This window comes from Mus musculus, chromosome 6 (assembly GCF_000001635.26).
Source record: "Mus musculus strain C57BL/6J chromosome 6, GRCm38.p6 C57BL/6J".
NCBI classification, from domain to species: domain Eukaryota; kingdom Metazoa; phylum Chordata; class Mammalia; order Rodentia; family Muridae; genus Mus; species Mus musculus.
Window position 1 is genome coordinate 128,920,662 of NC_000072.6, and position 117,280 is coordinate 129,037,941.

General features: G+C 41.5%; 2 protein-coding genes, 2 long non-coding RNA genes, 1 other non-coding gene and 1 pseudogene across 9 annotated transcripts; 3 read left to right on the forward strand and 3 right to left on the reverse strand.

The window, feature by feature from the left end:
* Positions 1-13,719: 13,719 nt before the first annotated feature.
* On the forward strand, positions 13,720-64,046 carry Clec2g (C-type lectin domain family 2, member g). 4 transcript variants are annotated; one of them, NM_027562.4, is made up of 7 exons: positions 13,720-13,821; positions 28,035-28,141; positions 58,735-58,817; positions 59,523-59,648; positions 60,544-60,722; positions 61,201-61,307; positions 62,285-64,046. In NM_027562.4, the coding sequence occupies exons 1-7, from the start codon at positions 13,756-13,758 to the stop codon at positions 62,424-62,426; spliced, it is 810 nt and encodes a 269-aa protein (NP_081838.1). In that variant the 5' UTR covers positions 13,720-13,755; the 3' UTR covers positions 62,427-64,046. The 4 variants fall into 4 exon arrangements, with proteins under 4 accessions (NP_081838.1, NP_001303681.1, NP_001161696.1 ...); NM_001316752.1 differs by lacking the exons at positions 13,720-13,821; positions 28,035-28,141 and adding an exon at positions 50,499-50,696; NM_001168224.1 differs by lacking the exons at positions 13,720-13,821; positions 28,035-28,141 and adding an exon at positions 50,499-50,645.
* Gm15987 (predicted gene 15987) lies at positions 31,692-54,368 on the reverse strand. Its single transcript, NR_045009.2, has 2 exons — positions 54,059-54,368; positions 31,692-32,463 (listed from the first exon to the last, which is right to left on the reverse strand). It is a non-coding gene; the product is annotated as a predicted gene 15987 (long non-coding RNA).
* On the reverse strand, positions 54,179-54,234 carry Mir7649 (microRNA 7649). The gene has a single exon (NR_106107.1). It is a non-coding gene; the product is annotated as a microRNA 7649 (primary transcript).
* On the reverse strand, positions 56,008-57,505 carry Gm8778 (predicted gene 8778; annotated as a pseudogene).
* An 8,253-nt stretch (positions 64,047-72,299) lies between the features above and the next one.
* BC064078 (cDNA sequence BC064078) lies at positions 72,300-85,986 on the forward strand. Its single transcript, NR_015455.2, has 3 exons — positions 72,300-72,445; positions 81,585-81,689; positions 85,341-85,986. It is a non-coding gene; the product is annotated as a cDNA sequence BC064078 (long non-coding RNA).
* A 2,155-nt stretch (positions 85,987-88,141) lies between these two features.
* Clec2f (C-type lectin domain family 2, member f) lies at positions 88,142-100,681 on the forward strand. 2 transcript variants are annotated; one of them, XM_006506362.2, is made up of 6 exons: positions 88,142-88,180; positions 93,455-93,560; positions 96,824-96,955; positions 97,889-98,067; positions 98,634-98,737; positions 99,735-100,681. In XM_006506362.2, the coding sequence occupies exons 2-6, from the start codon at positions 93,473-93,475 to the stop codon at positions 99,856-99,858; spliced, it is 627 nt and encodes a 208-aa protein (XP_006506425.1). In that variant the 5' UTR covers positions 88,142-88,180; positions 93,455-93,472; the 3' UTR covers positions 99,859-100,681. The 2 variants fall into 2 exon arrangements, with proteins under 2 accessions (XP_006506425.1, NP_001264131.1); NM_001277202.1 differs by lacking the exon at positions 88,142-88,180 and having other exon boundaries at positions 93,451-93,560; positions 99,735-99,866.
* Positions 100,682-117,280: the final 16,599 nt, after the last annotated feature.

Here is a 117,280-nt window from a genome sequence, read left to right on the forward strand (position 1 = left end):
AAGGGTTTGGATCACAGTCATGCTCCACTATGTCTGCATCAGTGGGATAGACTGAGCTTCACCAATTCACTGGAAAGGTATAGTATAGGGGCCCCAATAACTTCCATCAATCAGTGGAATTCATTGTAGTCATTTACAAAAAGATTTTTGTGGGGTTCATGTATTAATGAGTAAGTTTGGAAAGCTGAAGATGCATTCAGCCAAGCATGAAGTGGCAGTGGTTTATGAGTGCTGCAGCAAGCACTGGTTCTATACCTTGATGATGCACAGCTAAGCCTGGTAATGTGTGCTTCCATGTGCATGAATGACACATGTATGGATATCAATCAAAGGCCTCAGGGGGGGTAAAGACATCAAATGTTGAAGCACAATAGCCTGATGATAGACTTTGATTTTTGTTTATTCATATGAAAAGGTAGAGTAGCTGTGCTAAAGATTATAATGGGATGATGTGGGGAGCCGCCCTCACATTCGCCGTTACAAGATGGCGCTGACATCCTGTGTTCTAAGTGGTAAACAAATAATCTGCGCATGTGCCAAGGGTAGTTCTTCACTCCATGTGCTCTGCCTTCCCCGTGACGACAACTCGGCCAATGGGCTGCAGCCAATCAGGGAGCGACACGTCCTAGGCGGAGGATAATTCTCCTTAAAAGGGACGGGATTTTGCCATTCTCTCTCTTGCTCCTGAAGATGTAAGCAATAAAGCTTTTGCTGCAGAAGATTCCAGTTTGTTGCGTTCTTCCTGGCCGGTCGCGAACGCGTGTAAGAGTTGGTGCCGAAACCCGGGACGAGAAAACCCGGGACGGGAATTTCCATCACCAGCGCAAGGAAAATCCCTCATTCCGGAACCAGAACTGCGGGTCACGGTCATAAAGGTTCCCATAAAACAGACTGTTGAGAAGGATCCCGTGTGGATTCAGAACTCTTCAGCTGGGGAACGGTGGTAATGAAGTGTTCCCGCAACACAGACTGTTGAGAAGGATTCAACTGCGTGGATTCAGAACTCTTCACCTGGGGAACAGGGGTACCCGTAAGTACAGCTTTACAAGGTACGTCTGGCCTTGAACTTTCTAATGAAATTCAAGACAGTCTATCAGAAGTAAAGTGGAAAATAGCTTTACAAGGTAGGTCTGGTCTTGAACTTTCTAACGAAATTCAAGACAGTCTATCAGAAGTAAAGTGGGAAATAGGTTTACAAGGTAGGTCTGGCCTTGAACTTTCTAACGAAATTCAAAACAGTCTATCAGAAGTAAAGTGGGAAATAGCTTTACAAGGTATGTTTGGCCTTGAACTTTCTCCAGTGTTAGGAGCCTTTTTGTTCCTTTTCACATGTTATCAAGTGGTTAAGGCAGGGCTGAAAATTCTGGATGAAATTCAGGGCAATCTATCAGAAGTAAAGCGGGGAGAGAGAGTAGGAGCAAATAGGAAATATGGTGCACAAAATAAGTATACAGGCCTTTCCACGGGTCTTGAACCCGAGGAAAAGTTTAGGTCAGGGAAAAATACCTGGGGAGAGATTGGAAGGAAGGAGAAGGAAAAAGAAAAGAAAAAAGATCAATCAGCGGAGGTTTCTAGGAGAAGGAGCCTATACGCATCACTAGATGAGCTCAAGGAGCCAGCTCTTAGTAGCTCTGAATCAGATGAAGAATTCTCCTCTGAAGAAACAGACTTGGAGTAGGAAGCAGCTCGTTATGAGAGAAAAAAGTACCAGCCAGATAAAATGCTAGCTAGTCAGTTAAGGAAAAAGCCAAAAGCGGCTGGCGAAGGCCAGCGTGCTGCTCGGCCTCCGGGCAGTCGGCTTCAAGGTCATAGTGCACCTCCGCCCTATGCGGAGCCCTCGTCCTGCGTAAGGCGTCAGTCCTGCACAGAGAGGCAATGGACAGAGAGGCAATGCAAAGACTCGTTCATTCCCAGAGAGGAACAAAGGAAAATGCAACAGGCATTTCCGGTCTTTGAAGAAGCGGAGCAGTGGTGGCGTACGCCGTTAATCCCAGCACTTGGGAGACAGAGGCAGGCTCTTGCAGCCTACAAGGTCTTATTGTCCACCCTGGAGTTGTAGATCAGGATTATAAAGGGGAACTTCAGGTTCTCTGTTCTTGTCCTCAAGTTGACTTTTCTATATCACAAGGGGACAGAATAGCTCAACTAATAATTTTGCCAAGCCTACATGGCTGTTTTCCTTCCTCTGATATTCCTCGAGCTGCCAGAGGGATTGGTTCTACTGAAAATGATTCTGATTACTTAATAATGCCTTTAGATTGTTGTCAAATTTTATCTACTCCTCATGTAGGGGTAAACCCCCTTGGCGTCAGGCCATTACAGGCCTGAAAAATGGATGTCACGCATATTTCCTCCTTTGGGAGAAATCAATATTTACATGTCTCTATTGACACCTGCTCTGGCATCATGTTTGCCTCTCCTTTTACCGGAGAAAAGGCCTCACATGTGATTCAACATTGCCTTGAGGCATGGAGTGCTTGGGGGAAACCCAAACTCCTTAAGACTGATAATGGACCAGCTTATACATCTCAAAAATTCCAGCAGTTCTGCCATCAGATGGACGTGACCCACCTGACTGGACTTCCATACAACCCTCAAGGACAGGGTATTGTTGAGTGTGCGCATCGCACCCTCAAATCCTAGCTAATAAAACAGAAAAGGGGAGTCGAGGCTCTACCCCGAGTACCAAGAGTGTCTGTGTCTATGGCACTCTTTACACTCAATTTTTAAAATCTTGATGCTCATGGCCATACTGCGGCTGAACGTCATTGTTCAGAGCCAGATAGGCCCAATGAGATGGTTAAATGGAAAAATGTTCTTGATAATAAATGGTATGGCCCGGATCCTATCTTAATCAGATCTCGGGGAGCTGTTTGTGTTTTTACACAGAATGAAGACAACCCATTTTGGATACCAGAAAGACTCACCGGAAAAATCCAGACTGACCAAGGGAATACTGATGTCCCTCATCTTGGTGATGCCCAGGGCGACAATAACAAAGAGAGAGCAGCGTTGGGGGATAATGTCGACATTTCCACTCCCAATGCCGGTGATGTATAATGCTCAAGTATTCCCCTGCTTTTTACCACTAACAAGGAACTGGGTTTGGCCTTGATTCAGACAGCCTTGGCTCTGTCTGGACGAGTCCAGATGACTGATACCATTAACACATTGTCAGCCTCGGTGACCACAGCCATGGATAAACAGGCCTCAGCTAATGTCAAGATACAGAGAAGTCTCATGCTGGTTAATCAACACATAGATCTTGTCCAGAAAAAACTAGATGTATTATGGCAAATAGCTCAGCTGGGATATGAACAAAAGTTTCCGGGATTGTCCGTTACTTCCATTCAGTATGAGAAATTTACTAGGGCAGCTAATTTGTCAAAAAGTCTTTCTCAGTATATGTTACAGAATTGGACGACTGAATTTGAACAGACCCTTTGGGAATTGAGACTTGCCATCATTCAGGTCAACTCCACGCGCTTGGACCTGTCCCTGATCAAAGGATTACCCAATTGGATCTCCTCAGCATTTTCCTTCTTTAAAGAATGGGTGGGCGTGGGATTACTTGGAGATACACTTTGCTGTGGATTAGTGTTGCTTCTTTGGTTGGTCTGTAAGCTTAAGGCCCAAACTAGGAGAGACAAGGAGGTTATTGCCCAGGCGCTTGCAGCACTAGAACATGGTGCTTCCCCTGATATATGGTTATCTATGCTTAAGCAATAGGTTGCTGGCCATTCAGCTCTTGCACCCCACGAGGCTAGTCTCATTGCACGGGATAGAGTGAGTGCACTTCAGCAGCCCGAGAGAGTTGCACAGCTAAGCACTGCAGTAGAAGAGCTCTGCGGCATATATGAGCCTATTCTAGGGAGACATGTCATCTTTCAAGAAGGTTGAGTGTCCAAGTGTCCTTCTCCCCAGGAAAAACGACACGGGACCAGACCAGGACCCCTCTGGGTGATGAGCCTGGAAGGAGGTTATGTGTACGGCTCCTTTACCTGCACACTGGGGATTTGACCTCTATCTCCACTCTCATTAATATGGGTGGCCTATTGCTCTTATTAAAAGGAAAGGGGGATATGTGGGAAGCCGCCCTCACATTCGCCGTTGCAAGATGGCGCTGACATCCTGTGTTCTAAGTGGTAAACAATAATCTGCGCATGTGCCAAGGGTAGTTCTCCACCCCATGTGCTCTGCCTTCCCCGTGATGACAACTCGGCTGATGGGCTGCAGCCAATCAGGGAGTGACACGTCCTAGGCGGAGGATAATTCTCCTTAAAAGGGATGGGGTTTTGCCATTCTCTCTCTTGCTCTCTTGCTCTCTTGCTTGCTTACTCTCTTGCTCCTGAAGATGTAAGCAATAAAGCTTTTGCCGCAGAAGATTCCAGTTTGTTGCGTTCTTCCTGGCTGGTCGCGAACGCATGTAAGGGGATGATAAATATTGTTATCCATATCATGAGTTTATAACTACTTCTTGTTGTATTTTAGGTATGGCACCGGACAGACTGAAGAAGGTGACTACCTCAGTAATAAAGGAATCAGAAGTGCCAGGATCACCACAGAGAAGAAATGTATTTGTAGGAAGCTGTAATGGCAGCCCTTGTTAAATTACTTAGCTTTTTTGATTATGAAATTAATTTTTTATTTAAAAATACTTATTTATTTTTTTCATGTTTATATTTTGAGATAGAGTCTCTGTATATATTCCTGCCTGTTCTGGAATTTACTATGTAGACCAGGTTTCCCTTGAAATCACAGAAATCTGCCTGCCTCTGCCTCTACATCTGAGTGCTGTTATATTAAATGTTTATCATGGTATTCCTAATGAAAGGGGTTGTCTTATAAACAGTTTTAAGGGGAGGTTCTGATTCTAAGGTCTAGTTGCCTAATTGGTTCTTGATTTGTCAATAAAGAAGGCCTGGTGCCAATTGTTCTGCAGAAGGTACAAGTGGGATTTCCGGGTCCTAGGAAGTAAAGGCAGACACAAAGGAGAGGGCCTTTTTCTGCCAGGCTTTGAAACGAGGAGGAGCATGCAGAAATCATGTAAGATCTCAGGGCAGCCAGGGCCTGCAGCTCCACTGTGTCTGGGTTGCCAGAGATATTTGGCAGGGGCTAATTGGAACAGCCCACTTAGTTTGGAGCAGAAGGAAGGATGGAGTGGTGGTTTGGTAAGGGCATACATTTCCAGGCAGGAAATATTTGTGCCCACCAATTGGGATAAGCAGCAGGTTAAGGCAACAAAGCTGTCAGAGTGTCTCTTTTCTGCAGATTCAAGGCTCTCAGGAGTGAGCTGCTCCTCCTGGAGCAGAAGTTGGTAGAGAGAGAGGCCAAGTTGGGGCTGGCAGCCACTGATCCAGGAGCCAAGCCAGGTAGAGTGGAAGGGCCCCAGGAGGGGCTGATAGCAATGGTCCTGGGCAAGGCCATAGTGTGATTACACAACTACAGAGAACACATGGTAAATAAGGTGTAGCAGCTACTTTGGGATTGAGACTGAAGGTTTCACAAACCACTAGATGTAAAACTACCATGTCACCAAGGTGTATCATCCCTGGTTTATACTCAGCAATTTTATATTTTACTACACAGAAACCTGTATACTCGATTTACAAGCTTTTCCATTCATAATAGTTAGGAATGGAACCAGCTTTGATGTTCTTTAAGAGGTGAATGGATAACGGAAACTTGGTACACATACAAATGGAATACCATTCACCTGTAAAGAAAAATGAAGTCTTGGAATTTTCAAGTAAATTGATGGAACTAGAAAGCCTTGTAGTTAGTGTTGTGACCTAGGTCCTGAAAGACAAACACTGTATATTCTTTCATGCAGAACCTAGCTTGAAATCTCTTGTTTTATGTGCTTAACTTGGGGCACAAGTAGGAGCCAAGCAAACTAGAAAGGGCATGGGCTCTTTTAATTCATTAAAAGTTAAATTAGGACCAGATAAAGTATCTAAACAGTCCCATAAAACCTAAGTAAACAGATGTAATCATTAAAAGTATTCCCCCTCCCTCAAAAAAAAAAAAAAAAAAAAGCCCAGGGCCAGGTGGTTTTAGCACAGATTTTTAAAGAAGACGTAATACCAATACTTCTCAAATCATTCCATAAAATAGAAATAGACAGAACACTACCTACTTAGTTCTGTGAAGCCAAAGGTATTAAGCTAATAGCTAAACCCCACTAAGACCAAACAAAGAAAGAGAACTTCAGATGTGCCAGAAGAGGGCATCAGATCTCATTATGGGTGGTTGTGAGCCACCATGTGGTTGCTGGGATTTGAACTCAGGACCTTCGGAAGAGCAGTCAAGTGCTCCTATCTGCTGAGCCATCTCACCAGCCCGAAAGAGAACTTCAGACCAAGTTTGGATATGAATATCTATGCAAAAATACTCAATAAAATTCTTGCCAAATAATTTGCAGATTCATCTGGAATAACAAAAAACCTAGGATAGCAAAAACTCTTCTCAATGATAAAAAAACCTCTGGTGGAATCACCATGCCTGACCTAAAGCTGTACTACAGAGCAATTGTGATAAAAACAGTATGGTACTGGTACAGCGACAGACAGGTAGACCACTGGAATAGAATTGAAGACCCAGAAATGATCCCACACACCTATGGTCACTTGATCTTTGACAAAGGAGCAAAAACCATCCAGTCCAAAAAAAAAAAAAAAAAAAAACAAAAAAACAAAAAAACCAGCATTTTCAACAAATGGTGCTGGCACAACTAGCAGTTATCATGTAGGGAATGTGAATTGATCCATTCTTATCTCCTTGTAGTAAGGTCAAATCTATGTGGATCAAAGAACACCACATAAAACCAGAAACACTGAAACATATAGAGGAGAAAGTAGGGAAAATCCTCGAAACACAGGGGAAAAAATTCCTGAACAGAACAACAATGGCTTGTGCTGTAAGATCCAGAATTGACAAATGGGACTTCATGAAATTGCAAAGCTTCTATAAGGCAAAAGACACTGTCACAAAAACAAAAAGGCCACCAACACACCAACAGATTGGGAAAGGATCTTTACCAATCCTAAATCAGATAGGGGACTAATATCCAATATATATATAACGAACTCAAGAAGATGGACTCCAGAAAACCAAATAGTCCCATTTAAAAATGGGGCACAGAGCTAAACAAAGAAATCTCAAGTGAGGAATATCGAATGGCTGAGAAGCACCTGAAAAAATGTTCAAGATCCTTAATCATCAGGAAAATGCAAATCAAAACAACCCTGAGATTCCACCTCACACCAGTCAGAATGGCTAAGATAAAAAATTCAGGTGACAGCAGATGCTGGCCAGGATGTGGAGAAAGAGGGACATTCCTCCATTGCTGGTGGGATTGCAAGCTTGTACAACCACTCTGGAAATCAGTCTGGTGGTTCCTCAGAAAATTGGACATAGTACTACTGAAAGATCCAGCAATACCTATTCTGGGCATATACCCTGACGATGTTCCAACTTGTAATAAGGACACATGCTCCACTATGTTCATAGCAGCCTTATTTATAAGAGCCAGAAGCTGAAAAGAACCCAGATGTCCCTCAAGAGAGGAATGGATACAGAAAATGTGGTAAATTTACACATTGGAGTACTAAACAGCAATTAAAAACAATGAATTCATGAAATTCTTAGGCAAATGGATGCATCTGGAGGATATCATCCTGAGTGAGGTAACAAAATCACAAAAGAACACACATGGTATACACTCACTGATAAGTGGATACTAGCCCAGAAACTTAGAATATCCAAGATACAATTTGCAAAACACATGAAACTCACGAAGAAGGTAGACCAAAATATGGATACTTCATTCCTTCTTAGAATGAGGAACAAAATACTCATGGAAGGAGTTACAGAGACAAAGTTCTGAGCTAAGATGGAAGGAAAGACCATCCAGAGACTGCTATACCCGGGGATCCGTCCCATATACAACCACCAAACCCAGACACTATTGCATATGCCAGAAAGATTTTACTGACAGGACCCTGACATAGCCCTCTCTTGAGAGACTATGCCAATGCCTGGCAAATACAGAAGTGGATGCTCACATTCTTCTATAGGATGGAACACAGGGCCCCTAATGAAGGAGCTAGAGAAAGTACCAAAGGATCTAAAGGGGTCTGCAACCCTATAGGAGGAACAATGATATGAACTAACCAGTACCCCTGAGAGCTGTGTCTCCAGTTGCATATGTAGAAGAGGATGGCATAGTAGGCCATCAATGGGAGGAGAGGCCCTTCGTATTGATCATATACCCCAGTACAGGAATATGCTAGGGCCAGGAAGTAGGAGTGGGTAGGTTGGGGAGGAGGGAGGGGGGAAGGTGTAGGGGGCTTTGGGATAGCATTTGAAATGTAAATGAAGAAAATATCTAATAAAATTTTTTTAAAAAAACCTTGCCAAATAATTCCAAGTGGGTTGTCCTGGTGCTCTCTGTATTCTGATGTTATTTCTGCTTCCTCAAGAGGGGATTTCCTAAGTCTGAAGTGTATAATTTACTCAGTTGAGTTCATGTGAACCATCTCCTCATTTTAACTGGTAAAATGAAGGCTGGGTGGGGCTTGTGATTAGGCAGTGGAAGGGAAAGGTGGGGCTGGAGGTTTTAGAGGATAGAGGAAGAAGAATGGAGGAGAGGAGTGGAGAGGAAGATGGAGAAGCACCACATGTCCTGGAGAAGTCGCAAGTCAGAAGAAATCTCATAGCTGAACAAGGAATCTCATAGCTGGTGAGTAGATTAATGTAGTGGTCATCTGACCAATCTAGGCATACAGTTTATGAATATTGTAACTGAGTTGTGTGTTATTTTCACAGGCTTTTTGGGGTTGGAGATTTACTGCAACAGACTGGCACCCATTGTATAGGTTAGAACCCATCTAACCTGAGATAAAATTCCAATTTCCCCTCCCCTGAATAAATAGCTGGGGCAGCTATCTAAGGCTGCAACAGCGTGTGGATTGAAAGCTGAGTGGGTCCGAGTGGTCTACAGAGACCTGCAAAGAGGCTCCCTTCCCAAGTCCCAGGCAGACAGCTACAGCCAGGGGCAGCACCCCAGCCTGGAGCCTAGCGAGGGACAAGGAACTTTGGATGTCAGCTGCCTGTGAGGTAGTTTTCTGGCAGACACAGTGAGCTTTCTGGGCATCTATGCCTGAGGGTGCCTTTCTATGCTTGCTTCCCAGTATCTCTTGGGTCACAGGACATGGGACAGCCAGAACTGTTCTTCCAACTGCTTGTTCTCCAGGCTGCCTGAGATCAGCACACAAGTTGGCTGCTGCAACCCAAACAAAGAGAGCCTACTCAGAAGCATAGAAGCTGAGAGTATTTCTACAGTCAGCCCCTTCCTACCAATAAAAAGAATTGGAGAGGACTGCAATGTCATATATATATATATATATATATATATATATGTTTGATTGATAATACATATACATACATATACATGTGTATATGTATATATATATATATTTGATACTTAAATTGAGAGAGATAATAAATCTTTTGGGCTTATATGGAATGATATTTTGAATGGTTTTACTGGGATAGATTTAAAGGAAAGAGACACCTAGTCACTTACTGTTATTACAATTTTTATTCTCTTGATTTATTATGTCTTCCCATAATAAATGGAGCCCTAGATAAAAAAAAATTATGTAGCTTAGAAAAGGGTTTCAAGGAAACACTAAAACGAAAAGTTCAGGATTTTATAACTCAAGATAAGCAACAGAAAGTGGAGAATAAAGGTTGGAGAAAGAAGCTGGAAAAGATGCTAGAAAAAAAGGATGCAGAATTTCATAGATCAGACTGAACAGCAAAGAGATAGAGATAAAATTTGGAAGGAGAGTCTCGAGGATAATTTATGAATGCTAGTACGTCAAAATAAGGCTGATTCTACAACATCAGAACTACAACATTAAAATTATGGAAGCAGGGCCTAGAACAGAAGATACAGAAATTTATAGAGCAGCATAAAGAACAGAAAGACACCTCTCAAATCCGTTGTCCGGAGGGTGGACCTATCTCGTGCCCCACGTCGGGTGCCACTTGACCCGTCCAGCAGGTCCAGTTATTCGAGGGTCTCGAGGGGACCTTCTCCTAAGAACCAAATGGGGGGAGGGAGAGACAGAAACAAAGTGCAAGAACGACACAGAAGCAGTCTGAGTAGCATCAAGGTCTCTCTGAATTCAGCAAGGCTCAAGGCTTAAATGCACAAGCAAAAGGGGAAGTACTTCTCAGCAGGAGGAATAGGGCAGTGGAAATGCACAAGCAAAGGAGGAAGTACTTCTCAGCAGGAGGAATAGGGCAGTGGAAATGCACAAGCAAAGGAGGAAGTACTTCTCAGCAGGAGGAATAGGGCAGTGGAAATGCATAAGCAAAGGAGGAAATACTTCTCAGCAGTACTGAGAAATTTTTCTTTTGGCAACTACATGGGGAAGCAGGAACTTGGTGGTATCAGGGTACATCTTGTGGTCAGGACATCTGGCACTGACTTAGGGCTGGAACATTCTGTGGTTGTTCTTGGAACGGTGCATCGGTGGCCTGCTTTGACCCCCTTTACTATTCGGGGGGAGAGGCCCAATTCGGAGATCAAGACAATAGAGTTGCTTTAATAGCTCCCAACAACCATTTATTGCTCTTGCAGAAGACTGGGGTTTCATTCTGAGCACCCATACGGTGGCTTACACACCCACCCCTAATTCCAATTCCAGGGATCCAATATACTTTTCTAAATTCTTCTAATACTAATCATGCAAGTAGTATACCTACATACATGCATACATATATACATACATTCTAGCATACAGGCCAACAAAGCACTGTTACAGGTAAGATAAATAAGACTGAAACAGTCATTTAAAAAGTATATACTCATCGCTTCTCAGCCTTTTGGCTAAGTCAAGTGTAAAAGTATATACAGACCCCATACCCTATCTCAGTTTCCCCATTGTCTGCTGCAGACTCTCCCTGCTCCTCTACCTCAGCTGTGAGTACTCACCTTTCCAGATGCCATAAAATGTGTCCATGAAGCAGAGAGGTCCCACCTGAGTTCTTTCAGCTTGTCACAGCAATGCCCTCTGCTCATCACTACTCACACTGCAGTGCTTATCAGTAGCATGTCAGAAACAAGCAGTGCTGGAGAGATGCTGAGAGACCATGTCTACAGCACTGCTGACACAGTACCATGCTCTGAGTTCAGAATTTTGCATGAGTCTCACCAGCAAATATTATACAAAGATGTTGTGAAAGGCTGTCAAGAAACTTTTAGAGAGGTGAAAGGAGGAGGTTAGTAGTGGCAGTTGGGTGTCTCCTCTCAAAGGAAACTGCCACTCCCTGTAGTTCTCTGACTTGGTTTGCATAAGCTTACTGGAAGGCTTAGTTTAGGGACCTTTTGGGTAAGAAGCCCTTGGGATATTTTGCCTGTTAAAGTGGCATGAGATAGGGCAAGCCCAGGCTTGTGTTCTGAGTTGTTTCTTGTGTTGAGAGAAGGTTTACCTTGTCATCAGCTTGGGGATATTTAAATGGTTGCAAATATGTCATTTTCACAGGGATCCTTAAAGGTGCTGAAAATATTCACATAAAGATATCTTGCCACTTAAATGCAGGCTGTCCTTTCCAGCATGGGGATATGTGGGTGGATAGGAGCATATTACATTTTACACTTAAAAACAGCTTTGTAGTCGCTGTACAATTTAGCCTTAAAAAGGTGTTAGTTCTATGTCAACATGGACATCCGCATCAATGTATAACCATCCTGTTATGGAGACAGTGATTTTGCTCTTAAATCTAAGATGATTTTTGCCCAAGACAAGTTCACAAACACTCTCCCTTATTTTTCTAAAAATTCAAATGACTTTATGATATTAAGTTTTGTGCTTGGGTCTGTTTGTCTACAAATGGACTGTAGTAGTTTGTGTTTATTTTATTTTATTTTATTTTACTTTTTAAATAAAAATACATCTTTATGTGTAAAAAAAACAAAGAACGAAACCCACCATTTTTCCATTATAAAAATCCATAAAAAGAATCGTATGAATTAAGAGGCTGCATTTGCAAGGTGAAAGGCTGGAAAGGTTGAATGATGATTAAAACTATACAAATTCTTTTTAAACTAAGTGGAACCTAAATTAAGTAAACACTGTTAGTCAGTGCTATGTAACGTGGCTATACAATTCAGCAAGCGACCATAAAATTCTTTTTTCCCTTTTTCTACTTCTCTGACCCAGAGCTTTTCTATGTACTCAGACTGGTCTTAAACTTTTGAGCCCTCTTTTTTGGGGCAGAGGGGTCAAATTACCCTTTCACAGGGGTCTCATATTTGACATCCTGCATATCAAATATTTACATTATACTTCATAATCGTACCAGAATTACAGTTATGAAGTAACAACAAAGTAATTTTATGGTCGAGAATCATCACAGTGTGCAGAACTGTATTAAAGTGTCACAGCATGGGCAAGGTTGAGAAACACTGGTCTAGAGGCATTCCTTGTGGTGATAAAAGTGGCAGTGGGCATTATCATTCTGTCTCCACACCAGTAGCAAAATGTTTCCATATGTAAACATGTAATATTAGACAGCCTGAGTCTGTAGTCCTGAGGCAGGATCTGGCTCCCGAACAAAGGATCTCTTATTCCCTGAGAGGCAAGAAGTGTGTTTAGCTCTGACTGTGATCCCCAACTCTCTCCTTTCTGACTCTGTCTCCTAGAGATTTTGTCTCTGGGCTTTTTAACACAGAGACTCCTCTGACCTTGCTCTGGGTGTCCCTGTAAATAATGCCCTCAAAACTCAGAGTTGTAACACCATAGGGCTCACCTACCCTGAGGATCACTGTCTGATGTGTGGTATTCAGGGCAGGAAAGAATTGGTAATATTTTCTTTTTGTTGTTTTTGTAGTTGTTTTGTGTGTGTGTGTTTGTGTGTTTTTTTGTTGTCATCTTTTATTTCCAAATTGATTCCCGCTGGACAGTAAAACTGGTCTCATCATCCAGCCCCTTTTGGCTTTGTTAAAATCTCTTTGTCTACAGCATTAGTTTCACTTCATTACAGTCTAAGGAAATGCCTTTCTTTTTTTTTTTTCCATTTTTTATTAGGTATTTAGCTCATTTACATTTCCGATGCTATACCAAAAGTCCCCCATACCCACCCACCCCCACTCCCCTACCCACCCACTCCCCCTTTTTGGCCCTGGCGTTCCCCTGTACTGGGGCATATAAAGTTTGCGTGTCCAATGGGCCTCTCTTTCCAGTGATGGCCGACTAGGCCATCTTTTGATACATATGCAGCTAGAGTCAAGAGCTCCGGGGTACTGGTTAGTTCATAATGTTGTTCCACCTATAGGGTTGCAGATCCCTTTAGCTCCTTGGGTAATTTCTCTAGCTCTTCCATTGGGAGCCCTGTGATCCATCCATTAGCTGACTGTGAGCATCCACTTCTGTGTTTGCTAGGCCCTGGCATAGTCTCACAAGAGACAGCTACATCTGGGTCCTTTCGATAAAATCTTGCTAGTGTATGCAATGGTGTCAGCGTTTGGATGCTGATTATGGGGTATGGATTTGGATCCAGGGATCCACCCTATAATAATAAATGCCTTTCTTACAATGAGTCAAACAAATTTGCACAGGAAGGAGGAGCTCGAGCTACCAGATTGGCCGGTTGGGTTGAGTTGATCAAATCCCATATATTTGTGCCTGTCAGCTTTCAAGTTTCAATCCTATAGTGGTAACTCAGCTTCTCAGCTCTGAGATGAACATTACAAGGGCTTCCCTACCTATGCTCAACACCACTTGCAGCTGCAGGAGGGAGAAGTGGGTACGTATTCAATACTATTTGAACCAAACTATAAGAGCAGAGAGGAGCTTCACCAGGGAAGGAAGGCAAAAGAGCTGAACCTTGAACAAAATAAGGACAGAAGGGCGTCTGTGAGCCCGTCACTGCGGGTCTGCAGAGCAGGAGAATGCAGTCGGGATTAGCTATGAGGTTGTTACATTAGTTATTCTATTGGAGTATACAATACTCGAATAGTTCTCAGGCAAGAGAAATGAACAGTGAGTCACCTTCTAAGAGCCAGAGCTGTAGCTACAGCTTTCGTTCTTTGTACTTATCTTGCTAGTCCACTCTTCTCAGAGATCTGGTAAATTACAGTCTGGTGGATTACACCAAATTGCTGTAGTAAAAGTTTGCTTTACATGTCCCTGAGTGAAGGAAACTCAGACAACAGCTTTGCAATGTGCATAGTGACAGAAGTTGCCTGGGAAGCTTGGAGCGTGTGTTTTGCAAATCCATTGTAATTAAAATTGAATTGTAAGGAGGTGGCATGGGGTGGGGGTGGGGGTGGGGGGGGGCTGAAACTTCCCTGGACCAATTCCTTCCCATTTTGAGTTCTTGATAAGTTACAGAAAAAGAATATAATGGGGTTTTCTACTTCAGCCTTCAGAAAGTAAGCAAAATTATGTTTCTTGTGTTTCAAACTGTATATGCTTCATTATATTGTGTTCCTTTATGTCTCTTTTTGTCATTTATTGAAGAATACTGGATTTTGAGAAAACAAGATTGATATTTATCAATATACAAAATTCACAGCAAATGTTAATGCTTATCACTTAAAGCAAGTATTCTGACTGAAACTATTATTATTATTACTGATAATGATGATGACGATTGATTGATTCTTCAGCATTTCCAATAATGTTAGGAAAATGACATCTCAAGAAGAGGAAATATGAAGCATTTAGTCAATAGAAACTGAGTTTAGGTAAAGAAGCAACAGGTTAAATCTTTGAAAGCTTGAACTTGCATATTGTTTTTGTGAGGTCATTAAGAAATCTGGCAGTCATGAGGGTGGTGGTGGTGCTTGCCTTTAATCCTAGCACTTGGGAGGCAGAGGCAGGCGGATTTTTCAGTTCGAGGCCAGCCTGGTCTACAAAGTGAGTTTCAGGACAGCCAGGACTATACAGAGAAACACTGTCTTGAGAAACCAAAAAAAAAAAAAAAAAAAAAAAAAATTCTGGCAGCCCTAGCTAGTTAACGAATTTATTAATGTGTAAGTATCATGGTGGATTATCTTAGGGTAAGGAGCTAGGTCTGTTTTCTAGCTGTCAAGCTACAATAGCCAATGGTGTCAGAATCCTGGGGAAGAATAAATTTTAATCTTGGAGTTACATATTAATTAAAAAATGACAGTTCATCTATAGTCCAAACAGTACCCAGGTCCCTATGATCTGCATGGCAACTTGGGTGGAGTCACTAGGGCTTTCAAGCCCAGAAGAAGGAAGGCCTTGCCCTCCTTGGAACAGGTAATGCCTGGAATGAGAAATTATTGACCTTCACTCAGGCAATATAAGTCACTTGACTCTTAGAATATCCAGTTTTGTCCACAGTGTTTCTCAGTGGTTGTCATACCACAATCTAGGCAGTCTCTTGCAGCTGTGTCTATATCTCCCGAGTCCTTGGGGATATGCTGTTAGGCTTTGGGAGATTCTGTCTGTCATAAACGTATTAATTATTAGCAGACTTGTGAGAAGATTGAAGGCTATATCGATTGGTCATATCTGAGTCAGAAAACTTATGTTTGTTAAATTATTTGTTTGAGAATGTGTTGTGTCCGGCCAGCAGACCACAACCTGGGTTCTAGCCTGGAAAGGCATTTTGGAAACCTGGAAGAGAAGAGGGGCTAGGTGGCGAGAGAAAAGAATGTAGCCAAGACAGTTACTCTGATCAAGGCTCAAATTTTATTGTTGCGACACTAGTTATGAAGGAAGGGGGAGGGGACCCGATTCCCGCCGAATAATCTCTGGTCCAGTAGAAAGGTGCACGTGTGTGGCTCCGCAGGTTCCAGCAGTGGGCGTGGCAGACCGAATGAGCAGGAAGCTCCACCCCTGAGCAAGCAGGTTTCAGGCTAGGGGAGGGGAGACTACATCTCCTCCCTTTTATTAACAAAATTTAAAAAAAGAAAAAGTTGGCCTGAGGGGGGAAAAATTATCTATGCTCAATAGTTCTGTCTGGAATCTAGGGCTAAAGAAAAAACTTGCTTTCATGGGATTCCTTAACTTTTTTTATGGTAAACTGTATAAGGCTAAGACTGTCCTTTCTTATCTTAGTGAACAACTAACTGAAAAGCCTGGAGCTGTAGGCTCTGACTTTATAATGCTAATTAGTACTTGGTAGGTAACTTTCTAGTTGAATTTTAAGTAGGGCGTTGGAACTCTGGCTAAGTTTGACTGAACAAATGTGAAAAACACTATAACACTAAGTTGATATTCCTCCGCATTTTTGGATGATAGGTGGGAAACAGGGAGAAGGAGTTCAACCGGCTCTTGTAGTACAAGGCCAATTGGCTTTTTTATTTGGGTGGGAGGCAGTGAAGGGCTTGCCCTTTCAATAGTACGTCTCCAATCTCTCTCTCCCCTATTGATTAAGTTAAATAAGGCAACGCTTAACTGAGGTGATCAAATGATTTTTTCATCCGTAGATGAGTGGGCTTTTAACCTTGGCTTGGGTGGACATGGACCCGATTTCTCCCGTGGGTATTGGTAAAACCCACACATGTGGCTCTGGGTATCTTTTGGGGAGGCGAGGTAGAGCCGGAAAATATCACAAACCAGTATGCACAGTTTTGAGTGCTGTGCAGCTTCTAAAGGAGAATTATCAACCTCAGAATTAGCAAAGCCTAAGCAAGAATTATGTCGTTAGTAACACCACGATTTGTGGCTAAAATAGGAGCTGGAAGTCGTTTCTCCTCATCCCTGTTTTTTTTACAGCCTAAGGACACCTTGCAGTAACAGCAAGGGTGAAAAGCCAGAGGTCAGCTAAGGGACTAAGCCTGTCTATCAAAATAAAAACCAATCTTTATTAATATAGAAATATCTACTTTTCTAGCCCTCTTGGTAAACTTAATTTTTAACTCAGACTGAAAGCCACATGCTGGAAATGTCCTTGGAAAGGAGATAACAGCAGCCACCTGTGTGCTCTAGGGGCGCGGGGATGCACATTCGCTGGTCCGCCTCGAGAATGTTGATTTACCTGTTTGAAAGACAAAATCTCGGACAGTGAGAAAGTAGGAAAGCAGAACTTCTTTTGGGGAACTCTAGGTACTTTATTTAAATGCAAATTGTAAAGCTGAGGCGAGTCTCTGGCCTCCTGTCGGGAGCTGGCTCAGAGAGTAGCTTTTTTCGGAGCCTGAGTCCTCAAGCCGACTTTTAAGCAAAAGAGGAATTTTAGTCCTCAAGGTGATACTTTAGAAGATTTAGAATCTGTGTTTATCTAACAAATTAATTTATCTGGCAGCCACTGCGCTCTATCTTCATCTCGTGAAAAAACACAAACTGAGTCCCTACCCCAAATTAGAACTGGATCTGGACCCTTTTATTTGTTAGTCAGGGGGTCCTTCTATTTTACCAATGTATTAAGTGACCAATTGTTCTTTAATAGCTTTTTTCACTAGCTGTAAGGCCAGCAATCCTTCTGAGGTTAGGGATCTAGGGGAAGTGGGGGATGGGCTCTGAATTAACTTTGCTAGGTAATTTAGAATATAGGAATCTCTAATATTGGACTGAATATTAGACCAGTCTGAGATTGAGTTAGAATGGCTGGTCACACTGAAGAAAAGAGAAAAATCATTATGACTCTATTAAATGACTAATTTTACTAAGTCTGAATATACAGTCTCTGATGTACTATTGCCATAAAGTTAAAAGGCTAGAAGCTAGTCTAAACTGGAAAAATGACAAGTAAGGATGGATCTAAAACATGAATTTAATTTAGTTTTTTAGTCAATTTAATCAGGACATGAGTCAACTTACCTACCAGTTCGTCACACGAATTTACTAATATGCTTCTGCAGCATTCTGTGGAGAAAACCTGTTTTTCCCTTTTTTAATAAGGTAGCTGTTTTAGGATCAATCTATAAGCCAATAAGTAGATCCCTTTAAGATACTATAAAGCATTTATTAAACTCTTTGACATTAAAATATTAAATTTTGAAAATAAAGGTAAGACTTTAATAGTGTGCATGGGAACGCACTAAATAGTATGCACGGGGATACAATTTTTTTCTTTTTTGTCTTTTAAGAAGTTAAAGTTTTAAAATTTTATAATACCTAAACTTTTGAATTAATAACTAGTTGACAAAATATTTTAAATACATGGCTGTAAAGGGGCAGTGACTAATTGCACTTTTAATCAATTTTCTTAAGGAGCAGTTGTAACTAGAAGGCTTGCAAAGTTATTAAGAGTCACATGTGCATAATTTATTTATTTATTAACTAGAAATATGCATAAGCAATTGTAAATTTGAGAATTAATAGTATCTGAGGGATGAACAATTTAAGCAATTGCGAGCTTAGAGATATGGCATTGACTGTTAATATACAAATTAAGGTTTGATTGTTCAGCATTTTAAAACACCATCTACAGCACACAACTAGATCATCTGTGCTGGAACAGGGAAAACTGTGTCTTAAGACTCCGCCCCACAGAAGCTAGTTGGGCCCACATGGGCCAACGATTGGCTGGGAGGATGAGAAAAATGACTTTACAATAATGTTTTCTTTTTGGCCAGAGAATTGTTTTGGGCACAACTAATTTTTAATTACCAATTAATAACAATTATAAAAGCTTTATTTTTTGTAGAAACTTTTGTAGTAAACTAAAACCCTAAGTAATAAAAGGATATTGTCTCTGAATCTTTTGGGTGAGAGCAAGGATTTAAGGTAAACTTTAAGAAGCATTAGTTAATAAAATACTTTTCACTTAAGAAACAATATACACTGAAAGATTAAAACTCTTGGCTTCTTGTATAGAAGCAGAAACAATAAAATTTTTTCTTACATAATGTAAGGTTACATTAGCCATACCTAGAGGCAAAATTTTCTAGTGATTACAGTTCACTAGAAGCAAAACTCTTTGAATTTAAGCATTATTTTAAACATTTGAATAGATCTGCAACACTGTTAAAAAGAAATTCTCTTGAACACAGGGAAAAAAAAAACTTTCTCAGGCACTGTTTGTAAAACAAAAGAAAGGCCACAAGCCGCTCTAGGGCTGCCCAGAGCCCTGCATTGACTCAAATGTAAAATACTTTTTAATCTGAGCATCTTGGCCCTCCTGTAATAAGGACCGATTTTAGAGAAACAATATAACTGTCTACGCCTCTAAATTATGATACTCTTTCTTAAGATGACTTACAGTTAAAACGTTCTTCACAACTTTAGTGTTGTGAAAAAATTGCCTGTATTACAGTTTCCTGCCAGGCAGCAACTATAACCAAACTGTTTGTCTAATCTATTTACAAAGACAAACATAACTAGATAACTCTGTCACAGTTTTGTATGAAGTGAGCTGTATGAGCGCTCTCATAAAATGATTACTCTTGTAATTATCTTAATTACAGTATACAGGTGAATTAAAGATCTTAAATTTGAAATCAAACTGCAAGCTGCAGTCAATGGAACAACAGCAGTTTTAACCATAATTTTTAAGTTTTTTGTGCAAGGTTAGGATAATACCTGTAACCTTGGGAAAGCAAAACCCAAGTTTAAAACAATTTATTATCTTTAAAATCAATATTAGAAGCATTACTATCATATTACGAAGTTTGGATGTCAATTAATACCTATGAATACCTATTAAAGCAAGCTTTAATGCTTTAATAAAAAGACATTGCTTTAAATCTTATTTTAAATTTTACTATTTAGGATACGAACCACATTAATTATTACCTAAACTAGAAATATCTTTAGAGACCCAGCCTCTTGGGCTGCCTTATGCTATGTGTCAGAAGGACTCTAAACTTGAGTTATCAAATTTAACACTAACCATCTGTAGCAATGCAACAATTATTAATCTTAACCAACAACTTATGAGCTGATTGTGAAAACACTCAGAGCACATTACCAATAAAAAAGAATCAAATGAAGCAGTTACATTTAGACCAATCAGAGAATAATAATTTTTGTAGCTACAATCATAGAATAAAAAACACTTTACCATTGTCAAACACATTAATCATGAACCATTTATTAGCTTTTTTACTCTGAAACTTAGAGGCTATGCACTCGCCTTTATTTCCTAAAACGAACAGTTTTTCCAGCAGGGGCCCTCTCGCCACGTGTCTGATTCCTGGCTGAAACACGTGGCAGCTCTCGGCTTTGCAGATAAAGTTTTTTATACCATCTTTATTATCCAACACAAAACATAGAACATTCATTCATACAGACTAGACACGAACATACATGAATTGAACACGAGAACAGATTGGTGCACCGGACATTAGACAAGACACAAAAGGGAACAGAGTACTCCTGCTATAAGGCCCAGAGAGAAATTTCTCTCTGCTTTTTGGGACATTTTCCTCCCTTATGATGCATTTTTTATTAACTGGGGCAATCCGCCTATTCCTTTTAATAAACCCTTTCTTTTCTCACACCTCATGTAGCTTCGGAGAGCTACGGCCTACCGCCTATTACCCAGCTCCTCACTGCTGAACCTAAGTGAACCAGCGCTCGGGTTTAACGCTGTCTCTGCTTAGCCCATACCTTCTCCGGTATGAATTTCCCTTATCCTTTATTTTATGGAGCTCCGAACCAGCAGCGTCTCTTTCAAAAATCCTTTGCAGTTTCTCAGCCCCACGTTGGGCGCCAATTGTTGTGTCCGGCCAGCAGACCACAACCTGGGTTCTAGCCTGGAAAGGCATTTTGGAAACCTGGAAGAGAAGAGGGGCTAGGTGGCGAGAGAAAAGAATGTAGCCAAGACAGTTACTCTGATCAAGGCTCAATTTTTATTGTTGCGACACTAGTTATGAAGGAAGGGGGAGGGGACCCGATTCCCGCCGAATAATCTCTGGTCCAGTAGAAAGGTACACGTGTGTGGCTCCGCAGGTTCCAGCAGTGGGCGTGACAGAACGAATGAGCAGGAAGCTCCACCCCTGAACAAGCAGGTTTCAGGCTAGGGGAGGGGAGACTACAAGAATGTATATAGTAAATATAGCACAATATAATTTGCTGGAGCTGGGGAATTTTGAGCCGTTCTGTTGCTGGTCCACAGAGCGAGACAGGCATGCATGCATATTTTGTTAAGGCACCAGGCAAGTGCCTAGTCCAGGGGCGTGGCATGTGCATGCAGCCTGAATAGCACAGATTGTAAGGAGTCACAATAACAGCTTGCACACCCCAGGTAGCTCAGGTGGTGATGGTGTCATGGGGTTGGGGTGGTTCTGGGGTGTGCAGGGCTCATACACATGTAGGTGGGGAGGGGCTTCCTCCTAGCAGCCAGAAGCTCTGGCACAGTGCTTCCAGCTGCAGGCTGGTGCTGCCCTATCTCACCTAGTGGGTAAGGGAAGGGAAGTACCTGAGGTAGCTTTCAGTCTCCTAGCAAATTGTGCAATATCCCAACAGCAGGCAGCTCATGCTCATTTCATGAGTCATGAGCAGAGTGGGTGGGAGGAGAGTGAGAGAGAGTGAGAGAGAAGAGAGAGAAGACAGAGAGAGAGAGAGAGAGAGAGAGAGAGAGAGAGAGAGAGAGACCCATGCACAGGCACGTGTGCATGGGAATGAGCACAAATAGCAGGGCAGACAGAGTTCCTGGCAGGAAGCAAGGGGCAGGGCCAGACCTGCTTTTCACTTGGTGAACCAGGAACAGACCAAATAGCAAGAGAATGAGGGTATTCCCAGCTGGCAGCAGCCACCACCGCAGGGGGGCTGTTAGCAAGCAAACTATGGAGGGGTGGGGGTGGGGGTGGGGATGGATTACTATCTAGAGAGTTGTTTTAAAGTGCCAGTTTAGTGGCCATGTAGAGATAGTCCAGGAAATCCCAGTAAATAGGGACAAGGCAGCGAAGACCAACCCATGGATGAGAATATTATCTTACACCTACAAGCATCCTAAGGATACTATTAATAACCAGAGAGGCTGACAGGCAGACCAGACAACCAGGTCATCACATGATGGGCTGGGGCCTAAGCTCTGGGCAGGTGCCATGAGCAACAGAGAGCAGTTCACCCAGTCCTGGGATTTCTCAACAGATAGAAAGGAACCTTCCCAGAGGAGAGGGGGAAATCTCACCAAAGGGAAAGTGTCCTAGGGAAGCACCAGGGTAGCTCCAAGCTCAAGAGCTCTCCTCGGGACCGTGGGGACATTTACACTGGCCAGTGTGGGCAGGTTGCTTACCAGTTCTCACAGGTTTGGGCTAGTGAGCATTGGCTCTCCATGTGGTTGCAGGAAGGATGCAGGGAGGATGTAAACCTGCTGAGTTTCTAAATCTGAGTCTCAGTACCAAATGTTGTGCTTATAAAAAGATAAGGAGGGAAGGAATTTGATTGGTGGATGTGTAGCAAGGTATGGGGGAGGGGCTGCCTCTGTGGGCCCATGGAGAGGCATCCCTTCCCCCTGAGGAACAAGCCACATGATATAGTATATTCAGGGCATGGGGAGGAGAGTTGAGAGGGTAGGAGAGAGAGAGAGAGAGAGAGAGAGAGAGACAGAGAGAGAGAGAGACAGAGAGAGAGAGAGACAGAGAGCGAGAGAGACAGAGAGAGAGAGACCTAGAGAGGGAGAGACAGAGAAGACTAGAGTAGAGGCTGGTATGAACACATAGAGAAAGGGGGGAGGGGAATGGGGTGAGAGGGGGGAAGGGCCAAGATTACATGGTGAGAGCAAGAAGGCAAGAGAGCAAGAGAGCAGAGGAGGGGAGCAGCCTCTTTTATAGTGAGTCAGGCACACCAGGTGTTGCCAGGTAACTGTGGGGCAGAGCTTAGACAAAAGGTAAACACCACTAATGTAAGAATAGTCATGAATTCAGAAATTTGAAAGCAGCCGAAAATAAAACATCTGCTTATATTTTGCAGAAGGTTTTCTAAAAAGCCAATGGAAAACTTGTAGATTCGATTAGCTCAAGCAGAAATAAGTTGATGACAATTGAGCTATCAGATAAAAACAAAACAAAACACTACAACTATGTGATCAGACTCTTAAGCTCCTAAAATAAGCTGGACTACAGCTGGTTTTATGGCTTACTTTAGAGCTTGCTGAGAGCCCTAAGCGGGAAAACATTTGGACAAAGTGAGAGATGATCAGGGGCAAGTATATGGTCAAATTTTTCCTTTGTAATGCCCCTGCCTCAGTGCTCAGTCATATTGATTAACACTGTCAACATTGGTGGATATTTGTGTTGTGAATTTAACAAACATTGGTAATTAAAAAATATTTTTTTATTATTCTTTAATCTTCTTTTACAATCCAGTAGTTATCCCATTCCCAGTCTGCCCTCCAACTGTTCCTCATCCCATTCCTCCTCCCTTGAGTTCAAAAGGATAGCCCCACCCCTCAACCCCCATACCACCAAACCTCCCCACATTCTGGGGCCTCAAGTCTCTAGAGGGTTAGGTGCACCTCCTCTCACTGAGGCCATACCAGGCAGTCCTATGCTACCTGTGTGTCGGGGCCTCATATCAGCTAGTCTATGCTGCCTGGTTGGTAGCTCAGTGTCTGAGAAATTTTGGGGGTCCAGGTTATTTGAGACTGCTGGTCTTCCTATGGGGTAGTCCTTCTCAGCTTCTTCCAGCCTTTCCTTTATTCAACAACAGGGGTCAGCAGCTTCTGTCCATTGGTTGGGTCTAAGTATATGCATCAGGGTCTTTCAGGTGTTCTTTGAGGGCAGTCATGATAAGCTCCTGTCTGTAAGCACACCATAGCATCAGTAATATTGTGTCAGGCCTTGGAGCCTCCTCTAGAGCTGGATCCCAATTTGGGCTGGTCACTGAATCTCCTTTACCTCAGTCTCTTCTCCATTTTTGTCCCTGCAGTTCTTTTAGACAAGAATAATTCGGGGTCATAGTTTTTGACCCCATCCACTTGATGCCCTGTCTTTCTACTGGAGGTAGAGTCTACAAGTTCCCTCTCCCCACTGTTAGGCATTTTGTCTAGGGTCCCTCCCTTTTAGTCCTGATTGTCTCTCACCTCCCAGGTCTGTGGTAATTCTAGAAGTCCCCAACCCCCACCCCTGGCTAACCTCCTGCATACCCAGATTGCCTGTTTCTATTCTTTCTGCCTGCCCTCAGGGCTTTGACCCTGTTAACCCACTAATACCTGATCATACTCCCCTTTTCCCCTCCCTGTCCCCTCTCCAACCAAGGTGCCTCCTCCCTCTGCCTCTTGTAGTTGCTTTCTTCTTCCTCCCAAGTGGTATTGAGGCATCCACACTTGGGCCCCTCAGTTTGTTAACCTTGACTTCTATCCTGGGCATTCTGTACTTTTTTTGGCTAATATAAACTTATTAGTGAGTACACAGCATTAAGAATCTCTAAAGTCACTGCCAATACTCATAATGATGGAAACACAGATTTTCATGTCTTCTTGTGTGAATATGTGGGTAGGAGGGCCAGAGCATATAATATGTATATTCTCATTTGCAGAAAGTAGTGATGTGTTTTCAACTGCCTTTTTCCAATCCCAGTAGCAATGAACATATATAATGCCATTGCATGTTCAAATATTTGGCCCATTCTAAATCTTTTTTTCTTTTTAAATAATTGAAATCTCCAAACTATCAGAATGCTCTAGATACAACTTCTTGTTGATCTATATCTTACAACAATTGCAAATTAACTTTGTAGAACACGGAAAAGAAGGATTTCTTTTTTTGTTTTTTGTTTGATTTTTGAATTAGAGCAACGTATGTATATTTCATTTTAAGCTAATGTGGATAAGGATTTTGATATTACACATGAGATATTTTTATTCAAGGCAAGTTCACAGAGATTTTTCTTTTTAATTTTCCTCAGATAGTTTTATAGCCCTAGGCTTCATGTTTGAGTTGCCTTTTGTAGGAGGAGGTGGGAGAGAGTGAGACACAGTACAGTGTGCGCAGCAAGGCCAGGGTCAACCTCCTGGGATAACTATAAGTTAGGCCCACATGTCAGACTTACTTCTCAAGTTATTTTATTATTTTTTTGTATTTTTCTTTTATTATTATTATGGTTATCATTATTACTATTAATTAGGTTCATGTATCTACGATTTCACCAAAGCCACACTTATGTCTTTGTTTCTGTCACTCTGATGTGGTGGTATCACTTCTGCAAATTTGGCCTCATTTTCTAAATTGTTCAGCTAGACTGATTCTATTCCCTTTTCATGCAATTTAAAATTTGCTTTGTGCTAGAGAGATGGCATGTGGCTAAAAGCACTGACTACTCTTTTGGGGAACCTAGGTTCGGTTCCCAGTGTCCTCATGGCCCCTCACAACCGTAATCTCAGCTCCAGGGAACTCAACATCCTTTCTTGTCTCCTCAGGCAGCAGGCATGCATACAGCACATACACAGACACACATGCAGGCAAATTACCCATATGCATTATATACAAATACATTTTAAATGAATAAAATTACCTTTCTGATTTTTTGAAATGCCCAATATCCACAAATGTGTTCCTTCAATTAATTTCTCACTTGCTAATAGATTTTGTTATTTTAGACTAATATTCGTTTTTCACATGATTTTGGTAGGCTTGTTAAAACATCCCCATATTTCATCCAATAGTTATGCCAGTGTGCTCTATTACACTTATGTGCCTTTATTAATTAATGTATTTATTGACTAGTTTCTTTGAGGTTGATCCTTACATAGTCCAGGTTGAGTTCAAACTTCCAATGTAGCCAAGGCTAGCCTTGTCCTCCTGACTCCAGCTTCTGCCTCCCTAGCACTGGAAATATAAAAGTGTACCAACCTGTTTGTTTCATTGACTGGAACAGGAGTTACACAGGTGGTTATGAGCTGCCCCTTTAAGAGCTGGGATTTGGAAATCAACAAGGGTCCTCTAGAAGAGCATCAACTGTTCTTAACCCCTCAGTCCTAACCAGTATATTCTGATGGAACAAAATCTATGGATAGCTTGGTTGTTGTTTGCTTTCAACCTGATCTTTACTCCTTCTGTTTCTTGCCTCTTCATTTACCCTTAGTTCAATGACTGGACGACTCCATGTTTTCTTTTCCTCTAGTCTTCTGTGAGTGATGACATCATTTATAGACCAGGACCTTCTGTAAAGGGGTTTGCAGTGGGTGAATACAAGCAAAATCTACACATAATTGTTAAATGTTTCTTGAGATTGATATTCTCATATTAATATTTTTTAAGTAAAATGGTTCAAGAAAAATGTCTCAGAATCGTCTCCCCCAAGTATTCTGCTCTGCTTTACTGCCTCTGTGGAGTGATCATGGTCCTCACTGTAGCTGTAGTTGCTCATTTTTTTGCTTTCAGAGGCAAGTGACTTATTGTACAAATTCTGTGGTATTCTGTCCACCTTAACATTGTCAGTTATGTTCAATGACCACTGTGAAACAGGCATTGTGGGAAGGACTCTAAAGAAAACACAGTGGAAGTTCCTGTTCTCTGGAAACTTAGGTTTGATCAGGAAGATGCTGAGAAGGAATAGCACAGGCTGTGATGGGCACAGGAGGCCCGGCTCATCATCCCTGGGAAGATAACACCCAGCAGGCTCTACACAGAGATGCAGAGGACATAGGTACACTTGGGGAAACTGTCTAAGGTAGAGAACAAGGAAAGAAAAACTCCACCGAGGAACCTCAAGGAAGGGTAAAGACAGAGAAGAGTAATGTGGTCAGGAAGGTACAGTGCCGTGATCCATGATCCATGAGTTTAGTTACCAGGCTCAACTGTACTTTGAATGTATTAAAAGCAGTTTCTGAAGTCATAAATTTATAGGTTTTAGTACCTCACTGTTCAGAATAGTGTAATAAAATCTTACACTGTCCTCTTAATTTTGTGAATCATCCTTTAGTGCAACATGTCTATTCTGTATACAGTACCTACCCAATAGTTCTCACTACTGTCTCAATTATTAGGATGGCTGTCAATAGGTGTCCCTACAGAGTGATAACATCATTTACAGACCAGGACCTTCTGTAAAGGGGTTTGCAGTGAGTCAATACAAGCAAAATCTACACATAATTGTTAAATGTTTCTTGAGATTGATATTCTCATATTAATATTTTTTAAGTAAAATGGTTCAAGAAAAATGTCTCTATTAGTAACCCCTATTGTAGTAACTGTTGACCCAAATCTCAGATAGTGATGCTAGTATAGAAATGCACTTCCTGGAAGCCTACTGAAAGCCAGCATCTGAGACTGAGTGGGACATAGGCCCACCATGCTCGGGGGAGGATTCCTACAGATCACCTGGGAAAGCTACAATCACATTCACAGCTCACAGCTGAGCTCAGGAGGGTATTCCAAAAAGAGCCAAAGCATGTGTGCTTTAATTCATTGTATTGTCTAAATTTTAGTGAGAATGACAGAACAGATCTCAATCAAAAATACCTATGCTGCTTGCCCGAGAAACTGGATTGGATTTGGAAATAAATGATTTTACATTTCTGAATACTCAAGAAAGGGGACATTCAGTCAGACCTTTTGCATGGCACACGAGGTCCAACTAGATCAGTTTGACAACAAGGAGGAGCTGTAAGAAATAGTCAGGGATTGGTTTGTCTGTTGAAAATTATATTACCTTGAGATAGAGATAAAGCATGAGGAAGAATCCCATCCCAAGCATGTGGAGACATGGGGAATGTGTGAGTGTGTACCAATTGCTGATGCTAGACTTCTGAGTGGAGTCCTGAGACATTCAAGAAATATTCTCTCACATAGTGCTCATAATCATCTAGAAGGTCAGATATGCCATTTTACTGGGATACCTGGTGGTCATGAGTGTTTTCCTGTTAAATGACACATGTTGCATACTGTTAATAACTGCAATAGAAAGTTAGCCCAGAACTATTCTGGCCACAGAAGAATGTATCATTACATTTGATACTTTAATTAAAATGGCATACTTTACAATGACTGATGTCAAGTGGATCCACTGAGATCGGGAGACTAATATACCTCCAAATTCTGTGACCCTCAGTTACACCCTCCTGTTACCTCTATAGGTAGCTGTGGAGTAGAGAGACTCCAGGATTATATGAAACAAAGACACCCATGTATTTTGGCTTTTTGTGTTTTATGACAGAATTTCCTAGGGAGATACGAGGGGACTTTTGACTACTGGATCGGCCTGCACAGAGCGTCGTCTAAGCACCCTTGGATGTGGACAGACAACACTGAGTATAACAACATGTATGTTTTCACAATGTCTTCCCTTCTGTGTTCATGCATTGTGACATGCATGAGTTGTGGCTATGAGGGTTGAATGGTTCCATGAAGCCAACTGTACTGGAATGGAAGAAAACCAACTCTTGGACTGGAAGGTGTGCCGTGGGCTTAGGTTCTGTGCCTCATAAAATAGCCTATCCCTAACAAATTCCACATTCTAACAATTTTTTTTTTAAATTTTTCAAGACAGAGTTTCTCTGTATAGCCCTGGCTGTCCTGAAACTCACTTTGTAGACCAGGCTGGCCTCAATCTCAGAAATCCACTTGCCTCTGCCTCCCAAGTGCTGGGATTAAAGGCATGAGCCACCACACCAGGCACATCCTAACAAATTTAAATCAATTGGATACTCTCCCATCTACTAGCCATCTTCTTCAAAGCATTTACATAGTGTTATTTCCCTCCTAATATTTAGCACCATGTTGGCATCTGAGGTAGATGTTGTCTGCTATCATCTCTTTAAAATCTTTCCTTGATGATAACTGCCCTGGCATGATGTAGTCAGAACTGCTGATGGCCAAGGGCTCTAAAACCATAGGAAAGTACTACAGAACTGCAAGCCTGAGAATTATCAGTCTTCTGTTTGCAAGGTTGTACCTGTTCACAGAAGCAGAGACTCCAGGGGCATTGAGAGTGTCTCCTAAGGCCTTGTCATCAATGATCACTGGGGACAGCTCTTGAATGTGAGCATAGCCATTTTGAACAGACCCATTTCATTGGAAGGGTAAAACAAAGAACCTTTCATACTCATAATTAAATACTTTCTAGCAATTTATTAAGTGGTATATTTTCTCTCACTTTTTTACATGTTCAAAAATACTTCTAGAGGGCATTGAAAATTACCCTTGTGAAGCTACCCAGTGCTTCATATCATTTGAACATGGCAGCAAACATTGTGCACACATTCCAGGGTGAAACACAGATATGTGACAGAGGTATGGTGATCAAAATCAAATCCTGAGGATGTGCAAGTCTCTAGGTGCAAAAGTAGTGCATGGGATTCTGGTGGACGCTGCTGATCCATATCATAAATATGTGGTGAAGATGAGTGAGATAGGAGTGAATGCAATGGCAGACTCTGCAGAAATCTATTTATTTATTTATTTTTGGCTTTAGGGTTTCCATCCAAGGAGTTGAAAAACATGGTTTTCTGAGTGACAATGGGATCAGCAGTAGCAGGGACTACATAAATAGGAAGTGGATTTGTAGCAAGTCCAGCAACTAAACTTTATAGTACCAGCAGTTTTGTACCTGGGTAGAGAGCACGTCATAGCAATCATGAGGAACACATAACAAGTTTTCTACTGTTGCTGCTTCATTAATGATCTGCTAAATTTATCATCACAAGTAGTGGGTAATACATGGTGACATCAAAGATGAAAACTCTCTCTGAGGACTGTTGATGTGTGTACTTGGGAGATCATGAAGAGTTCTACATTAAATAGGTATTCAGCTGATGTGGGGCATTGGTCTCTGCACAGACAGGCTGGTCTCCAGGTGAGCTGAGGTCTGAACCCTGATGGTCATAATTCACTTTCATGACATGGTAGGTGTTCCTTCATGCTCCTTGAACTCTGGCCTCTGCCTAAGTTACTGCCCCCCACACCCTCCACAACAGAAGCATGGTCAGTAAGTAGTCAGGTAGACAATGGCCCAAGCTTCTGACCTTCAGGCTAAACTCCTCACCAGTTACCTTGCAACAGTAAAGACCATAAAAAGGGGTGTTTAGCCCCACCTCACCCTCTTACTTCTTACCCCTTACTGCTTACTCTCTTGTCCCTCTTACTCCCTCTTACCCCTCACTCTCACCCTCTCTCACCCCTCTCTTTGTCTTCTCTCCTCTCTCCTTTCTCTTTGTCCTCTCCTCTCCTCTCCTCTCCTCTCCTTCTCCCTCTCTCTAGCCTTTCTCTCTCTCTCTCTCTCCTCTCCTCTCTTTCTCCCTGCATTTTTATAATAAAACTATTAAACCATAAGTGTCTCTGCTCCATCAAGATCTACTGCGCAATCTGGTCAGTGTTGGGAACCTCTTCCTTTATCCCTCTCTCCCATAACCCCGGGGATACAGGGTGTGGCCCTGGGGCCCCCAAGGTCAGGGGCTGCCCCTTGACCACCCCTCAACGAGTGGGTCAGAGGCTTGGATGCCCATCCGAGGCTGAGTGGAAAGTGTGTGGCAGCCGTCCTGCCTCCACCTGCCCAGAGCATAGGAGGAACTCTGGCTGGACATAGGCCATTTTCCCCTCCCTGTGTACCAGGGTCCCCTTTTTTAGTTCCCAACAAGCTGGTACTCATATCTAAAATATAAACTAAATCACATCAGTATTAGTAACATCTACTTTTTTTTCTCTTTTCTTATTATTTTATTTATTTGCATTCCAAATGCTGTCTCCTCATGGTTCGCCTTTCCAGAGTTCTTCACTCCATACCCCCTCCCCTTTACTTCTGAGGGAATGTTCTCCTCACCACCATCCCCTCACCCATCCCCATCCTACCCCACCCATTCTCTGGGGAATTAGATCTCTACAGGATTAGATGCATCCTCTTCCACTGAGATCAGACAAAGAAGTCCTCTGCTACTTATGTCCTGGGGGCCATGGACAAGCCTATGTATTCTCTTTGGTTGGTGGCTTAGTCTTTGGTCCTAACGGGCCAGGTTACTTGACACTGTTGGTCTTCCTATGGAGTTGCTATCCCCTTCATCTCCTTTAATCCTTCCCTGAACCCGTCCATAGGTGTCCCTGACTTCAGTCCAATGGTTGGCTGTATCTGTATCTGTCTAAGTCAGCTGCTGGTAGAGAATCTCAGAGGATGCACAAGTCTGAGTGGTGTGAAGTCTAACTGTCCTCTGAGGGGACCATTACAGGATGTAAAGAAGGAAGATGCTGTTATTCCATTATCTAAACTAAGGCACACAAGTGATAAATGTATTGCTTGTCTTGACTTAATTGACTACATGCAGCTTGCCCACTCCATTGTTCCCTTATTGTTGTAAAATTCTGGGCCAAAGTCTTACAGGGGACCTGGCTGCAAAGACTGATTCAAGGTCCCTGAAACCAGGTGTCCCTGACAAGTCCCAGTCACTAATGTTAACTTCCTTGTCTTAAGCCCTTGTGTATAAATATGCTTTGTCAATGCAACAGTCTACCCTGCTCCCCCTCACTTTGTGTTTCCATTCAATAAAATGTCGTATAATCTTCCTTCGGAGTTGTAGTTTAGACCCTGAATTAGCAGCCTCCTGGAGCATTCAGAAAACTAAGCTTTTATTTTTCATCTTCTTTCTCTAAGGTGAGTTTTCTCAGCTTCTACCCTGAACCCTACAAAAGTTCTAATATTCTGTGCCTGTTTTGAATTTGTTTTTATTATTGGACAAACACAAGCATATCTCATTCAGGAAAATGTGTTTCTTAGTGTTCTGTTTCTATTTCATTTCACCTTGTTATTTTTTAAATCCATTTCATTTTAGATAAATGGTATGACTCTGTTCCTAAAATAAAGAAATACTTTCTCATATTGAAATTACTTTTCATTTAGCAGTTTTAATTATTTTATCTCTAGCACATGTTAATCTCAAAGATGGAAGGAGAAAAATCACTGACCCAAATCATTATGGCCAAACTTATTGAAGCAAGTAATTAATTGAAACAAAATCATGGTTACTAAGATGACATAACAAGATAGTCATAGCAACTGGTAGTCATACCAAGTTAGTCATAGATGGTCATATAACCTGTTGAAACTAAGGTAGGGTTTTTTTTTTTTATTCCCTCCCCCCCAAAGTTCGGTTTTTATTATGGTTATAAGCCAGTTCTTGAAGCAAAGACATGATTGCCATTTCTGGAACATACAGAACCACTTGTAGTTAAAGTTCCAGGTGGGATAAAGTCCAATCCTTGAGAAACAGGTTTGACTATAAACAGGAATGAACCTAGTTTGTCTTTACTATAAGATGGCTTTTAAGCCTAAGATGGAGTCAGGGTGATTCTTCATACATTTCAGTCCATGTTTCAATTCCCTCTCCTATCTTGTGACTTTGTTTCTCTGAGAGATAAAGTACTTCATGTTGAGTGGATGTTCCACTCAAGAGGGTGAAATTTAACAAACAATCTGATAAATGGGATCAGGTCATAAGTGGGCTTGTTCAAAACTGTCTCAGATTGAAAACAGTAATTCTACCTCTCTAGTTTCAATTTCAGTCTTCCTGCTGCTGAGGCTCAGCTCAGAGACGAATGCTGCAGAGGCTGCCAAGACTCCCATGGGCATGTTGAGGACAGAGCCTATTTTTCCAGACCTCCTGTAGGAAGGAAAAATTGATGTGAATTTATTCCAATTTGAATCAAACTAAAAGGGCAGAAATGAGCTTCGTGGAGAAGAACCTGACGAATATTAGTTTGTTATGGCGGGTCTCTGTAGAAGAGGAGATGCTTGGAGGCCTCTGTTTTATTAGTTACTCTATTGGAGTATTACTCTATGTATTAGTTAAATATAAGTGGGGCAAGTGAAATGAACAATGAATTAATTATAAGGTCTGAGCTATAGGTTTTGTTTGTTCGGTGAATAAAGTGAAGACAGGACAATTCCAAGGTATGCATAAGGGGGAGACTTTTTATTGTAGATATGTGAGAGAGTACAGGCAGAGGCATCTAGAAGAGTCTACAGCAGGGAAAGAAACTAACAGACTGAGTGTGGCCAAGAAAGATGAGAGAAGGAAGGAGAATGAGAGAGGAAGACATGAGACAGAGAGAGAGAGAGAGAGAGAGAGAGAGAGAGAGAGAGAGAGAGATCATCACTAAAATGGCAGTGCTGTGTAGGGATGAGATGCTGACAGAAACAAGGCTAATGAGCTGGAGAAGTTTGTGGGAGGGGTCAAATAAGAAGAGCTGTGAGGAGCCAAAGTACTAAGTGAGCCTGGAGGCCAGCTTGCATTTTGTTATGATAGTAGACATGAAAGTCAGCCATTTGTCCTGAGTTTGTTTTCTACCCGACAGTTGGTTTATTTGAATTTGGGATTTTGTTTTCTTTTTGATATTTTCTTTTTTCTTTTTCTTTTTCTTTTTCTTTTTGGCTTGTTTTTCGTGTGTGTGTGTGTGTGTGTGTGTGTGTGTGTGTGTGTGTGTGTGTGTGTGTGTTTAGCTTGCTAGGACACTCTGGTGAATTAGAGGATGTTGCTGTAGAACATGCTCCTTATGTCCCTGAGTGAAGAAAACTCTAACAGCACAGCTTTCAATGTGCACAGCTAAGGAAGTTACCTGTGGTACTGGGGCTTGTGTCTTGAAGATCCACAGTGCTTGAAAAGAAAGGGGAGAGGTGAGGTGCAGTGTGAGGCTGTAGCCTCACCCAGCCTTGAGCAGGCTGATTCAGACCTTGCTGCCACTGTGAAGGAGACCACTTGGAGTGACCTAGATGGTTCTATTGTTCTGTGCTATGGCTGAGTGGCTGAACCTATCTTCCTGAGCTATTCCTGAGAGAGCTGACAACCTGTGGAATTGAAGACCTAATGCTAAGAGCTCTGGCAGACTAAGTGCTAGCTACTTAGCAACAAAGCATCAAGAAGCCTGGCAAGTCAGGGGATGGGGCTACCCCTTTGTAAGCACAGACTCTTAGTAAACATTGGGCCTTGATCAGAATTTTGTCTTGGTCTCCTTTCTATTTTTTTTAATTAGGTATTTTCCTTGTTTACATTTTCAATGCTATCCCAAAGGTCCCCCATACCCACCCCCCCAATCCCCTACCCACCCGCTCCCCCTTTTTGGCCCTGGCGTTCCCCTGTACTGGGGCATATAAAGTTTGCAAGTCCAATGGGCCTCTCTTTGCAGTGATGGCCGACTAGGCCATCTTTTGATACATATGCAGCTAAAGACAAGAGCTCCCGGTTACTGGTTAGTTCATATTGTTGTTCCACCTATAGGGTTGCAGTTCCCTTTAGCTCCTTGGGTAATTTCTCTAGCTCCTCCATTGGGGGCCGTGTGACCCATCCAATAGCTTACTGTGATCATCCACTTCTGTGTTTGCTAGGCCCCGGCATAGTCTCACAAGAGAGAGCTATATCTGGGTCCTTTCAGCATCTGGGTTCTTTCCAGATTCTGGCTATTATAAACAAGGCTGCTATGAACATAGTGGAACATGTGTTCTTCTTACCAGTTGGGACATCTTCTGGATATATGCCCAGGAGAGGTATTGCGGGATCCTCTGGTAGTACTATGTCCAATTTTCTGAGGAACCGTCAGACTGATTTCCAGAGTGGTTGTACAAGCTTGCAATCCCACCAACAATGGAGGAGTGTTCCCCTTTCTCCACATGCTCGCCAGCATCTGCTGTCACCTGAGTTTTTGATCTTAGCCATTCTGACTGGAGTGAAGTGGAATCTCAGTGTTGTTTTGATTTGCATTTCTCTGATGATTAAGGATGTTGAACATTTTTTCAGGTGCTTCTCTGCCATTCGGTATTCTTCAGGTGAGAATTCTTTGTTCAGCTCTGAGCCACATTTTTAATGGGGTTATTTGATTTTCTGGAGTCCACCTTCTTGAGTTCTTTATATATATTGGATATTAGTCCCCTATGCGATTTGGGATAGGTAAAGATCCTTTTCCAATCTGTCGGTGGCCTTTTTGTCTTATTGACTGTGTCTTTTGCTTTGCAGAAGCTTTGAAATTTTATGAGGTCCTATTTATTGATTCTTGATCTTACAGCACAAGCCATTGCCGTTCTATTCAGGAATTTTTCCCCTGTACCCATATCTTTGAGGCTTTTCCCTACTTTCTCCTCTATAAGTTTTAGTGTCTCTGGTTTTATGTGGAGTTCCTTAATCCACTTAGATTTGACCTTAGTACAAGGAGATAGAAATGTATTAATTCGCATTCTTCTACATGATAACCGCCAGTTGTGCCAGCACCATTTGTTGAAAATGCTGTCTTTTTTCCACTTAATGGTTTTAGCTCCCTTGTCAAAGATCAAGTGATCATAGGTGTGTGGATTTATCTCTGGGTCTTCAATTCTGTTCCATTGGTCTACTTGTCTGTCACTATACCAGTACCATGCAGTTTTGATCACAATTGCTCTGTAGTACAGTTTTAGGTCCGGCATGGTGATTCCACCAGAGGTTCTTTTATCCTTGGGAAGAGTTTTTGTTATCCTCATTTTTGTTATTCCAGATGAATCTGCCAATTGCCCTTTCTAATTAGTTGAAGAATTGAGTTGGAATTTTGATGGGGATTGCATTGAATCTGTTTGATTGCTTTTGGCAAGATAGCCATTTTTACAGTGTTGATCCTGCCAATCCATGAGCATGGGAGATCTTTCCATCTTCTGAGATCTTCTTTAATTTCTTTCTTTAGAGACTTGAAGTTCTTCTCATACAGATCTTTCACTTCCTTAGTTAGAGTCACGCCAAGGTATTTTATATTATTTGTGACTATTGAGAAGGGTGTTGTTTCCCTAATTTCTTTCTCAGCCTGTTTATCCTTTGTGTACAGAAAGGCCATTGACTTGTTTGAGTTAATTTTATATCCAGCTACTTCACTGAAGCTGTTCATCAGGCTTAGGAGTTCTCTGGTGGAATTTTTAGGGTCACTTATATATACTATCATATCATCTGCAAAAAGTGATATTTTGACTTCTTCCTTTCCAATTTGTATCCCCTTGATCTCCTTTTGTTGTCTAATTGCTCTGGCTAGGACTTCAAGTACAATGTTGAATAGGTAGGGCAAGAGTGGACAGCCTTGTCTAGTCCCTGATTTTAGTGGGATTGCTTCCAGCTTCTCACCATTTACTTTGATGTTGGCTATTGGTTTGCTGTAGATTGCTTTTATCATGTTTAGGTATGGGCCTTGAATTCCTGATCTTCCCAACTTTTATCATAAATGGATGTTGGATTTTGTCAAATGCTTTCTCAGCATCTAACGAGATGATCATGTGGTTTTTGTTTTTGAGTTTGTTTATATACTGGATTACATTGATGGATTTCCATATATTGAACCATCCCTGCATCCCTGGGATGAAACCTACTTGGTCAGGATGGATGATTGTTTTGATGTGTTCTTGGATTCGGTTAGCAAGAACTTTATTGAGGATTTTTGCATCGATATTCATAAGGGAAATTGGTCTGAAGTTCTCTATCTTTGTTGGGTCTTTTTGTGGTTTAGGTATCAGAGTAATAGTGGCTTCATAAAATGAGTTGGGTAGAGAACCTTCTACTTCTATTTTGTGAAATAGTTTGTGCAGAACTGGAATTAGATCTTCTTTGAAGGTCTGATAGAACTCTGCACTAAACCCATCTGGTCCTGGGCTTTTTTTGGCTGGGAGACTATTAATGACTGCTTCTATTTCTTTAGGGGATATAGGACTGTTGAGATCATTAACCTGATCTTGATTTAGCTTTGGTACCTGGTATCTGTCTAGAAACTTTTCCATTTCATCCAGGTTTTCCAGTTTTGTTGAGTATAGCCTTTTGTAGAAGGGTCTGATGGTGTTTTGGATTTCTTCAGGATCTGTTGTTTTGTCTCCCTTTTCATTTCTGATTTTATTAATTAGGATGCTTTCCCTGTGCCCTCTAGTGAGTCTGGCTAAGAGTTTATCTATCTTGTTGATTTTCTCAAAGAACCAGCTCCTTGATTGGTTGATTCTTTGAATAGTTCTTCTTGTTTCCACTTGGTTGATTTCACCCCTGAGTTTGATTATTTCCTGCCTTCTACTCCTCTTGGGTGAATTTGCTTCCTTCTGTTCTAGAGCTTTTAGGTGTGTTGTCAAGCTGCTAATGTGTGCTCTCTCTAGTTTCTTTTTGGAGGCACTCAGAGCTATGAGTTTTCCTCTTAGGAATGCTTTCATTGTGTCCCATAAGTTTGGGGATGTTGTGGCTTCATTTTCATTAAACTCCAAAAAGTCCTTAATTTCTTTCTTTATTCCTTCCTTGACCAAGGTATCATTGAGAAGAGTGTTGCTCAGTTTCCACGTGAATGTTGGCTTTCTATTATTTATTTTGTTATTGAAGATCAGCCTTAGTGCATGGTGATCTGATAGGATGCATGGGACAATTTTAATATTTTTGTATATGTTGAGGCTTGTTTTGTGACCAATTATGTGGTCAATTTTAGAGAAGGTACCATGGGGTGCTTAGAAGAAGGTATATCCTTTTGTTTTAGGATAAAATGTTCTGTAGATATTTGTTAAGTCCATTTGTTTCATCACTTCTGTTTGTTTCACTGTGTCCCTGTTTAGTTTCTGTTTCAATATCTGTCCATTGGTGAAAGTGGTGTGTTGAAGTCTCCCACTATTATTGTGTGAGGTGCAATGTGTGCTTTGAGCTTTACTAAAGTTTCTTTAATGAATGTGGCTGCCCTTGTATTTGGAGCATAGATATTCAGAATTGAGAGTTCCTCTTGGAGGATTTTACCTTTGATGAGTATGAAGTGCCCCTCCTTGTCTTTTTTGATTATTTTGGGTTGGAAGTCGATTTTGTTAGATATTAGAATGGCTACTCCAGCTTGTTTCTTCATACCATTTGCTTGGAATATTGTTTTCCAGCCTTTCATTCTGAGGTAGTGTCTATCTTTTTCTCTGAGATGAGTTTCCTGTAAGCAGCAAAATGTTGGGTCTTGTTTGTGTAGCCAGTTTGTTAGTCTATTTCTTTTTATTGGGGAGTTGAGTCCATTGATATTAAGAGATATTAAGGAAAAGTAATTGTTGTTTCCTGTTATTTTTGTTGTTAATGTTGGCATTCTGTTCTTGTGGCTGTCTTCGTTTAGTTTTGTTGAGGGATTATCTTCTTGTTTTTTCTAGGGTGTGGTTCCCGTCCTTGTATTGGTTTTTTTCTGTTATTATCCTTTGAAGGGCTGGATTCCTGGAGAGATAATGGGTGAATTTAGTTTTGTCGTGGAATACTTTGGTTTCTCCATCTATGGTAATTGAGAGTTTGGCTGGGTATAGTAGCCTGGGCTGGAATTTGTGTTCTCTTAGTGTCTGTATAACATCTGTCCAGGCTCTTCTGGCTTTCATTGTCTCTGGTGAAAAATCTGGTGTAATTCTGATAGGCTTGCCTTTATATGTTACTTGATGTTTTTCCCTTACTGCTTTTTGTATTCTATCTTTATTTAGTGCATTTGATGTTCTGATTATTATGTGTCGGGAGGAATTTCTTTTCTGGTCCAGTCTATTTGGAGTTCTGTAGGCTTCTTATATGTTCATGGGCATCTCTTTCTTTAGATTTGGGAAGTTTTCTTCAATAATTTTGTTGAAGATGTTTGCTGGTCCTTTGAGTTGAAAATCTTCATTCTCATCAACTCCTATTATCCGTAGGTTTGGTCTTCTCATTGTGTCCTGGATTTCCTGGATGTTTTGAGTTAGGATCTTTTTGCATTTTCCATTTTCTTTGATTATTGTGCCGATGTTCTCTATGGAATCTTCTGCACCTGAGATTCTCTCTTCGATCTCTTGTATTCTGTTGCTGATGCTGGCATCTATGGTTCCAGATTTCTTTCCTAGGGTTTCTATCTCCTGCGTTGCCTCACTTTGGGTTTTCTTTATTGTGTCTACTTCCCTTTTTAGGTCTAGTATGGTTTTGTTCATTTCCATCACCTGTTTGGATGTGTTTTCCTGTTTTTCTATAAGGACTTCTACCTGTTTGGTTGTGTTTTCCTGTTTTTCTTTAAGGACTTGTAACTCTTTAGCAGTGTTCTCCTGTATTTCTTTAAGTGAGTTATTAATTCCTTCTTTATGTCCTCTACTATCATCATGAGATATGCTTTTAAATCCAGGTCTACCTTTTCAGGTGTGTTAGGGTGCCCTGGACTGGGCGAAGTGGGCGTTCTGGGTTCTGATGATGGTGAGTGGTCCTGGTTTCTGTTAGTAGGATTCTTACGTTTACCTTTTGCCATCTGGCAATCTCTGGAGTTAGTTGTTATAGTTGTCTTTGTTTAGAGATTGTTCCTCTGGTGATTTTGTTACCCTCTATCAGCAGACGTGGGAGACTAGCTCTCTCCTCTGAGTTTCAGTGGTCAGAGCAGTATCTGCAGGCAAGCTCTCCTCTCTCAGGGAAGGTGCACAGTTATCTGGTGTTTGGACCTCCTCCTGGCTGAAGATGAAGGCTCAAAACAGGATCTTTCCCAGAAGGTGTGTTGCTTTGGCCAGGAAGGTGGCCGGTTGTCTGGAGCCGAAGATGGCGCCGCCTCAGAAGCTCTGTGGCTCTTGCCTGTCTCAGAAACTGCTGGCCTCTGTATTCCACACCCTCACCCGTGCAGCCTGCCCTCCGCGGAGTCCCGGAACCAAGGTGGCTCCCGCCAGAGCCTGAGGAAGAAACATCTCCGGTTGGGCGGACCCCTGTGCTCTCACCAGGAAGGTGGCCGGTTGTCTCTTGGTCTCCTTTCTTCTCTCTCATACAGCTCTGGCCTCCCACTCAGGAACCTGGTTCCTGTGCCTTCAGGCAGCTACATGAGGCTGGGTACCCAGAAGCACCAACAAATTCTCTGACGTTTTCGGTTTATGGTAAATCAATTCTTGGCCTTTTGGTGAAGATCAAGTGTAGGATTATGGTAAATTATGGAAATGAAGAATCCTGTGCGAGTTCTGTTTCAATCTTCTGAAGGAAATCTGTCTTCTTTGGTTTGAAAAATGTCTGTTTCAGTGTTTTGTTTTATTCATTTCTTCCCTCTTTCCTTACTTTAACTCCTGTTTACTTGCTTGTTTATTTTAGCAAAATTATATTGGGTATCCTGGGAAACAATGTTCATACATCACAAAAGAGCACGGTTGTGAGGAATGTAGGTTTTTTTTTTTTTAATTTAAGTCAAATATACCCATACCTGAAAAAATTTTCTTTCTTTTCCCTTGCAACAACTCCAAGTTTTATGAGAGAAGGTAGCCCAGTCCAGGAATTCATCTTATCATTCTATCTGGGTTTGTATATACTTGACATTTTCCATTACAAACACCTAGTGTTCCCATTTCCTCTCTGTTCCACAGTTACCTGGCAATGGCCAGGTATGCCTGACTCATTTTAAAAGGGGCTGCTTGCCCCCTTCACTTTTTTTTTCCTCTTGCTTCTTGCTCCTGCTCTGTCCTCTTACCGCCCTTCTCTCTCCATTCCCCTCCTCCCTCTCTGCCCACATACTCATGACCAGCTTCTACTATTCTACTCTCTCTGTCTCTCTCTCTTTGTCTCTCTGTCTCTGTCTCTGTCTCTCCCTTTCTGTCTCTAATATCCTCCCAAATCTCCTCCTCATGCCTTAATGAACTCTATTCTATACTAAACTGTTGTGTGTCTAGTCCCTTAGGGGGAAGGGATGCCTCAGCATGGGTTTGTAGAGGCACCACCTTCCCACATACCTGAGTACACCTCTACCAACCATATTCCCTCTTACCTTATCTTTTTAATAAAACACAACATTTGGTGCTGAGATTCAGATTTAGAAACTCTGCAAGTTTGCATTCTCCCTGCTACCACATGGAGAGCCAGCGCTTCCTCTCTAGCCCACAGTTGGACAACTGGTAAGCCCTCTCCCCCTACTGGCCAGTGTTAATGTCCCCATGGTCCCAGGGGGAGAGTTCTTGAGCTCAAAGCTATCCCTGTGCTGCCCTTGAGGATGGAGACATTCAGTCTTTTCACTGACCTTCATTCTTGGACATTTCCCCTTGAGTGAGATTTTCCTCTTTAGTCTGAGATGGTTCCTTTCTCACTGCTGAGAAATCCCAGGCCTGGGTGAACCACTCTCTGTTGTTCGTGACACTGGTGCAGAGCTTAGCCCTCAGACCACTATGTGATAACCTGGTGATTTGGCCTGGCTGGAAGTCTCTCTGGTTATTAATCGTATCCTCAGGTCGCTGTTAGGTGTAGTTAATAACCCTACTACCACTCAATACATTGGTCTTTGCTTCCTTGTCCTGACTTACTGAGATGTCCCAGTCTAATTCACAATATGCAGCAAGCAATATTTCTACATAGCCACTAAACTGGTACTTTAAAACAACTCTCTTGCTAGTTATGCTCTGCTCCCAATTCACCATGTGAAAAATGGGTCTGGCTCTGCCCCATGCAGGGGACTTTGCTTTCCTGCACATGCAATCATCTACCACCCATATACTTGCACTCTCTCATGTGTGGGGCTCCTGTACTCTGCCTGCCAAAGCTGCCACCACCTGTGCCTGGCCTCTCAACCTCTGCCAAAGCCACGAGGAAAGCAGTTTTCACCATTCCCCCTTGCACTTCCTGTGCTCTGCCCAGGACTCATGAAGTGAGCTGGAGGTCCACTGCTGCTGCAGCAGGAAAAGCACTCACACAGCCCTGCACTGCTGTTGGTGCTGCTGTCCCACATCTGAGGGAATGGCAGGACTGCTGCAGGCATACTTTTATTCAGGTGTCTGCTGCCAGGTTCTCCCATCTCAGCCCCTCACCGCCCCTGCCTTTTAAAATCCACCTTGAGTGGAGTTGTTAGAAGATGGACCTCTACTTCATGTGCTTCCTTTCCCCTTCCCCACACCCACCACAGACTGTGACAGGCAGGGTGGGGCAGTGCCTGCCCACAGCCAGAAGTACTGGGCTGGTACTTCTGGCTGCTAGGAGGAAGTCCTGCCCCACTTGCTTGCCTACCTGCCTTCCCTCGATCCTGGTGCTGCTGGGCCCACTTTGTCCATGACCCATAGCAGGCTGGGTGCCCAAGTGAGCCACAGCACAGTCCTGATTCCTTGACTCTGTTGCCTCCACCATTGTGGCTCCTTACCATCTGTGCTCTTCAGGCTGCATATGCATGTCCCAAGCCTTTGACACATGCAATGCGCGCCTGTCTCTACCTTTGCTTACTGGTCAATTCCCACTGCCTGCCCATCTGCTCAATTTGTGCCACAGGCCTGAACCCATTTGGACACACTCACTTTTCTCACCACAGTCTCAAGCCACCACTGTCAACTCTCTCATTTCTTTACATTCTGGTCTACACCTACTCTAAGCCAAGTGTTTCTCTACTAATGCAAAATGTGTTTTTCTATATTATACAAAGTGTTAAACTTACTTAATAATTAAGATGTTCATTTCTATCCTGCCTTGGGAAATAATGATTTTTACTATTACTACTAAGTTATGCTCTATTTACTATATACCTTCTTAAACAAATAATTTAACAAACACAAGTTGTGTAACTCAAGTATCACCAATCTATACAGTTCTCAGTCTTCTCAGAAGTATGCTAATTATTAATACATTTAAGTTTATGACAGACAGAGACTCCCAAGATAATGGGTTTAGCTATAAGAGAGTGCCTGGATTGTGGTATGATAACTACTGAGAGACTGTGTGGACAAGACTGGATACCTAAGAGTCAAGTGACTCATATTGTCTGAATCAAGGTGAGTCATTTCTCATTTCACATGTATCTATTCCACAGGGGAAAACAAAACAAAACAAACAAACAGTTCTTTGTAAAAGGCTCTTGGTTTTCTGGGCTTAAAGGCCAGACTGATTCTGCCTAAGTTTCCTTGGATACCTGTTGCGGATATCCCTGTGGCTAATTATATTTGATGTTAATTCCATTCTCCTGTGAGGGGCTGTGAACAAGGAATGAGTCAGCACTGAGGTGATTTCCTGTGAACCTTCTTCCCACCTTAATTTATAAATAAAGGCTAGAGCTGGTGATTGGGCAGAGGGGAAGGTGGAGCTGAAGGATTTGAGAGAGAGGGGGGTGGAGAAAGACAGATAAACAGAGAGAGAGAGAGAGAGACAGAGAGAGACAGAGACAGAGAGACAGAGACAGAGAGACAGAGAGAAAGAAGATGATGGAGGAAGAGGAAGAAGGGAAGTGGAGCAGTAGCACCTGGCCTGGAGAAACTGCATGTTATTAGGGGTCTCTGATACTGGGATGATGGTAGTGTAGTGGTAGATCTGCCCAATCTCACAGCATGTATTCATATTAACTGAGCTGTGTTTTCATTGCCTGGGCTTATTTGGGTTAGAGAATTACTGCAACAGATACCACAGAGAACTGTTTAGTTAGTGGACTATAGATGAACTCTGTCATTTTAAAATTAATATATGCCTGCTAGATTAAAATTTCTTACCCAGATTTCTGACTACATTGACAGCTAAGGAAACTGTACCTTGACAGCTAAAAAACACACCTAGCTCCTTACCCTAAGGAAATCCACCACTATATTTACTCATTAGTAAATTCGTTAGTTAGCTAAGACTGCCAGATTTCTTATAGACATCACGATAAACGATACACAAGTTCAGATATAAGCTTTAATAGATGTAATGTATTGCTTTTTTTTAACCTAAAATCAGTTTCCATTGACTAAATACTTCATATTTCCTCTTCTTGCTATGTCATTGTCCTAACACTAATCAAGAGAGTTCTTTTTTTTTTTTGTTTTTTGTTTTTTCAGACAGAATTTGGTAAACTGAAATATGTACATGTAATCAGGATTTCAATGGGCAACTGCCTTAACTTCAGGAAAGGCTGACTCTGTGATTACACATTTGTTAGAAGTTATAGCCATTATGAGAATACTCATAGAAACTAAACCTGACAATGTCTGGCATAGGTCACTAATAAGATAAAGCAGTTTTTATTACATATTATAATATAAAACACATTCCAGGCCTACCACATAATCCTACCAGACAAGCGATTGTGGAGAGATTTAATTGAACTCTAAACAAGATGCTTAACAGGCAAAGGGGTGGGGGGGAATAAAAAACCCAGAGATAGATTACATAGTGCTTTATTAACTTTGAAATTTTTAAATTCTAGTGAACAACAAAACTATGGCTGCAGAAGGACATTGGGTTGTGGAAAAAAACTGCTGAACTAAACAAGCCTATTTATTTTAAGCATATTCTGCATTCAAAATGGAAACAGGAAATGTGTTACAGTACTGGAGGTGTTACACCTATATTTCCACAGGAAGAGAAAAGCTGTGGGTTCCTTCCAAATGGATAAAAATCAGATATGACCAAGGGAGAGCCCTGAAGAGCTTTGCTGCAGACAAGAAGGAGACTAACAAGATGAACAAAATAGGTGATGTATATGTGGTGATGTATATATGTGTCTGTACACAGAGACAGAGCTGGAACCTGCTGAGACCTACATGTCTATATCCAGCCAACAACACTTATTGAGTACAAAATTCTCATTACCTGTTATTACATACACCCTATAAGATGGCATGAATGGAAAATTGGATTGTAGTTTGATTTTATGCGATTAAACTAATCTATGAAGAAAGACAGTTGTCTTCCTTTATTGATCTTTACTAACAAATCTGTGAATCATGCAGGCTGCATTCGAATGTTTTTACAGAGTTATGCATTGCTTGTGAGGTTTGTGTGTTGCAGAATAATAGAGGAGAAAGATAGCTCTGACAAGACTCACACTCTGGGATGCTGAAATTCTGGGGCTTTCTATTCCAGCTCCTTATTTGTTTCTATCTCAATTACATTGAAGATGTTTCCTCTAAAGACTTGCTTCCAGGATATTTCCAGAACAGCTAGCTCTCCCATCCAGCCTTTCAGACTGTTATAGTCAGGATATCAACTAAGCCATGAACTTTCTCAGCACATAGAGACTAGAAGGCAAATGATGCCAACTAGCCTTCCTGTGACAAAACCAATTTTCCTATTTCCCTTTGGGCACCCAGAAGGGAATTCTTTACCCCAATTCAGCTAAAAGAAAGCAAAAGAAGATTGTTGTCCCAGTCCTTTAGGTTGGGGTGGATGGTTCTGGTTATTTTATGAATTGGAGATATGTTGTCATTTTAAGGGATAATTTGCTAATGTTGTAGCTTTGGACAGGGAGGAAACTAGAGAGCTTAGACTCAGGGATTTCTACCTTTCCTTTCCTCTTATCTATCCTTCCGTCTTAGGTAAAGTAAAGAGGAGTAGAAGAGAAAAAGCCAGATATAGTAGTATCATAGAAATTAAAGGAGTAGGCAAATAGGGATATGTAATCAAATTTAGTCTTAGACAAAACAACGAATAGCCACATCTTACATTGGTTGAAGTTTTTGTAATTGATGCAAATTAAAGTTATACATTTACATTGGTACACAATTTATAGATTGATATAGATCTAAGGTTTTCTTTATTGTGAATTTTTTATATTGATGCAAAGTTTGAAATTAATGTGCTTACTCTCTGACAGGCATTGTGTCTATGCAACTTATGTCGACTATAATGCTTAGATGCAGTCCTTCTAATAACTGACATTACAAACTGCCTAGGATGATTGAGTAATGCAAGTTAAAGGCCAAATAGTAAACTCATAGTTACATTATATTCTGATTTGATTATGAGTTACTCAATTAGAAATGACTAAGAATAGTTAGGATTTAACAGTTCAGCTGTACTTGACATAGATAGTCTTCAAAAGCATCAGAAGTCCACAGAATATGACATTTAAGGCCATTTCATTATTAAAGATCATTTGAGTAGAGACATGTCTTCTCCTGAGAGCACCCCCTTCTTCGTTCAAAGAAGAAATTGAGCATCAGTGGGGTTTCTCCAGTTGTGGCCAGATAGACTCTGGTAAGATTTGCCCCAATTCATCTATAGACAAAAATACTGTCCAGGAAAAGGACACACTATGTGGAATTTTTGACTGATAACTCTGTCAAGACAGGGTAAGCAGTTCTTTATAATTCTGCTTTACAAAGGTCTGTCAGATAATCCTGGCCAGAAGGCTGAAGACTGATGCTCTAACATTTTGAGGAATGAGTGACGGTCCAGGTTAGTTAGCTGTCTCTACAAATTGGTTAAGTTTTGGAAGTTATTTTTTGTGATGTTTAATTTGTTCATGGATTCTTCTGGGGGTTGAAGATAAGTTATAGTTTCATAGTACAGGCAAGTTGTTTTGTATTGAGATAGATGATATAGATTTGAGAGGATGGTTTTCAGATGGTGAAAGAAGCTAAAACCAGAACACAATTCAGGTAGAGATTTGCAAGTTCTTTAAGTTAGGATTGGTGGTAGAGTGCTTTATCTAAATTGACACATATGATGGCCTGGGTGTTAAGTGTATCTTATTCTTCATAATTTGCATGACTGGGATGATTGAGATCAATTTATACCTGAGAGAAAAAAGTCTTTTAATTGGACAAAAAGGAGGAATGTTGTGGGTTGCCCTGGGGCAGTTTGTACTCTGATGTTAATTCTGCTTTCTTAAGAGGGGCTACCTTGAAAATGAGTGGATCACATACTCAAGTGATTTCATGTGACCATTCTCCCCATTTTAACTTGTAAAATAAAGGCTAAAGCCTATGATTGGTCAGTGGAAGGGAAATGTGAGGCTGGGGCTTTTAGAGAGTAGAGGAAGAAGGATGGAGGAGAGGCGGTTAGAGGAAGATGAATCAGAATCACATGGCTTGGAGAAGCCGCTGGTACAAGGAATCTCATAGCTGGGGAACAAATTAATGTAGCTCTATATCTACCCAATCTATCCACACACCTTATAAATATTGTAACTGAGTTGTGTGGGTTTTGCACAGGCTTATTGGGGTAGAGATTTATTGCAACACAAGAACACATCCAAAGGATCATTCAACACGACCAAGTAGGCTTTATCCCATGGATGCAGGGATGGTTCAATATTCCAAAATCCATCAACATAATCCACTATATAAACAAAGTCAAAAAATATCATATAATCATCTGATTACATGCTGAAAAAGCCTTTGGCAAAATACAACACCCCTTCATGTTAAAATTATTGGAAAGATCACGAATTAAAGGCACACACCTAAACATCATAAAAGCATTATACAGCAGAACAATGGTCAACATCAGGTTAAATGTAGAGAAACATGAAGCAATCTCACTTATAATCAGGGACAAGACAAGGCTGCTCACTCTCTCCACATCTATTCAATACAGCAGTTGAAGTTTTAGCTAGAGCAATTAGACAACAAAAGGATGTCAAAGGGTTACAAATGAGAAAGGAAGAAGTCAAGGTATCGCTATTTGCTGATGATATGATAGTATGCATAGTTGATCACCAAAATTCTAACAGAGAACTCCTACATCTGATAAACAACTTCAGATAAGTGTCTGAAATAAAATTAACTCAGACAAATCAATATTCTTCCTCTACAGAATGGATAATCTGTTTTTTTTCTTTCTTTCTTTTTTTGGTTTTTTGGACAGGGTTTCTCTTTATAGTCCTGGCTGTCATGGAACTCATGGTGTAGACCAGGGTAGACTCGAACTCAGAAATCTGCCTCCCTCTGCCTCCCGTGTGCTGGGATTAAAGGCTTCCACCACCATGCCCAGCTAAAAGTAAGCATTTTCAACAAATGGTCATGGTCTGTATGTAGAGGAATTCAAATTGATCCATTTTTATCTCCTTGTACAAAGCTGAAGTCTAAGCAGATCAAGGACCTCAACATAAAATTAGGAACACTAAATCTAATAGAAGAGAAAGTGGGAAATAGCCTAGAACATTTTGGCACAGGGAAAATTTCCTGAACACAACAGAAATGGCTGAGGCTCTAAATTAGCAATTGGCAAATGGGACCTCATGAAACTGGAAAGCTTCTGTAAGGCAAAGGACACTCTCAACAGGACAAAATGACACCCTACAGATTGGGGAAACATCTTTACCAACCCTACATATGGTAGAGGACTAATATCTTAGATATGCAAAGAACTCAAGAAATTAGACTCCAGAAAATTAAGCAACCCAGTGAAAAAATGGGGTACAGAGCTAAACAAAGAATTATCAACTGAGGAATCTTGAATGGCTGAGAAGTACCTACAAAAATGTTCAACATCCTTAGTTATCATGGCAATGTAAATCAAAAGAACACTGAGATTCTACTTCATACCAGCCAAAATGGTTAAGATAAAACAACTCAGGTGACTGCAGTTGCTGGTGAGGAAGTGAGAAAGAGGAACTCTCCTCCATTGCTTGTGGGACTGCAAGCTGATGCAACCATTTTGGAAATCAATCTGCCAGCTACTCAGAAAATTGGAAATAAGTATTCCTGAATAACTAGCTACACAACTCCTGGTCATATATCCAAGAGATGCTCCATTATCCCACAAAGACATTTGCTGAGCTATGTTCATAATAGCCTTTTTTATAATAATCAAAAGCTGGAAACAATGCAGATCTCCCTCAATGGAAGAATGAATACAGAAGATGTGTTACATTTACACAATGGAATACTATTCAGTTATTAAAAACAAGGGCTACATGAATTTTGCAGCAAATGGATAGACCTAGAAAATATCCCAAGTGAGGTAACCCAGACCCAAAAGGATATACATCATCTCTACTCCCTGATAAGTGATTATTTGCCCAAAAGCTCAGAATACCCATGATACAAGTCACAGACCATACGAAGATTAACAAGAAGGAGGCCAAAGTGTGGAAGGTTCAATCTCACTTAGGAGGGGAAAAAAATAATCATGTGAGGTAGAGACAGAAAGGGACCTGGGTGGTAGAGGGGAGAGAAACGGAAAAAGGGGGTGGTCAGGATCAAGTGTGAGAAGAGACAGGAGAGAAGTCCAAAGGACTGGCAGAAGGAATAGAAATATGTGGCACAGGGGGTGGGGTTGGGGAATGGAGGGAGGAGGAGAAACCACTAGAAAGTGCCAGATCCAGGGATGCAAGGGGCTCCTAGGACCCAATGGGTATGGCATTAACTGAAATGCCCAACAGTGGGGAGGTAGAATCTGTAGAGACCACCTCCAGTAGATAGATATGGCCCCCCCAGTTGAGGGATGGGGCCACTCACCCTCAAAAATTTTAACCCAGAATTGTTCCTATCTAAAGGAAATGCAGAGTCAAAAAATGGAGCAGAGACTGAAGGAAAGGCCACCTAGAGAATTCCCCCCCCCCCAACTTAGAATTTATTCCATCTGCAGACACCAAATCCCTACTATATTACTGATGTTAAAATGTGCTTGCAGACAGGAGCCTGGTAAGGCTGTCCTCTGAGAGGCTCTGCTAGAACCTGACTAAGACAGATGCAGATACTCACAGTCAACTTTTGGACTGAGCCCAGAGACCATGATGGAAGAGTCCGGGGAAGGACTGAAGGAGCTGAAGAGTATTGCAACCCCTTAGGAAGAACAACAGACTCAAACAACTGGATCCCCAAGAGCTCCTAGGGACTAAACAAACAACCAAAGAGTATACATGGATGGGTCCATGATTCCAGCTAATTTGTAGCAGAAGAGTGAGTGATTCATCATGTGTCAGTGGGAGTGGAGGCACTTGGTCCTGTGGCAGCTTGATGCCTCAGAGAAGAGGAATGCTAGAGGGGCAAGGAAGGAGTGGGTATGTGGGTGGGAGAGAACCCTCTTATAGGCAAAGGAGAGGTGGAATGAGGTGAGAGGTTCATGGAGGGGAGATCAAAAAGGGGAACAACATTTGAAATGTAAATAAATAAAGTAATTAATAATAAAAAAAGAAATTGTTGACAACAGTAAAGTTTTGGTGAGGCAAAAAGAAAGGAGTCAGGCAAAGTAGAGAAAGGTTGAGTATGGCTAGTGATCTTCTGAAATGAATAGAGTTGTATTTGAGATGCCCCCACCCCCAACCCCCCATCCCCTGTTTATATAGAACCAGCGTCCAAAGGCACAGCTGAATGGTAGACTTCACACTTCTCACGTACAAGTTTGATCTGAATTTGATCCCTAGCACCACACACAATAAAAGTGCCTTCCACAAAAAAAAAAAAAAAAGCATTTTTGTACCTGCGAAATCTAAAACATTTCTCAGCTCTGTTTCTTTCCTTTGCAGTCTAGCATGTATTCCTGACTTCTCTAATCCCTTCCCAGTGTTTTAGTTCTAAGGGAGGGTGTGGTCTGACCTACTTAGAAGGTAGGCACCCAATCACTGGCAGCTTACCAAGTTAGCTGATTTGAAAATCTGACCACAAGCTCACACGCTGTCCGAAAAGTTTGTTCATTCATCAGAAGCTCATTGCTTCAGCAAGAAGATAGTGGTGCAGAGCCTCCCATGCCAGATTGCTTGGAAACAGGAGAAAAACTCTAAGTATTTAATGAAATGCTAACTAAACTAAAGTGGGGGAGGCTTCCTCAGGGGAGCTGGATCTTGCTCCTGTTAGCCTGCCACAGTGGGTCTCTATAGATATGCTGAGGCTAGGGTGGGGTGGAGGGTAGTATGGGAGGCTGCCCTCACATTCGCCATTGCAAGATGGCGCTGACATCCTGTGTTCTAAGTGGTAAACAAATAATCTGCGCATGTGCCAAGGGTAGTTCTCCACCCCATGTGCTCTGCCTTCCCCTTGACGACAACTCGGCCTATGGGCTGCAGCCAATCAGGGAGTGACACGTCCTAGGCGGAGGATAATTCTCCTTAAAAGGGGACGGGTTTTCGCCATTCTCTCTCTTGCACTCTTGCGCTCTGGCTCCTAAAGATGTAAGCAATAGAGCTCTTGCTCTCTGGCTCCTGAAGATGTAAGGAATCTTTTGCCACAGAAGATTCCGGTTTGTTGCGTCTTTCCTGGCCGGTCGCGAACGCGTGTAAGAGGGTAGGAGCTCTGCTGTGGTAGGAAAGTAATCATGCCACTCTGTGCTTTCTGGTATGGCCTGTGTTACTTAAATGTGTTGGGGGAAAGTGCAACCAACAGAGAATTTGTTAGTACCTCTTTCCAGGGTTTCTCCAGTTTGGACTCCACTAACTTACAGAAAGTGCTATAAACAAATGGCTCCCAACATGCCTAGAGGCTGGGATTTACTGTGCTCAATTGCTGTAAGTAAACTGTAGCAGAAGTGGGTGTTGTTGGTGTCAAGTTTGAACAAGGCCCCGTGCCATCACCCCCACCACCAGCAGATTTAGAGATACCCTCAGATACTCCTTTGGGGAAATGTCTGTGTGTCTCCCATTGACTTGAGGGCCTGCACTCACACTTGATCCTGAGATCCCTGCTACTGCAGAAGGATGTGGTCCTTTTGAGTTTGTAAATCAAAGCAGGTGCCCAGATTCCTGGAGGGTTGACTAGAGGACCTTGGGCTTGCTCTGGCACACCTTGCCACCCAGCCCACACCTAAAGTGCCCCTCCTCCACACCTCCCTACAACTTTCCTTTCAGGCTCCCATAACACATGGTGCACTCCCCCTTCCCCAAACCTCCAAGCTCTCAGAATTTCTCTCTTCCTGAGGACACTGGTATCAGGCAATATACTCTTTCTGGCCTTAAATGACTCTTGTGGCATCAGGGAAGGATCAGGTGTTTTCCAGTAGGGTGGGGGTGGGAGATTTATCCCATCCACAAATCCATCTACAGTTTTAGTTCACTGGGTGCTGGGAATGAACCAAGCCCTCTCTCTCTGCAAGAGCAGCAAGCTCCCTTCCCTGTTGAGCCATAACTTTACCCCCACTTTAATACTTTTGTTTAGGAATAAAATATCAAATTTCTTGAAAAGCAGAGTTCACAATTGTTGTTAGATCACGGGCCTAGTGGAAGCCTAGGGAAACCAGACAAGCTCCTTCTTAATGGACAGCTTAGCTGCTATGATGATTGGAAACAATGTTCTGGGAGGTGGGGGACAGGCCGAGGAAGAGGGAGATCTAACCATGCCTCCCTTCAACCCTAGGGCCCTACTCCATGCCATCCTGTGCACACCTAAAGTACCCCCCTCCACAGCTATCCTGGTCCCTTAAACAGACCCTTAAACAGAGTGTAGAATGGGGTCTCCTTGAGGTGTGATCTGCTTGCTGCCTCTGACTGTGAGGTTCCACCAGGTTCCACCAAGTCCCATAGTCCTCACAGTAAGCCATAGCGCCTGCTGTGTTGGGAAAACTTAGAAAAGTAAAGATTTCCTTTGTTCTTCAGACTTTTCTATGGGTTAAAAATGGTAGCCAGGTCCTCACAGCACAGGCCAAGGGACATAAAGCAACTGAATTTGGTGACAGTTACTGTATCTAATGTTTTCACCTCCTCTGACTGATACCCAAAGAGAAAGGTCATGAGTAATACTACTGTTTCTCAGATAAGCCATGTGCTTCTGAGGGCAAGTAGTCTAGATGAACACTAGAGCGCCTTAAGAGAGTCCATGACTGAGCAATAAGATGGTGAGGTTCTAAAATGGCGACTTTTTTCATCACCTTCCGGACCTGAGAACAAATCTTGGCTACTTAAAACAGGCCTGTGCAGCCTTTTCTCCTCTCATTGGTGCCCCTGCCAGTGAGCAAATCCAAATAGTTCAAGGCCAGAGCAGGATGTGGTTTTTGATTGACACAGTAAGATGAACGAACTTGCTCTTTGTTTCATTATGGTGAATATATTCAAAATCACTTGGGCTAGCTTTAGAAATATGGTACCTTGTTGTGAGCAGTATTCATCCTACTGTGTCTTTGAACACCAAATTTGATACCACTTTGAAGAAATTAATATCTGTTCTGTCTCTACTTCCCTCCAGCCTCTGGCAAGAGATATTTTTACTTGCTTGTGTGTTCACAATAGCCAGCACATGGAACACACTAACAGGCTTCTCTGCTGACTGAATAAGCCAATTTGAGCTGAATTAAAAGTAGAAAAGCCTATTTGTTTCAGAACAGTTCCAGGGCAAGTTCACTGGTCTCAGGGGACAAGACGGAAGTCCTGTAGGCTATGGCAGAGAAGGCTTTTATAGATTGTTGGTGAAGGAAAATGACCTGCCTGCCACAAGCTGGGCTTGAGCCCCAGTGTGGTCACCTAGGCTGGGGACAAAGGTTGCTACAGCTATCATGAATGCGGAACTGGACTTTTGGTGCCAGGGCTGGGGTTGTGGGAGGTACGCAGTGTGCGCCAAGTCAAAGGCTCCAACCAAACAGACATCAGCATCTATCAGTGGATGAGTGTGGAAAAACTGTGATACTTACTCCCATATATACTGGAATACTATGCACTAGTAAGATAGGATGTCTTTTGTGACAACATGGGTGGATCTGGGTGACATGCTGAGACAAATTAGTCAGGCACTGAAAGGCAACATTGTTCATCAGTTGTAGAGGGGTTTGTCAGCTAAAAGCAGACAGGAGTTTCCACTCTTTTCTTGGATTGGAAAGATTTTTGAAATCACAGTGCAGAACTAGAAATCACAATGAAACCAAACCACTCCAATATGAAGGGGTTTAGAAATCTCCCAAGATTTACTTTCTATAGGAGTGTGAGGAGGGCTGAGGAGTGCTCCCAGGGGAAGCTCGATTGCTCACAGCAACACATGGCTGAGAGGTGCTGAGGCTCGAAATGAGCACAGTAGAATTTATTATACTATCTTTTTATATTCTGTAGAACTAGAAAGAATGAAGCCAGGGAGTTCTGTGTGGATCCAAAGGAAACAGTTCAGTGCCTTAAAGCTTTCTTTCTAATCCTAAGGATTCTTTTCCTGCTTGTTAATGTAATAGAAGCTTCCTGGTATGTTAGGTGTGTGAAAATGAGTGAAATGAAAGGGTTAAAGTCAGTGAAAACTCTGTAAAAAGTATAATTTACATCCAGTAAAATTAATTCAATTCTGTGAATTTTGAAAACTATATAATCTTGCATTCTTCATCATGATATATAGGGGCTGAAGATTTGGCTCAACCATTGAGAGCATTTATTGCTCTTGCAGAGGACTGGGGTTTCATTCCAAGCACCCATATGGTGGCTTACACACCCACCCCTAATTCCAATTCCAGGGATCCAATATACTTGTCTAAGCTCTTCTAATACTAATCATGCCTGTAGTATACATACATACATACATACATACATACATTCTAGCATACAGGCCAACAAAGCACTGTTACATGTAAGATAAATAAGACTGAAACAGTCATTTTAAAAGTACATACACATCGCTTCTCAGCCTTTTGGCTAAGTCAAGTGTAAAAGTATATACAGACCCCATACCCTATCTCAGTTTCCCCATTGTCTGCTGCAGACTCTCCCTGCTCCTCTACCTCAGCTGTGAGTACTCACCTTTCCAGATGCCATAAAATGTGTCCATGAAGCAGAGAGGTCCCACCTGAGTTCTTTCAGCTTGTCACAGCAATGCCCTCTGTTCATCACTCACACTGCAGTGCTTATCAGTAGCATGTCAGAAACAAGCAGTGCTGGAGAGATGCTGAGAGACCATGTCTACAGCACTGCTGTCAGAACCATGCTCTGAGTTCAGAATTTTGCATGAGTCTCACCAGCAAATATTATACAAAGATGTTGTGAAAGGCTGTCAGGAAACTTCTAGAGAAGTGAGAGGAGGAGGTTAGTAGTGGCTGTTGGGTGTCTCCTCTCAAATGAAACTGCCACTCCCTGTAGTTCTCTGACTTGGTTTGCATAAGCTTACTGGAAGGCTTAGTTTAGGGACTTTTTGGGTAAGAAGCCCTTGGGATATTTTGCCTGTTAAAGTGGCATGAGATAGGGCAAGCCCAGGCTTGTGTTCTGAGTTGTTTCTTGTGTTGAGAGAAGGTTTACCTTGTCATCAGCTTGGGGATAATATTTCAATGGTCACAAATGTATCATTTTCACAGGGATCCTTAAAGCTGTTATAAATATTCACATAAAGATATCGTGCCACTTAAATGCAGGCTGTCCTTTCCAGCATGGGGATATGTGGGTGGATGGGAGCATATCATATTTTATACTTACAAACAGTTTTGTAGTAGCTGTACAATTTAGCTTTAAAAAGGCGTGTTAGTTCTACATCAACATTGATATCCACATCAATGTATAACCATCCTGTTGTCCAGACAGTGATTTTGCTCTTAAATCTAAGATGATTTTGCCCAAGACAAGTTCACAAATATTCTCCCTTATTTTTCTAAATATCAAATGTCTATGATATTAAGGTTTGTGCTTGGGTCTATATGTCTACAAATGGACTGTAGTAGTTTGTGTTTATTTTATTTTATTTTATTTTATTTCATTTTTAAAATAAAAATACATCTTTATGTGTAAAAAAAAAAAAAAAAAAAAAAACCAAAAAGCAAGACCTACCAGTTTTCCATTATAAAAATCCATAAAAAGAATCGTATGAATTAAGAGGCTGCATTTGCAAGGTGAAAGGCTGAAAAGGCTGAAAGAAGATTAAAACTGTACAAATTCTTTTTAAACTAAGTGGAACCTAAATTAAGTAAACACTGTTAGTCTCTGCTATGTAATGTGGCTATACAATTCAGCAAGCAACCACAAAATTCTTTCCTTCTCTTTTTCTACTTCTCTGACCCAGAGCTTTTTCTATGTACTCAGACTGATCTTAAACTTTTAATCTCCCTGCCTTGGCCTCCAGAGTCCTGAGATTATAGACCATTATGCTGAGCTCCAATCAGGACTCGTCTGAAAGTGAAAAGATAGTGATATTTACTTTAGAACAACAACAACTAAAAAAAAACCCCAAAACCATAAAATTAAAAGAACCAGGCACAGTTTTGAACACACACCTGTAGTCCCAGCTACTCTTGGGGCTGAGGAAGAAGCCATCTGAGCCCAAGTGTTTGAGGCCAGCCCTGGCAACAGCTATTCCTTTACCCTACTCCCCACCAAAAGGAGACATATCTGTGACATGTGTCCCATAGAGAAGGTAGTGTGGGACACTGTTTTCTCTGGTGTGCCTTGCTTCCTCAAAGTCAAGGCTGATTTTCACAAGCACCCTGTGACATGTGGTTAGCACTCTAAAGAAGTAAACAGTTATGGTTCATGACATTGTGTTCCATTCCTTCTACCCTCCCCTACCCCACTACTGGAGAGTGTACCTAGTGGTTTATGCATGCTAGGTAAGTGTTCTAGTGCTGGGCTTTACCCTGGCCCTCTTTTTATGTTAGGACAGGGTCTCACTGGTCTAGAATTAATTCTGTAGTCCAGGCAGGCCTTACATCTATAACCTGTTTCAGTCTCCCAAGTATCTGGGATTACAGGTCTGAGTCACCTGCCTGACCTAGAGGTGGGTTTAACATGAAAGCTCTCCTCTTCCATGAGACATTTAACCACACAGTGACCAAAATAGCTGAGATGAAATTTCAATGGGTATTAAGCCTCCGGACAAGCCCCTCTCCCCAGTGATTCTAGCTTCTGCAGGTGAGAAGCTGGCAGGACTGTGGGTTGGTCTACTGCATGTGTCTCCCTGGGATTGCTAATTTTCTGGAGGATTCTGGGCCAGATGCTGTTCCCATTCAACTTCAACCAACTTGTACAGCTCCACTGTGGCCTGGGCTTCTTCTACCGAGGAATGTCCACCATTTCCAACCTGGATGTCCCAACTCAGCAGCTTCTTGGTGAGATGCTCCATGACAAAGTGACATTTTCTGGGCAGTCAGCCTTCCTGTTGAGGAGTGGTATCTGGAAAGTGTCTCGGGTGAGGGACTTGGGATGAAAGTACTATAGGGCTTTGTAGTCATTGTGAGCGGCATGACCTACCACTACCTGCCCTGAGAGTATCTTCAAGATCTCACTCCGAGCAGTCTTAAAGGGTGTAGCGTTAACCATGCGGCACTTAAGGATGCCACTCCATCTGGTCTGGTCGTCCACGATGTAGCAAAGGGGTGTGAGGGTGGGGGAAGACGTACTCATCATACAGCACATCGCCATTGTAATTCACAATGCTGCATCCAGCCAGGGAACTAAGGCGCCCCTTGGGTCTTTTGCCCACCATTTCACAGTCTATTGCCACCATCTTCCCTGGCAAGTTTTGGGGTACTGTAGGGCACTTATCTTCAGAACGAGTTTGGGTGGAGTTCTGTACAGCATTTTTCTTCAAGGGCTTCTTCTTGGAGCCTTTATCCTTTGGCTGAGCTTGGGTGGAGTTCTCTGTAGCAATTTTCTTTTTCAAGGGCTTCTTCTTGGAGCTCTTAGTCTTTGGAAGGGCACTCTGAAGCTCCCCTAGCAAATCTATTTTAGCCATAACAGAAGCAGTCTTCTTTGAAGGAGCAGGGGTCAGCCAAGACAATGGTGCTTTCTTGTCTTTGGACTGCTCTGAGTCCCTCTTGGAGGCAACTGTGTCTTTCTTCTTCTTTGGGCATGGAAGGATCTTCAAAATGCCATCTACTCTTGAAGTTTCCCCTTTCTTTGGAGGTTCTGAATTCAACTTAGACACCTTGCTAGGGGATTGGTTCTTTTTATTCAGAAATACTTTCTTTTCCAAGAAACGTTGCTTCTTGACAAAACGTTGATGTTTGGCATTTCCTCCAAATGTCTTTTTCGAAGGTTGCCCAAAGTCTAAATTCAGGAGTATGGTAGACATGAGATCAGTGGATGGTGGGAGAAAGCTGGGAAGAATGGCTCACTGATGGCAAAGGCATGAGAGGCTCATTCTCTCTGGAATCCCATCCATAGTTCAACATGTGGAGGTCTGCAATTAGCCTTGGGGACAAAAGTAATCTTGATACCCGCACCATAGGCCTCCAAGTTGGGTCCCCACTAAGATCGCAAGCATCCAGAACCTGATGCAGGAGGGCAGGAACTCTGGCAACAACGGGAGGGCAGCTAGTGAGGGCCCACAGCGCCCCACCTCAGGCAGCAAGGCCACCAATTCAGAGTGCATGAGCGGCAGTAATGATGGTGGCGGCGTGGGTGGGGGCTGGATGAGCTCCACGGCCCCTCGGGCCCATGGAAGTCTATTTTATTTTTTAGCAGACAGATAGAAGGTTGTTTCAGTAGCACACACTGGAGTGATGCCACCTTTTCCCTGTCTAAAGACTGTTCATCTCTGTTAAGTGTCTGTTGACCACCCACCTGTGTTTGACCTCATTGTGGAGTCCTGTTTTCTGCTGTGTTGTTTCAGTGTCTACTCTGATGCTAGCACCAGGCTTTCATTCCTGTTCCCATGAGAACATGAGACATCAGGTCAGGCCTTGTGATCTTTCTGATTTTGACCTCTTCATTCTCAGAATAATTTTTGACTATTAATTTTTGACTCTTTTTAATTTTCATATTACTTCTCATACAACTTGGTGCTATGATTTTTTTTTTCTGAAGGCAACCTCCCCTCTGGAACATGTTGCACATATATGTGTGTTCAGGAATTGTTGATATGAGCAATATGGAGTGTTCTAGTTCATTATGTGTTTAGAGCTGCCTTGATTTCTTTTTTTTTTTTTTTATTTCAAGAATGTAATATGTGTGAGTGTTTGGCCTGCATAGACATCTATGGATCATGTGCATTCCTAGTGCCCACCAAGGTCAGGAAAGTTCTTAGAGTTCCTGAAACTGGAATTACAGAGGCTTGTGAGCTGTTATATCGGTGCTAAATTTGAACCCAGGTGGTTGAAAAGATCAACAAGTGCTCTTAACCACTGAGCCAACTTTCCTATATTTATTTGTTTATAAATTTACATGTAGTTTTTGTTATGCTGACTATGAACATCCTATTTTTAGATTTGTAATTTTATGGTTTATTTGGCATTACTGTAAAGAGCACTGTCTAAGATATTAATTTCCACTTGACAGGAAAATATAACTGATTTTACCATGGTGATGCCCTGTCCTGCAACTTCATAAACTCATTTTTTTTTACATCCAGTATTCTTTTATAGATTTGTTAGAATTTTTATGTAGATAGAACCATGTCATCTGTGAAGAGAAACACTTTCGCCTGTTTCTGAGAAATGTAAACTTCCTTTCATTCTTTAAGAAAATTATTTATGTACATGACTGTTTGCCTGCAGGTTTGTGTATCACATGAATGCTCAGTGCCTAAAGAAGCCAGAAGAAGGCGAAAGCTCCCCCGGAACTGGAGGTGTACATTCTTGTAAGCTACCTTCAATTCAAGTCCTCTGGAAGAGCTGAAAGAGATCTTAACAGCTGAGCCATTCTCCAGACACCTGACCCTATTTCTTTGTCCTGGCGAGGACCTCCTGGGAAAAGTCTACCTGGAGTAATGAGCAGACATCTGACTCTTGCTCCTGATTGCTGGGAACACATTCATAATGGCACCATTGAGAGTGCAGCTGACTGAAGTTGGACTTACTGTTTTGTTTTTAGTGGATGACTTTTGTAGGGTTGAAGAAGTTCCTTTAGCTTCCATTTTCCACATAATTTTGCTGTTTATTGAGATATTTCTAGTTTTTCCTCTTTTCTTATTTTGTTATTATGTCTAATTACATCAACTTATTTTCTAGTGTTTCCATAACTCCTTCTAGCCAGAGCGCTTTTTATGGAGCCATATCCAGATTTTTGTTGTTTGCATTTCACTGGGATCCCCACTCCCTCCATTTTTGCTCTTCCATTATTCACCCTGAGTTCAGTGACCAGAAGGCTCCCTGGCAGAAGTTCTGTTTCCATCCTCTCTATACTTCTTTCTACCATGGACATCCTTTGTGGACCAGGGCCTTCTCTAAAAGGGTTGGCAGAAGCCTTTCAGGAACTGATAGGCAATTGTCAAGTGGGTTTTGTGGTTATTTTATTTTATTTAAGAAATTCTTGAAATTCGCATTCTTATATTCATATTTTACAGATAAAATTCTCCAAAGAAATAGTCTCAGAGCCATCTCCCCTGAGTCTTCTGCTAAGCTTTACTGCTGCTGTGGAGTGATCATGGTCCTCACTGTAGCTGTAGTTGCTCTTTCTGTTGCTTTGCCAGGTAAGTGACATACCCTCCAAATTCTGTAACACTCTGTCCATATTCACATTGCCAGTTATGCTTTCTAAGCACTGTGAGCCAGGCACTGTGGCAAGGGCTCTAGAGGAAACACACTGGAAGGTCCTGTTCTCTGAGAATTTAGGTTCCAACAGGAAGATGCAGTGAAGGAACACAGAGGCTTTGATGGGCACATCCCTGGGAAGATGACATCCAGCAAGCTCTAGACAGAGATGCAGGGGAAGTAGGTCCCCTTGGGAGAACTATTCAAGGCAGAGAATAACAAGAGGGAATCTCCAAGTAGGAACTTCAAAGGTGAGGCCAGGAAGGTACAGTGCCTTTGACCATGAGCCATGAGTTTAGATACCAGGCTCAACTCTATTTTGAAAGTATTAAATGGAAAGTTCCTGAAGTAAGAAATTTATAGGATTTTAGTACCACAATATTCAGAATAGTGCAATAAAATCTTGCACTGTCCTCTTAAGTATTTGAAGTCATCCTTTAGTGCAAGGTGTCTGCACCGTATATACGACCTACCCAAAAATTCTCATAGCAATCTCAATTATCAGGCTGGGTGTCAGTAGGTGTCCCTACAGAGTGCTTGCTGCTGTAGCAATCCCCACTGTAGTCAATGGTCATCCAAAGCTCAGAAAGTGATGCTGTTATAGAAGTGCACTTCCTGGGAGCCCTACTGACAGTGAGCATATGAGAGAGAATGGGACACAGGCCCACGGTGGGAGGCCTTTTAGTTAAAGGCACATCTCACTCAGGAGAGGATTCCTACAGATCAGTTAGGAAAGCTACCATCAGATTCACACCTCACAGCTGAGCTCAGGAGGGTGTGCCAAAACGAGAGAAGGCCTGCTTGCCATGATCCATTGTATTCTCTACATTTTAGCAACAAAGACAGAACAGATCCTAATCAACAAGACCTATGCTGCTTGCCCGAAAAACTGGATTGGAGTTGGAAATAAATGTTTTTATTTTTCTGAATACACAAGTAACTGGACATTCGCCCAGACCTTCTGCATGGCACAAGAGGCCCAACTAGCTCGGTTTGACAACGAGAAGGAGCTGGTAAGCAATGGGCAGGGATTGGTTTGTCTGTCTGTTCTGTTGAATATTATATTGCCTTGAGATAGAGAGTTACAGATGAGGCCTGAGGAAGGATCCCACCCAAGTACATGGAGACATAGGGAATGTGAGTGTGCGCCATTTGCTGATACTTGACTTCTGACTGGAGCCCTGAGATAGTCAAGAAACATTCTCTCATGAAGTTCTCATAGTCAGCTGGAAGGTCAAATATGCCATTTTACTGGGATACCTGGTGACCATGAGTGTTTTCCCATATGCTGGCATATGTTGGGTACAGAAGGAGACAACTGATAATAACTGCAGTGGAAGGTTAACCCAGAACTGTCCAGACCACAGAGGAATGTGACCCTCAGTTACATCCTCCTGTTATCTCTAGAGAAAGGTGTGGAGTGGAGAGACTCCAGGATCATCTGAAACAAATAGACACATGTATTCTTGACTTTTTTGTGTTTTATGACAGAATTTCCTAATGAGATACAAGGCAAATTTTGATTCCTGGATTGGACTGCACAGAGAGTCGTCAGAGCACCCTTGGAAGTGGACAGACAACACTGAGTATAACAACATGTATGTTTTCACGATGTTTTTCCTTCTATTATGTTCATGTGTTGTGATATGTGTGTGTCGTGGCTATGAGAGATGGAAGTCAATGTCATGTGAAGCCAACTGTACTGGGAAGAAAGAAAAAAAAAATGAACCCTTGCCTGGAGGTGTGGCACAGGGGTAGAGAGTGTGTATAAATGCAATATCCAATCCCCAGAAAGCTCTACACACCCACAAATTTAAATACTTCAGAGGTTTTCCTGTTTATTGACCGTCATTTTCAAAACCTTTGCATCATGTCATTTTACTCAAAATATTTACCATAATGATGGTGTCTGAGAGTAGCTATTGTTTGCTCTGGCTCCAACTTAAACATTTCTGTTGTTGATAAATGTCCTGTGAGGGATATAGACAGAGCCTTAGATGGGCAGTGGGGGCTCTGAAACCCCAGAAAGCCACTGCAGAATCTGCAAGCCTGAGATTCAGCTTTCCACTATTTGCATGTCTGCATCTGTTCAGGAAAGCAGAGACTCTAAGTATATTTGGAACCTCCTCTAAAGTCTCGTCATCACTGAGCACCCAAAACAGTCCTTGGGTTTGAGCTGTTTTACTGGGATGGTAAATCACAGACTCAGTCATATCCATCACTGAAGCCCTTAGAGCAATTTACTAAGTGGGCGTCCCCATATATAAAATGCCTAAAAACAGAATTGAAAATCACCCTTGGTGGGGTCACTCATGGCTGCAGTTCATTTGAACATGGCAGCGAGCACCAGCCCAATGCCTTGTACACACATTACAGGATTCACCATAGACAAATGACAAAGGAGTGGTGTTCAAATCCTGAGAATATGAGACAGTAGGTGTAAAACTAATGCAGGTGATTCCTCAGGGACTTTTTGATTCATATTACCAAAAATTAGTGGAGACTGGTGAGATTTCATTGCAGGAGCAAATGCAGTTCTGGGCTCTGTAGGCTTACTTTTTTGGTTTCTTTTCAGGATTCCCATCCAGGGAGTGGAAACATGTGCCTACCTGAGCGGCAATGGGATCAGCAGTTCCAGGCACTATATACCTCGGATATGGATCTGTAGCAAGCTTAACAACTATAGCCTCCACTGCCCAACTCCTGTTCCTGTCTAGCATTTACCAAGAGACTCTTCCTAGCCTGTTATCTATGGGTGCTACTTTTTCCCCTATGGTCCCACAGTGCTATCAAACGGGATTGAGAATATTTTTTAACGTCGCAAATGAAAACCATCAAGGCTGGAGAGATTGCTCCGTAGTTAAGAGACTGACTGCTCTTCTGCATGTCCCGAGTTCACATCTGAGCAACCACATGGTGTCTTACAAACATCTGTAATGACATCTTATGTCCTCTTCTGTGGTGTGTGAAAACAGCTACACTATACCTACATATGATAAATAAGTAAATCTTAAAAAAGAAAAAGAAAACCACCTTAGAGAGGTGCACACATGGAGGATTACAAGACCATAGATGAGTTTTAAATAGATGTCAGCACTCATACCTTAAGCCTAAAGTACAACTAATGTTAGGGAACCCCACTTTTATGATATTAAGGTTTTGTGCAGAGAATTCTTCTTTTGAATTTATGAGACCACAAAAATGAGTCCCCCAACATGGGTGTAACCTTTAATAATGAAAGCAGAATGGCTGGGATCCTGAGAAGCATCTGTAATCCCAGGTACCGAAGGGTTGACACAGGAGGGTCTCAGGTTCACCAGTGGGGACGGAAAGCACAAAAACACTTTAATAATGATAGGGAAGATGAGATGTCTGTTGCATCCCGTAATTTGAAGAAACATATTATACATGCTTTTCAAAAATTCAAACCAACATACAGAAGAATTTTTAAAAAGTGTGTAAAATTAAGATTTACTTTTTACTCTGCAATTTAAAAAGATGAGGGACATTGGCGAAATGTTTCTCCACTTTAATTTTAATATTCCTATTTCCAATTATACTGTTCTAAGTATAATTATACTTACTTACTTTTCCTGTTCTAAGTGTACTGCATTTTATAATCAAATACCATTTTAATTTCACTATTTTATTCCAGGAGCCTTCTGGCCCAGGCCAGTGTAATGGTGGAGTCTATATAGAATCACTACAAGATAGTTCATCTTTGTGGATCTGCAGAGATCTGCTTCAAAGGGGGAGTGTTTCTACTCAGCAATTGTTATATATGTTTAACAATAACAGTAAAAGCACATTAATAGCAGGAATCTCTCCTAAAACGAGTCACTCATAGCCTTGCTTAATGAGGGCTCACCTGTCACAGATTATATAATAATCTGAGGCAGGCCACTTCAGGATGATCACCTGCTAGTTATTAGCTTGTCTCATTATGGGTCCTGACCATTTTTTTGGATTTATTTCACATCAAATGTGAGTTAAACTCCTTAGGCATTTAATACTTAATTTTACACTAGCATGTGCATTACTGAGCCTTTAAAAAAATATTGAAAATCTTATAGATTGAGCTACCATGTACTGATGAGTCCCAAAAGAGAAAAAATCATAGGCTAAACGCAGCTCTTGGTCTCTTCATCCTTTCTTCTCCTTCTTGGTCTTTTTAAAGACTATATCAACTTGATATGCCAAGGGGGAGTTGATATCCATGGGAGGCCTCCAGGTCTTTAAGGAGAAAGGGATGGAGAAATGGAGGAAGGGAAGGGGAGAGGGACATAGGGGGAGGGAGGAGGGAAGGGAAATTAAAAAAAAAATAAAACCTAAACACTACATTTGTACGGACTTCATTTATGCTTATTGCTTGTATGTTCATATGTATTTGCCCCACCTGTGCTGGGCAGACAATGCAGAGACAGCTCAGACAGAGATCAGACAGGACCAGAAGGAATCAGCTCCCTGCTTACTGTGAGTGGTGATGTGGATGCTGGAAATGGAGCAAGAACAAGTGCTCCTAACTGCTGAGCCATCTTTCCAGCCTTTTTGTGTTCCTTTTATTGGCACTGCTGATCAAGCTCTGCAAAAGTAGCACGTATCCCTGCAGTTTTTGTAATTTTCTTATAAGTTCTTGCCTAAATCTGTGACCCTCCTTAAGTAGCTGGGGTCACAGGTGTGTTTCACCACACCAGCCATTCTACTTCTCAATACTAAAGACCAAGAACATTTTAAAAATGCGTTGATGCTTTGCCTGCATGTGTGTCTGTGTAAGGGTGCCACATCCTCTGAAACTGGAGTTACAGGCAGATGTGGCTCCCATATGGGTGCTGGGAATTGAATCAGGTCCAATGCTTCTAATCACACATACATTTTGAGTAACGCATTGTCTTTATTTTAAAGCCAGGTTTAATTATTTATTAGATGAATGCAAGCACATTTCACTCTGAAAATGACTTTCTTAGCCCCCCCCATTTAGTCCTAATAATACTATTTTTTTGCAATCCATTTTACTTCCTACATCCTAAGAGATAGGTAGACTATGGTCCCAGGGATGGTTCAGAGAAATAAATGTTAAACATTAAGAAAATGCTAATTTCAAGAGAGTTAAAAGTTATCATTAATATTTCCATGATGTTTGTAGAACATGATTTTAATTTTTTCAACCATTGATACTCACCAAACAGAATAGTTATTTTAAGATGTATTTTCTTGTTATGTCTCCCTTTTCATTTCTGATTTTATTAATTTGGTTACTGACTCTGTGCTCTCAGTTTAGTCTGTCTAAAGGTTTATGTATCTTGTTGATTTTCTCAAAGAACCAGCTCCTAGTTTTGTTGAGTCTTTGTATACATCTTTTTGTTTCTATTTGGCTTGATTCTTTACTACCTTCTACTCCTCTTGGGTGCATTTGTTTCTTTTTGTTCTAGAGCTTTCAGGCGTGCTATCAAGCTGCTAGTGTAAGCCTTCTTCAGTTTCTTTTTAGAGGCACTTAGAGCTATGAGTGTTTCTCCTACCAGTGCTTTCATTGTGTCTTAAAAGTTTTTGTATGATGTGTCTCCATTTTCATTAACTTCTAAAAAGTCTTTAATTTTTTTTTTTATTTCTTCCTTGACCAAGTTATCATTAAGTAGAGCATTGTTCAGCTTCCATATGTATGTGTGCTTTTCGTTGTTTTTGTTGGTATTTAAGACTGGGCTTAGCCTATGGTGATCTGATAGGTTGCATGGGATTATTTCAGACTTCTTGTATCTGTTGAGGCCTGTTTTGTGAACACTTATATGGTCAATTTTGGAGAAGGTATCATGAGGTGCTGAGATGAAAGTATATTCTTTGGCTTTTGGATGAAGTGTTAGATCCATTTGGTTTATAACATGTTAATTTCACTGTGTCTCTGCTTTGTTTCTGTTTCCATGATCTGTCCATTGCTGAGAGTGGGGTATTGAAGTCTCCCACTATTATTGTGGAGGGTGCTATGTGTGCTTTGAACTTCAGTAAAGTTTATTTTATGAATGTGGGTGCCCTTGCATTTGGAGCATAGATGTTCAGAATTGAGAGTTCATCTTGGTAGATTTTTCCTTTGACCAGTATGGTGTCCCTCCTTATCTTTTTTGATAACTTCTAGTTGAAAGTAGATTTTATTCAATATTAGAATGGCTGCTGAATCTTGTTTCTTGGGTCCATTTGCTTGGAAAATTGTTTTGCAACCTTTTACTCTGAATTATTGTCTGTCTTTGTCACTGAGATGTATTGCCTGTATGCAGCAAAATGCTGAGTCCTGTTTACATATCCAGTCTGTTGACAAAAGAAGCTAAAGGATGCAAAAATAAAATATAGGGACATTTACAGATGCCCACTTGAGAGAATTTCATAGTTTCACAAGCGTGCCTTGAAGCTGTCATGTGAGTTCATAGAAGAGCAGGTATGTATGATACTGGTCAGATTAAAAGCCTTCCAGGCCTTTGTTTTAAGCTGTCAGGCTTTTGTCTTAGGTCAAGAGGGCATAGGAGTTTTGCCTGCATGTATGTCTGAGAACCACATAAGTGAAGCAGAGGCCAGAAGAAGGTGTCTGAGCCTCCAGAATGAGAGTTATATAGATGGTGTGAGCAGCATGCGCACTGAGAAATTCACCCTGCTCTTCTGCAAAATCAGCAAGTGCTCTTAATCAATGAGCCATCGCTCCAGCCATTTACTCAAAGTCCAAATGTGGAATCACTGTTTTGCTGCTGGATGCTGCTGTATATTGCCTTTATGCATTCTGCTACAGGAACAGAACACAACATTCATAGTCATAAACACATTACTCTTTCCAAAATGCACTGTGTTTACTCATTTTTCATCTGTTGCACTTAGTTCTCTATTACACTGTCACACACTGACATTTCTTGCATTATTTTTTTAAGGTAGTATATATATATTTTATTTTTTTATTATATATTTTCTTCATTTACATTTCAAATGCTATCCTGAAAGTCTCCTACACAGTCCCCCCACCCTGCTCCCCTACCCACTCAGTCCCACCTCTTGGCACTGGTGTTCCCCTGTACTGGGGCATATAAAGTTTGCAAGACCAAGGGGCCTCTCTTACCAATGATGGCCGACTGTGCCATCTTCTGCTACATATGCAGCTAGAGACACGAGCTCTGGGGGTACTGGTTAGTTCATATTGTTGTTCCACCCATAGGGATACAGAACCCTTCAGTACCTCCATTGGGGGCCCTTTGTTCCATCTAATAGATGACTGTAAGCATCCACTTCTGTATTTGCCAGGCACTGGCATAGCCTCATATGAGACAGCTATATTAGGGTCCTTTCAGCAAAATCTTGCAGGGGTATGCAATAGTGTTTGGTGGCTGATTATGGAATGGATTCCATGGTGGGGCAGTCTCTGGATGGTCCATCCTTTTGACTCAGATCCAAACATTTTCTCTGTAACTCCTTCCATGGGTATTTTGTTCCCCAGTTTAAGAAGGAATGAAGAATCAATGTGTTTGTCTTCCTTCTTCTTGATTTTCTTGTGCTTTGCAAACTGTATTTTGGGTATTCTAAGTTTCTGGGCTAATATCCACTTATCAGTGAGTACATATCAAGTGACTTCTTTTGTGATTGGTTTACCTCATGCAGGATGTTATCCTCCAGATACATCCATTTGCTAAGAATTTCATAAATTCATTGTTTTTAATAGCTGAGTAGTACACCATTGTGTAAATGTACCACATGTTTTGTATCCATTCTTCTGTTGAGGGACATCTGGGTTCTTTCCAGCTTCTGGCTATTATAAATAAGGCTGCTATGAACATAATAGAGCATGTGTTCTTATTACCAGTTGGAACTTCTTCTGGGTATATGCCCAGGAGAGGTATTGCTGGATCTTCCAGTAGTATTATGTCCAATTTTCTGAGGAACCTCCAGACTGACTTCCAGAGTGGTTGTACAAGCTTGCAATCACTCCAGCAATGGAGGAGTGTTCCTCTTTCTCCACATCCTCTCCAGCATCTTCTGTCACCTAAATTTTTGATCTTAGCAATTCTGAGTGGTGTGAGGTGGAATCTGAGGGTTGTTTTGATTTACATTTTCCTGATGATTAAGGATGTTGAACATTTTTTCACGTGCTTCTCCGCCATTCGGTATTCCTCAGTTGAGTATTCTTTGTTTAGCTCTGTACTCCATTTTTAATGGCGTTATTTGAATTTCTGGAGTCCAGCTTCTTGAGCTCTTTGTATATATTGGATATTAGTCCCCTATCAGATTTAGGATTGGTAAACATCCCAGTCTGTTGGTGGCCTTTTTGTCTTATTGACAGTATCTTTTGCCTTACAGATGCTTTGCAATTTTATGAGGTCCCATTTGTCGATTCTTGATCTTACAGTACAAGCCATTGCTGTTCTGTTCAAGAATTTTTCTTCTGTGCCCTATCTTTGAGGCTTTTCCTAACTTTCTCCTCTATAAATTTCAGTGTCTCTGGTTTTATGTGGAGTTCTTTCATCCACTTAGAATTGAGCTTTGTACAAGGAGATAAGAATAGATCAATCCACATTCTTCTACATGATAACCACCAGTTGTGCCAGCAACATTTGTTGAAAATGCTGTCTTTTTTCCACTGGATGGTTTTAGCTCCTTTGTCAAAGATTAAGTGACCATAGGTGTGTGGGTTCATTTCTGGGTCTTTTATTCTATTCCATTGTTCTACCTGTCTGTCACTGGACCAGTACCATGCAGTTTTTATCACAATTGCTCTGTAGTAGAGCTTGAGGTCAGGCATGGTTATTCCACCAGGAGGTTCTTTTATTGTTGAGGATAGTTTTTGCTATCCTAGGTTTTTGTTATTCCAGATGAATTTGCAAATTGGCCTCGCTATCTCAGTGTAGAGCTGAGTTGGAATTTTGATGGTGATTACATTGAATATGTAGATTGTCCAGGATCTTCTGTCTTTCACAGTCTCTGGTGAAAAGTCTGGTGTAATTCTAATAGGCCTACCTTTATATGTTACTTGACCTTTGCCCCTTATTGCTTTTAATATTCTAACTTTATGTAGTGCATTTGTTGTTCTGATTATTATTTGTCGGGAGGAATTTCTTTTCTGGTGCAGCCTATTTGGAGTTCTATAGGCTTCTTGTATGTTCATGTGCATCTCTTTCTTTAGGTTAGGGAAGTTTTCTTCTATAATTTTGTTGAAGGTATTTGCTGGCCCTTTAAGTTGAAAATCTTCAGTCTCATCTACTCCTATTATCCGTAGATTTGGTCTTCTCATTGTGTCCTGGATTTCCTGCATGTTTTGAGTTAGGATCTTTTTGAATTTTGTGTTTTCTTTGATTGTTGTGTCCATGTTTTCTATGGAATCTTCTGCACCTGAGATTCTCTCTTCCATCTCTTGTATTCTGTTGTTGATGCTCGCATCTATGGTTCCAGATTTCTTTCCTAGGGTTTCTATCTCCAGAGTTGTCTCCCTTTGGGTTTTCTCTATTGTTTCTTCTTCCATTTTCAGATCTTGGATCATTTTGTTCTATTCCAACACCTGTTTGGTTGTGTTTTCCTGTAATTTTTTAAGGGATTTTTGCGTTTCTTCTTTAAGGACTTCTACTTGTTTAGCAGTGTTTTCCTGTAATTCTCCAAGGGATTTTTGTGCTTCTTCTTTAAGGCCCTCTAAATGTTTAGCCATGTTCTCCTGTATTTCTTTAGGTGAGTTATTAATTTCCTTCTTAAAATCCTCTACCAGCATCATGAGATATGATTTTAAATCTGAATCTTGCTTTTCAGGTGTGTTGGGGACTCGCTGAGGTGGGAGTGCTGGGTTTGGATGATGGTGAGCAGTTTTGATTTCTGTTAGTAAGATTGTTCCATTCGCCTTTCACCATCTGGTAATCTCTGGCATTAGTTGTTATAGCTGTCTTTGGCTGGAGGTTGTTCCTCCTGTGATTCTGTTAGTCTCTGTTAGCACTCCTGGGAGTCCAACTCTTTCCTGAGTCTCAGTGGGCAGAGTACTCTCAGCAGGCCATCTCTCCTCTGACAGGGGAGGAGCACAGATGTCTGGAGCTCAGATCTACTTCTTGGCTGAAGATGATGACCCAAAACTGGGCCTGTCCCAGAAGCTATGTTGCTTCTTCAGTGTGCAGGTTCCCCTGCACAGACTGGTCTCTGAGGGACCAGGGATACAAGATGGCTCTCTCACCTGTTCCAGCTGTTAGAGCTGTCCCTGGTGGCCACCTCTCCTTTGGCGGAAAAGGAGCACAGGGTCTAGAACTCAGATCTGCTGTGTTGTATCATTTTGATTTACTTATCATGAATCATAATACAATAGGAATTCTCATGTGGGCATGCACTAAGAAAGGGAATTGTTTGCCCTGGGATTGGTCAGGGGATCCGTTTAAAGCTGTGACTGTTTTCTTTTCTACCTGTACCTCCACAGCCTCTCTTTAATGCTGTCTATAGCAAAAATCAGCATCATTGTGTATTACTAGAGTTGCCAAATTTGGAGACTCTATAATGGATCCTCATCAAAATTAAAATAAATCCCCAAATTAATCACAACTGGGGATGGAGTAGGCTTTTCACATTCATGACCCCATTTCCTTCAATAGGAGCACACCTTGTCTAGCAAGGCCATATCTCCTAATTCTTCCTAAACAGCTCCACCAACTAGGTACCAAGCATTTGAATATTTGAGTCTATGGGGCCATTCTCATTCACCATAGTGTTATATAGAAATATGGGTAAAGGACTTTATGAGCCATCTCTGCTAAAGGGAAACATTGTTCTGTTCATGGTAAAGCTCTTTGTCATGTACTAAGTGCTGGATAGATGGCTCAGCTATGCAAAGCTAGGATCACAACTGAAAAGACAAGAACAATGGCTAAAACTTCCCATTGTTAGACACTCTTTCCATCATGAATTTTGGGAGGTGAAGAACTAAATGAGAAGGTCAAAACCAGGCAACCTCATTAGCTCAAAAAAAACCTGAACAAAGACTACCTTCAGCAAGGATGGAAAATGTGGTGTTGGGTTGCTTCTGACTTACCTCCTGTGCTAGAAGACCTCAGGAGATAAATTCTCAGATCCTTGTTTTGCACCTCAAATTTGTGCTGACATCTGAGAAAATTACCGCTTGGACATCAGAAAATCTGAGTGACCCATCTTCAACTGCATTGACAATTTCCAAGTAACAGAATTTAAAAACCCTCTGACTACATTTCTATTAACTCTCATTTTATAATATATTTTATTTAATATATTATATTACTATATTAATTATACATCCTTATATTTTATATAGTTAATATGCTAAATATTATATTTTTTAAATTTAGCCTTGGTTGACTTGGAGCTCCCTATGTAGACCAGGCTAGGCTCTGATTCATAGAGCTCTACCTGTGACAGCGTCCCCAGGGCCGGGATCAGAGCCCATGTGCTACCATACCATCACCTAAATATTTTATCATAAATACTTTTTAAATAGTCTGAGACATTTGCAAATTCCTTGCCATATGTTCCTAAATGATAAAAATAATTCTAAACGCATCTTGCATGAGGATGAGGATGTTCTGCTGTTACATTTTTGGGGTACCTACATTCTAAACCCAAATTCTTTAAGCCTGTGAACTCAGCTCTGAGCAATCTTACACCCTCTCCTGGCCTCTACGGGCACCTGCATGGTTCCACTGAGAGTCACACCCACATATATAGTCAAAATCTAGAGCAGTTTTTCTATACCTGTGAGATGCAACCTCTTTTTTGGGGTGCGGGGGTCGAATTACCCTTTCACAGGGGTCTCATATGAGACATCCTGCATATCAAATATTTACATTATAATTCATAATCGTACCAGAATTACAGTTATGAAATATCAACAAAATAATTTTATGGTTGAGAGTCACCACAATGTGCAGAACTGTATTGAAGAGTCACAGTATGGGCAAAGTTGAGAAACACTGGTCTAGAGGCATTCCTTGTGCTGATAAAGGTGGCAGTGGGCATTATTCTGTCTCCATACCAGTAGCAAAATGTTTCCATATGTAAACATGTAATATTAGACAGCCTGAGTCTGTAGTCCTGAGGTAGGATCTGGCTCCAGAACAAAGGATCTCTTATTCCCTGAGAGGCAAGAAGTTTGTTTAGCTCTGACTGTGATCCCCAACTCTCTTCTTTCTGACTCTGTCTCCTAGAGATTCTGTCTCTGGGCTTTTCAACACACAGACTCCTCTGACCTTGCCCTGGATGTCCCTGTAAAATGCCCCCAAAACCCAGAGCTGTAACAACGTGGGGCTCGCCTACCTTAAAGATCACTGTCTGATGTGTGGTATTCAGGGCAGGAAAGGATTGGTAATATTTTCTTTTTGTTCTTGTCATGTTTGTGTGTGTGTTTGTGTGTTTTTTTGTTGTCGTCTTTTATTTCCTAATTGATTCCCGCTGGACAGTAAAACTGGTCTCACCCTCCAGCCCCTTTTGGCTTTGTTAAAAGCTCTTTGTCTACAGCATTAGTTTCACTTCATTACAGTCTAATGAAATGCCTCCCTTACAATGCTTCAATTTGAGTCAAACAAGTTTGCACAGGAAGGAGTAGCTCAAGCTTCCGGATTGGCCAGTTGGGCTAAATACTGAAACCTCCTCTGTATTTGTGCTTCTCAGCTTTCAATTTTCAATCCTGTAGTGGAAACTCAGCTTCTCAGCTCTGAGATGAGTGTTACAAAGGCTTCCTTACCTATGCTCAGCACTACAAGCAGCCCGCAGGAGGGAGAAGTGGGTATGTATTCAATACTATTTGAACCAAACTATAAGAGCAGAGAGGAGCTTCACCAGGGAAGGAAGGCAAAAGAGCTGAACCTTAAACAAAATAAGGACAGAAGGGCGTCTGTGAGCCCGTCACTGTGGGTCTGCAGAGCAGGAGAATGCAGATCGGATTAGCTATGAGGTTGTTACATTAGTTATTCTATTGGAGTATACAATACTCAAATAGTTCTCAGGCAACAGAAATGAACAGTGAGTCACCTTCTAAGAGCCACAGCTTTCTTTCTTTGTACTTATCTTGCTAGAGCACTCTTCCTAGGGATCTGGTAAGCTACAGTCTGGTGGATTACCTTATTGTGGAAAATGCTAGCTCTACAAGTCCCTGAGTGGAGGAAATTCAAACAGTAGCTTTGCAATGTGCATAGTGACAGAAGTTGCCTGGGAAGCTTGGGGTTTTTGTTTTTCAGATCCATTGTAATTGAAAAAGAATTGTAAGGAGGTGGCATGGGGTGGGGGTGGGTAGTTGAACCTACCCAGGACCACATCCTTTCCATTTTTTTGAGCTCTTGATAAGTTATAGAAAAAGAATATAATGAGTTTTCTTCTTCAGCCTTCAGAAAGGAAGCAAAAGTGTGTTTCTTGTATCTCAAACTGTCTATGCTTCATTATATTGTGTTCCTTTATCTTCCTTTTTCCCTTTATTCCTGTTCCTTCATCTCTTTTTTTCTTTTTGTCATGTATTGAAGAATACTGGATTTTGAGAAAACAAGATCGATATTTATCAAAATACAAAATTCACAACAAATGTTAATGCTTATCACTTAAGCCAAGTATTCTGACTGAAACTATTATTATTATTACTGATAATGATGATGACAATTGATTGATTCTTCGGCATTTCAAATAATGTTAGGACAGTGCCATAGCAAGAAGAGCAAATATGAAGCATTTTGTCAATAGAAACTGAGTTTTGGTAAAGAAGTGCCACAGACAGACCCCTTTTTTGGGTCTCCTATCTGCATGGATCCGGCTACTGGTTGCAGGTGGGCGAAGGAGTCAGTGAAAGTGGGGAGACAAACAGACACAACACGAGAGAGTGTTTTGAATCTGAGTGTAATGTCCAAAGGAAAAACAGACTTTTTTATACAGAAGAAAAACAAAACAAAACAAAACAAAACAAAACAAAAACAAGAAAAGCCAGGCGGGACATATCTGTCAAGTTATAGTGACACAAAACAAAAGGAATGCATACATCAAAAGGTGGTGGAGGATCAGGCCGCATTTACCACTTAGAATGGAGCCAGGTGTAATGCTAGTCTATGTTAAACCCGCAACCAGAGGTTCTTAATAAATACCTGATAATGCTGTTCCTTTGGTCCTCGTGAAGAAACCTGTCCCAGCGGGGATTCCCTTACTCTTTCATGATTAAGTTAGGTCATTGTGAATTCCCTTGTTTGGGTGAGACTTGGCTTTTGTCCTAAGTAATCACTTTGCATACTAGCCCTGAGCTATTCTAGCTCTGTTCTTTGTATTGCCTAATTAGTTTCACTGTCTCTATTAGAAGTAAATTTGAATGTTACTGAATAGGTAACATTCTCACTGAATTCCTACTGAATTCCAAGTCTGCTTCAAGGATTTCAAGGACTTTGGAACACTGGAGGAGTCTTACCTAAGTCAAAACTCAATGTTTAAAGGCACTTATAATAAAACAATACTGAAGGAGAGCATACACCATACTATTGTGGGGACAGGGTTTGAGTATACGAGCTATGAGAATGTCAAGGTTCCAGGAGGCTGAGTTTCCTTGAAACTCTTTGCCTCGTGACTGCCTCCAGGCCATTTGACCCGGACAGGCAGACTTCGCTGGAGTGGGCATAGCAAAGAAGTAACAGGTTACATCTGTGAAAGCTTGCATCAGAACTTGCTTAACGATTTTGTGAAGTCTACAAATAAATCTGGCAGCCTTAGCTAGTTAATGAATTTATTAATGAGTAACTATCATGAAGGATTACCTTAGGGCAAGGAGTTAGGTCTATTTTCTAGCTGTCAAGTTATAGTTTCCATAGTTGTTAATGGAGTCAGAATCCTGGGGAAGAATATATTATAATCTTGGAGTCATATATTAATCAAAAAATGATAGAGTTCATCTATAGTCCAAACAGTTCCCAGGTCCCTATGTTCTTCATGGCAATTTAGGTGGAGTCACTAGGGTTTTCAAGCCCAGAAGAAGGAGGGCCTTGTCCTCCTTGGAACAGGTAATGCATGGAATGAGAAATTATTGACCTTCACTCAGGCAATATAAGTCACTTGACTCTTAGGGTATCCAGTCTTGTCCACAGTGTTTTTCAGGGCTTGTCATACCACAATCTAGGTGTCTCTTGTAGCTGTGTCTATTTCTTCCGAGTCCTTGAGAATATGCTGTTAGGCTTTGGGAGATTCTGTCTGTCATAAACTTATTAATTATTAGCAGACTTCTGAGAAGATTGAAGGCTATATCGATTGGTCATATCTGAGTTAGACGTTTGTTAGATTACTTCTTTGAGAATGTGTATAGTAAATATATCACACTATAATTTGCTGGAGCTGGGGAATTTTGACCCGTTCTGTTGCTGGTCCACAGAGTGAGAGACAGGCATGCATGCATGTTTTGTTGAGGCACCAGGCAAGCCCCTGGTCCAGGGGTGTGGCATGTGCATGCAGCCTGAATAGCACAGATTGTAAGGAGTCACAATAACAGCTTGCAAGCCCCAGGTAGCTCAGGGCTGAGGTACCACTGAACTACAGTGGTGATGGTGTCGTGGGTTTGGGGTGGTTCTGTGGCGTGCAAGGCCACACACAAGCAGGTGGGGTGGGGCTTCCTCCTAGCAGCCAGAAGTTCTGGCACAGTGCTTCCAGCTGCAGGCTGGTGCTGCCCTATCTCACCTAATGCGTAAGGGAAGGGAAGCACCTGAAGTAGCTTTCCTGGCAACGTGTGCATTATTCCAATAGCTGGCAGCTCATGCTCACTTCATGAGTCCTGAGCAGAGGGAGAAAGAAAGAGAGAGAGGGGGGGCTCATGCATGGGCACGTGTGTGTGTGAGTGACCACAAATAGCAGGGCAGACAGTGGAACAGGCACCCATGAGTGGGAAAAAATGGTGTCTCAGGAATAGAGTCCCAGACAGAGTATGGGAAGCACAAGGGGGCAGGGTGAAAACTGTTTTTCTCACCACTGCATTATCACTCAGCAGAATAAGGAAGCAAGTGGAAAGAGGGACAGGGACAGATAGGTGGTGTGCAAGAAAACAACATCTCAGCAGACAGAGTTCCTGGCAGGATGCAAGGGGCAGGGCCAGACCTGCTTTTCACTTGGTGAACCAGGAGCAGAGCAAATAGCAAGAGAATGAGGGCTATTTCCAGCTGGCAGCAGCAGCCACAGCAGGGGGACTAGTAACAAGTGAATGAGGGAGGAGGGATCTGGAAGCCTATACTATGGATTACCACTATCTAGAGAGTTGTTTTAAAGTGCCAGTTTAGTGTCTATGTAGAGATAGTCCAGGAAATCCCTGTAAATAGGGACAAGGCAGGGAAGACCAACCCATGGATGAGAATAGGGTTATTAACTAAACTTACCAGCATCTTGAGGATACTATTAATTGTGTCCGGCCAGCAGATCACAGCCTGGGTTCTAGCCTGGAAAGGCATTTTGGAGACCTGGAAGAGAAGAGGGGCTAGGTGAGGAGAGAAAGAAATGCAGCTAAGACAGGCAGATTCTGATCGAAGCTCAATTTTACTGTTCAGCACGCAGTTACGAAGCAGGGGAAGGGGCTCGATTTCCGCCAAGTAATCTTGGGATCCAGTAGCAGGGTGACCACGTGTATGGCTCCAAACAGCAAAGCGGCAGGTTCCAGCAGTGGGTGTGGCAGAAGATTGAGCGGGAAGCTCCACCCTGAGCAAGCAGTTTTCAGGCTGGGGGAGGGGAGACTACATCTCCTCCCTGTTGTTAATAAAAATAAAAATAAAAATAGAAAAGGCTGGCCTGAGGCAAAAAATTAATCTACGCTCAATAGTTCTGCCTGAATTCTTAGGGCTAAAGAGAAAGCCCTTCTCCGTAGGACTTCCTGACTATTCTTATGGAAAACCGTATCTAGATAAGACTGCCCTTTCTATCTTAGTAAACAACTAATAGAAAAGCCCTCAGTAGTAGGCTGTGACTTTATAATGCTAATTAGTGCTGAATAGGTAACTTAGTAGTTGAATTTTAAGTAGGGAGTTGGAACCCTGGCGAAGTTTGACTGAACAAATTTGAAATGCACTTTAATAAGAATAACACTGAGTTGATATTCCTTCTTATTTTTGGATAACAGGCGGGAAACAGGGAGGAGGGGTATGACCAGCTCCGTAGTACAAGGCCAATTGGCTTTTTTAGGATGGGAGGCTGTGACGGGCTTGTCCTTCCAACTGTTTGGTCTACAACCTTTCTCCACACCCCCCCCCCCCTATAATTAAGTGATTAAATGATTTTTTTATCTGTAGATGAGTGGGCTTTTAATCTTGGATCGGGTGGACATTGACTTGATTTTTTTTTTGTGGGTGTTAACATGACTTATACCTGTGGTTTTTGGCATTTTGGGGGGAGGGGAAGCAGAGCCTTAGATATTTTGGGGTTTTAGCTGGAATTAGATACTAACTATTTTTAACATCGGGTATATCATACAGGGAACTTAGAAACGGTCAGGCTGGACTTTTTCTTGTAGTAATTTTTTTGTACCAAGCAGTAGCCATATTGTATTTGTATGATTATGAGCCAGTATATATAGTTTTGAGTATTGTGTAGCTCTTAAAGGAGAATTGTCAACCTTAGATTTAGTAAGGCCTAGACAAGAATTATGTCATTAGTAATATTATGATTTGTGGCTATAATAGGAGCTGGAAGTCATCTTTTTCGTTTTTGTTATTTTATAGCTTGAGGAACTAAGGGGACCTTGTAATAACAGCAAGGGTGAAAAGTCAGAGGCAAGCTAAGGGACTAAGCCCGTCTATTAAAATAAAAACTAATTTTTTTAAATATTTGAAATATCTACTTTTTAGCCCTCTTGGTAAACTTAAATTTTAATTTAGACTGAAGGCCACGTGTTGGAATGTCTTTGGAATGGAGATAGCAGTTGTCACTTGTGTGTTTTTTGGGGGCGGGGGATGTAGGCCGGCTGGTCTGGCTGGAGAATGTTGATTAACTTGTTTGAAAACACAAGATCTAGACAATGAGAAAGTAGGAAAGCAGATTTCTTTTGGGGGAAGTCTAGGTGCTTTATTTAGTTGTAAATTGTAAAGCTAAGGCTAGTCTCTGGCCTCTCGTTGGGGAGTTGGCTCAGAGAGTAGCAGGAAAATAGCTTATTTGGGAGTTTTAGTTTTTAGGGGTTGGAGCTTGGAGCTACCCAGGTGCTAGGGAAGCACCTGGGTAGCTCCAAGCTCAAGAACTCTCCCAGGGACCATGGGCATTTACACTGACCAGTGTGGGGAGGGTGCTTACCAGTTCTCACAAGTTTGGGCTAGTGAGCATTGGCTCTCCATGTGGTTGCAGGAAGGATGCAGGGAGGATGTAAACCTGCTGAGTTTCTAAATCTGAGTCTCAGGACCAAATGTTGTGCTTATAAAAAGATAAGGAGGGAAGGAATTTGATTGGTGGATGTGCAGCAAGGTATGGGGGAAGGGGATGCCTCTGTGGGCCCATGCAGAGGCATCCCTTCCCCTGGAGGGACAAGCCACGTGATATAGGGCATAGGGAGGAGAGTTGAGTGCATACGGGAGAGAGAGAGAGACATTGAGAGAGAGAGAGAAGACTAGAGTAGAGGCTGGCCATGAATACATAGAGAAAGTGGGGGAAGTGAATGGGGAGAGAGGGGGGAAGGGACAAGAGAACATGGTGAGAGCAAGAAGGCAAGAGAGCAAGAGAACAGAGGAGGGGAGCAGCCTCTTTTACAATGAGTCAGGCATACCAGGCTATTGCCAGGTAACTGTTGGGCAGAGCTTAGACAAAAGATAAACACCCCTGATATAAGGATAGTTATGTATTCAGAAATTTGAAAGCAGCTCAAAATAAAACATCTGCTTATATTTTGCAGAAGGTTTTTAAAAAGGCAATGGAAAACTTGTAGATTAGAATAGCTCAAGCAGAAATAAGTTGGTAACAATTGAGCTATCATATAAAAACAAAACAAACAAAACTACAACTATGTGGTTAGACTCTTAAGCTCTTAAAATAAGCTGGGGTACAGCTGGTTTTATGGCTTACTCTAGAGCTTGCTGAGAGCCGAAAGCTGAGGAACATTTGGACAGACTGAGAGATAACCAGGGGCAAGTATATGGTTAAATTTTTCCTTTTTAATGTCCCTGCCTCAGTGCTCAGTCATATTGAATGACACTGTCAACATTGGTGGATATTTGGGTTGTGAATTTAACAAACATTTTTAATTAAAATTTTTTTGTATTATTCTTTAATCTTCTTTTACAATCTAGTAGTTATCCCCCTCCCAGTCTGCCCTTCAACTGTCCCTCATCCCATTCCTCCTCCGTTCTTTTCAAAAGGATATTCCCACCCCCACACCACCAAACCTCCCTACATTCTGGCGCCTCAAGTCTCTGTAGGGTTAGGTGCATCTCCTCTCACTGAGGCCATACCAGGCAGTCCTCTGCTGTATGTGTGTTGGGGGCCTCATATCAGCTAGTGTACGCTGCCTGGTTCGTGGCTCAGTGTATGAGAGATCTTGGGGGTCCAGGCTAGTTGAGACTGCTGGTCTTCCTATGGGGTAGTCCATCTTCTCCGCTTCTTCTAGCCTTTCCTTAATTCAACCACAGGGGTCGGCAGCTTCTGTTCATTGGTTGGGTGTAAGTATAAGCATTTGATTCCTTCAGCTGTTTGTTAAGGGTAGTCATGATAGGTTCCTGTTTCTAAGCACACCATAGCATCAGTAATATTGTGTCAGGCCTTGGAGCCTCCTCTTGAGCTGGATCCCAATTTGGGCTGGTCGCTGAATCTCCTTTACCTCAGTCTCTTCTCCATTTTTGTCCCTGTAGGATTTTTGACAAGAATAATTCTGGGTCATAGTTTTTGACCCCATTCACTTGATGCCCTGTTTTTCTACTGAAAGTAGAGTCTACAAGTTCCCTGTACCCACTGTTGGGCATTTCATCTAGGGTCCCTCCCTTTTAGTCCTGATTGTCTCTCACCTCCCAGGTCTATGGTAATTCTAGAGGTCCCCAACCCCCACCCCTGGCTAACCTCCTTCTATACTGAGATTTCCTATTTCTATTCTTCCTGCCTGCCCTCAGGGCTTCACTCCAGTTCCTCCCTCCCCAATACCTGATCATGCTCCCCTTTTCCCTTTTTGTCCCCTCTCCAACCAAGATGACTCCCTCCCTCTGCCTCTTGTAGTTGCTTTCTTCTCCCTCCCAAGTGGAATTGAGGCATCCTCGCTTGGGCCCCTCAATTTGTTAATCTTGTCTTCTGTGGATTGTATCCTGGGCATTCTGTACTTTTTTTTTTTTTTTTTTTTTGGCTAATATAAACTTATTAGTGCGTGCATAGCAATAAGAATCTCTAAAGTCACTGCCAATACTCTTAATGATGGAAACACAGATTTTCATGTCCTCTTGTGTAGATATGTGGGTAGGAGGGCCAGAGCATATAGTATGTGTATGGTCATTTGAAGAAAGTGGTGATCTGTTTTCAACTGTCTTTCCCCAAACCCAGTAGCAATGAACATATGTAATGCTAGTGTATGTTCAAGTATTTGGCCCATTCTTATCCTTTTTTTTCTTTGACTTTTTTTTTTTTTTAATAATTGAATTCTCCAAACTATCAGAATGCTCTAGATACAACTTCCTGTTGATCTGTATCTTACAAAAATTGCAAATTCCCTTTGTAGAACTCGGAAAAAAAGGATTTTTTTTTGTTTTGTTTTTTGTTTTGTTTGATTTTTGAATTAGAGCAACGTATGCATATTTCATTTTAATCTAATGTGGATAAGGATTTTGCTATTACAGTTGAGACATTTTTATTCAAGGCAAGTTCACAGAGATTTTTCTTTTCACTTTTCCTCAGATAGTTTTAGAGCCCTATGCTTCATGTTTGAGTTGCCTTTTATAGGAGGAGGTGGGAGATCAGTGAGACAGAGTACCATGTGCACAGCATGGCCAGGGTCAGCCTCCTGGGATAATTATAAGTTAGGCCCAGACATTGGCCTTGCTTCATTTTTTTTTGTATTTTTCTTTTATTATTATGCTTATTATTAGTAGTATTAATTTGGTTTGTATGTTTATGATTTCACCAAAACAATACTTATGTCTTTGTTTCTGTCACTCTGATTTGGTGGTGTCACTTGTACAAATTTGGCCTCATTTTTAAATTGTTCAGCTAGACTGATTCTATTCCCTTTTCATGCAATTTAAAATTTACTTTGTGCTAGAGAGATGGCATGTGACTAAAAGCACTGGCTACTCTTTTAGGGGAACTAGATTCGGTTCCCCTAAATACTCAAGAAAGGGGACATTCAGCCAGACCTTTTGCACGGCACAAGAGGTCCAAGTAGATCAGTTTGACAACAAGGAGGAGCTGTAAGAAATAGTCAGTGATTGGTTTGTCTGTTGAAAATCATATTGACTTGAGATAGAGAGGTTACAGATAAAGAAAGCATGAGGAAGAATCCCATCTCAAGCATGTGGAGACATGGGAAATGTCTGAGTGGGTGCCAATTGCTGATGCTAGACTTCTGACTGGAGTCCTGAGACATTCAAGAAATATTCTCTCACATAGTGCTCATAGTCATCTAGTAGGTCAGATATTCTATTTTACTGGGATACCTGGTGGTCATGAGTGTTTTCCTGTAAGATGGCACATGTTGCATACTGTTAATAACTGCAATGGGAGGTTAACCCAGAACTATCTTGGCCAGAGAGGAATGTATCATTACATTTGATACTTTAATTCAAATGACATATTTTACAATGACTGATGTCAAGTGGATCCACTGAGATCTGGAGACTAATATACCTCCAAATTCTGTGACCCTCAGTTACACCCTCCTGTTACCTGTACAGGTAGCTGTGGAGTAGAGAGACTCAAGGATTATGTGAAACAATGACACCCTTGTATTCTTGGCTTTTTGTGTTTTATGACAGAATTTCCTAGGGAGATACAAGGGGACTTTTGACTACTGGATCGGCCTGCACAGAGTCGTCAAAGCACCCTTGGAGGTGGACAGACAACACTGAGTATAACAACATGTATGTTTTCACAATGTTTTCCCTTCTGTGTTCATGTGTTGTGACATTCATGAGTTGTGGCTATGAGGGTTGAATGGCTCTGTGGCATGAAGCCTACTGTACTGGTATGGAAGAAAATCAACTCTTGGGCTGGAGGTGTACCCTGGGCACAGGTTGTGTGCCTCATGCAATAACCAATTTCCAGCAAACTCCACATCCTGACAAATTTAAGTCAATTGGATACTCTCCCATTTACTAATCCTCAACTTAAAGCATTTTCTTAAGGTTATTTCCCTCTAAATATTTAGCATGATGGTGGCATCTGGGGTAGATGTTATCTGCTATCACCACTTGAAAATCTTTCCTTGGTGATAACTGCCCTTGCATGATGTAGACAGAACTGCTGATGGACAAGGGCTCTAAAATAATAGGAAGAAACCTCAGAACTGCAAGCCTGAGAATTATCAGTCTTCTGTTTGCATGGTTGTACCTGTTCACTGAAGCAGAGACTCCAGGTTCATTGAGAGTCTCCTGTAAGGTCTTGTCATCAGTGATCACTGGGGACAGCTCTTGAATGTGAGCACAGCCATTTTGAACAGACCCATTTCACTGGAACAGTAAAATACATTACCAGTCACCTCCATCAATAAAGACCTTCTAGCAATTTACAAGTGGTGTATTTTTTCCCACTTTTATACATATATGAAAGTACTTCAAGAAAGTATTGAAAATCACCCTTATGGGGCTACCCAATGCTACAGTCCATTTGATCAAGGCAGCAAGTATTGTACACACAGTACGGGATTTAACAGGGATGAGTGACAGAGGTGAGGTGATCCAATCAAACCCTAAGGATGTAAAAGTCCCTAGGTGCAAAACTAGGGCATGGGATTCCAGTGGGCTCTGAGTCTGATTTATAGTATAAATAAGTGGTGAAGAGGAGTGAGATATGTTTGTTGGAGTGAGTGCAATGGCAGACTCTGCAGAAATCTTTTTTTTTTTCCTTTAGGGTTCCCATTCAAGGAGATGAAAACTATAGCTTCCTAAGTAACAAGATCAGCAATAGCATGGGCTACCTAAATAAGAAGTGGCTTTGTAGCAAGTCCAGTAGCTACACCTTACTAATGCTAGTGTCCTGTCTATGTCATAGCAATCATGAGGAATATATAACAACTTATCTACTGTTGCTGCCTCATTAATGATCTGCTAAAATCATTATCACAATCAGTACATAATGCATGGTGATGTCAAAGATGACAACTCTCTCTGAAGACTATTCATATGTGTGCTTTAGACAGGGTGGGGGGCACAGATATCCAGAGGGTCAGGAAATTGTCCAGAGGTGTGTATCAATGGGAATGGGGAATTCAGGGTAGACAACAGAAAGTCCCAGAAACCAGGAAAGCAAGAGGCTACCAGGACACAACAGGGATGACATTAGCTAAAATACCCAACAAAGGGGAGGGAGACCTCTAGAGACCATATTCAGGGGTTAAGCATGGCCCCTAGTTGAAGGATGGGGCCACTCATTCTTCTCAAAAAAAATTTTTTTGGGGGGAGGTTTCGAGACAAGGTTTCTCTGTATAGCCCTGGCTGTCCTGGAACTCACTTTGTAGACAAGACTGGCCTTGAACTCAGAAATCCTCCTGCCTCTGCCTCCCGAGTGCTGGGATTAAAGGCATGTGCCACCATGCCCGGCTCTTCTCAAAATTTTAACCCAGAATTGCTCCCATATAAAGGAAACACTGGGAGGGACAAAGAGTGGAACAGATACTGAAGGAAAAGGCCATCCAGAGACTGCCCAACCTGGGGATCCATCCCATATGCAGCTTCCAAACCTAATCACTGTTGCTGATGCCAAGAATTCTGTTCTGACAGGAGACTGATACAGTTGTCTCCTGAGAGGCTCTGCCAGAGCTTGACAAATACAGTGGCAGATGCTTGCAGCCAAACATTGGACTGAGCATGGGATCCCCAATGGAGGAGTTAGGGGAAGGACAGAAGGAGCTTAAGGGGTTTGCAACCCCATAGGAAGAATAACAATATCAACCAACCAGCAACACCCCCATCCCCCGAGCTCCCAGGGACTAAACCACCAACCAAAGAATACACATGGAAGGACCTACGGCTCCAGCTGCATATGTAGCAGAGAATGGCCTTAGCTGGCATCACTGGAGGGGAGGCTCTTGGTCCTGTGAAGGCTTGATGACCCAGAATAGGGGAACGCTAGAGTAGTGAGGTGGGAGTGGGTGGGTGGGTGGGTGAGTGAGTCCCAGTGACTGAATTTAGTAGGGCCCGCATGTTTTACCAAAAAGAAGATACCTCTAGTTTTTGTTGCTTATTGTGGCCCTAACTCTCTAGCTTTTTTATATGCATTTTTATTTTATCCTAGGTTATTCTTCGTTTTTTTTTTTGGAAACTTTTTAGGTTTTCAATCTAGAACAACATAGATGTATGTTATCCTACTTTTTCCAAAACACTGGCCAGATTCTATCTTATGATATTGAAGTTCTCTATTGGTCATTTTATGTTATTATTTTAACCATGAGAACCAACTGGAGATGTTGGCCCCTGATAGTGACTGTTAGGTTAGCATCAAAATCTGAACAGAGGCAAGTAGCCCTTAGCCAGTAGGCGACATGGGATGATTTTCTTTTTTAAAAAACCCTTATCTGGGCTTTTTAGCCTTAGTTATTTGAAGTAAAAACTAAAAGTGGCAAAATTAGTAGAAGAATGTTTGAATACCTCAAATTACAGACACTTTTGTTTGATAAATGCAGACTCAATGAATTTGAGGTCATTTAAAAATAAACATTTTGGTTAAATCTATGACATTTGAAATATAGCTGGTATCCAGAATATCTGTTATGCAATGCCTTTTTCAGCAGAACAATTAATTACTGATGATAGTAAGCAAAACCTCATCTTGAGGAATACAATATTGTTAAAGGCTCTTATTCATGTCTTTAGTTATTTAGCCCTTTAGCATTGTTTCCTATGCTTGGTTGATACATTGTATACAAGTGAGCATCACTGACAGTATACCAGAGAGACAGGCATAAACTGGAAGTCTCCAAGCCAAGAGGGTTTTATCATTTAAATACTGATACTTTAGGGTTATAGACATCAAATGAATCCACTGAGAACTGAGTGCCCGTCTGGCTCCAGAGCCTATGCTCCTCAGTTACACTCTACTGCCATCCCTAGAGAAGGCTTTAGGGCAGAGAGACTTAAGGGGCATCTGTAACTGGTAGGCACATGCATGCATTTGCTTTTTGTGTTTGATGATAGGTTTTCCTGAAGAGATCTGTCAGGGCTTCTGACCAGTGGATGGGCCTGCACTGTGCCCTCCCCCAGCCTTGAGCAGGCTGGCTCAGACCTTGTTTGCCACAGTTGCTAGCCCACCTAGGGTGGAGTCTTCTGACCTAGTAAAGTCTTTTGTCTGCCACATCTGCAGCTTCCTGCAAGAAGCTACCTGCTGAGCAGCTGAGTTTGTTGTCCTGAGAGATCCAGACAAAGTGATCAGCAGATCCTGGCATAGTAGGGGATGGTCCCTGTTCCCCCTTTTAAGCTCAGACTCAAAAGTAAACATTGGGCCTTGATCAGAGAACTTTGTCTTGGCTCCTTATTTCTCTCGCTGCCTTTCTCATCCAACCCCGACTTTCCTTTCAGGAACTCAGCAACCCATGGCCGCTGGTGGCGACACTGCACAGAGAGTCAACAGAACACTTTTGGTGGTGGACAGACAACACTGAATATAACAGCTTGTATGTTTCAGACTGCTTTTCCTTCTACTGTGTTCCTGTGGTGTGATGTTTGTCAATTGTAGCTAATGAAAGAAAATGAGATTTTGTATCTTGTGATTCATGTAAAAGAGTTGTCTATGAGCTGTGGCCTGGGGCCGAGAACAAAGCAGAAGACAAAGACAGGGCTGTTGTTAAGACATTCCTAAGAACAGCTTGATTGTACAAGCAGGGCTACCTTGTCTGGCTCAACACCACCTGGCCGGAACCTCCCCTCTGTCTACTGCCCCTTGACGTCGGGTAAAGTCATACATCAGCTGGTTGCTATGTGAACAAAATAAGCCCCCAGCTCACAGGAACAAAGTCCTGATGCCCTTTTGCTAACATGTAATCTTTCTGTTAATATTTAAATAAGCCAATAGTGTGTCACTATGCTGAATTTCACACCCCTAAGCTCCTTACCCCATAAAAACCCCTAGCTTTCAAGCCTCGTGGCCGACTTCCATTATCTCCTGTGTGGGATGCATGTTGGGTCCGGAGCTCCGTCATTAAATGTCCTCATGTAATTACATCAAGAGATGGTCCTTCGTGATTTTTTGGGTGCACACCGAATCGGGAATTGGGTGGGGGTTTCCCCACTAGGTCTAACACTATGAGACGTGACAAGCTGAGTATGTGAAGCCAAGTATACTGGAAAGGAGGAGAAATAAGCTCTTGGTCTGGACATATGGCCGCAGCAAACCCTATGTCCCCTCAGATCTAATCCCTTCACTCTGCAAGCTCTAAATCCCCTCATATCTAATTGCTTTTTCTGCCCTTCCATTTACTAGCTGTAGAAACTCTATCCTTGCTGTGATTTCACTTAAATCCTTAGTGTTGTGGTGGAGTCTGGGCTAGCTCTTTTCCACTCCTTTACCAATTAAAATGATTCCTTTCTATAAGCATGCTATGCAGCATGTAGACAGAACTGCATATGGGCACTTGGGATTCTAGTGTCCCCCCAAATCACTGCTCAGTGTAAGTGTGAGACTCATCAGCCCACTCTTTGCCCAACTGCACCTGTTCACCTGCACAGGCTGCAGGGTCCCTGGGAACCTCCTCTAAAGTCTCATCATCAGAAACCAAGAGCTCCATCTTGGATGGGAAACATTTCAGTGGTAGGTTTTATTTGTTTGTTTGTTTGTTTTTTGAGACAAGGTTTCTCTGTGCAGCCAGCATTTCCCTCGAATTTGCTCTGTAGACCAGGCTGGCCTGGACCTTGGAGCTCCACCATCCACTGCTTGTCAAGTGTATAGATTACACTCATGATCTGCTACATTTGTTTCAGTAGGATGACCTTAGCTTTACTCATGTACTGGAAAGGTATAGTCTAAGGGCCCCAATTACTTCCATCCACCAAAGGAATTCATTATAGTCATTTACAATAAGGTATTTGAAAGGATTTATGTATTAACAAGTAAGTTTGGAAAGCTGAACATGTATTCAGCAAAGCCTGAAGGGGCAATGGCTTTATGAATGTTGCAGCAAGCTTGGTTCTATACCTTGATTATACACAGCTAATCCTAGTAGTGTGTGCTTCCATGTGCATGAATACACATGTGTGGTAATCAAGCAAAGGCCTCAGGAGGTGAAGACATCAAATGTTGATGCAGGATAGCCTGGTGATGGACTTTTGATTTTCGCTTATCCATATGAAAAGTTGGAGTAGCTGTGTTAAAGATTATAATGGGTGATAAATGTTGTTATCCATATTATGGGTATTTAACAATTTCTTGTTGGATTTTAAGTATGCCATCAGAGAGACTGAAGAAGACAACTACCTCAATAATACAGGAATCAGAGGTGCCAGGATCAACACAGAGAAGGAATGGATTCATAGCAAGATGTAATTGCAGCCCTTGTTAAATTACTTAGCTTTTTTGATTATCAAATTAAGTTCTTATTTAAAAATAAAATATATGTTTTTATGTATTTGTGTTGGCTTTTTGATATGGAGTCTTTGTATATAGTCCCGTCTGTTCTGGAATTTACTATGTAGACCAGGCTTGCCTTGAACTCACAAGAATCTGCCTGCCTCTGCCTCTACCTCTGAGTACTGTGATTAAAGTCACACTATGCTACTCCTAACAAAAGAGGTTCACTTATACACACAGTTGTAAGGGGGGTGGGGGCTCTTGGGTAAATTTCCAACCCAAATATGCCCTGGCAATGAAAACACAACCCAATTAATAAGAATGCATGCAGTGCGCCTAGATTGGGCAGATCTAGCACTACACTACCGTCTTCCACATCTGTGAGACCCCTTAGAACTTGCGTTTCTCCAGGCCACTTGCTTCTGCTCTATTTTTCTTCTTCCTCCTCCACTGCATCCTCTCCCTCTTCCATTTTCTCCTTCTTCTCTCCCCCCACCTCCCCGCTCCACCTTCCCTTTATCTGCCCAATCACCATCTCTCTTTTATTTTACAAATTAAGGTGGGAAGCAGGTTTACAGGAAATCACCTGAGTGCTGACTCATTCCTTGTTCACAATTCTTCACAGGAGAACGGAATTAACATCAAATATATTTAGCCCCAGCTATCCAGAACAGTTTCTGATAATAATTTCTCGTTCCCTAAGTGGTTCTTGATATTTCAATAAAGAAAACCAGGAACCAATTGCTGGGAGGTACAGGCGGGACTTCCGATTTTGAGGACAAATTTGAACACCAGGAAGAACTGGCCCCTTTCTGCCAGGCTCTGGCACGCAGAACGTAAGCTCTTGTGGCTGCAGGTAGGTGTCTTGTGGGTGTATTGCCAGAGATATTTGTCAGGGGCTGTTTCGAAGAATTCATTGAGTTTGGCGCAGAAGGAGAAATGGAATGGTGATTTGGTAAGAGCATACGTTTTCAGGCAGCAGATATTTGTGCCGGGCAAAGGGGATAGCAGGTAAGTTAAAACAACAAAGCTGTCAGAGTATCATTTATCTGTGGATTCAAGGCTCTCTCTCAGGAGTGGTCTGTTAATGAGACCCCTTCCGGAGCAGGGGCAGGTTGAGAGAAAGTCCTGGTTGTGGCTGGCATCAGCCATTCCTTGAGCCAAGCCAGGTAGAACAGAAGCGAGCAGGGAGGGGCTGGTAGCATGGTCCTGGGCAAAGGCAGTAGAATGATTTTAAAACTACATGCAACATACATAATAGGGTGTACCAGCTACTTTGGGATTGAGACTGAAGGTTTCATGCCATGGACCGAGCCCAGTCTGCACCTCTCAATCCGTGGGAAACAGGGTCTCGAACAGATGGGCAAAGAGTTGGCGAGAATTGACAGACAGACACAGATACGAGAGAGTATGCTGGATCTGAATGTATTGTCCAAACGAACACCAGACTTTTTTATACAGAAGAAAAACAAAAAAACCAGGCGAACACACCTGCCAAGTTACAGTGACACAAAACGAAAGGAATGCATACATCAAAAGATAGAGGGGACCAGGCCGCATTTAAAATGGAGCCAGGTGAATGCTCTGATGCAATGGTAGTCTATTGTTAAACCCACCACCAGGGGTTCTTTAGTAAATACATTCAGATCCAGCACACTCTCTCGTGTCTGTGTGTGTCTGTGGCTCTTTGCCCATCTGTCCGAGACCCTGTTTCCCACAGATTGAGAGGGGCCAACTGGGCCTGGTCCTTGGCAGTTTCACAAACCACTAGAGGTAAAACCTACTATATGACTAAGGTGTATCATCCCTGGTTTATATTCAACAGATTTTGTATTTTACTACACAGAAATCTGTACATCCAATTTAATAGCTGTTCCATTCACAATAGTTGAGAATGGAACCAGCTTTGATGTTCTTTAAAAGGTGAATAGGTAAGGAAAACTTGTTCCACATACAAATGGAACATCACTCATATGTAAAGAAAAATGAGGTCATGAAATTTTCAAGTAAATGGATGGAATTAAAAAACATTGTAGTTAATGCTGTGTCCTAGGTCCAGAAAAACAAATGTTGTGTCCGGCCAGCAGACCACAACCTGGGTTCTAGCCTGGAAAGGCATTTTGGAAACCTGGAAGAGAAGAGGGGCTAGGTGGCGAGAGAAAGAAATGTAGCCAAGACAGTCATTCTTATCAAAGCTCAAATTTTACTGTTGCAACACTAGTTATGAAGGAAGGGGGAGGGGACCCGATTCCCGCCGAATAATCTCAGGTCCAGTAGAAAGGTGAGCACATGTGTGGCTCCAAACAGCAAAGCGGCAGGTTCCAGCAGTGGGAGTGGCAGAACGAATGAGCAGGAAGCTCCACCCCTGAGCAAGCAGGTTTCAGGCTGGAGGAGGGGAGACTACAGACAAACACTGTATATTCTCTCATGCAGAACCTAGCTTGAAATCTCTTGTTTTATGTGCTTAACTTAGGGCACAAACAGGAGCCAGGAAACTAGAAAGAGTTTATGAAGAGAAGGGGATAGTAGATTATAAATAAAGCAATTTTAGAGAGGTAGAATATTGGTGGTAACAAGGCTTAGGAGAGGGGGCATGGGACAATGGAGGAAATCAGCTGTGTGTGTTGTGTTTTATGACAAGATAGAGAAGGGATGTTTTGGTGGAGGTGTAGTCAGGTATGGGGGAAGGGGGTGCCTCCGACGGCCCATGCTGAGATATCAGTGAGGGGCCAGTCACACAACAGTATAGTATAGAATGGAGTTTATTCAGGGCATGGAGAGGAGAGCCAAGAAGGTAGTAGAGTCAGAGAAAAGCAGCACGAGAGAAAGAGTAGAGGAGTAGAGGCCAGTCATGAGCATGTGGAGAGAGGGTGGAAGGGAATGGGGACAGAGGAGGTAAGGTGAGAAAGGGAGCAAGAAGGCAAGAGAGTGGAGGGGACAAGCAGCACTTTTTATAGTGAGTCATGCATAGCTGGATGTTGCCAGGTAATGCTGGGGTGGAGCTTAGACAAAACGCCCTGTTTTGGTTTAATTAAAAAAGAAAAAAACTAGAAAGAGGCAATGGTGGAGCAGGAATAGGGTCATTGTGGCCTTTAATTACTTCCTGATGACTTTGGTGAGCTGAGTCTCTAGGAAACCTTGAAGAATGTGTATGGGAATGTTGGTCCAGTCTTAGGAGAATTGGCTGTTTCCTTGACATGTCTGTGGAACGTCTGTGAATAGATCAGAAGGAACAGGTCTGGTAGAAGCATCTGTGTCTGTGAGAAGATTGGAGAATCTGTGGGTTGCTTCTCTGGAGCTGCCTTGAATGTAGTAAGTGCCTGGACTTGACAAGATGCTAAAACATACACAGATTTATAGGTAGAGAATGAGATTAAGTATGTTTGGGAGAAAGAATTTTTTTTCTTAGATGAACATTTGAAACCCAGAGGAATTCCACCCTCTGAAATAGGTAGCAAGTGAGAACTTTAGTCTATTGACCGGCAGGTGTACTTACCTGGATGGAGTCTGTTCTGTCCATGAGAGGTAGATCTGAATGGGTTTTCTGTAGCTTAGACGTTTACAAAAGAGATAAGAATATGAGTTAACAACATGAACTTTAAGATCTGCTTTTTGTGGAGCAGAAGGAACAAGAATTTGTGATTATACAGTTGGATCATATAGTAGAATGTTTCATTAGAGTTAGGCGAATTTATAAGAACTTGAATAACCTTAGGACAGGTTCATAGCAAGAGGAAATATGAAGCATTTAATCAATGGAAACTGAGTTTAGGTAGGAATTTAACAGATTACATCTGTGAAAGCTTACATCTGAATTTGTGTATCTTTTATCATGACGTCTGTAAGAAATTTGGCAGTATTAATTAGTTAACGAATTAATGAGTAGATACCGTGGTAAATTACCTTAGGGTAAGGAGTTAGGTCTGTTATCCAGCTGTAAAGCTACAGTTACCTTAGCTGTCAATGTAGTCAGAAATCTAGGGAAGAATAAATTATAATCTATCAGTCATATATTAATTAAAAAATGACAGAGTTTGTTGGGAGCCGCCCCCACATTCGCCGTCACAAGATGGCGCTGACATCCTGTGTTCTAAGTGGTAAACAAATAATCTGCGCATGTGCCAAGGGTATTTTACGACTACTTGTACTCTGCCTTTCCCGTGAACGTCAGCTCGGCCATGGGCTGCAGCCAATCAGGGAGTGATGCGTCCTAAGCGAAGGATAACTCCTCCTTAAAGGGGACGGGGTTTCCGCCACTCTCTCTTACTTGCGCTCTTCGCTCTGGCTCTGGCGCCTGCTCGCTTGCTCCTAAAGATGTAAACAATAGAGCTCTTGCTTGCGCTTTTGCGCTCTGCGCGCTGGTGCTCTGGCTCCTAAAGATGTTTAGAAGGTGGCTTTCGCTTTTGGGGCTGGGGGTTTGCGCTCCTGGCTCCTGAAGATGTAAGCAATAAAGTTTTGCCGCAGAAGATTCTGGTTTGTTGTGTTCTTTCCTGGCCGGTCGTGAGAACGCTATTAAGAAGAGTTCATCTGTAGTCTAAACAGGTCTCTGTGTTCTCCATGGAATCTTGAGTGGAGTCAGTCTGGATTTCAAGCCCAGAAGACAGAGGGCTTTTTAATGAAGAGCCCCTTTCTCTGTGTATCAGATAATGCATGAAGTGAGAAATTGCTCACCTTGACTTAGACAAGATGAGGCATTTGACTCTCTAGTCTGTCCTCAGTGTTTCTCAGTAGTTTTCATACCACATACTAGGCAGTCTCTTGTAGCTGTGTCCAAATCTCTTGAGACCTTGCAGTGTCATCTGTTAGGCTTTTAGAGATTCTGTCTGTCTTAAACTTTAAGTATATTAACAATTAGCAGACTTCTGACAAGATCGAGGGCTAAATAGATTGGTCATATCTGAATAGAGCACACCATAATTTAATGGCAGTAGCAAAAATCACTTACAAGGCAGGATAGGAATGAACATCTTAATCATTAAGTAACTTTGACAGGTTGTTAGTATAGAAAACACACTTTGCATTAGCAGAGAAACATTTGGCTCTGCATTAGAGAAACACTTGGCTTAGATTGGTGTAGAGGACCAGAATGTAAGGGAATAAGAAAGCTGGCAGCAGTGGCATAAGGTCATGGTGACAGAAAGTGAGTTTTTTCAGGCGGGTTCAGGCCTGTGACACAAGCTGAGCTGGCAGACAAGCTGTGGGAACAGGCTAGTCTGTGGAGCAAGAGACAAGCTTGAGAGCTGGAACCATGGGGGACATTTACTTTGACCAGTGGGGGAGGCAGCTTACCAGTTCCTCAGGGTCTTATTTTTTTCCTGCTTCTCTCATGCAATCTCTCCTTCTCTCATCTCATAGCCTGGTTCAGTCTACTTTCTCTTCCTACTCTGGACCCTTCCAGATTCCTCTGGCTGTACTTTCCCCCACATCTAGAATAGAAACCTCTCCTTCAACCATGCCTTGAACAGTCATGTCTTCCTTTCATTCACCCTCAGGAGGGCCACTATAGAGAACAGTTTTGGCTCCCAGACAGTTTGTATAGGAATAATGTTTTGTATGTTGTGGAAAGTTTATCCTGGGGTTATTAAAACGCTGATTTCTCTGACCTCATATCTTGTTTCAATCCAGACATGACATTGTAATGCTTATACCAAGACTCTCCTGCATCAAGATCTTGTAAACAGTTCTAACCATTTACTCTCTGCCTTGGCAATAAATACTGATCACACGCTGTGGAATGAGTGTTGTACTCTTCTGAGATTTACTTATCAAGTGAGCCTGAGGCCAGCCACAACTACACAGTGAAATCCAATTCTGAAATAAACACTTGCTTTAAAATTAAAAGCTGTTTGCTTTGTCAAATAATACAGCCTTTAGCAATTCTGATTATTTTATTTGCAGTATACTACATTCAGTGTCTCAATCCCCTCTCCTAGTTTTCGATCCTGTTTTTCAAAACAAAACAACAACAAAACACACAAAAATAGCCCCCCAAATCCTCCGTGTGTTGTGTGAGTGGGTGAACAAAACCTGAAAACCTTCATGTGCTGTGGGTATTCTGCTGGAAAGTATGAGTAAACAAGCCACAGGATGGTTGGGATTGTTAATTCTTCCTCCCTGGTTTCATTTGCAGTAGAGACTCAGCTCAGAGATGACAGCCTCACAGGACGAAGTGGCTCACGAGAGATTGCTGAATACAGAGGTCACTACCACAGACCACCTAGAAAATGGAGAAACAGGTATTTATTTAATGCAATTTGAAACAAACTAGAAAGGCAGAGAGCAGCGTCACCATGGTCTCACAGAGAAGCAGAAACTCCTGCTCTTTAGCCTGTCTGGGCAGGTCTCTATAGATGTGAAGGTGCCTGGAGGCCTCTGATATCAGTTACTCTGTTGACTCTGTTGCGTTCATTGTGATGGAATGCTACTGTGATGGCTAAAATTATGTTTTAAGTTTTAACTACTGTATCTAAGATATCTATAAAACTAAAAAAAAAACCCTCAGATAATCCTGTAGGGCCCCTTGGTCAAGGATGGAACGCTTCAAGCTGTTCATGTAAGAGAACAAGACACATATTTTCAGTTCCCTAAAGAGAGCAAGTGAGTGGCAGTTAGAATTTCTCAGCAGAAAACCACTGCTCTGTGGTCAGATTCTCCAAATAAACTGCAAACTAGGTGGGTTTTGTTGTTGTTCTAAGTTTTAGTGGTGATGCTGGTGTTGTGTGGCTATTTAGAGGTCAGAGGACAGCTGTGTGTAGTTTGCTGCTCTTGTTGCTTTCAGCATGTTCTAGGGTTTGAACTCAGATCACTGGGCTTGAACAGCAAGCACCTTTACCCCGCGAGCCATCTTGCAGCCCCAAGAGAAACTGCTTTTTCTGCAAAATGCTTTAAGGGATACTTATACTGTCCAGAAAGTTCCAGGATTTTTGAGAACAGCAGGCTGAGGACTATTTAGCCAGAATAAGAAATGGGGAGCTCCAAGCATACAGCCCAGTTTTTCTTTTCCAATCATTTCCTTCAGAACTCATTTTGGGGCCATTTGAGTTGTTATAAGATATGAGTTAATTCATAAACCTACTGGAAACACTCACAGATTTTAAATATAAACACAGGTATTGTCACATTCATTTTGTGGATATCCACATATCCACAAAGACTAGGAAGACAAGGGCATGTGATAAAGGGGGTCTCATTTTTACAAAATTCTAAACTGTTTTCTTGTTTTTCTTCCAAAGCCTGGTAATATTAAGCATATTTATGCAAATTTAGCTACACATGTGTCATTTTATTCAATTTTTTGTATCATTTGAAAAATATAAGTATGTGTTCATAATGTGTGCCTATTTTTGTATAGTGTGTGTGTGTGTGTGTGTGTGTGTGTGTGTGTGTGTGTATGTGTGTGTTTGCACTGTAGAATGGCCAATGTGGGCAGATCTGAGATAGAGAAAAATGACATCTCTTCTGAATATGGTCCTGGAACTGTTGGATCTATGGTGAGGATTCACAGTTCATACTCTGTACAATAACTGAATCGGAATGGATCATAAATACAAACATGAGGGCTATAAACTTAAATGTACTTGAAGGAAAAAAACCTTTGTGAGTGAGTTTATCTCAGGAAATGAATTTTGCTTACAATATCAAAAGCTTTACCTACACACCAGAAAAATACATTAGTTTCAGTGTAATGAAAACTTTTGGCTCTGATCCCTTAAAAAAGGATTAAGAAGATAAACAATGGACAGGTAGGTTTTTCTTTTCTCACTCAAAAGAAATTGTAACTAAATGTACTGAGAGCTTTAAAACATACTGGTAGTGACCAATGAGATGGCTCAGAGATTAAAAGCACTTGCTATTGTTCCAAAATTGATTTTGAATATGTTTTATTAGGTGTGTAATTGTTTGCTTGGCAGTTCTGTAACAGGTGTTATCTTTACATTAGTTTCCATACGACAGTTGCTAGTGTTTAAACATGCAAATTATTTCATGCATTTACCTTGTTTCCTGTATTATTGTAAACTCATTCATTGCTTTTATAGTCAATTAATAGACTCTAGAGAACTCTATATGTAGATATATTCATGTTGTCTGACTATCAATGCTTTTATCTCTGAGGTTGGACTGTGATTTCTTTTTCTTGCCCTGTTGTCCTTCCTTGCTAGGAACCCCAGAGTCACACTAGAATGATGAGCAGACATCCTTGCCTTGTTCTTTGTCACTAGAAGTGGGGGTCGGGATCATTCCTGTTGGTTGTAATTGAATTTTCTTTTTGGTTAATGTAGCCCGTACCCAATTAATCACTATTCAGATTGATAGTGGCAGTGTTCCTTGCTACCTGCCCCAACGCTCTGTGTCCCCGAATGACAGATCCATACACATAACGGTTATATTTTTATATGCCTTAAACAGCTCAATGGTTGGGTCACTTCCTAACCTCCACATGGCTAATCCACCCCCTCCAGTATTCCCAAGTTTTACTTACTCTAATCTGTATTCCATCTTTGTTGCCCTAGGACCAGTCATGTAGACCCCTTTGGCAGCATCCCCCTGGCTCCTACATGGTGACTATGTTCTCTGTCCTGCACCTCTCAGGCATGGCACCTTGGCTCTCCTTCTCAAAGCATGGAGGATCTCTTTCCTCCTCCTCCTACCTTTCTCCCTTGCCTGGAAATGCCAAAGTCCGGCCTCTGTCTGCTCTGCCCAGCCATCGACGGTCAGCGACTTTATTTACCAATCAGAAGCAACTAGGGGTAGGATCCCTCAGACTTATGTGTGGGACACTGCAAACAGGTGTTTTGGGGAACATAATTAGCATGAGAATACAAGCAGCTACAGTTTATGACGCATATTTCTTGTCAGATTGTGGACACTCCTCAAATCTTAATACGTATTACTGTGGATTTACGTTGAATTTTGCATATGTTTTTTTGCTGAATTTAGTGAAATGGTCCTTTTTTTATTCTCTTATTTTGTTGCTAGGTTGAATTATCATTAGAGTTTAGATAGATGATAGATAGATAGATAGATAGATAGATAGATGGATAGATAGAACAGAGCCTAATGTAATCTCAGCCTCAAATTCAATATTTAGCTAAGACTGGCCTTGAACTCATGACTCTATGGCCTACACCTCCCATGAGCTAGAATTGTAGTTCTCAGCTGCCACACCTGGCATATTAATTTGCTCTTCTTTTTATTATTCATGTGGTCCTCTCTGTTTTAATGAGGTCTATTCTGATTACACTAATCAAATGGGTAGCTCTCTGTTGTATCTTTTTTTCCATGATCTTAGTTTAATAACTGGAATATTCTGTGGCAAAAATTCTGTTTCTCTTTCCTCTAGTCTTCTGAGAGCCAAGGATATCATTTATAAATGGAGACTTTCTTATGGAGGGGTTTGTACTAGGAAAGTATAAGTTAAATCTACAGATGATACTAGCATAAATTTATCTTTTCTCTAAAAGATTTTTGAGAGTGATATTCTCATATTTATGTTTTTCAGGTAAAAAAATCCAAGAAAAATTTTGTGGAATTGTCTCTTCCAAGTCTCATTGTCGGCGTTTCCGCTGCTGTGGAGTGACCATGGTCCTCATTGTAGTTGTGGTCCTCATTGTAGTTGTAGTTGCTTTGTCAGGTAAGTGACTTACTCTCCAAATTCTGTGGCATGATGTCCACATTCCCATTGTCAGTTAAATTTACTGACCACTGTAATCCAGGCATTGTGGGAAGGCCTCTAGAGAAAACACACTGGAAGTTCCTGTTCTCTGGGAACTTAGGTTCCAGCAGGAAGATGCAGTGAAGGAACACTCAGACTATAGTGTGCACAGGAGGGCAGGCTCAGCATCCCTGGGAAGATGACACCCAGCAGGCTCTACACAAAGATGCAGAAGATATATGTCCACCTGGGGGAACTGTCCAAGGCAGAGAACAAGGAGAAAAAAGCTCCAAGGAGGAAACTCTAGCAAGTGTGAGGACAGAGAAGGGTAATATGGCCAGGAAGGTACATTGCCTCCCCTCATACTCCATTGATTTATTAACCAGGCTCAACTGTATTTTGAAAGTGTTAAATGGAAAGTTCCTGAAGTAATGAATTTATAGAATTTTCATACCACAGTGTTCATAATAGTGTAGTAAAGTCTTGCACTGTCCAGCTAAGTATGTAATTCATCCTTTAGTGCAACATGTTCACACTGTATACACTGCCTACCCAAAGGTTCTCACTGCTATCTCAGTTATCGGGCTGGGTGTCAGTAGGTGTCCCTACAGAGTGCTTGCCGCTGTAGCAATCCCTACTGTAGTAAACGGTCATCCAAAGCTCAGAAAGTGATGCTGTTATAGAAGTGCACTTCCTGGGAGCCCTACTGACAGTGAGCACCTGAGAGAGAATGGGACACAGGCCCAAGGTGGGAGGACTTTAGTTAAAGGCCGATCATGCTCAGGAGAGGATTCCTGAAGATCAGTTAGGAAAGCTACCATCAGATTCATGCCTCACAGCTGAGCTCAGAAGGGTGTGGCAAAAAGAGAGAAGACCTGTTTGTCATGATCCATTGTATTCTCTACATTTTAGCAATAATGATAAAACAGATGTCAACCAAAAATACCTATGCTGCTTGCCTGCAAAACTGGACTGGAGTTGGAAATAAATATTTTTATTTTTCTGAATACACAAGTAACTGGACATTTGCCCAGGCCTTCTGCATGGCCCAAGAGGCCCAACTAGCTCGGTTTGACAACGAGGAGGAGCTGGTAAGCAATGGGCAGGGATTGGTTTGCCTGTTTGTTCTGTTGAATATTACATTGCCTTGAGATAGAGAGTTACAGATGAGGCCTGAGGAAGGATCCCATCCCAAGCACATGGAGACATAGGGAATGTGAGTGTGCGCCATTTGCTGATGCTTGACTTCTGCCTGGAGTCCTGAATGTCTATTCAAGATACATTCTCTCATGAAGTTCTCATAGTCAGCTAGAAGGTCAGATATGCCATTTTACTGGGACACCTGGCAGTCATGAGCGTTTTCCTGTAAGATAGCACATGTTGCATATAGCAGGTGACAACTGTTAACTGCAATGGGAGGTTAACTGAGAACTAACTTGGCCACAGAGGAATATGTTGTTACATTTGATACTTTAGTTCAGGTGACACACTTTAGAATTACAGATGTCAAGTCCACTGAGAACTGGGTACTAATACAGATCCAAATTATGTGACCCTCAGTTACACCCTCCTGGTATCTCTAGAGGGAACTGTGGAGTAGAGAGATGCAAGGGTCTTCTGAAACAGTGACACAAGTGTTCACTTTCTGTGTTGACAGAATTTTCTAAAGAGACACATGAATTCTAGCCACTGGATTGGACTACACAGAGACTCGTCAGAGCACCCTTGGAGGTGGACAGACAACACTGAGTATAACAACACGTATGCTTTCAGAATGTTTTCCTTCTAATATGTTCATGTGTTGTGATGTGTGTGAGTTGTGGATATAAGGGTTGAAAGTCAGTGTCACATGAAGCCAACTGTACTGGGAAGGAAGAGAAATGAACCCTTGGGCTGAGGTGTGCCCTGGGCATAGGTTGTGTGCCTCATGAAACAGCCAATCCCTAACAAACTTCACATCCTGACAAATTTAAATCAATTGGATACTCTCCCATGTGCTAGCCATCATCTTCAAAGCATTTACATAGTGTTATTTCCTTCCAAATATTTAGCATGATGTTGGCATCTGGGGTAGATGTTGCCTGCTATCACCACTTGAAAATTTTTCCTTGGTGATAACTGCCCTTGCATGATGTAGTCAGAACTGCTGATGGCCAAGGGCTCTAAAACCATAGCGTGCCACTGCAGAACTGCAAGCCTGAGAATTATCAGTCTTCTGTTGACATGGTTGCACCTGGTCACAGAAACAGAGACTCCAGGGACATTGAGAGTGCCTACTAAGGTCTTGCCATCAAAGATTACCGTGGACAGCTCTTGAATGTAAGCACAGCCATTTTGAACAGACTCATTTCACTGGAAGGGTAAAACAAAGAACATTTCATGTCTATAGTTAAAGACCTTCCAGCAATTTACTAAGTGGTGCATTTTCTCCCACTTTTATACATGTATAAAAATACTTCAAGTGACCACTGAAAATCACCCTTGTGAAGCTACCCACGGCTGCAGTTCCTTTGATCATGGCAGAAAGCATTGCACATATATTACAGGGTTCACCATAGTTAAGTGACAGAGTTGTGGTGGTCAAATCAAGCCCTGAGGATATAAAAGTCCATAGGTGCAAAACTAGTGCATGGGATTCCAGTGGACTCTGTTTCTGATTCATATCATATATAAGTAAAGATGAGTGAGATATGATTGTAGGAGTGAGTGCAATCGCAGACTCTGCAGAAATATTTATTTCTTTTTATTTTTCCTTTAGGTTTTTGATTCAAGGAGATGGAGAATGTGGCTTCCTGAGTGACAATGGGATCAGCAGTAGCAGGGACTACATACCTAGGAAGTGGATTTGTAGCCGGTCCAGCAACTATATGTTACAGTGCTAGTAGTTTTGTATCCTGGGTAGAGAGTATGTCATAGCAATAATGATGAACACATAACATGTTATCTACTCTTGCTGTATCATTAATGATCTGCAAAAACCATTATCAGAATCAGTTCATAATGCATGATGATATCAAAGATGACAACTCTCTGAGGACTATTCATATGTGTGCTTCGGAGAACATGAATGGTTCTAAATTAAATATGTATTCAGGCATGATCTGGTACTCATATCTTAAACATAAACTAAATATCAGTATCAGTAACTTCTACTTTTTTTTTCTTGTTTCTTAATTTTATTTATTTTAATTCCAAATGTTGCCTTCTCCTGGTTCCCCCTTCTAGAATTCTTTATCCCATACTTCCATCCCCTTGAGTTTCTCTCTTGTTTTTCTCCACTTCAGAGAAGTGGCCAGTGGCTCTTGACTTTTCCCCCTTTCCTATCCTATACAAGTTAAAGAAGTCTTAGCTATTGGAGCAGAAAGATTGTGCCTATCTTAGGTGTTCCTTCAAGAAATGTGGATCTTACCCATCACTGGTATGTGAATCTTTGTATTTCTGTCCTGTCTTAGGTTGATATACCTTTGAGAGAATCTTATCTGTCTTTGACTACCAGTCTCTGTAATGGGATGTGTTAACCTATTAGGTTAATGTTTTGAGCCGTACAAGATGGAATCTGTATAGATGTTTAAATATGTACACTGGGCAAACTTATCCTTAAGGGGTAACAAGTGTAATCTTATAAGTATTCAAGGCAGGTACTGAAATGACTAATGCGTCAACGAAGACTAGGAAGGCAATCTCTTTCTTACTTGTGTTACCCATTTAGAGGCAGCTTTTGCAGCATGGAATTATAGGGGTTTAGCATCTCTTAAATTATTAAGTTTATTTAAAGCATTTTGAATTTTATCTAACCTTTGTAAGCCTTTATCTGTATGTTAGGGTTCTGAAACATAAACTGGGAGCATAACAAATGAAGGTTGATGAAGTACCATAACAGAAATTTCTTTTTTTTAAATTACGTATTTTCCTCAATTACATTTCCAATGCTATCCCAAAAGTCCCCCATGCTCTCCCCCCCACTCCCCTACCCACCGATTCCCACTTTTTGGCCCTGGCGTTCCCCTGTACTGGGGCATATAAAGTTTGCATGTCCAATGGGCCTCTCATTCCAGTGATGGCCAAATAGGCCATCTTTTGATACATATGCAGATAGAGATAAGAGCTTTGGGGTACTGGTTAGTTCATAATGTTGTTGCACCTACAGGGTTGCAGATCTTTTTAGCTCCTTGGATACTTTCTCTAGCTCCTCCATTGGGGGCCCTGTGATCCATCCAATAGCTGACTCTGAGCATCCACTTATGTGTTTGCTAGGCCCCGGCCTAGACTCACAAGAGACAGCTATATCAGGGTCCTTTCAGCAAATGCTTGCTAGTGTATGCAATGGTGTCATCGTTTGGAGGCTAATTATGGGATGGATCCCTAGATATGACAGTCTCTATATGGTCCATCCTTTTGTCTCACCTCCAAATTTTGTCTCTGTAACTCCTTCCATGGGTGATTGTTTCCAATTCGAAGAAGGGGCAAAGTGTCCACACTTTGGTCTTTGTTCTTCTTCAGTTTTATATGTTTTGCAAATTGTATCTTATATCTCAGGTATACTAAGTTTCTGGGCTAATATCCACTTATCAGTGAGTACATATCATTTGAGTTCTTTTGTGATTGTGTTACCTCACTCAGGATGATGCCCTCCAGGTCCAACCATTTGCCTAGGAATTTCATAAATTTATTCTTTTTTATAGCTGAGTAGTACTCCATTGTGTAAATGGACCACATTTTTTGTATCCATTCCTCTGTTGAGGGGCATCTGGGTTCTTTCCAGCTTCTGGTTATTATAAATATGGCTGCTATGTACATAGTGGAGCATGCGTCCTTCTTACTGGTTGGGACATCTTCTGGCTATATGCCCAGGAGAGGTATTACGGGATCCTCCAGTAGTATTCTGTCAAATTTTCTGACAAACCGCCAGACTGATTTCCAGAGTGGTTGTATAAGCTTGCAATCCCACCAACAATGGAGGAGTGTTCCTCTTTCTCCACATCCTTGCCAGCATCTGCTGTAACCTGAATTTTTGATCTTAGCCATTTTGACTGGTGTGAGATGGAATCTCAGGGTTGCTTTGATTTGCATTTCTCTGATGATTAAGGATGCTGAACATTTTTTCAGGTGCTTCTCAGCCATTCGGTATTCCTCAGGTGAGAATTCTTTGTTTAGCTCTGAGTCCCATTTTTTAATGGGGTTATTTGATTTTCTGGAGTCCACCTTCTTGAGTTCTTTATATATATTGGATATTAATCCCCTTTCTGATTTAGGATAGGTAAAGATCCTTTCCCAATCTGTTGGTGGCCTTTTTGTCTTATTGACGGTGTCTTTTGCCTTGCAGAAGCTTTGCAGTTTCATGAGGTCCCATTTGTCAATCCTCGATCTTACAGCACAAGCCATTGCTGTTCTATTCAGGAATTTTCCCCTGTGCCCATATCTTCGAGGCTTTCCCCCACTTTCTTCACTATAAGTTTCAGTGTCTCTGGTTTTATGTGGAGTTCCTTAATCCACTTAGATTTGATCTTAGTATAAGGAGATAAGTATGGATCGATTCGCATTTCTCTACATGATAACAACCAGTTGTGCCAGCACCATTTGTTGAAAATGCTGTCTTTCTTCCACTGGATGGTTTTAGCTCCCTTGTCAAAGATCAAGTGACCATAGGTGTATGGGTTCATTTCTGGGTCTTCAATTCTATTCCATTGGTCTACTTGTCTGTCACTATACCAGTACCATGCAGTTTTTATCACAATTGCTCTGTAGTAAAGCTTTAGGTCAGGCATGGTGATTCCACCAGAGGTTCTTTTATTCTTAAGAAGAGTTTTTGCTATCCTAGGTTTTTTGTTATTCCAGATGAATTTGCAGATTGCTTTTTCTAATTCATTGAAGAATTGTGTTGGAATTTTGATGGGGATTGCATTGAATCTGTAGATTGCTTTTGGCAAGATAGCCATTTTTACAATGTTGATCCTGCCAATCCATGAGCATGGGAGATCTTTCCATCTTCTGAGATATTCTTAATTTCTTTCTTCAGAGACTTGAAGTTCTTCTCATACAGATCTTTCATTTCCTTAGTTAGAGTCACACCAAGACATTTTATATTATTTGTGACTATTGAGAAGGGTGTTGTTTCCCTAATTTCTTTCTCAGCCTGTTTATTCTTTGTGTAGAGAAAAGCCATTTCTTGTTTGAGTTAATTTTATATCCATCTACTTCACCGAAGCTGTTTATCAGGTTTAGGTGTTCTCTGGTGGAATTTTTAGGGTCACTTATATATACTATCATATCTTCTGCAAAAAGTGATATTTTGACTTCATCTTTTCCAATTTGTATCCCCTTGATCTCCTTTTGTTGTCGAATTGCTCTGGCTAGGACTTCAAGTACTATGTTGAATAGGTAGGGAGAAAGTGGGTAGCCTTGTCTAGTCCCTGATTTTAGTGGGATTGCTTCCAGCTTCTCACCATTTACTTTGATGTTGGCTACTGGTTTGCTGTAGATTGCTTTTATCATGTTTAGGTATGGGCCTTGAATTCCTGATATTTCCAAGAGTTTTATCATGAATGGGTGTTGGATCTTGTCGAATGCTTTTTCCGTATCTAAAGAGATGGTCATGTGGTTTTTGTCTTTGAGTTTGTTCATATAATGGATTATGTTGATGAAATTCTGTATATTAAACCATCCCTGCATCCCTGGAATAAAACCTACTTGGTCAGGATGGATGATTGTTTTGATGTGTTCTTGGATTCAGTTAGGGAGAATTTTATTAAGTATTTTTGCATTGATATTCATAAGGGAAATTGGTCTGAAGTTCTCTATCTTTGTTGGATCTTTCTGTGGTTTAGTTATCAGAGTAATTGTGTCTTCATAGAATGAGTTGGGTAGAGTTCCTTCTACTTCTATTTTGTGGAATAGTTTGTGCAGAACTGGAATTAGATCTTCTTTGAAGGTCTGATAGAACTCTTCACTAAACCCATCTGGTCCTGGGCTTTTTTTTTTTGTCTGGGAGACTATTAATGACTGCTTCTATTTCTTTAGGGGACTGTTTAGATTTTTAACTTGATCCTGATTTAACTTTGGTACCTGGTATCTGTTTAGAAATTTGTTCATTCCGTCCATGTTTTCCAGTTTTGTTGAGTATAGTCTTTTGTAGAAGGATCTGATGGTGTTTTGGATTTCTTCAGGATCTGTTGTTATGTCTCTCTTTTCATTTCTGATCTTGTTAATTAGGATGCTGTCCCTGTGCCCTCTGGTGAGTCTAGCTAAGGGTTTATCTATCTTGTTGATTTTCTCAAAGAACCAAATCCTCGTTTGGTTAATTCCTTGAATAATTCTTCTTGTTTCCACTTGGTTGATTTCTCCCCTGAGTTTGATTATTTCCTGCCATCTACTCCTCTTGGGTGAATTTTCTTCCTTTTTTTCTAGAGCTTTTAGATGTGTTGTCAAGCTGCTAGTGTGTGCTCTCTCTAGTTTCATTTTTTAGGCACTCAGAGCTATGAGTTTCCCTCTTAGAAATGCTTTCATTGTGTCCCATAGGTTTGGGTATGTTGTGGCTTCATTTTCATTAAACTCCAAAAAGTCCTTAATTTCTTTCTTTATTCCTTCCTTGACCAAAATATCATTGAGAAGAGTGTTGTTCAGTTTCCACGTGAATGTTGGCTTTCCATTATTTATGTTGTTGTTGAAGATCAGCCATAGTCCATGGTGGTCTGATAGGGTGTATGGGACAATATCTATATTTTTTATCTGTTGAGGCCTGTTTTGTGACCAATTATATGGTCAATTTTGGAGAAGGTCCCGTGAGGTGCTGAAGAAGGTATATCCTTTTTTTTAGGATAAAATGTTCTGTAGATATCTGTTAAGTCCATTTGTTTAATAACTTCTGTTAGTTTCACTGTGTCCCTGTTTAGTTTCTGTTTCCATGATCTGTCCATTGGTGAAAGTGGTGTGTTGAAGTCATCCACTATTATTGTGTGAGGTGCAATGTGTGCTTTGAGCTTTACTAAAGTTTCTTTAATGAATGTGGCTGCCCTTGCATTTGGAGCATAGATATTCAGAATTGAGAGTTCCTCTTGGAGGATTTTATCTTTAATGAGTATGAAGTGTCCCTCCTTGTCTTTTTTGATAACTTTGGGTTGGAAGTCGGTTTTATTCGATATTAGAATGGCTACTCCAGCTTGTTTCTTCAGACCATTTGCTTGGAAAATTGTTTTCCAGACTTTCACTCTGAGGGAGTGTCTGTTTTTTTCCCTGAGATGGGTTTCCTCTAAGCAGCAGAATGTTGGGTCCTGTTTGTGTAGCCAGTCTGTTAGTCTATGTCTTTTTATTGGGGAATTGAGTCCATTGATATTAAGAAATATTAAGGAAAAGTAATTGTTGCTTCCTATTATTTTTGTTTTTAGAGTTAGCATTCTGTTTTTGTGGCTGTCTTCTTTTTGGTTTGTCGAGGGATTACTTTCTTGCTTTTTCTAGGGCATGATTTCCGTCCTTGTATTGGTTTTTTTCTGTTATTAGCATTTGAAGGGCTGGATTCGTGGAAAGATAATGTGTGAAGTTGGTTTTGTCATAGAATACTTTGGTTTCTTCATCTATGATAATTGAGAGTTTGGCTGGGTATAGTACCTGGGCTAGCATTTGTGTTCTCTTATTGTCTGTATAACATCTGTCCAGGCTCTTCTGGCTTTCATTGTATCTGGTGAAAAGTCTGGTGTCATTCTGATAGGCCTGCCTTTATATATTACTTGACCTTTCTCCCTTACTGCTTTTAATATTCTCTCTCTATTTAGTGCATTTGTTGTTCTGATTATTATGTGTCGGGAGGAATTTCTTTTCTGGTCCAGTCTATTTTGAGTTCTGTAGGCTTCTTGTATGTTCATGGGCATCTCTTTCTTTAGGTTTGGGAAGTTTTCTTCTTTAATTTTGTTAAAGATATTTGCTGGCCCTTTAAGTTGAAAATCTTCATTCTCATCAACTCCTATTATCTGTAGGTTTGGTCTTCTCATTGTGTCCTGGATTTCCTGGATGTTTTGAGTTAGGATCTTTTTGCGTTTTGTATTTTCTTTGATTGTTGTGCTGATGTTCTCTATGGAATCTTCTGCACCTGAGATTCTCTCTTCCATCTCTTGTATTCTGTTGCTGATGCTCACATCTATGGTCCCAGATTTCTTTCCTAGGGTTTCTATCTCCAGCGTTGCCTCACTTTGGGTTTTCTTTATTGTGTCTACTTCCCTTTTTAGGTCTTGGATGGTTTTATTCAATTCCATCACCTGTTTGGTCGTGTTTTCCTGCAATTTTTTTAAGGTATTTTTTTTTTTTTCCTCTTTAAGGTCTTCTACATGTTTAGCAGTGTTCTCCTGTATTTCTTTAAGTGAGTTATTAAAGTCCTTCTTGATGACCTCTACCATCATCATGAGATATGCTTTTAAATCCGGGTCTAGCTTTTTGGGAGTGTTGGGGTGCCCAGGACTAGGTAGGGTGGGAGTGCTGCGTTCTGATTATGGTGAGTGGTCTTGATTTCTGTTAGTGGGATTCTTACGTTTGCCTTTTGCCATCTGGTAATCTCTGAAGCTAGTTGTTATATTTGTCTCTGGTTAGAGCTTGTTCCTCAGGTGATTAAGTTAGCCTCTATCACAGACCTGGGAGACTAGCTCTCTCCTTAGTTTCAGTGGTCAGAGTACTCTCTGCAGGCAAGCTCTCCTCTTGCAGGGAAGGTGCCCAGATATCTGGTGTTTGAACCTGCTTCCTAGCAGAAGTTGTGTTCCACTCACCAGAAGTCTTAGGATCCCGTGGGGGATCCTGTGTGTGTCCTTGCAGGTGTCCGGAGATTCTGCGGGCAAGGAACCCCAGTGCTGGAGTGGACTGTAAGTGATTTGTGCCCCTGATCAGGCCGGGTTATCTGCTTCCCTAGTTAATGCAGTCTCAGGTCCCACACGATTGGATTGGAGCAGACACTGTGTTCCACTCACCAGAGGTCTTAAGATCCCATGGGGGATCCTGTGTGGGTCCTTGCGGGTGTGTGGAAACTCCTCGAGCAAGGCACCCCGGTGCTGGAGTGAACCGGACGGGCCAGAAATTTCTTGCACAATGTATCTCATATCTTGTACAAGATATATAATTAGTCAGATTATAGTCATAGCGAGTTATATTGAATCTGAACTCATAATTATTAACAGAAGATTACATTAAACAAATCTCTAGAAATAGAAACATTTATTTGCCCAACCATCAACATATGAGGCAAGGATACACAAGCTGTTACAAAGCCTGACAAGAGACAGTGGGGAAATCTCTTGAGACAAATATAGAGTAGGAATAGAAATTAAAATTTTCTAGCAATTGTGGAAGGTAAGAAATCTGAAGACCAAGGGAAAATTCTATTTTTAAGATCATGCAGGTGTACTTATCTGGAATCAGTTATATTTATGACAGGCAGGTCTAAGTCTTAGTACTCTTGATTCTTTGAAGCTTATGTGAACTTTAGTTTATATAAGGATTTATTAGTATTTACATTGTATTGAAATCTATGTTTTAGTAAAAGTAGTTAACAGGTGTCTGTTATAAAAGGTTTTTAGGTATATATCTGTAGATACATAGATTGAACAGAAATGTTTTCAGTATGATGAGAAGTATCTTTTAAGTTTATATTCAGAAAACAACTAAAGGGAAAATAAAATTTTGAGCTTGTGACAGAATTGTAAACTGTTAATGTTTCATTAACTTATCAGAACTTCATTGATCAATGCTAAAAATTTGAACTTTGAAATAACAAAAGATGTGGGGGGAATATAAAATACCTCCCATTTCTTCGTTTTTAAAAAAAGTAATTTCTTACATTGTTGTAGTTTGTCAAAAGACCCTCACTCACAAAGACCACAGAGAGTGCTATTGTTGTAAAACGCATGAGGATTTTATTTAACATGTTGGGGAACCCCCTCTCAGCACGTAGGCCAGAGGAGAGACCCAGAACAAAGAAAGAACACACTTTTTATACCTTTTAAGGGCTGGATATAGGCACCAGGGTAGTTTGGCTTGTTTTAATTGGTGTAGCCAATAACCTTTTTAGACATTGGTTGGTTTGTATAGGGTGAATCTCATTTTGTCTATCCTTGAGGTTTTTAGTGTGAGGCAGGGCAGGGGAATTGCTAATCTTGTTCTGGAAGCTTAGTAATTTTGACTGTTAAAATTATGTTTTTGTATTTATTTAGTCAGCTAGCTTTTTTTATTTGGCTCTGTACTTGGCCTGCTAGTACAGTTTCAAAAGTCCTTTTGAAGGGGGAAGGTACTGAGTAGTCTTGAATTTATTTTGGATATTATAACATCTCTATAACTTGCATTTATATACCTTAAAACATCTTCTTAGTGCCTGCAACATTTATTCCTTGTATTTACCAGCTTCTGTTAGGGAAGACATTGGAACTTGAATTAATGTAACTCTGTTTTGACATCAGTAAAAGCTCTGGTGATTTCTCTCAAAAGAATAGGTGCTAAACACGTCATAAATAGAATCATATAGCCGAGTCCTGCTAAGCCCAGTGTGGGGCTTGAATCCTTACCTGCGATTAAGAGTTTCGTGCAATACTGACTGAGTTAGCTGAGCTCTTTTAGCATCCTGTGAAAAACACAAACATGTTTTCTTCCCCATATTAATACAAGATCAGTACCATGTCATATGCCAAGAGGTTGATCCTTTTCTTTCACCTGGGCATAAGTATGCTTACTACATTGTAGGATGCCATAAATGCTTAGCAGCAGAGAATCCCTTGGCATCCAATATTAAAAAATTCAAAATAACAGTGAAGGAGTATACAACTACCTCTTTTTTATTTCAAGCAACTGATTTCATGGGGTTGTTTTATAATTCTCCTTGAGGACATGTGAAATTATGCATTTTATATAGATTATAGCTCACATTTTATAGATTTATACTTAATTTATATTCTAAGACATTTAATTTACATTTAATGTATATAATTTTAAGTATACAGTAACATTTAATAGAAATAATTTTATTTACTGTATTTAATAGATACACCAGTGTATATAAATCATTTTTATTGTATATAATTTATATTAAATGTATATAATCTATATTCACCTTGTATGATTTATATTTAGTATATAATTTAGTTTTAATATGGATAATTTATATATATGTAAATATGTATATAGTTAAGATGGGTTATCTTCTGAAGACATTTAAATAAAGTATACATTTTATAAACATGTTTTAATGTACATAATTTCTCATTTGTATGATATATGTTGGTTTATATAACTTATATTTGGGATTACCTGCATGAAAACCAGGAATCCTAACTGCTTGCTCATGCCAGAGCTGTCTGCAGTGCTGTCTGCTACTGAGCTCCTGAGCAGGAGTTCTGAGTTGCTTATCCATCTTCAATAGGCTGCTGCTGCCTGACTCTCCACTCCCCTGGGGTGTCAGTGGATGCTCTGACTGTGAGTGCATATCAGCAGTGTGACTACCCCTGGCCTGCTACTAGCTGACACCAAGCATACCTCTGCATCAGGCTCCCAGGTTGCTAAATGTATGGTACCTTCCTCAGGAAACCAAGGAGAAACTGTTATGCCCAATTCTCGGGAACCTGAGAAGAACTCTAAGAATTGCAAGTACGATGTAATATAACACCAACCAACGGACAGAAGCAGCTGACCCCTGTGGTTGTATTAGGCTTCATTCAAAATGCTATGCTCACACACAGAGCTATCTCTGGGTTTTTGTATGAGGAGACGTTAAAGAGGTTCCCAATGCCACTAGTGTTTCTGCTTCTTTGAATAGGCACAGCAGTGCAAATAGAGAACCAACAAGTCTTACCCATCGAGTTCTGAACTGGCTTCCTGGGCTTTAGAGCCTCCACTCCCCACCTATAGTCCTGACACCATCAAAGAAAAGTCTTCAGTTGGTGATGGAGCAGGCAGCATCTCCCCCAGATGCCATCATTGTGCAATAGATTTTTGAGTGACATTATAAATGGGGCATATCCAAAAACCTTAAGGCTGTGATGTGGTGGTGTTTCCTGGGGATTGGCTCTGCATTAAGCACCGACTCTATGCCTGAGCCACATCTACACTTACAAGGTTTGTTTTGCTTTCTTCCTGGTGTGGTTGGCTTCACACAATGCAGCCAACCATCTGTTATAGACATTACTCATTTCTCTTCACAACAAACTGTCACAATAGAAGAAGTGGTCTGAAAAAACATACAAGTGATTATACTCAGTGTTGTCTCTCTACATCTAAGGTTGCTCTGATGACTCTCTGTGCAAGCTGTTCCAGTGGTCAGAAGCCCCCTTGCCTCTTTTTAGGAAATTTTGTCATAAAACACAGTAATCAAATACATTGGTCTCTCAGTTTCAGATGACCCTTGAGTCTCTGCCCTACAGCCTTACCTCAGATGGCAGCAGGTTGTAACTGAGAGTCATCGCTTTGGAGCCTCAGCTTTCAATGGATACATTTTATACCCATAATCTAAAATACATTGATGACCACCCATCCCACTGAGGCTTGGAAAGTCCTTGATTAACAACAATGTCCTTGCTGTTTTTAGAAGATGTCACATTCAGTATGTAGCATGTAAATGCTTACAGAAAAACTTACATGACCACAAGGTATCTCAGGAGATTGTAAATCTGGCCTGGTAGGTCTTACTGCATGAAAGCATGTTTTCAAAGTCTCGGGCTTGAGCCAGAAACAATAACATCAGCAAATGGTACAAACTACTGTTCTCTGCACACTGTAGCCCGTGCTGTTCCTTTATGGAATCTTCCTGCTGGAACCTAAGTACCCAGAGAACAGGAATTTCCAGTGTGTTTTCTCTGGAGTCCTTCCCACAATGCCTGAGTTACAGTGGTCAGTAAGTATAACTGACAATGGGAATGTAGACAGAATGCCACAGAATTCGGAGAGTAAGTCATTTACCTGACAAAGCAACAGAAAGCAACTACAGCTACAGTGAGAACCATGGTCACTACAGAACAGAGATGAAACTTAACAGGAGACTCAGGGGAGACTATTCTGAGACATTTTCCTTGGATCATTTTACCAGAATAAAATAAATTTTTGAACATCAATCTCAAGAACCTTTTAGAGAAAAACATAAAATATTCCAGCAGAGTAAATACAATTTAATTTTTTTGTTGTGTCAGCAAAGAAATCTTTGCCTCAAACAAGTTCTCAAAGATGTTTTCTTTTCTTCAAATAGATTTAAAGTTCGAGCCTTCATGTTTGTGATGCATTTTGTATTAAGTAGTGAAGTAGTGAACACAGATACGGTGTGAAATTAGGACAGAATGAGAGAGTATGGGAGAGGCAACTGGAATCCCTTCAGGGTGGAGGGCGTCTCTGGGATGAACTAGAACCCTAGGGCAAAAGAAACTCCCAGGAATCTATGCTGCTGACCCCAGCTAAGACTCCTTCAATGGTGGATATGAAATATGAACTGGCTCTCAGCTGTAACCAGGCAAGGCTTTCAAATGAAGGGACTGGGACACCCACCCAGCCCCCAAACCTTCGACCTACAATTTGTCCTTGCTACAAGTAGAACAGGAGTAAAGATGGAGCAGAAACTGAGGGAATGGCCAATTAATAACTGGTTCAGCTTGAAACCCTGTCCATGAGAGGGAGTCTACCCCTGACATGTTGAGAATGTTTTACTATACTTGTAGACAGGTGCCTAGCATATCCATTATCAGAGAGGTTTCACCCAGCAACTGATAAAAACCTGTGCAGAGATCTATAGCCAAACACTAAGGGAAGCTTGGGAAATCTGGTAAAAGAGGGGAAGGAAGACTTGAAGGAGCCAGAGGAGTAAAGGACAACACAAGAAACCCCACAGAATCAATTAACCTGGACCCAACAGGGCTCACAGAGATTGAACTACCAACCAGAGAGCATACATAGGACAGACGTAGGCCCTCTATAGCAGTTATGTAGCTTGGTCTTCGTGTGGGACTCCTAACAGCAGGAGTAGGGGCTGTCTCTGATTCTGTTGCCTGCCTTTCTGCTAACTGGGCTTCCTCTCTAGCCTCAAAAGAAGATGAGTCTAGTCGTATTGGAAGCCAAGGTGGGTTGATAGCCATGAGAGGCCATCCCTTTTCTGAACAGAGAGGGAAGAAGAGTTGATGGGGGGAGAAGGGAGGTTGATGGGGTAGGGAGGGCTGGGAGAAGAGGAGGGAGGGGAAACTGTAGTCAGGATATAAAATGAATAAATACATGAAAAAAAAAAAGGATCTCTTCTGAACCTCTGGCCTTTAAAACTGCAATAGAGATTTATGTTGCTGTTGTTTAAGCTTCTTTGAATATTTTAAGATTTATTTATTTTACTTTCATGTGTATGAATGTTTGCCTGCTTGTATGCATGTGCATCATGTGCATACCTGGTGCCTACAGTGGTCATAATAGGGCACTGGGTCCCCTGGAACTTAGGGATGGTTGCTAGCAACTGTAAGGTGTTGGGAACCACACCTCGGTCCTCTGCAAGAACAAGCAGACCTCTTAGCTGCTGAGTCATCTCTCCACCCCTCAGTAGGATTTTGTTTTTAAGAATAGCACTAGTATACAACTATTTTATTTTTCTGCTGTGATTTCCCTTTTGAAGACAGTCTCTGTATGTAGTCCTGGCTGGCCTGGAACTCCCTATGCAGACTAGGCTGGCCGCTAACTCACAGAGATCTTCCTGCTTCTGCTGCTCACGAGCTGAGGGCTTATAATATGGCTTTGCATATCACCCAAATGTTAGCAATAACTGCATCTAAACAACACTGATGAAAGGGAACACGGTGACCATGAAGCAACTGGGTGCCAGGTCTCTCCTGTGCTGTCCTTCATGACAGACATGCTCTTTTTCACTAGCCAGGAAAATAGCAAAATTAAATTTTCATTTCCTTTAAGAAGTAGTGAATTCCATTGACTGTGAGAAGATGCTTTGAACAGCTGTCACCTATGGGTGGCAGCAGTGTCACTCAGAGGTTATGGTCTAGTGAAGACTGGCTGCTTTTTCATTTTCATCTCCATGTTGCAATAGTGGAAGAACACAAGTGGCACATTTGCTAGCACTGATATTCATGAATAACCTTACCAGTAATGCTGTCGTTCCTAGACCCATTTTGTATATGAAGAAATGCTTTGACTGGGACTACTAAGTTTATCATGGTTCAGGCTTATATATAATAGGATAATCTGAAATATTTTTGGTATGTGCTCTAGAACCAGTTTTTACATGATATTGCCCAGACAAACATGGCCAACAAGATTTAGACAGTGTAACATAAACTATTAACTAGTTCTGGAAGGTTTCAGATAAAAAGAATGGACACTCACCCTAGCTAACTAATAGTCTATAATATTAGTAACTAATAATAGAACTAATTAATAGTTTATGTTATACTGACTAAGTCTTGTTGGCAATATTTGTCTGTGCTTAGACTTATGATTATTTATTGATGTAGTTAAAGTTGATTTTATAAAACAATATCAGGGTATATTTACTCTAGCAACATCTAGAAAAGATGTACAAGATTTTATCATGCTATTCAGAACAACCCACAATTGAAACCTTCGAAATCACATATTCTAGAACTGTCTATTTAGTATTTTCAGACCATGGTTGAAGATATTAATTGAAACCATGTGCCATTGGGGCTCTGTTCCTTTCCAATCATATGACTCTTCACTGTCCTTACTTCCCTTAAGCTGCAGCATCCTCCTTAAGGTTCCTTCTTGGAGTTTTTCTCTCTTTGTTCTCTGCCTTGGACAGTTCCCCCAGGTGGACAGACATATGTCTTTTGTATATGAGCCTGCTGGATGTCGTCTTCCCAGGGATGCTGAACCTGGCCTCCTGTGCACACTACAGTCTGTGAGGAAACAGTAACAGAATTTCATGTGATGGAGTCTTCCTTGAAATAGAGACATTGAAAGAGCTAGAAATAGAAAGAGTAAGGGTCACACTTGACAAGAATCAATAACAACAACAAAATTATTGTTCCCTATAGATTCAGTTTCATAAGAATAGACTTGGTTAGGACTGAAGGGATCATAATGTTAATGAAAGGAAGGATCATAGTGATTATGAAAAAAGTAAACAAACCCATATCACTATGTGACATGTGGTGCCACATACCACCATTATCCAACATTGGAGACAGAGGCAGAAGAGTCATGGGCTCAAGGCTATTCTTGGCTAAATATTGAGTTTGAAGCTTCAATGTTCAATATTATACCATGTTCTATCTATCTCTATACCTGTATATCTCTCTATGTATCTATCTTTGTATCTGCTTATCTATCATTCACCATCTCTATATGTATCTATATATTTATCTCCTATTTAACTATAATTAACTAACTAAATGTACTTCAGCCTAGTAACAAAATAAGAAAATAAAAATGAGCATTTTAATGAATTCAGCAAAAGCTTGTGCAAAATTGAACATAAACCTACAGCAACAACTTTCAACATGTTAGGAATTAAAGGAAGTTCTTTCAACCTGACAAGCAGTATCTATGATTAACCAAAACAAGAAGCCAACTACAGAGAGCATGAATGTTTTCTGCCGAGAGAGAGAGAGAGAGAGAGAGAGAGAGAGAGAGAGAGAGAAGCTGCCAGATAATTTTTTTATCTTTTTATTCTTATTCAGAGACCGGAGGAGGGAGTTTTCATTACACTAAACCCAATGTATTTTTGGTACATAGGTAAAGCTTTTGGTATTGTAACCCCAAAAATCTTTGCTTAAGTCAAGCTCTCATTCAGAAATTTATTTTCTAACCTTTATAGTAGATTTAAGTTTTTAGGCTTCATGTTTGTGTTTGTGATCCATTTTGATTCAGTTGTACACTGCATGAGGTTTGCGCTTATAACCTTGGGATGCTTCACTATGGGAAGCAATTGTCTTAGCATCCTATGCAGAAAAGATTGTGACCTTTCTCTACCTAAGAACTGTCCACTCGGCCACTTTACAGTGCACATGCATACACACCTAATAAAATGTATACACCTTATAAACACTCATTTTAAAAAACGATCCAAAAATTGAACAAAAATGGCACATGCTTAGTAAATACATACATTAAACCTGCTCAATGTTACTAAGCATAGGGTGAAATAGAGAAAAGCAATTAGGATTTTTTGAAAAAGGAGATTACTTTGACTATAAGCCCTGGTCCTCCTATTCAGAAGGGAATTGACTGTATTTACTTAAAAGACCTGCCTGTGTTTACAGCAGCTTTGTGAGTTAAACCTTGCATTTTGCAAAAACTCAGATTTCCCTGAGCTTGTGACAGAGCAAACCAAAATTACTTAGGTCTAGGGAAAAGGATTGAAAAGGGAAAACTGGATGTCATGCTTGCACCTGCCCATATCTTCTACTGATTAGATTTTCCTCAGCTTTCTGTTTCCAGAGGTCCCCAAACTAGGATTAGCTGGTCATCTCACATTATCCTTAAAGCATTTCTCTGCCATTTCAATTGTCCTTGGGCCAGCAAGACAGCTCTGTGGGTAAAGGTGCTTGCTATTTAAGCCTGGTGACCTGAGTTCAGTCCCTGGGATCCACACAAAAGTGAAAACAGAGAAACAACTGCATATAGTTGTCCTCTCACTTCTAAATGTGGGCCAGGCACATATGTGACCTCACTATCACCATCACCATCCCCATCCAAATCAAAACGATAACAAAAACTCACCCACCCCTGAAGTGGAAATTCCCAGTTTCTTTGGAAAGTTAGTGTATCAAATGATGTTTTTCTGGGACAGTTGAAAGGATGTATTGCTAAAGCAAACAGGGGAAAGAATGTTCTCCAGAAGCAGACACAGGTGAAAGGATGTTTTGATTTAGTGAACATGTGAAAAGACCTGGGATGAAGGAGTATAAATATGAGCCCACAGACAGTGGGAGATGAGCACTGAGCATTGGTTCAGTTTGCTCTGCCTGGCTCTTCTTCACTAAAGACATGCATGCATTGGTTCACCTTATGTAGAGTTGTTGACTTCAACTTGTGGTAACACTGCCATTGAGAGATGCTCACCCAAGAACTGCTGATGAGGTTCCTGCAGTAGCTTGCTGCTCCTGTGGCCTCACCTCAGGCCAGTTAGTGAGCCTGGCTGTTTCTTCAGGATTGAACTGCAGCTGCCTGGTGTCTGCTTGCTGACAGGACTGAACATTTGCTGCTAGTTCATGCCTGGTGTCTGCCTGCCTAGAGAATTGGTCTGCAGCTGCTGAATCTCATTTGAAGTTTGCTACAGGACTGAACTGCTGAGAACGAAGATCAAGCTTGCCCCCAAAGAACTACTGCTGAACAGGTCCACTTCCCCCATATTCTAATATCTTTTCTTTTTTACTACCTCTGCTGGGTGGTGGGCTAGAGGAGAGGTTGATAACTTATTAAAAGTAGGTTGCAAAAAAAATGTATGCTTTCACATCCCCTTGCACCTTAGTTAGAGAATCTGACCACAGAGCCGCGGTTTTCTGCTGGGAAATTCTAACTGCCAGCATCCTGTTCTCATTCTGCTCACACTTTACCAACCAGTTTCCTGTTAGTTTTTCCTGGCCTGTTTGCAACACTGTCTTTCTTTTAGGGTGTGAGATGCATCCTGTGCAATCCCAGCTCATGCCTCACATCTCTCCTGCCCTGGAATCTCCTGTTGTATCCAGCTGTGTTGGTATGTGACACACAGCTGTGGAGTGCACTGTGCATGGCTCTCAGATGCATTGCTACTGCAGGGATCTAGCCCATGGTGTTCTTAAAAAGCAAGTGTATAAGAGCAGAAAGAGAAGGATGCCATGGGCTGGGTTACACAGGGAAGGAGTGTCTACAGAAGGACATGAGGTACTGGGGTGGGTTCTGGGTCTATACTTCAATATGAATGCGATTATACATATTCTCAAAATTCATGGAAATATAGAAGAAATTAGCTAATTTTACTGAATAAAAAAGTCTCTAGTTGGGCATGGTGGTTCATGCGTTTCAAACCAGAACTCAAGAGGCAGAAGAAGGTGGATCTCTGAGTTCAGGCTAGCCTGGTCTATGAATTGAATTCCAGGATAGCCACAGCTACACAGAAAAAGCCTGTCTCAAAAAACCAAGTGGGGTGGGGGGTGGGGGGGATCCAGCTGACTTTCACTACTGCATTTGCTAATTTTCAACCAAATTCCAAGATGGCAGTGAGCCTCAGCTAAAAGTGAGGAAAAGCTGAGATACAAGACTCAAAGCTTAAACTGTTAAGGGAGGAGACACAGAATCAAAGCTTACGCTATTAAAGCAGGAGACAAAATAGGTCAAGCAGAATTAGAAGTAGAGGCCCCAAAGGTGGACAGT

What these genes read in the sequence shown, in the direction of transcription:
- Clec2g (NM_027562.4), top strand. Translation starts at nt 13,756, where the DNA reads ATGAACATTACAAGGGCTTCCCTACCTATGCTCAACACCACTTGCAGC. An exon ending in GCTGCAGGAGGGAGAAGTGG is followed by an intron (nt 13,822 to 28,034) that starts GTACGTATTCAA and finishes GTTTTATGACAG; the next exon opens with AATTTCCTAGGGAGATACGA. An exon ending in TCTTTCTGTTGCTTTGCCAG is followed by an intron (nt 59,649 to 60,543) that starts GTAAGTGACATA and finishes TCTACATTTTAG; the next exon opens with CAACAAAGACAGAACAGATC.
- Clec2f (XM_006506362.2), top strand. Translation starts at nt 93,473, where the DNA reads ATGACAGCCTCACAGGACGAAGTGGCTCACGAGAGATTGCTGAATACA. An exon ending in CCTAGAAAATGGAGAAACAG is followed by an intron (nt 93,561 to 96,823) that starts GTATTTATTTAA and finishes TATGTTTTTCAG; the next exon opens with GTAAAAAAATCCAAGAAAAA. An exon ending in TTGACAACGAGGAGGAGCTG is followed by an intron (nt 98,068 to 98,633) that starts GTAAGCAATGGG and finishes CTGTGTTGACAG; the next exon opens with AATTTTCTAAAGAGACACAT.